Consider the following 120,211-nt stretch of genomic DNA (forward strand, 5'->3'; position numbering starts at 1 on the left):
AGCGCAGGTAGGGGTGCGTAAGTCCCTTGATTACATAGGCTTGTATACTAATTTGGGTGGGGTTGATGTTCGCGCGGGTAACGTCAACCATATACAGGGGGTCGCACTTTTATGAAAACCCCCCATAGCAGGCCAATGAGGAATGTGAGCCATGTCGCTAGCGGCAGGGTCAAATTTCCACTTTTTAAACAAGACAGGGGGTTCTGCGAGCCGTCTCCAGGGCAGCCCACATGGCCTCAACCCGAGTGATGCAGGGACGGATGAGCTGCATATGTTATACTTTGCAGCCTCGTTTTGTCGCTTGAGTAGCTTGAGCTGCGTCATAAGTGCGCTCGCGATGCTACAGCGCGTGAGTGCCTTCTATCGTACTGTGCCCCCAGATCCAGTGGGTAGAGATGATGCTCCACAAAGTCAATAGCTCCCTCGCGATATTCCATGGTAGATGATTGGCGAACTGAAAACCGACAAGCGACACTGCACATCGCAATTACCCCGGCAACTCGGCAGTGTTGCCCAGATGGAAGAACACCAAGCGCCTTCTACTCTTCCTCCATCAAGACATCGCGAACTTGGCCATCGCATTGATCAGCATGCGAAATCTCGTTTATAACGGCATGTGTTCTTTTGGGTGATTACACCGTCGAAATAACGGCAAATGGCCAGGAAGAAGACGAGAAGACATGTTGTCGGCGGTGTGGGTGATAAAGGAGCGGGCCTCGCTATCTCACATTATTACGTACTACTGTTGCTTATCCAAAAACCTTCTGGCGAACCTGACATGTGCTGCGACGACAATACAGCCATTCACGAGAGAACTGCGAGACGAGAGTACAGTCCACAGCAAGCTGGTCCATTAGAGGTAACTACATCGCATCAGATGACATTGCCAAAGAGCTTGGGCGAGCGTGATTGAGATCTACAGCATCCATCTACACAGTAAGCCTCACGATTGAGGCTGACGTGATTTACAAAAGCGCCAAATGGTTCCATCTCAAATCTCCATCTCCATTGCGCGCGACACCCCCGCGACAGCGGTATGGCTCTGACCACCAACACGCTCGCCACACTCGGGACAACGCGCCACCTCCATAGGCATGCCGCACTCTCCGATCGCGAACTGCGTTGCGTTAGAACATACTTTGTGAGAGTGAAGAGCAGTAACTTACCGGATGTCCGTTGACACATTTGTACCAGTGTCCAGAGTGAGTTGCGATGCCGCCACGCCCGCTGACCATAGCCTGTTTGATAGACTCCAGCTCCTCCTTCGATACCGCCTCATAAAACTCTTTGCTCAGCATCTCTGATGCAGCAGTAATAGCCTGGCGGAAATTATCTCTACCACCGAAAGGATGCTCACAGAGCTTATCAGCCGTCGTCAAGAGAATCCTGGCGAGTTTGCGGTAGTCGATAGCTTTCGCGCGATTGTTGTCTTGACCAGACTGAGCACTACCGAAGGACTGAGCGATCTGGGCGTAGTGTAGTATAGCCTCAACTGCGAGTTTGGGCAGACTCTCACGGATACAATCACCGATAAGCTTTTCCGTGTCTTTCATAAACTGATGCGTCTTGACGAGCGGCGAACCCCCGGAAAAACTAAGGGGCAATTTACTCAGGAGATTTTTCCGGACTACGACACGCATGATCTCAAGGTTGTCTTCGAGCACCAAGCAGCGAACCTTGATCTCGAGCAGTCTACCCCCAAGAGTAATACGTTGGTCGCGATCGCGCTTGGTGGACGTTTCCGAAGAGTCAATCGTCAACTTTGCAAACTCGGCGTTCAATGAGTCGTCTCGCGATATACTATGAAGAGTCGCTTGGTGCAGCTTGTAGGTCGGCTGATGTCGAATGTCCATCCGGCGTTGGAATGCTTTGACTGCATTCAATAGCTTGATAGTGTCCCCAGAGCGGTTCCTGATCTCGTCGTTGATGGACTGCATGGTAAACTCGTGAGCCGCCTCGCCACGTAGCCTGACGATTTCAGCCGGGACAACACCCTTTTGCGATGCCTCAAGCTCTTTTCGGACATCTTCAAGCTGGCCTTGTAGTTGCTGCAGTTCCTGTTGACCGTTCACGATGAAGCGTTTAGACATCTCGTCGATGACAGCCCGATTAATGAGTCGATTATAGCGCTGCGTAACGTATTGCTTGATAGGCTCTCGACAATTTGGACATTGTGGAATCGATGCGGAAAGCTCGGCATTCTCAATCAGCCCGGTAAAGAGACCTGTGGATGCGTCGAGACTATACACATCTTTGAGGCCAACAAGTCCATCCAGTGTTTCAGTCGTGAAGAAATGCCCGCAACTGAGAACGACTATAGGCGAGTCATTCAAGTCAACGTCAGCATACGGCAACATCATGATCATGTCTGGCTGCTCTTCAGGTTTCATGCCACACTCTTGACAGTAGTCCTCAGGGCATACTTCACCGCAGATGCTCGGACATTGATGACCGCATAGAAGGAGCTTCGTACAACGTTCGTCGCAGGGCAAGCGACTGCACGGAGCCGAACAGGGCATCTTGCAGTCGCCTTGGTGCTCACATGACCAAACACACGGCTCAACGCACGGCGCACAAGGCTCATGGCACCTCTGCGGGCATTTAGTGTGCTTGCAACGTACCTAGATGGAGTCAGAATACACTTTGGGGATAGATAGATGTCACTCACTTCACATGGCGCTTGACACAGACCGCAATCTGTACCATCGTGGCATAGGCGATTGCAATCGTGATTGCAAGTTCCATGCTTTCTCCCGCATGTCTTCGTGCAAGCTGCGTGCTTGACAACCGGTTGGTTGTACATATCTTTAATGTTGCACTGACCGCAAGTTCCAGGGCATGGATGGCCGCAAGACAGAGGCGCACTGCATGGAGTAGGGCACTTGAAATCTTTCCCGGAAACATCCTTCGAGCATTTTACGATCACATCGTGCCCACAGCCAGGTACGGGCTTCGAGACCTTGACGTCGCATGGTATGCTGGACATGTTTCGGGTACGGTGACAGGCGACACCATGCTTGACATGGCCGCATGGAAGTTGTACGTTATCGAGTGGGACCATACACTTTCCACAAGACTCTCCGCACGTGGCTTTCTGGCATGCGTGACCACAAGGCTGATGTCGGCGCTGGCATGGCTGCTCGCACAGGAAGACTGCATGCATCGCTTCCGAATGGCATCGGGCCCCACATTGATGACCACAATCGAGACGATCGGCGCATGCTTCTCTGCAACCCCCTTCAGGGCTTAGCCTATGGAAGTCTTCAGGTTGCTGTACTTCAGCGTCCGTATCGGGATGCCGAGGGCAGGACAGAGCCAGGGCCTTACCCACTGAGTCGGTCGCACGTAGCATGCCAATAACCCTCTGCCACATCTCGACGCTAGAGTATGTGTCTGTGTTACCGATGAGATACATGCCATGCTGAGCGCGACTCAACAAGACATTGATACGGTTTGTCGTCTTGAGAAATCCGACGTTCTGCCTCTCGTTGCTCCGAACAAGGGAGACGATGATGATCTTGGCCTCTTCACCTTGGAAGTTGTCAACCGTAGCAATTCTCAATAGCTCCGACAGCTGCTTCTTCTCCAACGGCTTGCCTTGATGACTCTCATGATCGGGTGTCGCAACGTCCGGACTGCTGTCGCTGTCCACTGCAAAACCATCCCTCTCGAGCGCTTCTTTGTCGCGATCGCTGAGACAAATCTCAAAATCGCTGCGCATAGCAGCTCGCAGTTTCTGAAGCTGGCCAGTATATGGTGTTAGTACCGCGATATCATCTGACTTGTAAACACCTTGTCGAACGACATGCCGGACTAGTGCATGCACCATCTTGACTTCCCACAAATTGGATTTGGACTTGGTGTTGTGCACATCGCTATCCTTCTCGTTCTCGAGGTTGGTATGATCAAGCCAGAAGACGTTATGGCGCAATCCGACAACGTCAGGCAGATCAATGGTAGATGCATGGTCCTTAAGTTTGTCGTATATGGTCTCGCGGATTAGCGAGGATATCTGCGGGCGCATACGACGTTGTACGTTCAGCTGAGCAACGGGCATAAGAGGCCGCCCAGGCTCACCGATTGAGAGGCGTTCGAACTGACTCCTGTCGAGCGCATGGAGCTTTCCTCGATCGCTTTCGAGCGACAAGTCGCGGAAATTGCTGACCGAAGGCCGGAGTTGCTCGTGATCACCAATCTGGATCAAGTGCTCAACATCAGGAAGTAGCGCAGAAATCATGTAGCTCTCCATGACCTCTCCCGCCTCCTCGCAGATGATAACCTTGCACTTCACCTGCTGGAGTAATGAAATACGCTTCGCCAACCCAGAGGTCGTGACACCGATGACATCTGAATCCTCTAGCAGTCGACGATTGAGCTCTTCGTGGATGTTGCTCAATTCGCGTTGCGTCTTGGTAGCATCGTTGACAATCTCAAAAAGCTCGCTAACCTTGTTGTTTTGAGCCTCAGAAACCCAATGAGCGATCAGTGCGCTCCTCTCGTGAACTGACAGGGAGAACACATTTTCAGTAGCCCTCTGCACGACTTGTCGTAGGACCTCCGGGGATAGTACTGGATGATGGTGTGTTTCACTGCCTGCAATCCATACATCAAATGGGTGACGGCCAGCCGTCTGGAAGCCTTGATCATCGACGCGACGGAACTGGTTGTAGATTCTTGGGTATTCCTCGTGGATATGGGCTTTGAGATTTTGCCACTGCGCACGCTTTGACAAGGCGTGAAGACCAGCAAAGGTCTTTCCAGCCTCCTTCTCATTCTCGTCCAGGTTCTTGTACCTCATAGCCGCCATGTACTTCTCGGATTTGGTTTTGGTCTCCTGGTCGCCAATGGTGCGAAGGTTGTGGTTGGAAAGCTTCTTCGACTTACTCATGCCTCCGACACGAATGAGCTTTTTCACGCCGATGTCTAGTAGATGTTCCAGAAACTGATCCAAGGCATGGTTCGTATAGCATACGATAAGTATGGGCCCAAGGTCCTTCTTCTTCTTCTTGATATCCAGCAGTATTCTCATGATCTGGAGACCCAAATAGCTCTTCCCTGTACCTGGAGGTCCTTGAATGAACGCAAATTCGCGGGTCAACGCAGCAACTAATGCGCGACACTGTCCGCGATCCAGCTGTGTCTTGGTCTCAAGCTTGTCAAGGAGCGCCTCGTCGTTGCACGATGAGGTCGGTTCGATCGAAAATGGCTCGCCGTTCTTGTCCTTCATGAGCGTTGTGGCTGGGAATCGGAAGCCAGAAGTGCGCGCGTAGAGAGGTGGAGGAATCTTCTGAATCCCACGTGCCCCTGGGGTACCACTGTGTTTGTCTGGAACAATCCATTGCCGGAAGGGCAGACGATTCAGCCGATGCATAGCCTGTAGGCTCTCTAAAGTGGGTGCAAATGTCGCCGGCATGACCTTCGGAAACTCCAGCAAGAGGCCGCGGGTCACTCCAATGTTTGCGCGCATGAGCATCTTGACTGTTGCTCGGTCTTGAGTCACCAAATTCGTCGTGACGTAAGCCATCTGGTGATGGTGTGTAAGACTATACTCCTTCTTGGGATCCGTGGTCTTGTCTGAGACAGTGAGGAAGATGTGTTGAACGACATTATCTTGGATCCAGATGAATGACAGGAGCGACCCGTCATCGAATCGCCGGGACTCCTCCCACCACTTCACCTTCTGATCGGCATTCTTCTTTCGAACGATTGCAGGCTGTAAGAATTCCATCTGAGCCTGCAGACCCTTCCGCTTATTGAGTGTGACATAGGAGACACGAGCGTTGGTATACTGATTGGCGCGCATGTCTCCAAGATTGGCATAGGACAGCGCATTGGGATCTTGAGATACTGCATGCATGATACCAGCCAAAGAACTCTTCAGTTCTCCGAAGATGTCATGGCGCATTAGCCGAAAATAAGTGTCGATGTGGCGTTGTACAGGGTCTTCAAGGAAATGTGGTTGATCTGGATCCGTATATGGCAGGAATTCTTTCTCATCGGTCATGATCTCATCACGAGTCGGAAAGAGTATCAGGTCACCGATGTCCTTTTTGTCGTTGTCGAAGCGGCCTGAAGGAACTACCAAGTCTCTTGGATAGAAAGACTTCTGGTCGCTAGCATCGTCGTGATCACCAGTGTCATCATCACCTACACTATCAGCAAGCATTCCTTGCGCACGTGCTACCAGGGCTCGAATGTCGTTGAGGCGGTTGGTAGTCCGGGCCGAAACATCTGGAGAGCCCTTGCAAGCATCGCTTGCAGTCTGGATTGAGTCCACTAGCGGTATGATATTGTCGTTGAAACGTGCTCTTCGCTCCCGCCTCAACAACTCGAGTAGCGCCTTTGTCATTGCCAGAAGTGTTGCTTGATGATCCTCCGTAGAAATTGCAAAACACCTAATTGTTCGAGCTGCTGAGAGAGCATTGGAAACTCGCTGCAGATATTGAACCGCAGTACGTCCAGCGACCCCGCCGAAGAGGTTGTAAATCGATCCGACGTGTGTGTCAACCGCAAGACAGTGTAGGAGCGACGAGTGCGTGATCGTGAGGAGGAAATTGCGAGCATTTTCAAGGAAGGTACCGCAGTCTGGGCTAACATTCGTGCGTAGAATGGCTAGAATGTGGCGATGACCGTTCTCATCGTCTGAATCATCGAGATCTTGGGGTAGCTGTTGAAGCCAGTCTCTATCTCCGTTTTCGAGTATGCCCAATGCACCTTCCCTAAGGTTTTGGTGTAGGAAGTCAGTGTGTGTCTCATGTGCGATTCGTAGAATGAAGTACTTACCAAAGGCGCCGCATAGTTGTCGGATCAGTCTCAGCCTCACCAAGACGGCGCTTCCAGGAGCTGTATGACTTTCTGGCCTCTCTCTGCTCGTCCGTCTCTTTGGTTCTAATAGGCTTTGACTCATGCTGTGGGTTGCCATCGTGGTTGCTGAACGAGTTGCCGCCACGACCGCGACCGCGACCAGGACCTCTACCTCCTCGCCAGCCTCGTTCACCTCGTCCGCCACGTGAACCGCGTCCGCCGCGTCCGCCGTGTCCAGACATATTGAGTCTCTTCAAGTGTGAGTTCGAGTGTAAGTTACGAAACAATGTGTCGCTGCAAAGATTGTGTTGTTGGCGACTCTTGCTGGGAAGGAGCAACTCTTCACCGTTTGTGTTGATGCTAGCCGAAAAGCCCTTCGTGCTGTGATGAGAGGTGAAGGTGAGGTATCGAATTCCTTTTATCTGCGGTGGAATAGCGGGCACCAGTCAATGGCGAACAAATATGCGTGCATACGGCGTATGCATGCGGGCGCGTACACCAGCCAATTCTGGTGTTCCAGCTTTTCAGCCTCGCCAGCGCGTACATGTATCGATTCCAGGATTCCAGCTCTTCAGCCTCGCGACATATCTAGGCAGAACCTCTACGCATGATAAACAGAACTGCTTTGGGCAACATCTTATCTGCCTTTGTGCCTATCTTCATGCCTGAGGTATCCCTAATCTGGGAGGCCGCCACTATGACGTAACGAAAGCAAGAAGAAGAAAGAGCGAGTGATCGTAATTACCAATAGAGGATGAGAACCAGCATAAAAATAGAGATGTGGATTTGAGACAAAACATAAACATGATACGGATAGATCCAAGACTCCACAGTAATACTCCACTGTGACGCTTACGCAGAACGCCAGCTATGCAACACTACCATATGCCTGAACATTACTTCGTACTAACATCCGGAAACAAAACCTGGATCATCTCGTCTAGCAGTGTGAAAGCAATATGCGTACTGCATCTTGTTAGCTCTACTCAATACACTGAACTCACTTGTAAACTTACTTCAGCCTTGTATTATTAATAGTCCCCTCAATCTTCTTCGCCGCCAACTGCGCATTCTGCCTCCCCACCACACTACTCGCCAACTCAGGCACAAGTGTACTGAGAACCTCGCTCGCCGCTTTCCTACTCCCCTCTTTGTCCTTGCTGGTTCTCTCAACGCCCGCTTTCATCCTGCCGTTGGGCCACATGCTATCCTTCAACGTATCAATGTACTTGACGATGTTGTTTTCAGACAGCAGGTTGTCAAAAGACTCGCGGACTTTGCGTTCGATGGTGCCGCCGAGAAGTTGGTGGAGGACTACAACGACGGCGCGACCTCGAAGCCAGTTGTTCTCGCGGTTTAGCTCAAAGGTCTCAAGGAAGATGTCGCAGATTGGTTTTACGAAAGGCTCGAGCTCTTTGTTTTCGAAGGCGAGGAGCTCGGCCTCTGCCTCTGCGTCGTTGTTGGGTTCGCCGGCGACGAGAACACCGGACGAAGAGAGGTTGCCAGGTTGGGCTGTTGCGCCGTTTGTATTCGCGAGCTGGGTGGTAGCGGCTGATATGAGGTTTTGACCTGCGACAGATAGTTGATCGAGTACAGGTATATTGCCCAAAAATTCTTCCATGCCATCTGCGACTGAGTTGTAGATACGAGTCACAAAGTCGTTGGAGTTAGGATTCTGGTTTCTTAACGCATCGGCAGGACTGATCGCCGCCTGAGAAAGGAAGGCGCGTAGTTCACGACTGCGGCACACAGCTGGGATGAGTAGAAGCTCCCTCAGGTACTTCTCAAGACCAAGCCGTCTCTTGTGTAGGAAATCTTTTTGAAGCTTAAGCATCATCTGCCGGCGCGGGAACTCTAGATTTCGAACTTGGGGAAATTTCACTCGAAGCCTTTTGTTCAGTTCGTGGAACTCGCTATACCGCCGTGAGACGACCCAAGTAGCGGCAGGCATCTGATCACCAGCACGTCGTCGGACTTCGATGACATACATAGCGTACTCCTTACCATCTTCTTCGGTACCGACCATGATAGATTGAATGAATACAGTGGCTCGTCCATACAAGCTGTTATCGCTCTCTTGGACAATGTACTGCTGACGTTGTAGCTCCTTCCTCTGTATCTCTCGCTGGAGACTGGCTTTCGATTTTCGTAAGATCCTCAGTTCGGCAGCGTTATTTGTCAACTCCGCCTTCGATGTAAGAGAGTCAACGATAGACTCTTGCGATACAAGACGCTCGATATCTGCAGTAAGTGCATCGATAGCTTCGGCAAGACCCAGATCTCCAGGTGCTGCCTCATGTATCTCTTCCTCATCGGCTTTGCTTCTTGGTAAGGGGTCATCGATCTCGTCTTCCAGAAATCTTTCCTCATCGCCAAAGATATCATCATCAAAGACTCCACGCGTTCTGGGCTCTCCAACTAGACCCAGTGATGCTATACTTGGCTTGAGGTCTTCCTTGCTTTGATGTGATTGTCCTTGAGGACGCGGGGACGACACTCGTTGTATATCGGCGGATCCATGCATCGAGACATTGTCTATTGGCGATTTTAGACTTGGCTCGTAGAAGATAGATCCTTCAGGCTCATCCATGATGTCAATAATAGCAGCTTGCATGGCGTCGACCACCTGCGTGTTGTTACCATTGGTGCGGCCATGACCAAAGTCGGAGTTGAGGCTTGCGGTCGAGTGTGCAAGAGGGTCGGAGTCGTAGTCGTCGTCAAACAGAGGCGTGCGTGCAGATGATGACGTCTGTACATCTAGAGAGCGTCGCGCGGGCGGTTCGACGTTCTTGACATTTCCTTGGCTCTTCAGATCTGATGATGATGCAACGGCTCGACGCAGGTCTCCATGCGGAATCTGCAACGCACTCTTCTGCCGTGACTGGGTCCGGATCATAGCAGGAGCCGCCGTGGACGAGTTGTCGAGGGTTTGCGCTACAGTCCTGGTATTAACGGTGCTATTCTGAGCGTTTGCTGCCTCGTCCATGGCTAGCCACTTGTAGTACAGATTAGATTTCTTGAACCTCCGAAAATAGGGTTCCTGTAACTGGTCGTATGCTGCCGTCTGCGCACGCAATAACGAACGCCTCGCATTATGATATTGCTGCGGTGTTGCCTTCCGTCCAGCTTTGAGAAACTCTGAAACCGCCTGGCGTGCTTCAGGTAGTATCTTCAGCTCCGGTTTTGACAGGTAACCATCGTGAATCTGCGCAAGATCTGCACGATCAGACTCTGTCCAGGCAGGAAGCGCGCCTATATAGTCCGGCGCTTCTTCAGTCTCTACCTCCAGTGGATTGCGGAAGCCATCCACCACAATCCAGAATTGTACCAGCCTCATTAGGTCTGCTTGATCCATGAACTCCATAAAGCAAGACAGGCCCGAGGCATCGTACAGTACTTCGCGCAGAGACGCGTTTGCGAACTTGGACGAGGTACGTTTGTGCTTCGGCTTCTCCTGTTCGGCAACTTTTGCCCGAACTGAGCCACCAGCGCTGAGGTTGGCGACCTTTGTATCCAGAATCTGCCGCGCTGTTTCTAGACGCCGAAGGTACACAGGGTCTTGACCCTCTACCATTGAGTCCTTCCGTAGTTGACTTGACACCTCGCTGCGAAATCGTCTGGCATCTGCAAGGGTATTGGTTTGCCGGATGGCTCGTATGAAACGTTCGAATCGTCGCTCATTATCACCGGGCGCAAGCTTCGGGAATTGAACATTCTTGAGGTTTTTCGGTGACGGCGGAGCGTGCTCGTCGAGGGCAGCTCGAATCTTGCGAACAGTCTTCCTTTCTTGGATCAAAGATTTCCCCTGCCATGTTAGCTACGTCCTACTACGAGCGGGTAGACTCTTACATAGCCCTCCATAAGCTGGTTCCACATGTCTGGGTCAGCAAGCATCTGCATCACAGGAAATAAGACTGCGCAGGCTACAAGCTCTTTAATCAGTACATTGACGGCAGGACTGGTGGACATGTTCGCAGGTATGATCGTGGGCAGTAATCGCGCGACGATGCTTCGTAGATGTTGCTGCTGTATAGGCTTGGTATTCGAATATGCCAGCGAAGCCGCCGGATGCAATCGACCCTCCTTGTATTTGGCTGCAATGGCCAGGTCAAGCTCCTCAGAATCCGTGATATCCCGTGACAGCTTGCGTCCACGAACTATGCGCTCTGCCTCATACGATGCTCGCAAGTGGTCCGTGATAAGAGGTATCATGCGCGATACAACTGTCTCGACCATATCCAATGCCAGTATGCGTTCTCGCACTTCGCCCATTGAAGCCCGTATCGCCCGGTCCACCTCGTTGACGAATGTTGGGCTTTTGCTTATACTGCCATACCAGCTCTTCACAAAGTCGCGCAGTATCAGCCCAATCAGCACGTCAATGCTGTCTGATATCATGAAGGACGCTGGGTATAGTGGCTCCATCATGTACGTGTTCCTCAGGTTCATGGCCTCCCTCTCAGCCTTCCACCTATCTGGCGCAACGAAGGCGACATGGCGCGGCCCGTAGTCGACCTTCCCGCCGCTTCGCACGTCTCTGTCCCAGGCAATCGTAAAGGTGAGCCATGCTAGCAGCGCAAGCGTCGCGAGCACTCCGGCGATAAAGGCGTAGGGTAAGTAGTGTAGCTTCGGCTGCCAATGAGTCAGGTACCCCCAGGCGATGAAGATGGCGATAGCGGCGAAGACCAGATCTCTGCGCTTCACGGGGGCCATAATCGTGCGGGTGCCGCCCGTTTCTGCATCTTGAGCGGGATGGTTGGGAATGCGGGAGGCTTGGTGTTCTTTGGACAACCCACTTTCAAGCTTAGACCACTGACGTATCCCGCGTATTCCGTATTCACATGCATCAGGCTGGGCACACTTGCTACTGCACAGCTTTATTTTGGTCTGGACAAGCCTGAGGTGAAAGTTACTTGTTGAACTATCTGTATCATGCTGAGTCTTTATATGCGCTATCGATGACCGTGGAAATGATTGCGCTCTCCGTGCTTGGTATAACCTCCTATGCAAACAATGCCATGATCCCAATAATGTTACATTCTTGACGCCAATCCAACTCCAAACACTATGCACAAGCTGCTTCGTCTCTTCAAGGCAACCTACTCTAGAACTTTCGCCGTCCGAGTGTCGGCTTCCAGTCGAGTGGATGTGTCTCTTCAGTAGCGTTCTCGTCCTGCTTCCAAATCTTGATTGACTTGTCCGACTCTCCAGTGATGAGACGCAGACCAGTCTTGTCAAACGTCGAACACATGACACCCGCTTCCGCTTCAAGAGAACCCGGTTGTGCGATGCTTTCTGTGTGCTGGAAGCGGTGACCTGTCTTCCAGTCGTAGAATGAGGCTTCACCATTGTCGCTACCAGCAAACATGATGTTGTCCTCGTTGACAGAGAGTGTGTTGATGATGCTGTTGACGGGCGAGAAGTTCTGCATAAAGTTGCCTTCCGGACACAGCCATTGCTTCGCCGATTGCGCAGATCCAGAGGCAAATGTGAATTCTGTTGGATGTGTGGCAAGAGAGCGAACAGACTTTTTGTGGTGGGTAAGTACCGTACGCGTCTTTCCTGCGACAAGATCCCAGAGTCGTATTGTGCTATCCATGCTTCCGGAGATAACCTGAGGTTCGGCTTCTTGGCATTGGATTGAGGAAATGGTTCCCTTGTGGCCTCCGAGGACGTGGATGTTGCTGCGCGATCGCATGTCCCAAACGCGGACTACACCGTCTCGTCCTCCTGTGCAGAGCACATCTACGGTCGGATGGAGCGAAAGCGAGTAGACTCCGCTCAAGTGGTCGTGGTAATGTCTGATGACCTTGTTGGTCTCGAGATCCCAGCACTTGACCATCTTGTCTTCTCCGCAAGAGAAAAGGTATGGGTGTCTTGGGCTCACTGCGAGCCCTCTAACTGCCGAAATGTGTCCTGTCAATGTAATCTTCAGTTGACCACTAGCCAGATCCCAAAGTTTAATCGTCCTGTCTGCGGCACCCGTAGCGAACCATTGGTTTCCAGGCTCCATTGCCACTGATCGCACCTATACAAAGTCAGTTGATGTCGCTATTGCGCACGATCTTATCGTATTGCTTACCCATCCCATATGTCCGCTAATGACCGTCTTGACCTTCCAGGGCGCATGCCAGTCAGGCTTCGCTTGACGAACCACGTCCTTCCTCACCAGCGCGCTGGACGTCTGATCTCTATTTGGCGTAGGTCCTTGGGCATTTGGCGCGGCGCCCTTTCCTCCGGCCCTCACTGCCAACTGCATCGACTGCGCGTCGCGTGCTTTGTCCGCCTTCTCTGCGACACCATCAATCATCCTCTGCATCTTAGGGTCCGATGCCTTCTCTTCGGCATTCTGCGCCTTGATCTTCTTACGTCGTTCGGCCGCCGTGGATGCTGCGCTAGCCATTTTCGCGGCCAGTGCAGGTGGGAGCTCGCGTACATGCTCATATTCGTTGCGAATGCGCGATGCGACGCTGGCCTGATCTGCGGCGGCTAAGGGTGCTGGTGTTGTCGGGTGGATCGAAAAACTGCCATTAGAGGCGTGATCTAGTGCGGCGGGAGACGCAAAGTCGGCGGCAAATATCTCTCGTGTGCGCTTCGAAGAGGTTCTAATAAGCTGCTCCGCCGTGCTTTGAGGTCGCGAAGCTGCGGTCTCGGCCATGATGACGACGTGATGTGGAGGTGGGAGGTTTACTGGGCTAGCGTAAGCTGTGGTGGTTCGCGACTGCAGTGACGTTCATAAGAGAAACTTACGTGTTGATGTGTTGGGTGATACCAGAGGCCAACAGCTGGTCGTCGACTCTCCATCGCGAACATTGACGACGGAAGTTTCACTAGCGCGCCTGCCTCACCCAGCCGAGCTAACACCGAGGGATATCTTATCTGATCTTCAGGCTGCTATCTTCCAAGGCTGCTCAGCCTCGCAGTCGACTTGAGCACGACATATCTTGCTATCTTCACACCATTCCTGGATTTCTTATATTATGCGACGTGATCTTCTTGCAATCTTCACTGCATCGAATTGCTTACATATCTTCTAGTCTTGCGGCTACCATCGATCTACTTCGCTGCTTGTTGCATGGTCCCGCTTTATCCCATCTGAGACTCTCAAATCCGGAATACGTGTATATTTGGTTGTTCCTCGAAAGATGGCGTTCGACTTGGTTACAATCATGCCAAAACGGCCAGTGTCAGTTACTGCGCGAATTGGCAATGACACCATAATCCAACCCACGAAACAGGATGGACACACATGCCTTGTGCGGATCCACCGTCGCAAAAGCCTCTGCTGGTGAACGCATCAAACCAAGGTCTGTTGCATCCATTGAAGCGCAAGCTCTAAAAAAAAAAGACGACGGTTTGCGGAAATGGTTGCGTACAACGTCAGCGTATCACACAATAGCATCACTCTCAACCGTACCGTCTGCTCATAGTCACAGCTTAGTCTTCAACCAACTCTAACCTCTGGAAATGTAAGGATCGAAAGGTAGCATTCCATGATGCCCGCAAAGTCGGGGCGCAGGATCCGTGCGATACACATCTCGACCAGAGGAAGAGCCCGGAATGTTGGGAGCTCAATGAGGTTACATGGCCGGTAACCTTGTACGTAAGAGAGCTGGTGAGCGATCTCACATGGGTGCCAACATCGGACCTCCCAATATCTGCGGTGGTTAAACGGTCCAATGCACGGCGCTCGCATGTACACACCACAATTCGAGACCTGCAGGGGGGATACGAGGCTCCGCGCCGCAATATCGCAGAGCCACGGCGCGGAGCTCACATGTCAGATGCTGTTAACGGCATGCGTGGCGTTCACCGAAAAATGTTTAGACAAACATCACCGTGATCACGCAATGCATCGCGAACGCATCAACACGACCCATCTACGTCCGTTGCTACTACGATGCTTGTTTCCCCAGATCTCCCGGGTTCTCCGCTTTACAGCTCATGGCCCCAACTCCCCAGGATTGCGCAAAAGCAGTGGATGGGCGCAAATACAAGCACATGCTGCCGAGGAACTTGAAGCCAGAGCCAGACCGAGCCGCCAGATCCTTCCAGAGGAGGAAGCTGCCTCCGCGTAATATGACGCAGGAACGGCCAAACCCTTGCTCTTCAACAACAAGGCCGTAATGGTCGCATGACAGCACTGTACGCGTAGAGACATACACCACCTTACAGCGCCGCGCCTGAACATATACAAGACGACTTCTTTGGAGAACGGATTCTGTAGACACATGCAGGCACAGTAAGGCCGCCAGCCTCACGCCACCCGACCTTGACTCTCCGAGAATTTTACAGCGATGGGTGCTCGGATGGCACATCCGTTCAACGAGTGGGCCAGGTTCCTGGCGACTTTCTGCGCGACTAAATCGGGGAGCTTAGCCAGAAAGCCGTGCATGGATTGTCCCGGATGTATGGCCGAGAAGGGTCGAAATTTTGCGGGGTTGTAACAACGGATTCAGCGCCAGCTATCGATTTTGTGTCGCCTTTTGCCTGCCGCCACCCATTGATCACAGTGCCCATATTCGAGAAGGAACATCGCTGTCAAACATCTGCTCAAGTCAGTGAAGTACGTCCTCGTTCGTTCTGCGTGCTGACATGTGTACCTTCCAAGACTGCCCCGGATTTTCGCGCTTCGCACCAACTCCGAAAGCGGTTAAATGAGAACGGCCAGCTCCGTCACTGGCTGCAGGTTGCCCAATGAGCAAAAGCTTCTAGTGTCTTGGCGCCTTAACAGGTTCTTCCCCCGTCCCTTGCCTGGAGTCGCCGTCGCCCCAGTGCCAATGCTCACCAATGACATCCAATCGACACACCAATGGCTTTTTACATGAGGCATCTGCACTACATACTCCTTGCAATTTCTATTCAATACGTCAAAAAACTTAATACATGAGCTACGCGGATAATATCTCCTTTGTTTCAACCTTCATGAATCAAGACCACTTGTTCGGCGAGACGCGGCGCGCTTCGTTCCGTGGCAATGGCAAGCAATAGACTTTCCCATCGTCAGTCCAGTCTCGATCAGCCGCAGCTAGCAGTTGGTAGTCTGGGGTAGCGTCATCAAGCTCTACCACATTGAGCAATACCTCCAGGGGCTGCACGCAGATCTCGAATGGGGCGAACAAGATGCCCTTTGCGGTATCCACTTGGGTGCTACGGTGCTAGCTTGTTTCCCACCGGGACATGGGAGGCCTCGAGACGCGGTTGATATAAAGAGCTTGCGACAGTTCGCTCTTCGTTTTTCTGCAAGCTTCACTGTCGTTATACACATACCAAAGAACTCTCACTACACCGATCACTGTATCAACACCAGAACTTCCGTCAAAATGAAGACCTTCACCATCGCTACCATCGTCGCTCTGGCCTCCGTTGGCGCCGCTCAGCTTGACAACATCCCGTCTTGCGCTGTATGTTGTCAGAAACTTTTCATGGGTGTCATGTAAACTAACAGTGCACAGCTCAACTGCTTCGTCGGTCCCCTCACCAGCGACGGCTGCTCCTCTCTCACCGACTTCGCCTGCCACTGCAAGAAGGGTGCTCAGCTCCTCTCCCAGGTCCAGCCCTGTGTTCAGGGTGCCTGCGGTCCTTCCGACCAGGCCGCCGCCATCGCCGCTGTTGAGTCCACCTGCTCTGCCGCTGGTGCTCCCATCAGCATCCCTGATGCCAGCGCTCCCGCTGCCAGCTCTGCTGTAGCCTCCGCTACATCTGCTGCTGCCTCAGCCGCCTCTTCCATGGCTTCCTCCATGGCCTCCGAGGCATCCTCCGTCCTCTCCGAGGCCTCTTCCGCTGTCGCATCGGCTGCCTCCTCCATGTCATCCGAGATGTCCATGTCCGAGTCCATGTCCATGACCGCCACCCCTACCGCCACCGGCAGCATGAGCATGACCCCCTCTGCCTCCATGTCTGAGTTCACCGGTGGTGCTGCTCAGGCTACCCAGGCTGTCGGTATCCTCGGTGCCGCTGCCCTTGCCATGTTCGCTTTGTAGATACCCTTACGCTCTGGATGGTTGAATGAACCACCGACTGGTTAATCATGGTTGGGATTTAATGGCATGATGTTGGGACGGAATGATGGAAACTTTGTAACATTACCCCAAAAACGATAATGCGATATCTAATACCCTCAACTTCGCTGTTTCTTTCCTTTCCTCCGAATTTCTTCACTTATCAATCGTCTGGCTCAAGGCATGGGCTGCTCCCTTTCCGATAAGTTGCAACTAATTCGACAGCCTAGTGACGTCAAGTGAAACGAATATGGTGTTGCACAGATGAGTAGGCATGGATGATAACCTTTTCACTCAAATGGATGTTTCTCACGTCATGTCATTACGACAACATTATCCAATGCGTAACCCGTGTTAGCGCGCGTGTTCCAGAAATTCGGGATTGTATAAGCATTCAGGGATGTGATAGCTGCAGCTGTAAAAGCAAAGGGTTCGGTTACAGTTGCTGTAGCCGTGAACTCATCCCTACGTCTGACGTTTCCTGGTCGAATATACTTCCACAGATGTACTGCTTGGATATAATGGATCGATAAATTAGGCGTCAGTCAAGAAGCGTCGATGATTCGACGGATAGACGCTTGGAGTAGGAGTCGTTGTCTGTTCGAGCTGATGGAATTTTGGCAGTCGACTATAACCCTGTAAATTTGCTGCTTCTCTGCGCTGACGCATGCTCATCCCTTGAACCTTTTTAGCCTCCTTGCAAAGCGTGTTAAGCATGAACAAGAAGTTGGTCTTGGATTCATCCGCGGGTTTCCCTTGGTGAGTTAGTTGGACATAATTGCCTCTGGAATCGTGGTGCTCACCATAAGCGTTGTAAAATGTGAGTGTAAGAATCTCTTCTGTCGTCGATTCATAACCATTTTCGGATACTGGCCAACGGAAGGTGGCACTGTTGTTAGTTATGATATCCATCCCGGGATTCTGTGGGTTTACTATCCCGCTTCGTCAGTGGTATACAATGTCACCATCTCACGATGCTCCACGTACGCTGACATTCATACGGTACTGAAGTTGAAAGAACAGAATAGTATACACGAATTTTGCTACCGTCTTGGGTGATTGCGAGGGTGAGAGAGCCTTTGCCTAGTTCTCGAGGCTCAGTAGCCTGCGATCCCCGTCGACAGAACCGAAGACTGGAAAGTTCACTCCAAATACGTTAGTGAAGCTTTGCAGATATACGTAAGGAACAATCTCACATGGATGCTTCGTAGGTGTTCAAGTATGCCGGCGGTGTCCACGAACTTTCCGAGATTGGGAAGGGAGGTTTTGCTTTCTGTAGGCGTTTCTGCTCGCCTGATCGTTCGCTGAGTTATCTATCGTCAGCGACTGTTACGAATGAACAGATTGGTTGTACCCACCGTGCATTGCCGCGCTGATACCATATACCAACTGCTTTTTCAATCAGACTACTCTTTGTCTCTGGTGATTGTACGCTTATTTGGGAGACCGAATCCCAAGGTGTAATCGTCTTCGCGTTCGATCGGACTATCGTTGAAGGATATTGATTTCCCACCTGTGTCAATATGTCATCAATCTCTCGTGCCGACTTCCGAATAGTTTTCGCATTGCTGGTCCAGACCGTCAGTCGTATTGGAATACCTATCGAACGATATTGCATACCTGGTCAGAGACGTTTGAGCTATTAGTAGCACATGCAAGTGTGCTTTCAGATGCGCTAGCAAAACCTCTGAATCATCCTTGTCAAATGGCCACATTATCTTCTTCCTGAAGCTCAATATGACCACACCACGCTGGGAAGAGAGCTTTGTGTTTAGGTCATCAATGATCGATTTGATTTTGCCAAGGACTAGGTTCATTGGGTCGGCCCAAACAGTATAGGATTTGGGAGAGGGTGGTGAAACTTTAAGACTAGTCTCGAGAGCTTTGAGAACAGCTTCTGTCGCATGTAATTGATCAGCTATGAGTTGCGTCTCTTTCGACGCGTTCGAGACACTTCTGAGGTATACTCCAGTCGATCCAAAGGCTTTCAATATCGACCCGATACCTGCTATCATAGAAATGACGTCCGCCATGGCGCGAGCTAGGAAAGCGGAGTTAAGTGGTGTTCAAAATATGTGTACAAGGAGCAATTCAGTCCTTGCCAGGATGCGGGGAAGTATTATACGGTATCGATAACTGCATTCCCCATTCTTTCTTTTACTGCTCTTTGCAAAGACATCGCGAACGTACATGGGCTGAGACATTGGGCACATTCGGTGGAGGCCTATTGGTTGCCATCAACAGCAGAGCCTCGCGCCGCCAAACTCTATGAAGCCCCCAAGGTAGCCATGCAGTTCTTTTCACCGGAATGAGATAGAGCTGACCAATAGATACTTCTGTCCACCTCAACCAGGTACAAGGCTGTATGGGCTGTGCCGCTGCGGACGCCACAATCTTGGAAGTGAGGCGATGTGCTGGAAAGATGTGAGAAGTCCAGTAGGTACGTTTTTTAGAGTCTCGGATGAAGCATATGTGAAATTGAGCATATGCGACAGAATAACTCACGACTTTGTAACACAGACGACGTTTGCGAGGAGGAGGATGCCTGGGTAGCTAAAGAGGTAGGAAGACTCGGGCCCAATGCCCTGTGGCGCTTGCATCATCGGATGAGCCTTAAAGTCAGCCGCCCCGCACTTGCAGCCTCGAACAGCTCGGCACGACAAACCATAATGTTCGCAACGGAAATAGCTTGGGCAGGCTTGGTTGATCACACTATCCTATTCCGATCCCTCAGATTTCTTACCTACATAGGTAGGTGGAGATTGGTAAATGCCTGTCATAGCTTCCGAGCCCATACATCCATTTAGTAGTAAATTAGATCTCCAGGTGATATGTTGACTGCCATTGGACCCTTTCTAGTCTAGTTACTATGCTAACTCCATATTCTATATAACTTCATATACGTTCCACCTTCATGACATTTAGCTAAGTCGCCATTCTCTCCTGTCCGCACGCCAATAGCAAGTCAGCTAGGTGATGGTTGAGACCTTGCCTCATCATACCAGTTGTATGTTGCACAGCCCCGTCTTCCGTATATGGTTAGCACTGGCTTAGAACACCATACACGCAATGAGACTTGTCGGCTCTCAACGAAACGTGGGCTAAGCCTTTACTAAACTTTCAGCCTGACCAGAAGTTGCTGCCTAACCACTCAAACTACCTCGATTCCGCGTCCACAATCTGAACATTCACTCTCATGGCGTCGCATGATCCACAACCAAGTGCCAGGCAACAGGATTCTGGTAATGACAATTTTGAACATACCCTATTGGATACAACGCGCAACTCAATACGCCTGTTGAGGATACTGCCTGATCTTTCCACCACGGGTCTTATACAATGCAAGATATGGCACACCACTACCCACGCCGAATACACCTGCTTGTCGTATGTCTGGGGCACTGAGACGAATCAACAAATAATTTGCATCAATGGAAAAAGATTCTCCTGCCGCAAAAACCTTTGGGATTTCCTGAGTGTGGCTCGCACCAACGATGTCGTCGATTTGAAAGCGGTCTGGATTGACGCAGTCTGCGTCGATCAAGACAACGTCACCGAGAGAAATCATCAAGTTAGCCAAATGGGTGACATCTACGCCCGAGCAACTAATGTCATCGCTTGGTTGGGACGCGATCAAGGAGCCGTCGAGTTCTTTATCTTCTTGAAACGCCTTGCAGCAGAACAACCTCATTCCGAGAAAGACGCCCGTCGAGTATGGTTCCGTGAAAGAACCAAAAGTCTGCAACGCAGCTATCTGAGTTTTGAGTCAAACGAGTACTGGACACGGGCCTGGATTACACAGGAAATTCTTCAGCCACAAGAACTTTCGGTTCTGGTTAATGATACATTAATTCGCCAACCGGAATTTCAAGCCTTGGTAATGCTGTTACCAACTCTTCAGTTGACCGTCTCTAAGCCCGAGAGGAAGGCATCTGATGAGTTATTCAGAAATACAGACCGACGTTTCGAGATCTATATCCGAGCAATGGCTGGGCATGGGATGTGTTACCGACAAAATGCTCGGTATTCTGAGCCACTCAAAAAGGTGCTTCTTGACCTGCTCTTCTTCCTCGGACCTCGAAGGTGCCAAAACCCACGCGATCAAGTGCACTCTCTTCTTGCAGTCGCAGATGACGCGACCCATCTCCGAGTAAATTATAGCATGGCAGAACATTGGTTTATCTTGTCACTACTGGTGTCTTATAACCGGTCTATGTGCCTATGCTCCCTCGCACGGCTTTCGGATGTGCTTGACTGCGTAGGGCCTTTCACCAGCTTAGCACCGCAGGGTATATGTGTTCCGTTCCTTCTGGCTCCATCCAAGACGTGGGAGGAAGGACAATTCACCAGTATAGCCAGAATGATGCGTGGCGAATGCTATCATGAGATACTTATGGATAGTGCCAAAGAGCACATATTTTGTCTCAGCCAGATATGTAACTATATCTTCAACGAAGGTCATCTCATTGTTCCGAAGAATATGAAAACCAGCCAGAGTGGAACAATGTCTACAATCAAACTTGTCACTCAAGAGAAGGAGGGGAGTTTGGGCCGCCCGTTACGCCGTGTACACCCTGTGGATGTGTTGTATTTTGGACCCGAGATGCAAACGGCAGATGATCCGCTGCTTGAGCCAAGTCTCTATCTGATTGTCCTTCCCCTAGAATCCTTGGTTGAAGTATCTCTGAAAGCGACACATCATACGAGGCCCCTGTGTGTCAAGGCTGAGGACTCGCAGGGCGGTTTCGAACTTGTGCTCAAAGACGGTTTTGATGCGAGTAAGTTGAATCGAAGGGTCTTGGCCAAGTGAAACCATATGAAATTCAGAAGTTGTAGACCGCGGCAAGAGACCAAAACGCTGGGGGTCAAGTGCTAAGCGAGCAAGAAGAAGCTATCTCAATGAGATTGGGCTACCTCGCCATTCTCTCCCATGCGCACGCCAATAGCGGTATACTGGTCCAAGTCTTCAACAGGAAGAGACAACGAGTTGTTGTCTAGAGGTTCATAATCGCCCCCTCCGTTAGGAAAATACATTCGACTGTACAGCATCTTGGTGAATTGCCCGAAATTTCCCTTCATGACTGCCGCAAAACTATCTTTCCAGCGTTCCTCGGAAGATTCATGCGTAATAGTCCAGTCATCGTTCGAAGTTCTGGTCACGCGCTTGACAGCCTCAAACATCTCCATCTGGCTCAGTCGAAAACTCGAGATGTAGACGGGGCGACTACTAAACTGTGATAAAGCAGGCGACTTGTCCGATTCGTCTTCAGGAAGTTGTTTGAAGCTGAATAGATTCGCAACTGCCCGAGCACACTGAGCCCAGGTGCTGACGTTGAAAGGAACATTGCCCTCGTCGAACATGATAAAAGATCGCTTCGTGAAGTCAAAGCCAAAACGATCTGGACCGCCGCCAAGACTGAATTCGTACCAGAAGTTGCACACGAGTCGGATGTTTGCGCTCACACCGAGAGTCTCAATCTCAGCGTGGATGGCCTCACCAGAAGGTGAGAGCATAGAGTCATCGCATAGCTTCTTGTTCGCTGCGTCGTGACCGAACCAGTTGGGCATAACATAAGCAACGCCAGCATTGGCCGCAGCACGCACAAGCTTGCTTACAGTGTCCCGTGGTGCTGTGACTGCCATGGTGATGATCAGTACTTGCTGGCCGCGGAGGGCGTCAATAAGGGCCTCCAAGTCATCTCCACTGTAATCCACACGCTCAACACGTACACCTTCCGGTAAGCTGTTGGTGCTTTTGGTACGCGTAATAGCTGTCACTACGTGTTTGCCAGTCTTCAACAACGCTTCCGTCAAGTACCTTCCAAATTGTCCCCCGGCCTGACACGTCAATAAGACAAACATGGCAGCTATGCAGGAGGACTTACCCCTACAATAGCCACCTTCTCAATGCGATTGGTGAAACCTTGCGGCTGATCTCTGGCGTATGATACCGCCATATTAGACAGGAGATGATGTTGTAAGTCACCTGTGTTCGATTGCAGGATTCGATGCTCGTGCTCCTTGATCCTCAAGCTTCGTGATGATAGCTTGGACGGAGCAACAAGTAATTGGTGTGTATAGCTGCAGGGCACTGAATTCAAAGCTGAGGGTTTAGCTAAGTGATAGTGTAATTGCTGGCTAATTACACAGCACACCGCTCAGCTTTAGACTATACCATGATGGATATTGCGGACTTTGCCTTAACGTTAAAGCCACTGAGGCAGCGACGCGATGCGGAGTTAACGGGCTTACTGGTACCTTGGCTGTGCCGCTCAAGTGCGCGAGTGGCGTGATCAACACCAAGAGCATATGCTCGCAGGCAATTCCAAAAGTGATACCTGTATTAAAGCATCTAATTCTATATGAATGGTCTGAACATCTATTCACAGATAAATGTAGCAGAATGGCCCACCAAGCGTGCTCATCGCATCCTTGTTCGTGATGTTTTTAAACGTATCCAACATCGGACCCAAGGTCAGCGTGTCATTGAGTGTGCCGTTACGACTCGGCGGCGAGTTCAGGAAAGTGATGGTGCCATCGATCGCATTCCTCCTGTTCTTGAGATCTTGGTTCTGCCAAATCCACCATGTGCGGTCGATCTGAGCATGGTGGAAGTAGAAAGCCTGTCGGAGTTAAAACTCATTCTAGTTGACTATGAATTGTGATAAAAAAAAACTTACGGGGTCGGATGGTGAGTTGAAAAAGTCGGAGCCTTGATCTCCTCCCACAGTATAGTGACCAGCGCTGTGGACGCCAAGGTAACCGGTCGGGAAATCGCCTTGCATGCGGTTCTGGAAGCTAAGGATGTCCTTGCTGTTCTTGATGAGTTCGGTAATAACCTCATCCCTCGACCTGTAAGCAGCGTGCTTGTTGACGTCCCGACTTAAGCATCTCGGGTTGTAACCCAAACCGTCAGCTTGTGGGTTCGGCTTGATTCCTTTGGCCTTGGTTTGAATAGGCCCAATACTTGAAGTCCAGTTTGCCAAAGGACCCGAGATACAGCCACCGCCACTTCCAGGCTCAAGCTTGATTGGGCATCCCGCCGCTTCGGAAGGTAGACAAGTGTAGTTCCTTCCAGGAACGTAGGCACCAGCATCACCGATACTGGTATCACTGCCGTCGAAGAGGGGAGATGAAGCGGGGTCTTCATGCCACCATGCCCAGTTGTAGTATGGCAAGTACCCTTTGTAGCCACACTCGTCACGCAGTAGCTGCTCATAGGCCCAGATGTAGTATCGGTGCCAAGCTAGGAAGTTGGCCTGATAGTGTCAACACACCAAGTCACCCCTTCGACTGCCACAGATCAATCGAGCAACCTGAGTAGTTTGATTCAAAGAGACATTGCATATTTAGACATACAGTTCCGTGGACAGAGTACGTCTGTTGGACGTGAGTCACGACAAAGTCGTCGAAGCGGCTCCTTGCACCAGGTGCGACCCCAGCTGGCGTGAGACCAGGCTTGGAGTGAAGACACTTGATGGCATCGATGTAGTTACGCCTCTCAGGCTTCGTGAGCGTCGACCTGAAAAGATATCAGTCAATTGGATGTGCTTTATAATGGGGATTTGAATACATACCACTCGCGTCGAACTTTCACGTTCTTCAGAGTGCACTGGCCAGGGTTCGGGTAGCCATTCTTTGCGACATCAATTCCGACGTTTGCTAGGCCAAGAGCGGCCAATTCATCGTGCTCCGTAACTTTGAAAGCACCGGCACCGCCCACAAGCGCCAAAGTCGCAAGATCGAAAAAGCGCATAGCAGCAAAAATACTGGTGTCGATAGCGCAGCGTTGCTTCTTTGGGTGGAAGGAGGATCAATTAATGAGAGACCTAGGAATGGGACTGCTCTGGTGCGTCCGAAAACTCATTGACGATGCCGCTCTCCATATATACCTGCCGCTTGCTGCACACTGGTGCTCTTGGCTTCTACCTCCCCTGCAGGACAGCGTGTGCGCGAAGCGAGGAACATGCGATGCCGACTCAGGGTCGGGCATGAAGGATCTACTTTGCCATACTGCACGGCAATCTAGATGCTTAGATGAACCCTCGTAGGATCTGTGGCGCGGAATTGAACAGATGGCTGGATGCGACGTCGGTACATCAATTCAACGAGATGCAGATAGATCTCCCGGCGTTAAACAAACCTGTTGAGTAATGTGGGTGATCCTTCGTGAACCCTTGCGTAGGATTGGATTTAAATATCAGTGGGTATCGCTGCTCCGCTGCGGTTAGCTTGATGTACATGCGAGTGCCATGGCAATGGGTACAACGCCTCAGCTCCATGGGCTGTTCATGTTTTTCCAGACGCAGTCAAGAAGCCCGCTATCGCACATGCTGAGGAGGTGATTTGAGACGAAAGCTTAGTTTACGCATTTTATAAATGCGAGGAAAATTCGAAGGTTGGTGATGGTCAGTACAGGTAGTCTGTGGGGGCGATAACTTCGACCCGCACCCGCGCCGCAATGCCAAGCACGTCGGAGGCGGCTCGGGGCATCGAGCCGCTGCATCTTCATCTCGATTTCTCCACCTCCTTACATCTTCTCACTGCGCATCCTTCAATCACTTCGTTTCCATCCGTACTTAACTATAAAATTCTTGCGAGATGCCGCCTCATCTGTGTTTCCTTACATGTGATGAGGAAAGTACCAACCAGTATGATGCCTTTCAAGTACCTTCTCAATTCGGCATTTGACACTGTCATGTACCAAATTCACCAACACTTCCAACTATCTTCTCGATGCCCCATCATGCTGTGGGATTGCAACGCTCACCACTTATTGTCGAACATTTTGCCATCCACGTAGTTGACCATCTCCCTGACGGGTGATAATCGGTCATGACCGGCGCCAAATGCCATGCCCTGCTGCATCACATTACGGTAGTTGGCACCTGGCGACACCTTGCCTAGGACGTATTCGCGACGGGTCTCAACACGGGTAGGGACCGGGATTGAGCGGCCTATAACAGCCTCCATAGCTTGCCAAGCAAAGGTGATGCTCTCCTTTGCGCCTGCAGGTACACCGGCCGCGTCCAGCATCATAATTTTGGTGTTAGGATACGCTTGTTGGATGAAGCGGGTGATGTTGGGATTGTAGGCACCGCCGCCGCACATGAACAACTCCTCGATCTCCATGTCAGCTGGAGCGTAGCGCCGATAATGGTCTACAATGGATTGTGCTGTGATGCGGGTGACCGTGGCGACGACATCGTCGGGACTCATGTCCAGTTTCTCGGCCTTATCGATCAACTCGAAGGCGAGCGTGTCGCGAAAAACCTCACGGCCCGTCGTCTTGGGCGGGTCTAGGCTGAAGTACTCGTGCTGCAGGAATTCGTCGACAAGAGCCTGGTTAACAGTACCCCGGCTTCCCATCTCACCATCCTTGTCGTATTCACGCTCGCCGCCAGTGTAATGGCGCACGACGGCGTCAATAAAGACATTGCCTGGGCCTGTGTCGAAGTCATATGTTTCTGACACGCCGCCCTTATTATCCGGAGGAATGAAGCAAACGTTTGCGATACCACCGATATTCTGGCAGGCGCGGAGCTTCGTAGGGTGATGAAGTAGAAGTGAGTCAAAGAAAGCAATCAGGGGGGCGCCCTGACGACCAGCCGCCTGGTCGGAGACGCGGAAATCGGTCACGGTGGTGATTCCGGTGCGAGAAGCGATGAAGCAGCCCTCAGCCATGGTGAGCGCGGACTTGACCTGGTCAGGCTTGGGCATAGATAACAGCCAGATGGTCTGACCATGGGATCCGATAGCATCGATGGACGATTTGTCCACATTGTGCTTCTTGCAGAATTCTTCTACGGCGTCGGCAAAGGTTTCCCCGAGAATGACGTTCACCTCAGATAGTCCGGATGCGGACGTTCGGTCGTGGAGGATGATGTCCATGACGCGCTTTTTGATAGGCTGTGGAAGCGGTACCTCATCATATTTGAGAAGCTCGAAATGCATGGGAGACTCGGGTGTCTCTTGACGAAAGCGACACAGAGCGCAGTCAATGCCGTCCTAATGAAGTTAATAACTATTCAGATCGAGAATCTCTTGTTTTGACCATGAGGAAATATTGTAAGACGAGATATTATGATGTTGAAGTCGCATCCCTAATCATGCGAACTTTGATGAAGCCTTAACGGTTAATGTGTTGGTTCTAAAACAAAATTCAGGGCAAGGTATGCCAGACCCATGCGTTGTAATTGAATTAAGTAGAAGAAATTGATGGGCAGTATTCGCTAAAGGTGGAGTTCCTTAATGCTCATAGAGACTTACCATTGAAGTACCAGAGTTCAAGCCCAGGACCGTGAGGTCAAGGGGTCTGCTTTCTTGAAGAGCCATTGTGGTGCAGGCTGTGATTAGAAAATGCTGATATTGACTGCGAGAAGCTTAAAGATAAGATTTGTGGTAAGTGAAGTGAAATGGCCTAAATCAAAAGGAAAGTTGATGAAAGAAAGTCATCTGGGTTCTGTATTTAAACACTCTTACAAATGGCCGGCACTCACGCTATTATTAAGGTGGAACAAACAGTACATATCCAAGTACGCGGATCGTTCGCCACTACGAAATGAGCGACTACGAACATCCGAAACATCGAATCAAATGGCACCCTTTGCGTTACCCTGAGGCTGAGATCTTGGCCATTTGGACGGCAACAACCGGATAGTAGGCTTAGCTAATTCCCTAAGAAGTGGCTTTTCTGCAGGGTAGGGAGGGAATATTGAGGATGGTAATGGAGGGCGTTCTAGTCGCCGAATCGACCTATCGGTTACGCGCCTACACGGGTTGCTAAGCGGCTAAGCGGTCTCTTGAACTGCAACGCGGCAAAACGGCAAAACGCTTCAGACTTCGCCGACTCAATCTGGATTTGTCACATCGGCATCATCTGGCTGTGTCTCTCTGTCTCCCGTTCAGCATTGCCTTCTCTCCGCACAGCAACCGACACCCCAGCTAAGTTGCGCATTGACCCTTACCGGCTTTCTCCGTAGATCGCCCATGGAGGCGTTTTGTGGAGATGCATACTGGAGAGTTATCCCCGGAACATGTGCGAACTAGTTGTATGTGTGGGTTAAGCTTGTTTGTATTCGAGAATCTACAAGATTTTCGGTCTGGGGTCCCGTCTTTACTGGGCATTCCCAGTATATCCGCTGTAAGACCTTGGCTCTACTTGAGGTATATATAGCTTTCCAAACCCAGCCTGATAGACGACTATATCACAGCGTCTTCTTTTCACCCTTCCTATCGATTGATCAACATCTGGAGCGAGCACCAGAGCCCAATAGTCGTCACTCGGATGCGTTAGCAGTCGCCAACCTTCACCATGGGCTACACAACTTATTGGAGGAAGCTCTCAGCTTCACAGCTCAATATCGCTATTCAGGCTTTCTCCCTGATCTCCATTTTCTTTGAAGGCTATGACCAAGGTGTGATGGGCGGTGTCAACAGCTCGCCACGCTACGTCGAGGAAGTGGGCATTGGTACCTCAGATGGCAAGATCACCGATACCTTACACGAAGGTGGTATCGTCTCTATCTACTACCTTGGCTGTATAGTGGGCAGTTTTTTAGGCGGATGGTTAGCCGATCGCATTGGTCGCATTAATGGGTAAGTCAGCCTTGAACAGTTTCTTGCATTAACTGGTTGTTAACACTCTTAGTCTCTGGATTGGTGCTGTCTTTGCTCTAGTCGGTGGTGCTCTTCAGGCTGCTACGCAATCCTCCGATTTCATCCTCATTGCTCGCATAGTCACTGGCCTTGGAACTGGTGCACTTACCGGTATCACCCCTGTGCTCGTTTCTGAGACCTCTTCGGCTTCCCATCGCGGTGGTTTTCTTGGATACGTTTTCATCGCCAACTACTTGGGCATCTCGGTTGCCTACTGGCTCTCATTCGGCCTTGCTTTCATAAACAATGGCTACTCTGATATACGCTGGCGATTCCTTCTGGCATTCCAGTGCATCCCAGCCCTGCTCCTCCTTCTTGGAATAAAGGCGCTTCCAGACTCTCCCCGTTACCTTGCATCCGTTGGTCGCTATGACGATGCGCGTGAGGTCCTTACCCATGTCCGCGGCGGCTATACACCTGATGTTGAGCAGGAATTCCTCGAAATTGTCGCTGTGGCCAAAGAGAGTAAGCCTAGCTCCCCTGTGGAGTTTGCTAAAATTCTCATCGGTCGGAGTGGCAAGCCTGGCGCTCACTTGGGCCGCCGCGCCTGGCTCTGCTTGTTACTGCAGATTATGGCTTCTTGGAGCGGTATCACTGCTGTCACCGCATACTCTCCCACACTGCTACGGGCTGCGGGCTACTCCACACTTACCCAGAATGGCTTGGCTGGTGGTCTCAACACCGTTGGCATTATTGGAACAATCATCTCTGCTAATATCGTGGACCGTCTCGGACGCCGCAAGTGTCTGATGCTGGGCTCGTTTGGGCTTTTCGCCGTCAACCTGATCGCTGCCTCCCTATACGAAGCGTCTCGGTCTCAGCCTCAAAACGCGGGGTCATTTGCGCCCGCAGCCGTCGCCATGCTTTTCCTTTTCAACTTAATCTACGCGTCAACCTGGGGCACTGTCGCTTTCTTGATCCCCACCGAGATTTGGAGCTCCGATATGCGCGCACAAGGCAACGGGTTCGGTATCACAGGCTGGGCTATCGGCGTTGGTATGACCGTCCTAGTCAACCCGGTCATGTTCGCAAAGCTAGAAAACCGCACGTACTTCCTTTTTGCTGGTCTTAACTTACTCTGGATCCCCGTCGTATACCTCTTTTACCCGGAAACCGCGGGTCGCTCCCTCGAATCTATTGGGGCCCTCTTCTCGACGAACAGCCCTTTCAACTGGCACATGGAACAGGCCTACCGCAGCCAGGGCGAGTTACTGGAAAAGAAGGGTGTTCCTGATGTCGAGCACTCGGATTATTTTGAAAAAGACAAGGCTCTCGAGCTTGAATCTGTTTGAGCGGCCTCTTGAGACATGTATTGTAGATAAGTGAGCTGCATGCATTGCGTTCGCGATGACACAAGCGAACTGTGGCGCGCAGAGATGTATGTTTTAGATTAATTGGGCGTCGTACTTTGGTATTGATAGGGGTTGTTTTTGAGAAGGAGTTGCGTCTGTTTGTCGTTAGTGAACCCAATCGAACGTATCGTAGATGCTACTTTTGGAGCGTTTCTCTATACAATACTTCTTCTTATACCTTTCTCACCACTCACTCCTTTGCTTTTTGCTCCCTTACATCCTATTGCGTACAGTCTGAATGTAGGCACCAATCAGAAATGGACAAAGTTTATACCGAGACAACTCCTTGATGAGCGGTCAAGTTCCGTGGAGAGCTAACATCTGTGCTCGCATGTGATTAGAGAGGACGATGATCCAATCATCACGTCAACTAACCATCACCAAGGAAAGTTTTCGACCTGCACGGACTCCGTACACATAGCTAGCTAAGCATCAAAGGCTCAACCGCCAGTATAGAAAGTGTCAAACTGCATGGTAACGGGGCCACTTTTCATGCCTTGGCACTTTTGAAGAGTGGTAAGTGATTAACAATGGACGAATCGTGCTTGGCATACCACGGGCTCTTGACGCTAGCAGGCATCACCGAGTGAACAGGTAGACCTCGGCATGCTAGCCCGCTAGCCCTTATTCCCATCTAAAACTTCAATAATCACGTTCTTCCATTACCTAATCAATCACTGTCTTGCTCAGTCACTCAACCAGTCGTCCGTCATCAGTGTATAAGCTGAAGTCTGATAAGCCCCTTTAGGAAAGGTTTGATATCCATGTCGGTGGACGAGCATCGTCCGAAAAAACTCCTACGAGCAAGTAGAGCCTGTACGTGTTGAATTCTTGCACCGCGCATGTACACATATTCCTTTCAATTTTGTTGTCTGCGCGTAATGTGGTTGTTCTCTAACGTCGACGCGTGTGACGGTGGGTGAGGGAATAACCATCCCAAGTTGTACCCGTCTTACTCTCTGCTCCCGAATCAGCGATACAAGCATCTCGCAGACACCGGGGTCGCCATGCTCTCCAATCGTTCAAGCAAGATTTTACATCGACTCTTTCGTCTGCGCCTCGATTTTGATCCCTTCCTCACCTGGAACCCACATAGCACCCTGTCGCGATGCATGCGCTCCTCACGCACTCCTCTATATGCTCTCGTACCTTGGCTAACGAGCGAACTCTCAAGGTGATTTCTGCCACAAGCGTAGCATCAGATGTCGCCCCAGTGCAACCGGCTCCCAAAGCTGCCAGAACTGCTATGACTTCGACGTGGCCTGCACCTACAACCGCCCACTGAGGCGCGGACGCGCAGCTGGCCACCTCCTCTCCAGTGAACCTGGGTCATCTCTAGCTGTTGATATCGGATCTCGGGATCAACAGCAACGCCAGGACCAGAATCATGACGAGCCTCAGCAACTGAGTTTAGCATTGCCACAACCTGTCGTGCAGCCAGCCGGTGCAGCGACTATAGCAGGTGCGTCCAGGAGCAACGCGATCGCATCATCAAGGAAGACAAATAGTGGGTTCGCGACATTCAGGGGGCAGAATCTGGTTGGTAGAGGCGAAGACCTATCCGAGGAGTGGCCAGAGACGGCGTGGAGAGCGTTCGCGGCTGCGAGCGCAGGAACGATTGAGTATCTGGTTGATGTGTACTTCCGGGTCGTTTATCCAATGTGAGTAACATCCGCTGTCCGTTTCTCAGTAAGGGTATTACACTTTCTCGCTACCGGAACGGCAGGAGATCACCTCCTAGTCCGTTTCAGCTTCTTCATTTGACCCCTTGTTGTGCAAATTGTGCTAAGTCGAACTTCGAGATTTCCGCTCTTCCATGAACCTACGTTGCTAAAGAAGGTACGCGACCAAGACTACCTGAAGAACCATGGCTTTTTCACCTCACTTATGGCAGTGTGTGCTTTGGCGTCAGCTCGAGGAAGAGATGGTGCGTTATTCGAGTCGAACAAGAACGCCTCATATATGGAAACTGTTCCGTCTGAGACATTCTTCAAAGCAGTAAAAGACCATTTGCCCAAAGACCTTACAGCAGCTCGGGAGCTTGATTATATGCGGGCCTGCGCGCTGTTGTCCATTACCAGTATTCAATATGGGGACATTGAAGCCATGCAGCTATACTTAGGACATTATTTCACCCTGGTTGGAATTCATAAGTTCCATGACGAGGCGTATTGGCCGAAAAACATAACGAACATTGAAGTCGAGGAGAGGCGACGCTTGGTATATTCCATCGCTAACCCAAGCAGTTATATCCGCTGACCTCCATCGTAGTATTGGTCAACCTACACCCTTGACGTTTTCATCTCCATCGTGTGGAACGGCAGCGTCCACGCTTACGGGGCTAACGCTCGAGTTCACTACCCGACAGAAGTCGAAGACGAACTCATCACACCCCTCGGCACGTTGCCATCCCCAAAACCCACCATCTCGTGGCTGCGCGGCTGGAATTTTACGACCGACCTTTATCTCACGCTGGAGCATGCCTACAGTCAGCTACGCAAACCCGCCGCCCTCATCGACAATCGCATTGACGTCGCCACCATTTTCGGTTTACCTACGTTGCTGTCCTCCCATTCCTCCACCGCCGTGCTGACGTCTATAACCGAGCGTTACCACGACCTGCCGTCCAACTTCAAGATATTTGCACCACCTACAGGAAATCGTCTTCGCGACATCTTTGGCTTCCAGGCCGCGAACATTCAGGCGACATTGTTGTTGTTACGTATGCTCTTTCTAAGCATTGACGATGACCGTCGGCAACCCCCGGACGTGCAGCTCAAATGCAATGTTGCGGCGGAGCTCCTTGCTGTTTTCCAGACTATTCCCACCGCTTACCTTCGCGGAATTAGTACTCCTCTCATCTATCACCTCGCAGGCATAGGCACAATCCTCGGCTCCGTCATGGAAGCCCCGCTCTCTGAGGCTGCATATCATAGGGTCAGGAGCATGTTGCTGTCTATTGCAGATTTGCTCGAGAGCCTCGAAAGCGGATTGTCTCGTGCGACTGACATTAGTAAGGGCTTGCGTGCACAGGTAGAGCGTATAGACGAGTATATGCGTGCTCAGTGCTGGCCAGTGGGGAGATCTTACACACCGCTGCAATCAAACCATGGTTCGTCTGTGGACTCCCTAGTTCAGCAGCAGCAACCGGATTTGGACAGAAATTCGGGCATAGATACAGGTCGAGCTGGTAGCCACGAAGGTGGCGCGCAATCAACGGAAGTAGAAGAAGGAGGTAGGGTGGCTGAAGGCGAGTTCCTACACGGTTGGATGGGCGAGTTCCAGCTCCCATCTGAGCTACTCGAGGACTGGCCATTCAATTTACAGCCAGAGAGCTGGTCATTCTTAGGATTAGAGTAGTGTAAAGACCAATGTACTATTCTAGCAGAATATTTGTTACCTTCAGACACTAGCTAATAAGCTGTTACTTACAAAGATTGTTCAACAGCTTGTAACTCCCGTGCTTCCTAGGATCGAACGTTACCTTGCTGTTGCTTGTATAAGCCACTCGAGTACTGCTGGAGAGTTACAGGGGAATTGATAACTCGTGAGGTGTCTCCAGGAATGCCCAAGGCGCCAGTGGATAGGAGGATCTTAAGAGGAAACAAAGCATGATCTTTACGACTTCATCAAGTGAATTACCATATCTTCCATCCGTCTCATGTATAACCATCGTTCGCTATAGTTGCAAGTCGCCTAGTCCGAACCACCCACACCCATAACACCTCTACCAAACCACTCACTAATGACCGCAAAACCGTCCTTGCCTCTCTTGAGCGCATCCTGGAAAAGATCGTGCCTCTCCGCGCTCTCAACCTGCGCCCTACGAATGGCCTTGACCGTCGCGTTGTTCGAGCTACAGATTGGACACTCGACCTCCGCATCATGCACATCCTCATCGGTACTCAGACAACTCTGATGATAGCTATGCTTACACAGAAAGTGCACAACAGGTAACTCCAGACTCTTCATGCAGACCTGACAGCGCGAGTTTTGGAACACGGCAGGCTTGGTGTTCAGGTTCTCGAGCTCGTGCTTTTTGGCAGTGGTGTCGGAGCGGAAGGTTTCGATATTACGGCGGTTGGCGGCGATTTCTGCGCGCTCGCGCTCGATGGTGGTGCTGAGGTAGGCTTTTATCATGCCCATTGTTGCGACGCCGTTGGTGGAGAGGGTCTGGATTACCTGGAGGGGAGCCATGAGACCGTCTTCGTCGATCTTCTTGAGGACTGCATCGAGTTCGTCGCCAGCTTCCGCAAGGATCTCAGGGGTGGAAGTGAAGTAGGCGAGAGCTGCAGGGTAAAGTGCTGGTTCCTCTGGGCCGTATTTGCGGAGAGCGCGGATAGCACCTTGGGTGTCGTTTGCGGCAGTGTAGGATCGGAATATGTCAAAGTGTAGTCCTTGTTGTTCGCGGACGAGGATGGCGCCATCGCGGAAGTTGGAAAGATGAGATAATAGCAGGACGTTGGATGTATCTATTGGTATGTCCTTGCCTTCGACGAGCTTCTTGGCTTTGTTCTCCCACTCTTGTCGCTCACCATCCTTCTTCGACGATGCAGTGTGGAGGTACATCTCAAACAACGTTGTGTAAAGATCGACTTTGTCGTCTTCACGTAGGTCATTGGATGCGATACACGCCTCGAGGAAGACTATAAACTCCTGCGGATGATCGACAAATGCGGAGAATGCAGTTCGCGGTTTCGGTACCTTGTATTCTGGCGCGGGCTCATCGGTAGTCGTTTCGATGATCTGAGCTTGGCTCATGGTGCTCTTCTGTTCACCACTGGGAGGCGATGCCAACGCGTTGGTGTTCATGTATGGCAGAGGAAGTAGTGCAGCGAGGTTTTGCACAGCGCTCGATGCAACTCCTAGGCCCATACTCATACCACCGCCTCCTCCGGATGCAGGCGCGTTCGGTATGACTATAGCATCCTTCTTGGGTCGGAAGTTTCCGGTGTAATAGTCGATGAAAAGCTGCGTTGTGTCCTTGGGGATGTGCTGCAACAGTATCGTCGCGTATTTCATGAGGTTGAAGTAGGCTACCTCCGACTCCAATCGCCATACGTAGGCTAGGGCTTCCGCGTACCGTTTTGAATCTTCAATGAGTACATCCACGACCAGCTCGTGTTCACCGTGTTTTCGAGCAAGGAACGCCGCTTGGTCGTAGTAGCCCCCCTGGCGACACATCAAGATAGCGGTATCAAGGTCAAACTTCAGATCGTCTGGTGACTTGATGAACTCTTCCAGCTTCTCTACATCCTTTAGCTTGGCGTAACAGTTCAGTAGGAGAGTTGTGTGGTCTGATGTTGCTTTATGATGATCGTGGAGTTCCTCAAGATACTCTATCAAGTTGTGAATCCGTTGCGTATCAAGAAACTGGACGAGACATTAACATGAATCTTGTTGCGGATCAACCATAACATACCTTCCGGATGACCTGAGATGGTTCGGTGTTGTCGATAGCCTTCAGGTATTGCTGCATAGCAGTATCATAATCTTGTTTGGAATACAGGTAGTCGCCAAACTTCCGGAGGATGATGTTTTGTTGTGACGAATCTAGTCCGGCCTTCTGAGCCAGATTGATGGCCAAGACATATAGATTACGCTGGTACAGTATGTCCAGTTTTTGGGCAAAGGGCTTCTCATGGTATCTGAAGATTTTACCGTCAAGTGTGAAGACGAACAGGTCACCCCATTCGGAGATAACAGCCTTCACTTGCGAAGTCAGTTGCTCTTGATGTGCGACAAACCTCAACTCTGTGTTAAGCAGGGTGAAGCTCGATGTATTGAAAACATCGTCAGCGGCACCGATGCCAAAGGTACGGAGAGGGTTCGACCGGGGCATCGCATTCGATTTAGGGGGCGCGACTATCGCAACGTAATCCTTGAATACGGAGATCATCTTCTTCTCGCCCTCGTATGTGTACGGCGGCCCGCGACCGTGTTGGCCATAGTAGTATATGGCATCACTTCGCGCGACCACAACATCGCGCGATGCCTTATCCACAGCCATGCAACCCACACCACAGCCATACTCATCAAGAGACTTTGCAGGCTGTCCTTGACCCCTTCCAGATATCACTAGTGTCATAATCCGTCCGGTTGTCGCGATGTACAAGGTTGTGATGCTCCCTTCTCTGAATTCTATGCCAGTGATGGGTTCCTCCGATTCGAATACCGTCCGTTGCCGAGCGCCGCGATCATGTATGAGGTCGCCTCGGACAACAGTGACGGCACCGTTTGCGAATCCGACGGCAAGTTGCGAAAGGTCGTCGAGTGCGGCGAAAGCGGATATGGGGAACTGCTTGCGCCCATTGTGGACGGTGAGGGTGCTCTGACACCGCGGGATGCCTGTCTTCTTCTCCAGCTTGTCCAGAGCCCATACTTTCAGCACCGGCTCTCCAGAGAGATCTTCGGCTATGGTGACGAGAAGAGAAGTGCCCTCGACCTGCTTCATGTGCGTAATTGCGCCTGCATCATGGGCCTTGAACGAGCGCACAACCTTGAAGGCTTGCGACACGATGCGAACAATGCCATCTGCGCTGCCCAGAAATATGCTTTCAGATCCAGATGTAATGCACGTGATATTCCCGATCTGTTGATGTTTATAAGACTGGGTGGCTAGGTATAGGTGTGTGTGGAGGGCATCGTCATACCTCAGACAGGAAGGAGCTCTCGTCGTCGGGGAGCTTGACTTGCGAGACGTCAAAGAACTTGAACTGCCACTGTTCGCGCATTAGTCTCGCCATGGCGTGAAGCGGAGGGTGAATGAGCCAATACTCACCGGAGTGACTGCCATACTTGCTATCGCTCCATCGTCGCCCGTTGCCTGAATGGCAGGAGCTATCGTCACTCGCGACACCCATGGAAGCTGCGGGCAAGTGCGACCGTGCACCCTTGCCAATCAGCACTCACCAAGCATGCGTGGCAGTGTCAGGGCTTGGCGCGATCCTCTCTTGTCCTGCTGCCTCGCGCTCTCCCTTTTCCTCATCTTACCATCACACTCCTCTTCATATAATACTCCACCCATCTGCCCTTCATCAGCAGCAGTTACCACCACCAGCGCTACACTCTCTACTTTCGCGCAAGCCCACTTTGACTCCCCATTCTGCGAGTCTCACCTCTGCGACGCGCCTTGTCATCAAACGCGCCCCTTTGTCCTCGCAGCCTTGCACCGGTTCAGTCGCTCCTCCATCAAAGAGACTTTTAGCCGTCGCTACTTTATCTGCTCACGTCGCCCTCTCGACACCAGCGCGCAAATTCATCAACGCCCGCTCAACCAAGTATCACCATCCCTCAACCACTCATCAACATGTCTTCAAACAAGATGGAGCAGAGCCTCGACGACATCCTCAAGGCCTCCAAGACCTCTCGCCGTGGCCGCAGCGGTCGCAAGTCTACCGGCACTGGACGACCTGCCACCACTGCCGCACCTGTAGGCGGTGTTTCCAAGTCGACCAAGCAGCAGGGCAGGCAGCCCAAGGCCGCCCCCACCGCACCCGCCGCCTCCCTCGGCGGTGAGACCAAGATCATGGTATCCAACTTGGTAAGCCAAACACAGCACTCGCGCACGAACACAACTAACATATCGCAGCCACGGGACATTGACAATGCCCAACTCCAGGTATGTAAGACCGATGCAGGTCTTTGAACCTACTGCAGCTTCGCTTTTGCAAGCATGAACGATTTCGATCCGACGAACCGAGCCTTTCCACTCCACAACCGGTATGGATGTTGAGCCATAGCTTGCCCAAAGTCACGCCGAGATCTGTGTTGGGCACACAAGACCGGTAGAAGACTAGCAGCATGCGAACACTCCAGGGTACCGCAGCGACGAAAGTGGGTGATCCTGGTCACATGCTACACTTATCAAGTGCAAGCAAAGACGGCATCGCACCAGTGACATATTCCTGGTAGCCCTGCAGCAACTCCAGGCGATCAAAAGAGCAGCGAGACGCGAATCCAGATCCAGTTACGAATAGCCGTATGGCTTTCACATGGGTGGGCGGATATCACAAGACTGGTTCGCAGCGTTACAACACGTTACTCGCAACAACTGCTCTCGCTCTGAGTATGCTTCGTCTCACTGAACCTTGTGTTCACTGTATTTTGACCAGGACACCCGCTTTCCGAGCGTTATCTTTTGACCGTGTAATATGGAATCGACGAATACCCACCGCCGACGCCGGAACCTCCTTGTCAAACGTCCTTGTCAATGATGATCCATTTGCGCAAATGTTTAACCCCTGGTACGACGACTAATACGCCTTATAGGACTACTTTGTTTCAGCTGTTGGTGTAGGTCGCCCCAAGAAGGTTCTTCTCCAGTACGATGCCCAGGGTCGCAGCGTGGGTAGCGCTACCATCATCTTCAACAAGCACGACCAAGCCGCCAAGGCCACAGCCGCTCTTGATGGCGTCAAGATCGATGGACGCCCTGTCCGCGTCGAGATGCTCGTCAGCGCTGCCGCTATCCCTGCCACTACCCGCCCGGCTTCGCTTGCCGACCGTGTAACGTACGTATTATCATCCTAGTGTCTTGGTATCAGCAACTAACCAGGTTACAGCCAACCAAAGAAGGACAAGCCAAAGCCCGCCACCGCCGAGAAGGCAGCTCCCGGTGCCACACGCGGACGTGGTCAAACTCGTGGCAAGGGCAAGGGCCGTGGAGGTCGCGAGGCCCGTCCCAAGAAGAAGACTGTTGAGGAGCTCGATGCTGAGATGGCCGACTACTTCCCTGGTGGCGAGACCAATGCTGCCGCTGGTACTGCTGAAGTTGCTCAGATCACCGCCGGCGGTGACACTGCCATGGATGATGAGATGCTCTGAGCTCCATCCGCTTTGAGACGTCCTCCATTCACTTCAGTTTTCATGGTTTAATCGAGCATCAACGAAATCGGTACGGCTTTTTTTGCCAGTCGGTCTGCTTTCAATCTTTCTTTTCTTGGAGGCGTCATCTTTTCGGAAACAGCTGGTCAGCACTGGACACGATTTGACTTTTGTACATTACTCATGGACGTTCATGTACGGCTCCTAAATTGCGACGTGAGCTTCGAGTTAGCTTCAATCAAGAATGGCTATGGCTTCGAGAACATGATCAAGACTTCTCCCCCTGTTAACATCCCCCTGTGAAATCTCTTCATCAGAACCGCGCTTGACTCTGTTTGCATGTTCACGGCTACGATGAGTTTCAGGACGAATGGGACACGAATCTGATGCCGATGATCGGCACATATGCCGAACTGATAAGCAGTTGTACCCACCCAGTTTGCAGTCGAGACGTGGCATCAATCAATCCCACGTGGACGCAAGGTGAGCATTGACATGCTTGAAAGAGAAGATCTTATAGTAGATCTGCGAGAGCTTAGGAATGCTTGCTGGAAAAGTCGGCCATGTACAGCGGAATTGCTCCGTGCTCTCACGTCTGGACGACTCCTCAACAACACAGGATATGAATCACACTCGTGGCTGACATGTCGGGTCGTTCCAGGCACGCACATCACACCATCATCTGTTCATGTGTGCTGTATTGCCTTCCGGTTTACAACGTCTTCGCCCGTGAAGCGCTCCTATTCGCGCCGCAGTACCCTTTCGTGCGAAAGTATCACGCCAAATATTATTAGTTCAAATTTTGTCGCACTTTCCCCGCGACCCACTAGGTAGGGTGGAGGCCCGCGGCTATCTTAGCCTCCGACTAGGATATGGCTGGGTGAAAGGAGCATTCATCCGACACTGCTTACGCATCGGAAGAGCTGGAACTTCTGAATACTAAACACATTGCCGACAGACATAGAGCAGATATTCTAGCTCGGTGAATGGATTAGAGGTGACCGTTGACACACGGGTGCTCGCTTTAAAACGGGCCGAGCTTGCTCGGGGTGCGACGATATGGGTTATAGGGCTGCCACTTCGGATTTAGCGCTGTGGCTCCGATGGTGGGTATGTTTGACTTGGTACGTGTCTAGAGCTCCGAGGTTAGTACATGAGTTATGCAGCTGAAAACACGCTGTATAGAGACGGCCACGCGACGTAGGTGGAGATCCGCGAGCTTTTTGCGGATGCGCATGAGCTGCCAATAGGTGTCTATTCCAAATTGGAGGATCGAGTACCGCGTGTAGCAAGGTTAGGTGCGGCTTCAGAAACTCTCAGAGGAGAACTGCGGGGGAGGGGTAGCTTACCACTGGTTGCAAGAGCGGGGCAGGAGCTTCCGCCGTTGCGTCAAGCGCCACCCGGCCATGCATCTACCAGACACGCAATAGGCTACAGAGCATTCTCGAGACGGGCTCCTGATGGCCGAGGCTGTCTGGGCGATCGTGCTGCTGTCCCTTTGTCAAGTGGAGATACTCCCTAGTGTCGTCATGCGGAGCTCCTGAAAGTACTTAAGTTTTGCCTATGCCTCTACCCCTCACACACTTCACCTCTCTGTTTTCTTCATATACCCCAATTTGTTTTCACAGCTATGACATCTGTAAAGCTCACAACCCCCCAGACGGGCGAGTTCGAGCAGCCCACCGGACTGTAAGTTGAATATCAGGCCCCCAATGGCCTCCGATAGCCTTCGGAGGTAGTGCAATGCTTCGGTATTGCCTGTCACACGTGCCAGCACTAACAGCTCGACCAGCTTCATCAACAATGAGTTCGTAAAGGCCGTTGACGGCAAGACCTTTGATGTTATCAACCCCTCCACTGAGGAGGTCATCTGCAGTGTTCAGGAGGCCACCGAGAAGGATGTTGACATCGCTGTTGCTGCCGCCCGCAAAGCCTTCAACGGCCCATGGCGAAAGGAGACACCAGAGAACAGGGGAAAGCTGCTTAACAAGCTTGCCGATCTGTTCGAGAAGAATGCCGACCTCATTGCTGCCGTCGAGGCTCTCGACAACGGCAAGGCCTTCAGCATGGCCAAGAACGTCGATGTTCCCGCCGCTGCTGGTTGCCTGAGGTACTACGGAGGATGGGCCGACAAGATTGAGGGCAAGGTCGTCGACACAGCACCCGACAGCTTCAACTACATCCGCAAGGAGCCTGTTAGTGAATTCTCTCTCAATATTCAAGTCTTATATCTAACGCTCTCAGATTGGTGTTTGCGGTCAAATCATCCCATGGAACTTCCCTATTCTCATGTGGTCATGGAAGATTGGTCCTGCCATCGCCACTGGTAACACCGTCGTCCTGAAGACTGCTGAACAGACACCTCTCTCCGCATACATTGCTTGCAAACTGATTCAGGAGGCCGGTTTCCCACCAGGTGTCATCAACGTCATCACTGGTTTCGGAAAGATCGCCGGTGCTGCCATGTCCGCTCACATGGACATTGACAAGATTGCCTTCACTGGTTCAACCGTTGTCGGCCGTCAAATCATGAAGTCTGCCGCTGGCTCCAACTTGAAGAAGGTCACTCTCGAGCTCGGAGGCAAGAGCCCCAACATTGTCTTCGCCGACGCAGATCTTGACGAGGCTATCCACTGGGTCAACTTTGGTATTTACTTCAACCACGGACAGGCTTGCTGTGCTGGTTCACGTATCTACGTCCAAGAAGAGATCTACGACAAGTTCATCCAGCGCTTCAAGGAGCGGGCTGCTCAGAACGCTGTCGGTGACCCATTCGCCGCGGACACCTTCCAGGGTCCTCAAGTCTCGCAGCTCCAGTTCGACCGTATCATGGGGTAAGCATCACCACCTCCGTCTAAAATATCATTGCTAACTTCTAATCCAGCTACATCGAGGAGGGCAAGAAGTCTGGCGCGACCGTCGAGACTGGTGGCAACCGTAAGGGCGACAAGGGTTACTTCATCGAGCCCACAATCTTCTCCAACGTAACCGAGGATATGAAGATTCAGCAAGAAGAGATCTTCGGCCCCGTCTGCACAATCTCCAAGTTCAAGACAAAGGCCGATGTCATCAAGATTGGTAACAACACCACATACGGTCTTGCTGCCGCTGTACACACATCCAACCTCACCACTGCCATTGAGGTTGCCAACGCGCTCCGTGCAGGAACTGTCTGGGTCAACTCCTACAACACTCTTCACTGGCAACTTCCCTTCGGGGGGTACAAGGAGGTAAGAGCTCCCTATATGAAATGCATGAGACATACACTGACTTTGCACAGTCTGGTATTGGGCGCGAATTGGGAGAGGCGGCGCTGGACAACTACATCCAGACCAAGACCGTGTCTATTCGTCTTGGCGATGTTCTGTTCGGTTAAGCGCTATGCTGGTTTTTTAGCGAAGGATCTCATAGGTACTATGTATAGCTCAAGTAATCATGAGGATCTAAATGAATGTAAAGAATTATCAACAATCTTATGAGATCTGTGTGATGGGTTGGACGGACGACCTGCTAGACGATCTTGCTTTGCGCGGAAGGCGAACGGAACTCCCTTAGCTTGCTCGCACTCATGTGCGCTCAGCTGGCCAATGTTTGGCGATGGGGCGGGTAGATTATCCTTTATGATGCGGTACAAGCCACGAGCGCGCTCATACCGCTTCTTCTTGAGTCTCCTGGTAACACCAACGTTTGCTGAAGCCGACTGGAACGCCTGTTCATATGTGTCCCTCCAGAGTTGTAGGAGCTCGGTCAATGCAGTCTCATAGACCGTACGGTTAGCATCGCGGATCGGTACGGCAGCCGGTGTCTCGCCTGCAACTACGATCTCACAAATGCGCGCGTCGAGAGTCCAGTTGGTAACAAGTGTTCGAAAGTCGAGCGTGCTGACCTTTCCCTTCACAAACTCTTGGAAAAACGAGCCGCGCCCGTATCTCTCGGTTTGAATATTCTCCCGGACCTTCTTAAACAATTGATTTGCAAGCTTCACAGCCTCAGGGTTTTGGCCAACGCCAACGACGGTATACTGCATGTCAAGCGGCACCACACCGAAATAGGCGAATAATACTCGAGCCCTTATCGTAGCGGTGGCCTTGTCAGTAGGCCAAACAGGGTCTTCCACGTTGAAGGTACTCGCGGGCGTGCCGGGGATCGCTGCGAGTAATGCTCAGTCAGTACTCGAAGACGCACATTAGTGCTGGTTGTCCTTACCTTGATCGCGTTGGCTGAAGAGCTCAGCATACAGCACTGTAGGCGGGATCTCCACGTACAGTTCCGGTGGCACCGATACTATAACTGACGCCATACTGTCAACATTGTGGTTGTTGAAGGGAAAACTTGTTGCCCGAATGTAAAGAAATCCTTAGTGTATATGTCACATGCATTTTGTATAGGCACAGCTTACTCTTTTATACCTGCTAAAGGGTAATTGCTAGTAGAGAGTGTTATAGCAGTAGACCTAGACAGTTCCTGCACAGAGCGCGTTAGCAACCTTAATGTACGAATACGATTAGGCAGCTGCGCTGCAGTCTACTGATGAGGAATGAGAAACGAAGAAAAGCGGGTCCTCGCTTGCCTGCTACGAGGGTGAAGGGAAATACTTCTTCCTACTACAATAAAGCGTATCAACAGGCAAAGCTCTTATCTTCATGAAAAAGCCGGACTTGCAGCAGGTGAACACCAATCGAGCGTTCGCTGTCCGAATGCGCATTAGGATTATCAACGACATCATTCAGCATCTTCGCAATGTTATAATGACCAAAATTCTGCCGAACTTACGCAAAGCAAGCGACACTTTAGAGGCATTTCTAGCTGAGCACAAGAACAGAAAGTTAGCAATTCCTGCTTCGATACTCGCTATATTCCGCGAATGCGATAACCCAGGCGCTCGTGTACAGTTCTTCGAGGAACGCTGGAACGCGGCTTTTGCGGACCTGTTAGATAACCGCGAGATATCCACTCTTAAGGCGAAGGTTTTAACCTTGTTTACACTGGCGCAATATCCACTAAGGGCCAGCATTGATGGAGCTTACGGGGAGATACGAGGCGTGGTACATTATCTTGAGAATGAAGTTATGGTCGTAGAAAGAGAAAGTGTTTGATGGGTGTAGAGGCAGGAAGCATTTACTTTCTTTCCAATTTTCAACTGGTTAAGTCTCCTCAATGTAACTGCCTTCTCTCCTCCGCCTTCTCTCACCCGTCTCGCCCTTTAGTTTGCGGCTTCAGCTACTTCTAAGCTTCCTCTAGCGACCTCAACTTCTCCGTCCATACTTCTATCTCCAGTCCCTCTCCATTATATAACTCATATTATTCGTTGTGCGCCCTAAATAGTCATGAGTAGCAACGTAAGGCGCATATTGAGATGTTACAGATCAGAGTAATTGAACTAATCAAGCAGGCTAAAACCAGACAGCCACAAACCAGGCAGCCGCTAACTTTTGATGGACGATGGATGACATTTGGAAGAAGCTTGCACGGTGAGGTATTATCAGTTACCTACTTCCCAGCAGCTCAAGTGAAAGATAAAGATAAACCACTAAGCCCACGTCCTACATACCGAAATTCTGAAGGAAGTCTTCGTGTTCAGAAAGAGATTGACTACGATACGGTCTGCCCCGAGATCAAGCTGGGGAGGAAAGGTTAGCGCCTAAATGAATTCACGAGCATCGCTTTCGAAGTGTGGGAACAGCAAGGTAACCTTACTTTGATTTCAAAGACTGAGCTCTATAAATTGGATACCGCGAGGAAAGAAGGTTTAGGCGGCAAGCAGAAAGAAAGTGGTTTGAAGAGGCGGAGGAATGAGGTTAAGTACACAAGCACACAGGCGAAGAAACAAAAGATGTCTTACGCATCGCTGACGCCGCTTTCTACCGAACGCAATTTAGCCAAGAGTCTTTACCTCCTTGGCTGGCACAAAAGGCTGGAACTAACAACAATATGCGGAGTCGGACTTTTTCGACTGAGTCAAGCGCAGGACATGAAACAGAACCTACCGCACGGAGCACCTTGATCACTGGATGCCGTAGTTTTGATCAGTAATGCAAATATTCATGACTGACATTGTGTCGTTGCCGAAATACGGCAGGGAACGGCCCGAAAGAGGCCATCGAGGATACACCGCCGTCTTCACTACATCAGACCGCATTGCCACACCGCGTTACAATCCATTAGCACTGTGCCAGTTCACTCCCACAAGACCACCGATTGTCTAGGATCACAACACGCTTGTCCCATAGAACGTAACTACGTTTCTACATACAAAATCTACCCAGTTACGATCCCAGATGTCAACTTTTGTGGTTTTGTCTGCGCCACCATTCCTGTTCAGCTCCATGTTCGATATATCTCTTGTTATCAAGAGCGATACATACGTAGAACACTCGTGCTAAGAAAAAAGTCATGACTTTGAACCATCACTATAGTACGGTCAAATGAGTTCGTTGCAGAACATCATTCTCCCACCAATAGGCTGTTCCGATGATTGTATGAGACTGGTAAATTCTCGTCAGCTCAAACACCACTGTTTTGGGCTACTTTTGACCAAGACCGCAACCGGCGTCTTTCATAACTCGTCTACGGGAGTCTGCCCGACCTGTTTGACATGGGCGAACTAGACACCAGCGCCAACTAATTAATGCTCGGTCGGTAAATCTCTGCATTGAGATCATTAACTACAAACATTAGATCATAATCTACGTAGTGTTGGCAGGCCTGACTTCGGAAGTAACTTCAGAAATTATGGACCGCTGGCTCTCGGCACCGGAGTGGCGGAATCCTACGGAGTGTTACTGGTGTTGTCACCAGGTATATAAGGAGCACTGAGTATCTATGCTTCCAGATCAACTGCAACATCCTCTCTGATTATTTGTCCTTCATCAAGATGCAGATCACTATTGTTACTCTCCTCTCTCTTGCTGCTTTCGCGTTAGCTGCTCCTCAGCCTGCTCCACAAAGGGATCTTCCTCCTTTTTGCAGCAGTGGAGGTGAATGTGCTGGCTGGTGTGGACCCAATCGTACCCCATACTGCGAACTTTACCCGGATAGGTAGGTCACATAACCGTCTCCAGATACAATCTTTACTAAAGGGTTTACAGCAGTGGAGATCGCTGCGTCTGCAGTGGTTAGAAAGCGTGAAAGGAAACTGGTAAATATTCAACGCTTGGCCTGCGAGACAATTCTAATTACCTAGTTGGACACACAGTGCGAGTATTTACGCACATGTTAAGCTCAGAGGTGACAAGCGATATAAGTGGATCAGGGAATTCTGAAATTTTACAGATACGCTCATGCTTGTCGCTTCGTAATTGTGATTATGAAGGTTACCCAAAACATATAGAACGCTGTCTACATTGTCCCCAAAGAAGCCACCAACCATGCTCTGTAGATCCTAATCCCAATTTGATCCCTTCAGTGCAATTCGTCATCTCACTCTTCTTTTCTAGCTCCCCACAATCCTTGCCTAATCTGTACGTCAGAATTAGAACCCCCTTCGAGGATGAATATAGCAGACATGGCTGCAGTCGAATCGCGGAAGTCTTATCCTTATAGCTTCGAATTGGCATGCTTTTTCCACAGCGGACGGAAGGAGTCTTCAAGCGGGCTATCGCGTCGCCCAATCCTCTCCTTTGTTGTTTCAAATAGTCGAGGTAGACCAGTCTGCTCGAATGGTACTCCATCTCGCACCATAGCAGCTAAACCTTTGCTCGATAGCAGAATCTGCGGCATCCCATGGCCATTGAACCCAGCAATAATGAACTGGTGCGGTTTCTCCGGTACTGCACCAATATGGGGCATGAAGTCTGAGCTGTAGCCCATGACTATGAAGAGTGTCAGTTGCGTAAGTGCGAGAGGCTTATCAACTCACTACCAGTCCAAACCTTCTTCGTTTCGGCTTGCGTTTTCTCCCACCCACTGAAATAGCGCTGCATGTATCCATCAAAGTATGATGAGGCTTCATCAACAAGCTCATCATCGCGCACCGTGTTGAACCAGCGCTCGGGTTTATGCCAGAATCGCTGCCTCGCGCCTCCAACAATAATGCTTCCGTCGGTTCGGGGAATGAGATAGTCGTAATTTCGAGAATCAAAACGGATGGCGTATGTGTTATTGAGATGTGGCGTTTGTCGCTTCTGCGGACTTTCGATATGACTGCACACGCCACGAATCGGCGTGATACTCCGTGCATACTCCGGTAGAACTTGACTAGTGTAGCCATTAGTGGCGTGAATTACCTTCCTGGCTTTGATCGCACCGCGTGGTGTCTGAATCGTCCACCGGCCAGTCTCGTCTATGACATCGGACACAGAGGCGACCGGTGTGTTTGCTTGTACGTTCAACTTATAGTCCTGCTCAAGCAGCTTCGCTAATAGTTGATGCACCATCTTTCGCGGCCACACGTGCGCTGCGGTGAAGCTGAAGGCACAATGCGCACCCTTCACACCAGAAATCTTCATAGTTCTGTTAGCATATGTTTCAAATATCCCTACAGAGAGCAAGCATACGCACCCTTTCGGCATCTTTCTCAGGAATGTAAGCCACGTCTCTCAAGTCAATCGTCTTCTCTCGCCTTAGCTTCTTCCACGCCTCAGTTGTTTGCCGCGCATGCTCAGCATCCAGATACACATCAATCGCTCTCGTGAGATGGAAGTCGCAGTCTAGCCCCTCAGTCTCAACGAGGTCTTTTACCGCAGACACGTTCGCCGCTTCGAAAGAAGCCACCTCTGCCGCGGCGCTCGTGCCGTACATGGAAACATATTTCGACACGTTGAAGTAGAGATCCGGCTTCACGTGCCCGCCGTTGCGACCTGTAGCTCCAGAGCAGATCTTACGAGCATCGAGGATAAGAACGGATGGTGATGCAACTGGAGAGGATGATGTAAGGATATGGTAAGCTGTAGCCTAGTAGAATGTGGTTAGCACGTATAAGTATAGGATGGAGTCTGTGATGAACACTTACAACTCCAGCAAACCCCGCACCGATTATGACAATATCTGCTTCACTAGGAAGATCATCCGTGGTACGTAGATTATCGTTAGGATCAGATTCTGATGTCCAAAATGATTGCACGGGGGTTGAGACCGGTGTACGGTCAGTTGCCATGTTGAGGTACTGGTTCTATGCCGTCTTGACAGACTCGTTGTTGAACTCCTATGATACTAGCAGTCAGGATGATATTCTTTTCACACTACCATCTGGGATGCTGTTGGAGAGTTGTGGTACGGTACTACTCCGACAGCGGTATAGCAGTACAGCGGTACGTACGTATGCGCCTGACGAAGCACGGAGACGGCCGCGGCGTAAACCGCGCGCACACCTCCCCCGCTTCCTGAGCGTCTCCTGCGTGTGTAATCTCCTACGGTTCTTCTTGGCTGCGTATGTTGATCCTTATCGACAAGAGTGGGATGTTGTCGATAGCGGACATGCTTTGCCGAAGTGCAGATCGACAAGGGGGTTTGCTCGCTTGTTTTGAGTGATCATGCATGTCGGCGCCCATCCAGTACACAAAAACATCTAGTGGCGTTCTGGGCGAATCCTTCTGCTCCACGATCACTTGGCATGACTATGAGGTGTTCGATATTGCGGTAGTAACCTAGTCGAGGTGCGTATTCCCATATTACTATGCTTCGAACCAATACCAGCTTACCTTGAGTTGGCGTCGGACGCAGATATAATCCCGCGTGCCATCTCAGTGAAAGAATCTGCCGTGACGTCCATTTCACCAAACAGATTGTCGCAGCGAATCTTCTCCCAGATAGTGCAGTATGCAGCCTTGAATCTGTTGTTTGGTTAGCTGTGATAGAACAGGCATCGATTTGATTGTGGAAACTTACCCATGAATTTTGGCAGCCGCTACATCCCAATTATGCGCAGCGGCAAACCATTTCTCATCGCTGCCCAGCTTTTCCATCATCATCTGATATACCTTCGGATCCGGTTTACCGATCTTGGCCGTGTCGCACGAGATGAAGTTCTCCTTAGGCATGGGTATACCATTGTGCGTGAAGTAGCCTCCGACACGCTCCACATCTCCTGCTGTCAACGCCCAGACCGTGAACCCAGCATCCCTCAACATCTGAAAGCATTCTGCTACACCAGGTCGCGCCTCGAGCTTCTTGTACTGCTCCAGAATGTACTTCAGATCTTCGTCGCTAGCGAACACATGGGGTTCTTCGATACCGGACATGTATAGCATACGATAGAACAGGCTGCTAAAGATGTCACGGAACCCAATATAACGGCCATTCATACTGAGGTAAGTGTACTCTCTTTCGGTGACTTCGATCCACAGGTAACCGAAGAGTCGTGGTTTAATGCCTTCGGCACGCATCTTGTCGCCCAAGCGGTGGTCAAGAGCATCGAAGATTGCATCATAGGAGACACAGGTGCCAACAATGTCGAACACCACGTGCTTATTGGGTGTGCGCATTACGACAGTGTTGCGTGTTGAAGGTATTGGGCTTTCGATCGGGAGTTTGGAATTTCTCAAAATGGGTGATAGTAAGAGTTGATAATAGATCCTGCTCGCATGTCAACAATGCACCATCTGGGTAACTATAACGAAGCATCGGGGTGTGCTATAACGATATCGGAGCATACCTGTGCGAGGTTTTGGGCATGATAAGCGCTGCTCCACTCAAAGCTTGGCCAGGTAGGGGCCTTGCCTTGGCGAAGTCTGCATCAACCCAGCATCACTGCGGGGACCGACTACTCACAATCCTGTCCAAGATTTCTGAGGTTGATAAGAACAGATAGGAACCGGGATGCTGGATTGACGACTATCTGGCTTAGCAGATATCGGATGATGATAAGCACAAAATCTTGGAGAGTGTCATGCGAACAGGCATCCGGGAGTGTGCAGCCGCCAACATGCAAGTATATGTTTTGAACCCAATGCTTGTCTCGGTCGGCTGAATTCTCTGCTCGTCTGTTATCCCCTCCAAACGACCTGTTACTCTCATCTCTCCATATAGGCAATCATGACCATGACGTCCAAGAATGTGGAAGCACCGAGGATGACACTGAGAACCCCCTCTATACCAGACGACGAGAAGAGCAGCCCGCAGATACAACATGGAGAGGTCGAAGATGCAGCAATCGTAGCTGCACTACAAGGCTATGTGCCAGGTACCGCGGAAGAGAAACGTTTGGTACGAAAGATTGACTTCGTATTGCTTCCAATCCTTTGGTGGATGTACATCCTTGCGCATCTCGACAGGAGCAACATCGCCAACGCCAACGCGGCGGGTATGAGCGAGGATCTTGGACTCTCTGACAACCGTAAGCGTCTGAATGCAGCATACTAAAAGTGTAAGCTGACAACATATAGAGTATGCAATGCTTGTATCACTCTTCTTTGTGGCATACGTCATCTTCGAGGTTCCTTCGAACATGATACTGATGAAGGTGAAGCCTTCGATCTATTTATGTATGTGTGCTCAATGAGGTAGAATGTGCTATGGCAGAACTGATGGATATTAATTTAGCCACGATCGTGTGGGTTTGGGGATGTGTTGTTCTCGGGATGTCACAAACCAAAAGCGCGACAGGTTTGCTTATTGGACGCTTCTTTCTCGGAGCTATCGAGGCGGGGTTGTATCCAGGCGCGCTGTTCATTCTTACTTGCTGGTACACGAAGAAAGAAGTCGGTATGTACGCCATTGAATGTTCATGACATGAGCCATTGACCGAATCTCCAGGCAAGCGCTTTTGCATTTTTTACACGTCGGGCTGCGTATCTCCCGCACTGGGTGGCATCATGGCAGGCGCAGTAATATCTAGCCTGGACGGCGCTCGTGGGATTCCGGGCTAGCGTTGGTTGCTTGTCATAGAGTCCGCAATTACGATTGTCTGTGGTTTCGGGTGTGAGTAGTCTCCACGTCAATTACGTTGACGCTGCTGACTGCCTCCTCACATCAGTGTATTTCGTTCTTCCCAACTGGCCGATTGACTCCAAGATGTTGTCGCCGGAACAGCGCCTTCTTGCTCATGTCCGCATTCTCCGCGATCGGGACGAGTCGTGGGATACCGAAGAAAAGGCCCTTACGCCACTACAGGCGTTCCTCGCAGTGATCAGAGATGGTCGAACCTATCTTTTTCTGATCATCTATACGGCGAATTGTTTGGCGCTGACCGTGTCTTACTTCATTCCAACCATGCTCAGAGGAATGGGCTATACGAGCACTAGTGCCCAGTGGATGACGGTACCCATTTGGAGTTGCGGCGCGGTATTTCAGCTCTTTTGGTAAGTAGCTATCATGCAAGAACGAGCTAAAAGATACTGGCTAATCGCATGTCCGCTGTATAGGTCATGGACTTCGGACAAGACCCAAGACCGAAGATGGCACAATGCTGGCCTGCTTGGGTTTGCTGGAATCGCTGCACTAGTAGCTCTCCTCGTCAGCAATAATGCGGTCAAGTATGCTATGTTGTGTGTCCAGACTGGCGCGATGTACACAACAATACCTCTGATTCTCAACTGGACCAGCGAAGTTCTGTCTCAGCCAACACGTAAGCGATCTATAGCTATCGCGTTGGTGAACTCGTTTGGTCACACGAGCTACATTTACGGAAGCTTCCTGTGGCCCAGCGCCGAGGGGCCACGTAACCTAAAGGGATTTGCCGTGTCATCTGCCGTCTTGTGGTTTGGCGTCTTGGTGGCTGCATTGATGCCAGTGATCGCGAGTTACCTACCAAAGCCGCAGCCTGACGTAATGCTGCATGGACAAGAGTTGTTTGTTGCTGGTGAGGAGAAGCTCGAGAAGCAGGACAAATGATCTTGTCGTACAAGAGCGAAGAGAATGTAGGAAGATGTATACGATGCAAGAATAACCGAGTGACGCAAAAGTGAGGCCGCGATCGTGGAAGGGAGATTCGATGGGCCAGGGTCAGGTACGTACCGAGGTCCCGGCTTCTGCGCGGAAGGCGCGATGTAGATCCGCGCCCCAAACCGGTAAAGTCTGTTTTCTCCTGATCTAGACGTCCTTTCCTGCATTCTGCAGGCTTACTCAACGACCGTGAGCGTCGCGCTGTCGCAAAGCTCGTATTTGAACCTTGCGAATAACATTGGCTTCATCTTATTTTTGCATCTTGTGTTCAGACGTATCACTTACGAGGATCATGCCCATCACGCGCTGAATTGACACGACCTCAACGAGTGTCCGTACAACGCACGGCAATGCCATTGAGAATTGTCTCCATCACCCTAATATGCTTGCTTTTGTTTAGGTTGGCTTGAATCCGTAGCCCAAGGTTACCCAGTGTAAACCTCATGCGTTCATTGATTCAAGATTAGCTTTGGATAGAATTGGAAGCCCACTCAAAGCTGACTGTCTCTAACAGAGAGAGAACTCTCTTCGAGGATCAATGAATTTTGACTACGTGGCTACCATGACTAAAACCTTGTTTACTCCGCCAGTTCACACACCACATTCCCCGTGAACATCAAAGCTGTAAATAGTCGCTTCTTGAGGCAGCACGCGCTGCATCTTGCACAGCACTTCGGCCCAGTAGAGTTAAGCGCATGTTGAGCACGAGTGCTGCCCTCCATGTGAAACACATTCTTCCGGTCGAATCCCCCAAAAATTGCCACGTCCCGTGTATCATCCTACGTTCAAGCGCAGACTGCATGACAATGGAGCTTTGCCGCGAACGATCATCACGCTACGGGCCGTTTGAACAACGAAAATCTCCCCCCGTTGAGTTCGGGACTCACTCTCTACCCTGTTGTTGGGCATCAGTAATTTTGTGATCCTCAACAGCACCCTCTCCGCACTCGGGATGTCATGCCAGACTAGTGTCTCTGAAATCAGATGCACTCTCATTGGAGCTATGTGTCTTGAGTTGCCGGCTGGGTCTATGAACACTGACGATCGCTCAGCAGTACAAGTGCTTGGACGGTCGATAACTACCTAAGCAGGTAACGCACAGTGAACGTACACGTGCGCCACTGTACTTCATCTTGGAGTCTCGGGCCTTCTACATCACCAATGACTCCAGAATGGCTTACTATTGCCACTTACCTCGGCCACTCACTGCATACACTTACCCTTCTCATCTGCCGACCCCAACAATCATAGGGCTGACAAATACGAGCCGTTTACTTCCTGGAAGAGGCACACAGTCATGTCGAAACAAACACATGCCTTTGTGGCCTGGAAAGCCTTTCTCTACACAAACGTTGCCAAGAAGGCGCGTAAAACTTCGTTGACCAGATAGTGTGCTTCTAGAAATAAGCATCAATTTCGCATTTGCTTATACGATATACAGGGTCGAATCTTATACCATGCACCTAGTAGCCTCAACTACCGAGACCCCCAGGTGTACAAAGTTTATAATAGGTCCGAACTTTGAGGCTCTGGTGCTCACGGGTATCAGGGTCCCCCAGCGTCGGGCTTATGGGTTCAACACAGGGACGCACATGGATTACCCATCTTGGCGAAGGATAGGGCAACGGTGATACAAGACAGAGCACCTCAGCGAAATATATAATGTAGCTCGGGTAATGTGGGTTTCTGCGTTGCTCATCGAAGACTACTTTTTCATTCTCTATCATGTCAAACGACACCTTTTCAGGCGGCTTATTGGCCGACTATCCCGCCGCCGCTCAAGGCGCAATAGCAAGCGACTATGTGCTACGCTGGAAGCTCGTCGGCGCTCTTTTTGTCATGCTCGTTGTCTCTCAAGTTACTAAGATGATCTACCGCGCGCACATCGACCCTTTGCGAGCTATACCAGGGCCTTGGATCAGTTCAGCATCATCAGCCTGGATTCGCTGGCAGCGATGGCATGGCAGATTGTCCTTTGAGGCAGACAAGCTCATGACTAAATATGGGCCCATTGTTAGGATCGCTCCTAACCTTGTTATACTCAACGATTCCGAGGCAGTGGAGAGAATCTTTGTAAGAAAAGACCTTGACACTTCGCCAACATCCATCCGAGCCTTGCGTGTAGGCGGTCATGACTGGACCGTTACATACCCACAACACCCGATTGCTCGCCAGAGACGACATCCAGTCATGATCGCCACCACCACGAAGAACATGAAGCTCTGGCATGACGTCTTCGTGACCAACATCGAAGCCATGGTTCGCGATCTCGCAAAGTCAGACGGCGAAAAATCCGAAGACATCGTATACCACCTGCGCATAGCCACTCTTAAGAACTCTCAAGTCGTCATGGGTGGTTCGGGAGTTGACCTTGACTGCAGCGACTTTCCCCATGTTGTCGGCGAATACAACTTCCTTGTCGTCTGGCGTCTCTGCCTTCCAGAATGGTTGTTCGCATGGCTTCAGTACGGTCCTTTCGCGCACCCACGGTTCCGGGTACGATCTAGTGACAAGCTATTCGACTTGGGCGCAGCGCTGTGTAAACAAGCCGCTGAAGTGAGCGAAGAGCCAACTGACAACGTATACAAGCTATTCACTGCACCAGACGCCAAATACCCCGTCGAGCAATCGTGGACAGATCCAGAGATTGGTGCAGAGATGGCGGGACAGGTACTCGCTGCCACTGAAACGACTTCATCAGCTCTCGCTTTCATATACTACGAGTTAGCGAAGAACCCGAGCCTTCAGGAAGAGCTATACAAGGAGGTAGCCGCTCATGAGGGTTATGAAGAGCTTGACTCGTTGAAACTCCTCGATGCATGCATTAAAGAGGGTCTGCGCTTCCGCCCACCTGTCGCTCTCACAGGTTCACGCCTCGTCCCCGCTGGAGGTATCAACGTCCTTGATTATCACCTCCCTGCCGGTACTGTTGTGACTACACAATCTCTTAGCATGTCTCGTCAGCGCCCCGATCTCTTCCCCGACTTCGATACCTACAACCCGCGACGCTGGCTCGTCGAGGACGAACATAGCGCCGAGCGTCGGAAGATGCTTGTGCCTTTCGGTGTAGGAGCGAGGCGCTGCCCAGGAGGAAATATGGCGACCTATCAGATGAGACTCATCTTGGCGGCGACATTCAGAGCGTTCAGAATCGAACTTGCACCTGAGACAACACCAGAGAAGATGGCGCCGTTCGAGGCAAACGGATACCGAAGTAGGCATGATCGATGCGATCTGATGTTCAAGCCTAGGACTGCGTGATGATTTTGGTGTAAACATCGATCGTCCATTGTCTTGATGATCGTCCTGATGATACTTGTGTTACCCAAGCGAAGATTTTCAGATGCGTGGATGGCTTCTGGCGCTCATAAGCAAGCATGCATAGTTTTCCTTCTGCGTTCATTTGGAGTTCTTAGATAGGTAGCGTCAAGATTACTCGTCATCAATCCTCATAAGCTGTCGCGGAGCATAATTGAAGACCCATGTCTATAATCGAATAGGTCGTTTGTATTCTATATCGGATGGAATTGTACCCGCGATAACTTGGGCGAGTAGCATGTTGTGAGGTGGCTGGCGACCAGATGACAAGCTTCCTGACATGTATCAGGGATGACGCGTACCTACTGACGTCATCATCCCACCTGTACCTTTGAACCTAGGCAGTTTGAAACCACCACATACTCACGCTACACGTGGACATGGCGAAGTCGAGACAAGACACAAACAAGGAACTTTTCTTGCTGCTCGTGCATCGCCAGGGCATACGCTTGCGGCTGCGAATCCGCCTGGTGGAATCCCCAGAAAGCGGGGAGACGTGGCTGCGGTCTGCGGCGCTTCCGATAGGGTCTCAAGTCGCATCTTGACGCATCCATCGAATCGATCTAGAAACCTCACATATTTTTCAGAATTGTAGATCGGCCAGGCCCACGTACATCGCATACGCAGCTGCACTGGTACCTAGACAGCACACTCACAGCCGCAACCGCTCTGTACCCGTCCGGGTCCTTATCTACAAACGCCACAACCGTATTATCCCGCATCATCGTGCGTGTGATCTGCAAGTGCAATATTTCAGACGCACCATATGCATCACCTGGAGCTTAACGAAAGCTTGATAAAGCTTGGAAAGCTTGGTCGCATGCTTGCAAGCCCATGACCACTGCTGCGACATTCCGGCCGATGTGCCCGACGGTTCCTGGTCGAGAGCTAATGATTGGAGCGCTTGGAGTTGGGCAGGTAGGTTTGCTGCTTCGAGGTGGGTGTGATGCATGCGTTGGTGGAAAGCACGAAGGTATATATGCCGCCTCATCGTCACTTCAAGCAAAATAATTACTCATTTCCAATTCTCCATTACACCAGTGCTACAACACAAATCTGCTGAATTAAACCTACACTACCATCGACTGAGCAATCTAGTAACAACATGGCATCTCTACAGCGTCTCGCTGTTCAGCGTAGCCCTGCCTACAAGCCCGCTGGGGTCAAGAGCTATGTCTACGCGATGACAAAGTGTAGGTGACCTGTTACATTCTCTCTTAAGTTCTGAACTGACATGCGCAGATGGCTTCCATCCGACCAAGCCAGGCCCATATTTCCAAGCCAAGGTCATGTCACAGCAAGGCAAGTTTGGACGAGTCGGCGGCCGCATGCGATCACACTACGTCTTGAGGAAGCGGGAGCAAACGTCAGCACCGGGTGGTGCGCAGAGCAAGGCCGCAGCCCCAAGCGATGGAGGTGGAGCTGAGGGCGAAGTGCCCGCTGAAGACATCCAGAACGACTCATTATATCTCTGCGAAGTCGGTGTCGGAACACCTGAACAGAAGTTGTACTTGGATTTCGATACAGGATCTTCGGATCTTTGGGTATGTGAGCCCATCTAAGTTCTCGTGATATATGCTAAGACGTACAGGTCTGGTCCACTGAGCTTCCCAAGAACATCCTCAGTTCTGCCAATCCCTCGAACCAGCAGGTCGCTTTCGACCCCTCCAAGTCAAGCACATTCAAGAAGCTTGATGGCGAGACCTGGAAGATCTCATACGGCGACTCTTCATCAGCAAGCGGTGATGTAGGCACCGATGTTGTGGATCTTGGTGGCCTCAAGGTTGAGAACCAGGCTGTAGAGCTCGCAAAGGAGCTTTCGCAGCAGTTCGCACAGGGAAATGGTAGTGGACTGCTCGGATTGGCGTTTAGCTCCATCAACACTGTTTCTCCAACTCCGCAAAAGACGCCAGTCGACAACATCATCGCACAGAAGACGGCCAAGGAGCAGCTCTTCACGGCATACCTTGGCAGCTGGCGTGATGCGAACGAAGCTGATAAGGGAGAAGTAAGTTCCATCCTTCACATGTTTGCGTTCTTTGTTTAACATGCCTACAGAGCTTCTACACCTTCGGCTTCATAGACCAAGACGTCATGACCGCCTCTGGAGCCTCCGAGCCCAACTACGCTGATGTTGACAACAGCCAAGGCTTCTGGCAGATCCAGTCTACATCAGCCACCATCAATGGCGAGACTGTCAACCGATCCGGTAACACTTCCATCATGGACACTGGTACCACGCTCTGCTTGGTTGATGACGCTCTTGTGGATGCTGTCTACAAAGCTATCCCTGGCGCCCAGTACGACCAGAACAACCAAGGCTACGTCTTCCCTGCCTCTACATCCGCGGACGATTTGCCAGAGATTAAGCTCGCCATTGGAGACTCCATGGTGACATTCCAGAAAGAAGATCTGGGCTTCGCCGATGCCGGAAATGGTAACGTGTACGGAAGTATTCAGAGCAGAGGATCCATGGACATGGATATCTACGGCGATGCCGTATTGAAAGCCATGTATGCGGTAAGTCATCATGAATCTACTTAGATCAGTGAAGCAGTACTGACTAGGCTTCTAGATCTTTGATATGAACAACGGTTCGCCGAGGTTCGGATGGGTGCAGAGGAAGGAGGCGACACAAAACACGACCGCTCCTCCATCGCAGTAGATATCGATGTGCACTTGCCAAGGACGATAATCGTGCGCAGGGCAGGAGGCAGGACTATCGCCGTTTGGTGTCCAGGATTATGTGAATGTTCGCAATAGGCTTTCATGCAGCAAATGCTACGCCCCAATGAACAATAGTATCTTAAGACGCATTTGATGGAGTTTCTTTCGATGCTATGAGTTTCCCCACATCCCTCAAATCAGGTATAGCATCTGCGTCTTTGTCGTGAGTGTCTTCCACTCTCTGCATCCACTTTCTACAAAACGTCTGGAGATCCATCTGCGCATCGCTCTGCATCGAGACTCGGTCTTGCAATCGCTCGCAATCGTCCTCTGGGTGACTGCGACTCATGGATGATAGTCTGATGCCCATCTCCACAGGCCTGCGCCACGGTGGACTCCCGATAGTGAAGGAACTCCAACGTAGGCGCGCCAACTTTTGCCTACAACTATGCCGAAGGCAAACGGGTTCGTCTGTTCGGTGGAGAAGGTGCCGAAGGTGTCGAAGAGAAGGCACTGATGAAGCGATGCAACCGACTCCTATTTCGACGTTCGAACAAAGTATTATATGGGCAGCCCAAACTAACCATCACATTAGCATTCGTGAACAAGATGACTTCAAGGTCTATGGTGTCAAAGCGCACACGGTATGTCTTTGCCATCCTCATACTTGTTAATATAAGGAATCCGAACAACTGTGATGATAGACGCCCTTGGTGAGGTCAGCCATCGGCAGCAGGGCAATATGTTTGCTATTGATTAGATCGATTGACTTACACGGAGGCAAACGATAGCAATCCTAGAGCCTGCAACTTCCGTTTCCTTTTCATATGCGTATCCCACAGGATGATGGCTGGCACAACCACAAGTCCAAAATCCGTTACGATTGTCGAAACAGTAGCAACATGGCCGAGAATGACAAAAGTAGATATCGGTGCGCATTCTCCTTGCCGAGTCCATGTCGCACTGACTGGACGACAGTATAGCAGGACGCCGACGAAGGTTATAAAGAAGGACGCCCATGTCGTAGCTAGTAGCGCATATATGGCGGTGCGCAGTCTGGGCTGTGTCGCGGTGACGTAGAAAATCGTCGTGCAGATCGAGGACTTGACTGTCGCGAGCGCGGTCACATACATGAGGATCCAGATGATGTAGTACTTTATCGCCTCACTTGAGTGCCATGCATCGAGGTGCTTGTCGCGTCTTCCAATACCGACGACGAGGGCTCTTATTGTCAAAGAGATAGCAACAGTGTAGAATGCCTGGCACCTCGAATGAGCAGATACTCGCAAAGGATATGCTCCTGTCCCACCTCCTGTGTAAGAAGTAACTTACAGCACCGGCAATCATGAAGCCATCATCCAACCTGAAAAGGCTTCTTGAAAGCCTTACATAGGTTCTCAAAGAGATGGCAATCAGGGATAGCCCAAGGAAGGTACACGATATCACCATGATGGCGGTTGTTAGACCATCGAGTCGGGAATATTCCCCTTCCAGGTCAGCTTCCGCAGACACAAATGGCGACAACATTGGGTAGGTAGACTCATGTCCACCATGAGAAGGAGGTTGCTGGTTAACATATTGACGTTGAAGAAGCTGACTCCAATCACAGGATATTAGGTTTACCAGCACTCGGCGGCTCCGCTTCTACAGGCTAGCTTGATTCGGTGACTCGGCTCGAACATGAAGTTAATATCGCATCAACTATACCAAACTCGGAGAATTCTGATCAGATCAAAACTTCGACGTTGGGTTTCTTCGGTTACTCTTGCTGCACAGACATGTCAGGCTGCCATCTAACCCATACATTTGGAAAGTAAAGCGCGCGATGTCGATTGTGGTGACAGACTAAAGCACTGCTATTCGTGGTGATCCACTAAACTGATTCTAAGGTCTTTGATCTCCCAGGATGCTACCGCATCAAACGATCGTTACTCTTACACCTCTGTTCGCCTTCGTCATGGGCACGAACATGTCGTGATCGTATGTTACGTCCTCCTCAGTAGTATCCGACAATCGCATCTGCGGTAGAACACGCAGCACCAATGCAGCCAGACACAAATTAAGCTCACATAGAGCCAAACTGCAAGATTGATGTTAGAAACCACCTGCCAGATCCACATGAATGTGTTGCACTTACTTCATTCCCAAACAAGAACGACTTCCCTTCGAAAATGTCAACATGCTACGCTCGGCTTCTTTTCTCCTGTTGTTGTTCTCGTTTAGCCATCGCTCAGGAGCAAAGGCGTAGGAATCGGGAAAAGCGCGTTCGTTATGGTGTGTGACGTAAGCTGACATGCCGATGGCATAGCCCTTGGGAAGTACATATTGGATGGACTTCTTGTTCCATTCTCCACGGTAGAGTAGGTTTTCTTCAGTGGGCACACGCGCAGTACGGCTAGAAACGCCATAGGACAGTCTCAAGCCCTCCTGGATGACGGCTCCAAGATAAGGCAGCGTTTCCAATACAGGCCATGATAGATGTCTCGGGTCATCCACAACAGTTTTTAGCTCTGCGGTGAGCTTAGCAAGAATCTCCGGCTTGGTTAGTAGATGATAAGTCATGACCGCCAACGCCCAACTTGTAGTTTCCGTTCCAGCACCCAGCACAGCCTGCGCTTCTTCGGACAAACGCTGGGGTTCCTTGTCCAGAATCTCGAGATCGGATTGCAAAAGACTCGCGAAAATAGTCGGTCGATCATACGTAATACCGGCATCCATGTCCTCCTTAGTCTTGCGTACTCTGGCTGGCAGATCAATCTGCAATGTTTTGACCATGAGTGCAATATCCTTGGGCAAGTAATCGACGAACGTCGCTGCCAACTTTGTAGTAGATTTCGTCCAAGGGAAAAAGCGGAACACAAAGACAGGACGCAAGATCGAGGCAGTTGGTTCTCTGAAATTGGGGAACCAGCCTGGTTGGTCGAGGAACCCAAAGCTCTCACCGAAGCTGTATTTGGATATGGCGTCGGCGGTAAAGCAGCTGTATGCCATGGTGACGTCGAATGGCTTGTTATCACCCGATTGTCGGAGAAGCTTATCACAGAGCTTCTGGACGTCAACATGAAGATCGGGTTCGAGTCGCGTTATCATTGTGCGGGAGAAGAACTTTGCTAGGGGGATGCGGCGAAGGCGGTGGATGTTGTGGTCTACGGTTCCAAAACCGGATTCTCCAAGACTGTGCAATTGTCAGCTGGAAGTCATGGATGAAAGATATACGAGAGACTTGCGCTGACCCATTGATCTGGTGTACAGGCTTGTCGCGCTTTCGGCCACCGACGGCGTAGATTTCGTCAGCGAAGCTGATGTCGTCGCAGTGGACTTCGTTGGGGTTGATACGGATGATTGGTCCTGGATGCGACATCAGCTTCTATGCCTGTATTGGCGTACAATTTCTGCTTGTCTACTCACCGTACACCTTGTGCATGCGCGCGATCTCCTTTGTATAGCAGCCGAACCTAATGACATCGTGGTAGAATTCAGGCAGGTACGTCGCTGCCGCTAGTTTTGGTCCTGGGATTCCGCTCAACGGATGGAATGGCGAGATGTTGTAGATGGCCTCCAGAATCTTGTATGCGAGCCAGATACCCGCAAGACCTAGCATATAGCCCACTGGAGGAAACCATGATGCCGACTGCGAATGGACACCTTCTGAATCCATTTTGGAGAACAATGCAAGAAAGAAACCTCTGTTGTCGCGCGAGAAGGCATTGCATTTACACTATTTTCTATTCGCACAAAGAGACGACGCTATCGTGTCAAGTTGCAGGGGGGCCTGAAGCATGTCTGCGGCAGAAAATGCGTATCTAAGTGGGGTGAGGTCACTGGGCAAAGTGGAAACACGGTCAATAGACGTTAGACGTTGCGGTTGTTGCGGTTATTCGGGAGCGAGCGAGTACCGTGCAAATACCGACATGTGATCGAGTGGTAAGGCGGAACGCCATCACACAAAAGGTTGGTGTAGACGTTGGAAATGAGGGTCCAGACTTGTACGTGCGGAGTGGGGGCCGGTTTCGAGTCATGTGAGCTAGGGTTTCCGATCTGGACTTAGTCGCCCTCGAATGGACGCTGAAAGACCGGTGTGGCTATTTTCATCTCACGTTTGATATCTGAAGGGCTGTTGAGTAGCGAGCAATCGCAGTTGATGCAAGGGTGTGCCAGAAGAAAAACAGTTTGTTGTCATTCATCATGCTCGTGCGCTAGGCTTGCAAGGTCCCGTGTGTCTCATACTATGTTGACCTCGTACGTGTCATCTGGTTTTACATGTTCTAGTCCATCAATTCTCTTTATCCTGTCTTCAAGACGACCTTGGTCGAGGTGTGACCATCTTTCCTCTCGCCGCAAGCGCAAGCCAGCCTGCAATAAGGCAGGCCCCGCCAATGGGCGTAACGGGCCCCAAAGACTTGTACTTCTTGGCATCCAGCACAAGTAGGTATATGCTTCCAGAGAACATGGTCATGCCCGCAGTGAAGAGGGCCATTGCGATTGTGTTTCCCGGCGCGACGACGGAGGTCATGGTCAGGACGACGGAGTGAACAAGCTGTTGGTGTCGTTAGCAGGGTCCATGGGCACAAAGGCGAGGAGGATGCGGTGTGCGAAGAGGGGCACGCGTTGGTGAAGCGGGGAGCATATGTACCTGGTATTGAGCAGCGGTTCCCCAGTTCGCAATGAGCGCTGGATCCCTAATCCGTTGCTTCAGCCCATGCGCACCGAAAGCGCCGAGCGCAACGCTCGAAGCACCGAGCAGCGTGCCGATCGTCCAGAATGGCGACATGGAACTGTAGGTTGTGCCGTAGGATCTACTGCTGCTATAGCCTGATTCGTAGATGGGATCGTGCGATCGGGATTTGCGGGATGACGAGGACGAAGATTTCTTGGATGAAGACATAACAGCAAGTGAGAGTTGTTTGGGGTGGAGGGAGGTGGGATGGCAAGTTTCACTCAACGAAAGCCGCGGTATGCGGAGTTCCGGAGGTGTGCGTTGTCTGATTGGTCTGTGCACACAAAGACGGGAAGTGGAGCGTGTGAAGGTTGTACATTTGTGGTGGTATCCTAGATGCTGAAGTTTGCATCCCCCTATATTCTGAACGCCATAACGCCCTTCTGATGCAGATGAGATGCCGCGTATCCCATGAAAAATGCGACCAGATTGACGCGCACAACGTCCCATCTTCCGACAACTAGTCTGAGTCAATTTCCATGACTTCTCCATCTGCCTGTCTCTGTGGTGTCGCCTTCATGGCGCTTGTAGTAGCCTTCCTCTTCCCTTTCCCGCTCTTCTGTTGTGCCTGCTTTATCTCCTCTTCAGAGATCAGGGCTCCATCGACACGTAGGAAGCCCTTACCCTTGCCCTTTCCATCCATTCTGCCATCAACGTCCCGTATCCTCACGCGCAATTCTCCTTCAACCTTTTCGCCATCTCCGTTCACCCACCAACCTCCTTCATCTGACAACCGTCCATCCCAGCCCTTCTTCATGTGACCAGCTTCTTCCGAATGCCACGACCAGTCCGAGGGCAGGCACTCTTTGAGTATACTAACGGGAAAGGTGTTGAGATGTGCGAGCGTGAGATGAGTCTTCGCCTGGTCCGTGATATGAGCGGTCAGGTGGGCATTTCGCGTTGGTCGCCACACAATGAACGAGGCAGTAACCCAAAAGAACGGCGCCGCGTATTCATCAACGTGTCTGAGTAGTAAAGGCTCCGCGGGCGCATCATCATCAGAACTTGACTCGCTTTGCTGTTGAGATTGTGACTTCTTGGTTTTCGATGTTGCGGCGGTTGGTGGTGTGCTATTCAGCTCAACATCTTCGTATGCGAGGACCACACCCTTCGCAGGTGGGAAGTATGTGAGGAGTAGCGGTGATAGTACGGTCGCGCACACTGCTGAGAAGGGATCTGCGAGACATGAAGGCGGGATGCAAACGTATTGCGATATACGCTCGGTGTAGAATAAGGAAGCATCGTCGCTCTGTACTGGTGCCATTTTCGGGAGAGCGTGAGTGAATCTTGGCGCGTAGTGTGGTTTGCGATCGCGTTGTCGCAGAAGTCCTGAGCTTGGAAAAAAGTTGGAGATGTCGGCGTGTGAAGTTACCGATATGTGGGGGTCGACGCTAGGATAAATCCGACTAGCCACCACCAGCATCATGTATCAGTGAAAAGTGAAGGTAGCATAGAATCTCAATTAAATACGCTTCGTGACAGCGTGCATATCTTCTGGTATGTTTTCCGATCTATAGGCAAATCCAACGCCAAATTTTACTACACCAGATCAGGCATCATTTGCATGATGCTCATGCCGATGCTAATGTTAAGCTCGCCCAGGACCTTTGTTTTACATTTGATTTCATAGCGGAGCCGGAACCTCTCATCTTCTGGGCTTCTCTGCTTCCTTACGCTGGAGCTTGGTAACCACCCGCTGCAGAGCTGTCTTGATTTCGCCCTTCTTGAACTGCGACAAGTCGTAGTAGTTCGGTGAGATGTCCTGGCAGAGGTTAGTGTCATAATTAGGTACAAAGGTATGATGACAACTCACCAATAGCCACTCGGGCTTGACCGAAGTCACTGTGCGGATATAGTTCTTGGTTGTCAAGACAAATTCGTTGTAGATGACCCATTCACTGTCTTCAGCAAGAACAGTGCTAGGGTGCAAAAGAACATTTTGCTCGTCCTTGACGGTAATGTAGCTCTTGCCGTTGCCATCGCGTTTGGCGACTTGCATGAAGAAGCCAGCCACGAGCGCACGCTGAATGTTCTCGTAGTACTTCTTGTTCTCGAATGGTGTTGACATCAATTCGAGTTCCTCACGCTCCATTATGCGCTTGAGTTGAAGACGGACGTTGTCGGCTTGCTGCAAGGCTCGGTAGGAGAGGAAATGGTCGTGGCACCACTGCTTCGGGTTCGCTTGTGCCTCCTCGCTCTTGAATGCGTGGTAGACATTCAGCATGGTAAGCTGGTCGCCCTTGGGATGCGCAAAAAGCTCCTTCATCTCGTCTGCTCGCTTCCGGTTGTTGGCTGGGCGAACAAAGATTTGGGGTACCGAGAGTAGCGCAGTAAGCGACAAAATCTCATTCGAGCAGTAGAACTCGGGTGATGTGATGAGCATGACTGCCAAGGCGGGATCCAGGGGAAATTGCGAGGCAAGCCCTCCAAGTGTGGTGAGCTCGCCCTCGTCGTCGAGACATGCCAGGTAGTTGAGCTCCTCCAAGGCACGCATCAGCGTCTCTGGCGCAGGTGGGTCCATCAGATCAAAGTGTACCAGATCATCGACTCCGAGCTTCTTCAACTCAAGAACGGTGCTTGCCAAATTCGATCGCAGAATTTCGGGGTAGGTCTGTTCGATGAGCTCCTTCTTGAAAGCTTGCTCGGTGTAAAGACGGAAGCATTTACCAGGTCGCGTACGTCCCGCACGACCAGCTCGCTGTTGGGCTGAGGCCTTGGAGATGGGCGAAACCAGGAGAGACTCGACACGGATACGAGGGTTGTACACCTTTTGCTTGCTGAAACCAGGGTCCACAACGTAGACGATACCGTCGATAGTGAGAGATGTCTCAGCAATGTTGGTGGAAACGATGACTTTGCGCCCAGGACGGCCGCCTGGGGTGGAGGGTGGAGGCGCAGGGTTGAAGATCTTCTGCTGTTGTGCGGGCGGCAGAGTTCCGTACAGCGGGTATACCACAAGTGGCCCAGCACCGCCTTCTCGAGAGAGGTCCTGAGCCTCGAGATTTATCTTCCTGCATGCGTCCTCAATCTCTTCTTCACCGGTCAAAAACAGCAGAATATCGCCTTCGCCCTCGGTGGCGTGGATCTGAAGGACGGTTCGCAGGGCGGCTTCGACGTAGTCTCGCTCGGGCGCGGGTGTGTAGAAGACCTCGACGGGGTGGGTTCGTCCAGGAACGGCGAGCAGTGGGGCGTTGTGGAAGTACTTCTGGAACTTGGTGGCATCGAGCGTAGCACTCATGATGATGAGCTTGAGGTCGGGCCGCCTCAGAACAACCTCCTTCAGCAGGCCCATGAGGATATCGGTAGCCAGGGTTCTCTCGTGAGCTTCGTCGAGGATGATGGTGCTGTAGCGAGTGAGGTTGTGGTCGTTCATGGCCTCGCGCAACAACATTCCGTCGGTCATGTACTTGAGGATGGTGTTGGGCCCCGTCTTGTCCTCGAAACGAATGCTGTATCCAACCTCCTCGCCGAGCTCGACGTCCATCTCCTCGGCCACACGCTGGGCGACGGACATGGCAGCGACACGACGCGGCTGGGTACAGGCGACCATCTTGGCATTCTCCTGCGGCAGGTCGTCAAAGAGGACGAACTGCGGGATCTGAGTCGTCTTTCCGGAACCCGTCTCACCGACGAAGACGAGGATCTGCGACTCCTGGTAGAGCTTGAGGAACTCGTCGCGCTGCTGGTGGACGGGCAGGTCTCGCCTCTTCTTGAGGATGCTCATGTACTTGCTCGAGAGCGGGCGTCCAGTGAAGGCGTTGTTGGGGCCGTCTTCGGCGGCGTTCGCCTGCGCCGTGGTGGTGGCATGGCGCTTGAAGCCCTGGAGCCCTGTGCCGGCGCCGCTGTACTCGCTCTTGACGGGCTTCTCATCGTTCCAGTGCGCCAGGTAGGGATTCGCCGCCGCGTCCATTTTGCCTTCGCCGTTGGACTCGGTCTTGACTCGCTTGACGCGGGCACTGTCATCGTCGCCGTATTCGCGCTTCGTCATGGCAGTCATTGTGGTGGATGGGCGTCGTCGGCGCGCGTGTGAAGGGCGACTGCAATCGCCGTCCCAGAAAAAGTTATGCGACGGGCCCAAGTAGCTCCACTTACCGCGACTTCTCTAGCTTGGCGCGAACCACGACAGGCTGCCAGGCACCACAGCAGAATCCACACGCAGCCATGTAGTAAATATACATTTCTCCACCTTGGGTGGTCCCTTCTTCCTGTCCAGCGCCATACCCCAAGTCCTCACGTCCAACTTCCCCCTGTCGCGTGCGCCGCAGTATTGCATCCGCGACCTTGCTGACCCCGCGGTAGTCCGCAACATTCACCAACTTTTCTCCCGCCTGACAAAATACCCCCATATTGGCCCGAATAACCTCCGACCCTGATATGGATTACTCGGAAGGCATGGACGAGTCGTTCCCCGTCTTTTACATCGGCCAGCATGAGTCGAAGCGGACCCTGCATGTGTCGCCCGAATTGGTCCAGCATGCCCAAGATCTCGGTGTAAGTGAGTCGACGACTTGCACAAAGGACCCTGGCTGACAACCTCCAGTATGATATGCTTACTAGCACCATCACCAACGACCACTTCCAGAACCGCGTCTTGAGCCTCCTCAACTCCTACACCCAGACCCTCGCCGAGTCGCAAGACCAACCGCTGCCTTTGATACCAGCCTTGGACAACTTTGATACGCCGCTTACTCCCAACGACATCATCGGTCAACTGGTAGCTTTCACTAGCTCCTGGATTGACCTCTCTTCGCCAGACCCAATCATTTCGCATTTGTCGCGACAAGTCTTCCATCTCGAGGTTGCCTATGCTGCTTTTTGTGGTGTTACCAATCTGGTCATCCCCGGGCCGAGACTCGCCCATGGACAGACCGGCGTATCTCAGTATGCTCGGTCCATCAAGGAAGCGCTCGTCACTGGATCTTACATCCAGCTGCACATCCAGATGCCCATGGACGGAAGACAGTCAGACTCGATCAGCGACGACATGGGAGACCTAGCTCGCTTCGCAAGACAAGAGTTTGAAGCAAGCACCGAGGCCAAGAACGTTGATTCTTGGAGCTCATGGGACGCTTGGAACACCATCAGATCCATCTGCAAGTACCACAACAGATTGTCAGTCATGCTCGATCTTCCGCGTCGACTTCCATCGTTGGCTGTCCAATCACGCTGGTTCTCCGAGCCTGTAAGACTACTCAATTTGTTGGCCTCGTCTTTCCTTGTCAATGCTCGCCAATCATTTGTTCTCTCCAAAGCGCACCAGGTCTTCATATTCCGTTGCATGCGCCTACAGCGTGGACCTTGGCTACTCATCTCGGATGTCGGCCCACTACCAGGCATCGATGACCCGGATATGATAATGTCATACTCAACCGGCCATCTATCCCCTCGCACAGTAGAGGATGCACCGAGCCCTGGGGCTTCAACAATGGCCGCTCCGACTCCAGCTGAATCAGCTGAGATCGCAAAGAAGGCTCCCAAGAAGAGCAGTAGCAGCAACGACCCAACTCCTCACCTGAGCTACGTACGATACCTGCAGCGCAATCAGCCACCCAAGAGCCAGATCGAAAGGTTTGGTGGTGGGTTCCAGGACTACCTACAGAGCCCACTGCAACCCCTGACGGACAACCTCGAATCTATCACATACGAAGTATTTGAAAAGGACCCGATCAAGTATGCGTGGTACGAGCGAGCTATCGCTCAGGCGCTGAAAGATTGGCACGCCGAGAAAAGATCGACTAGTTCCGATAACGGCGCTGTTGTTGTCGCCGTTGTAGGATCAGGTCGTGGTCCTCTTGTCACACGTGCACTCAATGCCAGCGCGAGTTCTGGGGTCCCCGTCAAGGTTTACGCCATTGAAAAGAACCCCAACGCCTACGTATTACTGCAAAGGCACAACATCGAGACATGGGGAGGACGTGTCACTGTTGTCAAAACGGATATGCGAGCCTGGAAAGGCCCAACACAACCAGATGGTACTTTCGGCAAAGTAGACATTCTCGTCAGTGAGCTTCTCGGATCGTTTGCCGACAACGAACTGTCGCCGGAGTGCCTAGACGGTGTCCAGCATGTCTTGAACCCAACTCACGGAATTTCGATCCCGTCCAGCTATACTGCGCACTTCACCCCCATCGCCACTCCAAAGCTTTGGTCCGATCTGTATACTAGGAGCACCAGCGTCGACCCAAATGCTTTTGACATCCCCTGGGTAGTCATGTTGACACAATTCGACTACCTCTCCACGGAGTCCCAAGAAACAATCGCTTCCCAACAACTGAGCAACGGCACCAAGATGCAGCACTTCAACCTAGAAGCGCCACTTACACCGAACGTGCGAACAGCATGGGAGTTTACCCACCCCCTCCCGCCTTCGGTTCTAGCTCAGTCCTCGCTGCGCAAGGGCGGTTCGGCAGTAGGTGGTGGAGGCGGCTTCAGCGGCGGCGACGGCGCAAACGAACACAACCTACGCTACTGCAAGATTGCTTTCCCCATCCAGGAGCCCGGTGTCTGCCACGGTCTCGGCGCGTATTTTGAAACCGTTCTCTACAGCGGGTCTGAAGGGCCTGTGGAACTCAGCACGAACCCTGTTACCATGGAGCAGAAGAGCAAGGATATGATCTCTTGGTTTCCCATCTTGTTCCCACTCAAGGTATGTATCCGCTGGACATGACCATGTATAGAGGACGAGAACTGACGTCACGTGTAGAACCCCATGCAGCTTCCTGCAAACTCAGAGGTCGAAGTCAGTTTCTGGAGACAGACGGATGATCGCAAGGTGTGGTATGAATGGCTTGTTGAGAGTTATATGACGATCAACGGACAGAGGATACGATTGAGTGTATCTGATCTCCACTCGAGCAAGTCCAATGGCTGCATGATGTGAAAGGGATATTGATAGTGTTCTCTTAGTGTCTGCTAGATACCACTTCACCTGCGGGACAAAAAGTTGCTGATTATCTTGCTTCACCAGTTCTTCACCAGGGCCATGTTACATAATTACTTGTAACTCCACTGCGGTGCCACGACGACGGGTTTGTGCACGAGGAGCGCACTCGTGCTATGTAGCCTCACTACGGGATACCAAGTCGCTCGCACGCCAGAGTTCAGGATATCGCTTATGATTCGTGGTATCTCAAACTGAAAAAAAAAAGTTCTCCTTTGCGCCATGATGGTCTTCCTGCTGTGCTCTTCTCCAAAATCGACCTGTTCTTTTCGCAATCGAGCATACTCGCATCAACTTTACAAGTACTCCTTCTTCCGTCCCGTCCTCGTGTACTGGTTAAGATGCCATTCCACATCCCCCTCCTTATTATCCAGCGTCCCTGCCCTAATCTCGAACAATCGCATGCTCATCCGCGGTCCCACTTCGGCCAGCTCAACCGACTGGAAACCTGTCTTGACAAAGACGTGATGTCGCACCTCGATCGTATCCTCGATGTTCTTGAACGTGACAACGCGGTTACCGACCTTTGCCGTGGCTTCGCGGGGCGGGAAGAGATGTTTTAGAATCTGTACGCAGCGCTGTCCTAGCTTGGTGGAGAAGCCTTCGAAGATTAAGTGGGGGTAGGATTCGGAGACTGTGCCGCGGGAGGCGTTGGGGATATCGGCGCGGAGAACGACGTTGCTGGGACGTGTGAGTAAATGGACAGTGCAAGACGCTGGTGGAGTGCTTACTGTAGTGAGAAGCTGGCGGTTGGGCCGTGAGGGAAATGCGAAACTGTTAATGCCGTGGGCGTTCCTCGGTGCTCGTGAAGCAAGACTATGTCGCTCAGTCCGCCCGATTTTGCGCTCTCGACCAAGTTTGGCAGGATCATGTTTCCACGGTTCAATCGTATGGCTGTGGGTAACAGTAATCTGATCTCCTTGGCGAAGGTGCCCAGTCTACTTGACGGGTCTATCTCAGCGTCAGCATATCCATGTCATGCTGCATCTCCCAGGCTGTTGTACCTCTCGAAGTTGTGACCAATATCCGCGGATCTACGACGCCCGACAGCTGCGCATACTCATCGTCTAGCCCGAGCTCTTCCTCTGCTGTCCTATCCGCCCTGCTCTCATCGTATTTGTAGTCCTGGCGCAGGGTCTGGTCCTCGGCGACATCTTTGGACAAAGGCTTGCCGCTGGCGAGGGAAGCTTTCAGTGCTGCTCTTTTCGAAGCGAGCTCAGCATCGCGGAGAGTCAGAGCGCGGCGGTACAGGTAGTCGCGACGTTCTCGGGCTTGTTTTCGGATCATGGTCGAGGTATGTGACGTGTGGTTGGAGATTTGCTCGAGGCGCAATGTTAGAGTTCGCGACGCAGCGACGAAAAGTAAAAGTGGGCCGATCGAATGAGCTTATCGATAACGCATCCAATGCAACAACTTTGGACTACAGACTTATCTATTCACGTCGTGCTTAACATGTACTGCAAAAATATGCGCTTTCGCTCACATCATCATACGTCGAAACTGGATACAGTGAAGGCTTCTAGTATGCACCTCTGGTAGTTGCAAAATCGACAACGTTCGCGTCCCTCGTACTGCAACTAAAGACTACCTGGTTCCACAAAAACTCTACCCCGTCGAACCGGTACACCAGGAGGAGACGTGGGCTCGAGATCCTCATTCCAACACTCATAAAATGCCGCCCAGATATTGCTACTGAAGTCGGCCTCGACAGGACCCGGAAACTCGCCGATGAGATATCCAACACCACGCGTCGCCTCGCTGTAGAAGTTACAAGCGTGCGCAGACTCTACATGATAGCTTGTAGGTTGGATGTAGTAGCCATCATTTCTCTCGGAGCTGATGACGCGAACGTTGTTGTGACCGGTGATATCGAGTTGGTAAACCTTGCCCTCGCTGTCGGTAACGTAGCCCACCTCGCTGGTGAACGTTAGCATTCATTTGCAGTATTTGTCGTGCATAGCGTTTTGCTGTCGATTGACTTCTTCTGCCGACACGGTATGGTCCGATGCGATCTCGAAGGGGGCTGACTTACTTGAGAAGCTCAGAAGCTACAATGGCAGATGCGAATGCGAAGGCGCCGAGGAGTATTGTGGAGAAGTGCATCGTAGAAATACAATGATCTCTTGAGTTGCAAGCTATCAATTTCGACGGGAAGACAGCTGGAGCGAGGACACCGAGGGCTGGAAGGAGAAGAAGATGAGGCCAATCACCTATGGAAGGTAGTCACGAGCGCCTCCGTCTTGTCGCTGCCTTATGTGTTGTTGAAGCAAGAGCGTTTGCCTTGGTGACTGTCTTGCAACTGTGGGCCGGTACGACAACTCATGTTGCACAAACGGGCACTGACAGGTTATACTTATCCTACAGATAATAGCGTTTTTCTAGCATCGATGACTACCGTGGAACCGAAGATAAGCAAAGAAAAAAAGGAATAAAGAGAACATGTTAGTATGTATTAGGTGCTACAAGAGAACGACTTTCTTACGAGCTGAACTACGAGCTGAACCCTAAGCACTAAGCTAGAAGACGAACGCTTGGCCTTTGCCGTTCGAGACTCAAAACTAACAATAACGTATCCGACAAAGTGTGCTCTAGTCTCGGGCCCAGCCCTTGAAAACGATCGCTTACTACAACCCGCCGCAGGGCTTAGCGATATACAGTATGTACATTGGCGCTCAAGCGGGAGGGTTATGGCAGCTCCAGAAATCAGGCTGCTTCTTCCAACGGCGTTCTTTCCCCGTGACAATGTCACAGCGTCCAAGCCTATCGATAGTCTCATCGACGCCACTGTTGCAGGATCCGGAGTCGACAGAACTAGATAAGCAAGCATTAGCACGTAGACATTCAGTGCCTCGGGCGGAAGTTGAGGTAGTATGTACTCACTAGTACAAGTTGCACTCGCAGTTCAACATCTTGATACCAGTGACTTTGTCTGGGTTTAAGATCCTCTGGCACCCATCATAGCCCAGCTGCTGGTTGACCTTATCTCCGATCATGACCTCGGCACAGATGTTTGGGTTGATGTAACATTTGTCGTTCTTTGTCAAGACGCTACGCGCTGTGTGAGAGAAGTCTCGGGGATGGGTTGCAGCAAAAGCAACCGAGGAGAAGCCCAGGAAGGCGATAGAGAAAGAGCCGAGGAGATGCATATTGTTAAGGTCGCCAGGAATTGCCTAGAGATCGGTGTGCAAGGTCAGTATCTGTCTCACATGCGGTTTGTAGGCGGGTGTTACTTGCGTTGAAGTGTCGATAGGAGCCTGGGGTCGATCTTGCTGTCCACTATCGTTCGGCTTGTGGAGAAGGAGTAGGAGGTGGACCTTTCCTGCCTGCTTTTATATCAACCCACGATGACACGCCAGGTCGTGCCGCATAACGCATTCGCATGCAGCTCGAGATCGTTCACCGGTAAGATTGAATCATTCTAGGAATGTGTGGCCGAGCCCGCAGAGGGCTCGCGCTCTATGGCTCGGGCCGCGCTTTCCACGGGATCCAAAACGCGCGGAGAACGACAAATCCACTACTCCGGACACTATGAGTATTGATTCAAGCTCGCATACGTGCATTTATATTGCCAGCTCATCAATCATGCACTGTTGTGGCGTGAATGGGGGCCGACGCTGTTCTTCGAACGTCAATCCAGACGCCATCTCGCATGTGAGGCGTGGTAGGAGTGAATCCTACTCGTATTAGAGATATCAATGACATGCAATAATTCGATCTAGAACCGAGAAGACTAACGGAACTGTCAATAGGCTTGGGGACTGACAAATAAGTTGGAAAAAGCCTGAATGCGTTCGCAGTGTCTTCATGTACTACATGCACAAGAAACGAAACTGCGCATTCATTCGGGCTAGAACATCAACATTTCGGCTACGATGAAGAGAGGAATATGATGGAGGAAAAGTTTTATTATGCTAACCAAGTCATGATGAAATCTACCAGCGCCACAAATAATCGTCAACGCGGCCAAGTCAGTAGCTCAGCCACCACTGACATACCAAAGATGTACTCAGTTATAGTATTACCCATCAATCCTTCATGTCTATCCGACCCACTCATGAATGTGTTAGCCAATCGTCGCGCACTTGTACCACTTGGGATTCGGGTCCTCGAAGCAGGGCTCCTTTCCGGGTGTGCCAGTCGGCCCTTCGTACATGGGTGGATTGGTTGCTCCTTTGCACTTCTCCTCGCTCCTAGTAGTTGTTAGTATACACCGCGCAGAGAGTGTATGTTCGCCTTCGTTAGTCTGACTCCGACGAGGGGGTTGTCTCGACAAGGACGCCGTGTATCAATGGGACTTACAAATGGAATGAGCATTGACATCCCCCATAGAGGCTGTAGGCATAGGCGTCTTGATATCCAGGGATCGATTGGTTGTAGTAGATCGCTGTGCAATCAGAGTATGCGGAGATACCAGCGTAGGCGCTGCTGTTCCGGACGGTGAGAACGTAGCCGCAGTTGTACGGCTCGCCGTAGGTAGGTGCGGATAGTGCGATAGGTAAGGTAGAAAGCAAACTCGTGAGGATGGCGGTGAGCTGCATCGTAGTTATCTATCGATGGATTTGGCTTCGATAGAGACGTGGTATGTCACTGATAAATCGCGGAGGATGTCGGAGACGTGGTTGTGCAGGCTACAACAGGGCTGGAGGCCTTTGAAGACAATCTTATGAGTGTAGTTTGGATGGTGTACGATGCTCCAACAGAAAGCGTGCGAAGCCTAAATACCACATTTGAGTCGCTATGAGCTCATGCTCAAATGTTTTCGCCAGTCGTAACCGAGCTGTCAAAATGCAAGTTCCCGTCATCAGCATGGCTTTGGTCCTCCCTTCCTTGCCTATCATGGATGTCGGGAGTTACACACAAATACTGTTTGGATGTCACCTTCGCTATCCTGACGAATGCACCTACTATAATGTCCTATCAAACACGGTGAACACGATCAGGAGCCATATGTGCAATATGTCGGTCAGGCCGAGTCGACGTGTTCGGAGTTGGGAGCAGGTTGACCGCCGAACCGCGCCTCTCCAGTACAACGTTGGAATGTATTCGAGACGTTAGCAACAGTAGCATGGCGTAATATATGTGTCGATAACATAGCTCTGGTGTGCTTGGCACGGTTTGCTACTTCATCTCTACGGGAGCGCGAACGCCGATTGGTCAATGGTAGCGGTGAGTATAGTTGGAGGTGTTACTGCAACGGTATGACGAAGGAGACTGGAAATAAGTAGCGCTCGAAGTGGTCGTACCAGTTCCCTAGATAGATGTGATACGAGCAAGTTTAGCAGCATCACGACAAATACAGGCGAAAATGAGAGTTGTAATGTTACAATGGATGCAGTGCTCTAAAAATCCGGTGCTCGGCGTCGCGAAACCGGAAATGTGCCCTGAAGGCTGTCGCGATATTTCGTGTCAATGTCTTAGAAAACGGGATGATGGTGTATGCCTCAAAGGTGTTTTATAGCTTCCTGGTGATAGGAACACGAGAGAAATCTGTGGCATCTTGAATCGTTCGCACCGTCTAGTGAATGTGGTCAAGAAGATGGGAGAGAGGGCACGTCGATGCTGGTGATGACGAAGAGGGGTGGCTTTAGCGTGCACGTGAGAACGCGAGACCTCACGCGTCAACATCGACACAGGATCAAACGTCCAGACCCATATTCAGACTCAATCCATTTCGCGCACAATATGAGCAGAGCAAGCATAGAACAAGCCCTCACGGGCTTAATACCCACGCTGAGCGGGCCATTGCCAGCCGAGCTGATAGAGCTCGCGCTTTCGCTACTGACGCGGTCGCGAAGCGTCGCGACATCGATGAAGCCAGACGAAGAGATCGCACGACCATACGCATGTGCGCAATTAGCATGTGAGAGGTATGAAGAGCACCCAACGCACGTTTTGGCATCACGCTGACATCTAAAAGGCTGAAGAAGCGTCTCAACCTCCCGACCATCCAATCGCGACCGCCTTGCCCCCCACGCATATACAAGAAACTATACAACTACCTTAGCAGCGCACTCCCAGAGAGCACAGCGACCCGCGAGCCAACTACACCGCGAAAGCCGACAGCTTCAGCTCCGGCATCAGCACGCAACACACCGTCAAAAACGCCGTTGGGCGCTAGGAAAACACCAAGGAGGGTTGAAAGCAATGGCGAAGCACCAGAATGGGTTATGCCCACTATACGCGCCTTGGCAAAGTCATTCGACTACACCGGTCTTATACCCCACGTATACACAGGAGTAGAGTCTATCTATCCGCTGCTATCCCGAATGTCCGCCGCTGCCGCCGAATCACCCAGCAAGCGACCTAAAAGAACCACAGTATTGTCCTATGGGGATGTCAGCGATACGCGCGTACTAAGTCTCATCGTCGTGGTTTTTCTCCTAGTCTACTCGCGCATGAAAGACATAGAGGTTTCAGTACAACAATACAACGAATGGCTGGCGAAAGCAATCAAGGCTGTCGTTGAACTACCTGCTGCCAAGGACATTACAGACGAGGAGCTTCAGATCAAGATAGAAGAGACGATGAAGATGGCAAAAGAAGAGGGATGGTTGCAGATGCAGTGGTTCGATAGTGTGAAGCCTCAGAGTGATGGAGATGAGATGGAAGGCGTGGAGATGAGCGATAATGCGGCAGTCAAGGCGAAGGGTATGGGGTTGAAGGCTGGTGGCAGTGATTATATTGGCTTGGGTACTATGATGCAGGATGCAACTGATTATCTGGGTGAGCGTCAGCAGGAAGATTATACGAGATGGAAAGCGAAGATTTTGGCGAGAGTGCAAGAGATTGAGGCGTCGGCGTAACTAGACCCTATGAAGAATAGGATGGAACGCGAGCGACCCGTTGCAGCAACACACGAGAAAGCGAATTCACAGGCGCACATTACCGAACGCTTGGTTGATAAATCCGAATTGCAAAAGGCTATAGCAGGTCTCAGTAGAGCCCCCAGGGGATTCGCAGCATCTTTCATGGCCACATCTACGTTGCAAGGTTCAACACCTCCCTCAGTCATACCCGTCATACGGCGCGCCATGCACAACTCTAAGCCATTACAGTATGCACCCTAATTACGTTCTTCCCTCGCTTCCTGACACTGGCGATTCGGCTGTCCATCACGCCTACCGGCTCATCCGGTCTGGTCACCTCAGCTGGTGGTACATCTCCAATACTGAAGAATATGTGTAAATCATCTTGAAGGCGTCGATTTTTGAATGGCGATTTCTCATTCTTGACTACAGTCACTTTAGTGATCCTCTTGATTCCAAGTTCGGCCTTGTGTGCTGCAAGCAAGTGACCAGCTGTGGCGCCTATGGGTGAGCCTGAAGGTAATCAGTATGAGATCTTAGCAAAACCAGGGAGTTGAGGATAAGACCAGGTCCAATCCACGGCTTTCCCAGTCGACATTCTCAGTTGTCAAGCGTCGATGCATGCTACAAGACTTACCGATCAGGACTCGGAACTCCTCGCTCCCAATATTGAAGACGTTACCCGGCCAGACGGACAATTTATTTGTGCCGACATTCTTCAAGGCTCGAGCTACCAAAAGAGTTGTGTCCGTATTGATGACATTGTGAGCGCCATAGACCCGGAAGTTCTTGACATTGGGGTTATCGCGGACCCAATATGCCCAGAAGACGTCAGACGCGAATTCGATTGCAGGAAGCTCTCCAGGGTTGGCACTACGACCCCAAGACATCGGACTAAGAACGGCATGGCGTGGGCTCTCGATGTTCTTGGCAATGAGACCTCCATCATGGTTGATAGCGAACTGGTAGACGCCGGCTGTGGCCTGTCGTGTCTTGTTAGTATTCTGTCCCGATGTAGGCTGTTGTACCTGCCTGTGCATATAGATTTGACGTACTGTATACTCCTTACCGTCGGCTCTGTACTTCTGGTCCTTGATAGGAATCGTCTGGCCCCATTCGTCATCAGGGTCTGCAACCCAGTATTCGTCATAATGTTGAATTGAATAGCAGTCGTTGCTCCCGGCTTGTGGATCACCCTCATCGTCGTACTTTGATTGTGAGTTGAGACCGAGACCTTCAAACGTCGTCTTGAGTCCCATGCCCTCGAAATCACATTCCCAGCCCTTGTCGTACTGCGACTCGTGCCAGAACCATTTTTGGAGTTCAGCTGTCGGAAATGTTGGTCTCCTGGTATCGAGATTATGAAGAGATTGTGCTCACCTCTAAGATCACCCGTCCACTTGCTCGCGGCTGAAGGTGGTTTTCTGGGATCCTTCTCTAGCCATCCTGCGCCTGCGTCCGTAGCCTCCATCAAACACATCATGTGGTCTCCCTTCTTGAGGTATTTGTCCCAGAGAGTCTTATCAGCCACATTTTCTGGATCAAATGCGTTACCTCCCAGGGCAGGCGCGAACTCAGGAGGGTTGAACAAGGGAGGGGCCCCCGAGGGGTCGACGCCGAAGATCTTGGGTGAAAGCGCAGGCCTCTCACTAACAGCCAAGGAGGCCACTGCTACAATGACGCCTGAAGCGATTCGGAGCCTCATATTTGGGATTGCTGCGATAAGTTGGGTGTGAGACCCAAATACTGAGGGGTGCGTGGTAGACAAGGAAAGCACGTTTGTCACTCGATATACGCTAGCCTCATTCAGGGAAAAAGTGAAAGAGCGACCAGTGAGCGAAGTTTTGGCGCACGACAGCTGGAACCTAACATCAGAGTTGTGTAGAACTCAGCAGAATCATATATACGCACGATCACTCCTTGTACAGCTCCGCAGTCCTCACTCTCCCTTCATCAAGCACACTACCCAAAAGATCACCCTCACTACCACCTCGCGGCACAAGCCTCACTCCGAAATCCCTTGGTATAGCCACTAAAGCACTCTTGATCGCGTTATAGTCCACGTAATCCGTGTTTGGTGGATTCGTCACACTGGCCTCAATCCTGTATAGACTGAGCAAACGGAACAGCGCAGCATAGATCAGCTTGCTCGCTATCAAAGCGCCAGGACAAGACCTAGATCCGGCACCGAAGGAGAGGTGAGGCGGGCTAGCGTGCGAAGTCGGTGTATGTAAGGCGTCTGGGGATGAAGGGGGGGTGAGCCAGCGTTCTGGGTCGAAGGTAGCGGCTGTAGGGCCCCAGTAGTCGGTATCTATAAGTCGTTAGCTATCCATCACATTACCCTCAGCTGGCTGAAGCTGGATATTTCCGTACCATGGTTACCAGCCTGAGCGTTGATCAACACCATCGTCCCTTTCGGGATGACAGCATCCCCCCACCTAACCTCTCCCATTGTCTTACGCGGCAAACTCATATTACTAACGGTATAGTACCGCCCCGCTTCCTTCACGATAGCGTTCAGATATGGTACGGTTTCTTTCTCAAAGTCTGTTGCCCAGGCTTCCTTCAACGCCGCGTCGGTGGGATACATTTTGCGTATCTCGGCATACGCGCGGTCTTGGAAGATCTGGCCTGCGGGTGTGGAAAGGGAGCCGATACAGGATACAAGCGTACCAGGTATAGTTTCGAAACCGCCAGAGACGAGAGACAGACAGATGGAGCTTACTTCTACGCCCGTGAGGCGGGTTTCTTCGTCCTTGAGGATGGCGGCGCTGATGCATGGTTTTTCCGTACCGTTCTTGATCATCCCGCGGACTTTGTCAAGAAGTTCGTTCAGATACTTGTCTCGCCGTTCACGCAGTTCTTTGGAGCGCCGGTTCTTTTCGTTGTTCGGCAGGTATCTCAAGATGGGGACGTAGTCTTGGTAGTTCTCAGAAGCGGAGCGGAGGAGCGAGATGGCGGATCCCACTTCGAGGATCTCGCGGAGCAGATCGTCGTAGACTGCGTCCATGCGGATGCCATAGCATAACGTGAGGGTTGTGTTGAGGGCATAGCGTTGTATGTACGGTCGAATACTGACCTCGACTTCTCCACTCTTGCTATCGCGATGGAGGTCGCGAAGGATGCAGTAAGACTCCAGGTCGAACATATCATAGTAGTTCTTCATCATACCCTTACTCAACGTAGTCGATGCAGCCTTGCGCTTGTTCCGACAACTCTCATCCCACGGGGAGCTTCCAATAGTGAAACCCTGAGTCGAGGAGATCAGACCATGGAATGTATACAGTTTTGGCCGATCGATCAGTCCTTGAGAATTTGAAACCAGGATCTTTTTACAATCTTCGAAGGAGTTGACAATCACAGCGCGCGTATTACCAAGTCGGATCTGGAAGACAGAGTTGCCGTACTGCCGCCACCATTTCTCGCATACTGTAGCATGGTCGTCGCCGAGCTGGGTGAGATGACCCGTAATTGGGAGAGCGCCCGGTATCTCTGGCAGACCGTGGATATACGGGACGTCAGTGCGGGTGAACAGCTGTCAACGTTAGCTCATATCTCCTGGCATTCAATGGCATGCTCACTTTGTATATTACGAAAATTGCAATTGCAACGAACGAAACCACTGCCACATGACCAGAAGGGAGGTACCTGGCATGTGGTACTATATCCGGCAAATGATCCATGTTGGAAGTGAACAACGCGAAGCTTATAGATCAGCAGCAAGTGGAAATAGCCATTAGTAGAGCGTCAGAATGGTTTACTTATACTTGCCATGATCCAGACCTATTAACACACTGCCTGCACTCAATACTATCGTGCATGATTGTGAGGGGTTCGTTCGGAAGCATTCCGAAGATAACGGCCGCTTATCAGTGCTGCTCCCACCTTTGAGTTGCTGAACAGCCGCTGAACGCGCTGACAGCACTTCTTGACCAACATGAAGGAGACTATCGTGGGCCTAAAGCTCCTTTCGCATGCAGCTGCCGAATCAAGCTAATGACGTATGCGAAATAGAAAGAATGTAAGAATACTGTACACCATCTCACCGTTCGTCGTGATCAAGCCTGAAAAGCCACAATGATGGTATACACAGCAATCTACGTTGGTGTACTATCAAAAAGGTGACAGTGTATACCTTTGAAATACGTTATCGCGTAACTGTTAGATCAAGATCAGATGTCCAGAAGCTTAGCATGCTTAACATCAATCTCATCAACAAAATCTCCAATATCCCCAACCTCCGCGTACCCTTCCGTTTTGCCGAATCCCAAATGTTGCTCAACGCTCTTCCACGGACACAAAGCCACAGAAACATTTCCCTTGTCTCCTTTCCCACTAACACACCATCCACGCCCTGTCTTACCCTTTAACTCGTTTATATGACCCTGTAAGAACCGCAGTTCTTCATTAAAAGCATCGAGGAACCGGTGTCGCTCATCAGCCTTGACGTTGCAATGAACGATACTCCATACCAGTTCCCCACGACGCGCTTGTTCGAGTTGCGCCTGAGTTGTCGGCAAGGGGAGCTCAGCGTTCGATACATCAAGGTGTTCGAGGTTGGAGTCTACAGTAATCGCGTCTTTTAGACTCTCCAGTAAAGCTTGGTTGTCTGCGCTTGGGATGAAATCGTTTAAGTGCTGATCAAGCGAGTCCCATTCTCCGATGACGTAAATGCAAGATGGGTCTTCCGTCTGCTGCATGTAGTAGAAGGTCCGGCCGGTGTAGTTCTGCAGGACTGTTTTTGCGTGCGACAGTTTCGAGCGGAGGGCGGCATCGTCGATTGTGGTACCGGGTGTGAGGTGGAGGAGAGCGAGTTCGGTGATGGGCATTGTGGGCGCGTATTTGGTGGCTGCAATGGCTATGTTATCGCATTGTTAGTACATGATCAAGAAGACGTGTCCCTCTTTATGGCATTATTGTGGTGCGTGATGTGCGCGTAAGGCAGACATGGCTGCGTAATTATCCTCAGGCAGAAGTCTGGTTGCGTGGAAAGGAGGATTCAGGTTGCAGCGCGATGCATGACACGCGAACGCTAGTAAGCCACCAACGGTACTTTGGCTGCCCTGGACCCGGTATTATCACTATGACTTCCAACGCTATGTCCAACTGGGAAGCTGAAAGAATACATGTCGCATACTTGACTCCATACGTTAGGTCAACCGTCGTTGTAACTGTCTGTCTTGAAGTACCATTGCCGCCGCCACACGTCAATTACGAATGCACGATATTGCTTCGCATACGCATGTACGTCCAAACTGTCAAAGATTGTCTCCCTGATAATAGCAGATCTGGTAACGATATGTATCGAAAGAAGAGGAGAGCGCGCCACAGTCGACCTGTCTGCAAGGTACGTCCTTGGCCACCTTTTTATCTGTGTAATCATTGGTGGTATTGTACATAGTGCATCTGCGTGTGCCCTGGCAGCAAACCATGACACCATGGATCAATGTGGTTTCAAGTGCAGTGCTACTGACCCATCAATATTTTCAACGTCTCCACCCCCGCTCCAAGCACGTCTGGACTTCTCGTCCCCTTCAGCACTTCCTTCAAATCCTCTATCACACCCTCTGCCTTACACTTTTCCACCCCCTGAGGCACATCCACTACACTCCTCAAACAAACGATCCCCCGATACCTGATCCCCTCATCATCATCTTTGCACAGCCCTACCAGCCACTCGACACTCTTCTTCTGCTGCAAAAACTCCAGCACAGCGATATCAACACTCAGCAGCATAGCCAGTGCGCCACCAGCCGCTGAACGCGTAGCAGCGTCATCAACATCTGTCATGGCGAGCAGAAGGTGCAAGCGATGTTTCGCGCGGGGGCTTCCGTCAGCGAAGTTCCCAATACATACTGGTGAAGCCATGAGATTGCATATGAGTTCCGTTGCCGCACGTCGTATCATAGTATTGGCACTGAGTAGTAGATCATCGACAACAGTATCGAAAGACTGGCGTATAATATGGTCTTGTGTATTCCGGTCCAAACTCGCGAGGTTTGTGAGCGCGAGCAGCGATTCAAATGCGTGTAGTTGCCATGTGCTCGAATCTGTTCGCTGTAGTTGGCTGAGGAGCGGGCGGATGGCTGATGTGGTTGGTAGCGCGGCATTGAAGACATGGGAAGGGTTTATGCTGATCAAAAGTCGGGAGAGTGCTTGTGCGGTCGTGGGCAAGGCGGCTGGTGGGAAAGGCGTTGTGCCTGTGGTTGAAAGATCGTTGGTGGAGGATATGTGGTCCCAGATCTGGATGAGCAGTTTGACCGCGCCCTGCTGGGCCATCAGACCTCGGGACTTGGTCTCTTTCGAAAGCGAGAGGAGTATCAGACTGCTCTGTGTAAGGATCGATGGAGAGCCCTTTTTGCAGACGTGGACGAGGAGGGGGACAACCCCGGCTTCGAGAATGCGTTTGCATCGTATAGCGACGTCTTCGTCATTGAGTAGGACGTGTGGTGCGGATGGCTTCTGGACATTGGCGTAGGCTTTTAGTTGTGCCATGCGCTTCTCCTCTTCCGATTGCAAAGGGAGGTATTGTGTGATGTTGACGAAAATGGTGAGACCGCCAAATACGATGTTCTTTGGTGATGAAGGATCACTCATGGTTTCGATGAGGCGTTTGAGGAACTTGGGCGATTTGGAAAGATCCTCTCGTACTTTGGGTTGAAGAGAAGCATATGCTAGACCCTCGACAGAATCCTGCTTTGAAGATGTGTCGCCGCCTATGACCATTGACTTGAAGCTAGCGATCAGATCACTCTGGTCTACTTTCTCCGCCCTGACAATCCTTGGCGCATCCTCAGACGGCTGCTCCTCGCCCAGCTTGACGAGTATGAGCGCGGCTAGGTTAGCCCGCTTCTTATTCTGACTTTCTGCAACCACGTCCTCCAGCCATTCTCTGCAGTGCTTGCTGATCGCCTCTCGGCAATTCTTATCCACGCATGCAGCGCTGATAAGTTCTAGAGTCGCTTGTTCGAGGTTGTGCGACTTCTTGCTCTGGACCCTAGGCACCAATGTGCTGACGAAGCCCTCTGTAAGGAACAATGCAGCTGCTGGCGTGACAGCGACTGGGAAGATGGCTGCAGCCGCTGAAAACGCGATAACGAGGTCGTTCGCTTCTCCCTTCTTGGTCCGAGCCGCAACAAACTTTGAAATCAACTCGCTGGCAGTTTCTGGTGCAAGTTCGAATAGCTTGATACTTGCGAGGGTAGCTTGACTGCGTAGGCTGGCAGGTAGTCGGATATCCAGTGAGGTGAGAATCACGTCGAAGCTATCCGCATCGATGATACCCTTGAGATGCTCTGCATAATGAGCGAGCAGCTGCGCAATGCCTTTCATCGCACGTTCTGGGTGCTCGAGCGCCTCCTCCATCATCATGGCTAGACTGAGCATGAACATGTCTCGATGACCTTGCTTGAACGATTCATCGTCGGGCCAAATCGCTCGGTTGAGCAAGACCTTGAGCAAGCCGTCGATAGAGTCGTCACCCCGCTCGAACATTTCGTAGTAAATCCGCGTCGGCTGCTCCCGGACGGCTCTCGCAAGCCACATCTGTGCTCCCGGATTCTTCAGTAGCTCACCCGAGACCTGATCCAATACATCATCTTCGCCCTTGAAGTCAAACAAAATATCCATCGCTTGTTCTGCTTCTTTCTGCTTCAAGCCATGTGTTTTTATCGCCTTGAGTGCCTTTTCTCCATCGTGTTCATCCTTGCTCCTCACCCAAGCTCGACAGTAACCCAGCAATTCGCTCTTGTCTTCCTCTTCCTTCAGCGCAACCCATGCTTCCTTGATGCGTGGATGCTCAGGCGCAATCGTACTAGCCTCACGCAGGTACCGAGCTGCAACAGCTAATTCGCCAGACTTGGTGCTCTCATTTGCCCTCTCCACAAGCTGCACCGCCCTGTCTTCGTCAGAAGTAGTTGCCATTGTGAGGTGTATGGTGAATGGAGATCATCTCAACTGACCAACTTGTGGGCTCATGGTTGCGTACGTGTCACGGGGCCTGGAACGATTTGATGCAGGATGCACGGGCCTCAGCGGAGCTATTTAGTGGAGAGCGGGGGATGGCTGATCAGCTCACCCAAGTTCCGCCTGCAGCGATCCTGAGGCGTCAAGTCATCGAGAGCACTTGCCGAGCGGGGTATGCAGAATCTTGTTCGTTACCAAATACGGTTCATGAAGTCATTACAAATAATCTAATCCTCGCTCTTCAGCAATGAAGCCTATGCGAATCTGTTCTGCGCCGAAAGATATGCGCCTAGAAAATGCTCAAGTACTAGATGCTTCGCGAAGAACAATGAAACCACCAAACGCAACTCCAAAAGTATCGTACAAGACCCCAACCAAAACCATATGCAAAACGCTATGCGAAACCCAATATGTAATTGCGAAACGTGCGCCAATTCCATTCCCAAATGTCCTTGTCCCCACAACTCCATGCTTATATGTTCTCATCATCGTATGCACCACTATTTGCCGTCGTCGACAGCAGTATCTGCTCGTTTGCGCTGGATAACGCCAAGGAACAGCAGGCGCTCCCATACATCGTCCTTGACGAGCACGCGCGTTTTGTCGAACGGCAGCCCGTCGAGCTCCCTCAAGCTCCTGCATAGATTGGCAAGCATCATCTCGGTGACCCGCCGCCTAATGCGGGTTTCGTAGTCCAGTCGCTGGAGGTGTTGCACATCTGCTTCAACTTCCCCCTCAGGTAGAACGAAGCGGTTCGTGAGCTGCTCGTCGGAGGGTTTCTGCCTGAGAGACATGACCCGGTTTTCACATGTCGGAGCGTAGAAGCGAAGCGTGAGCGGGTTGTCTCGCCAGTCTAGCTTCGAGAGTGTAGCCAGCTTGCCCAAGACCATTGCGTTGGCACGTAGGCGCTCGAGCTTGTTGCCTGCCAGGAGAAGCTCACTTAATCGCTTGATGTTGAGGAGTGGCCGAAGATCTGTCAAAGAGTTGAAGTTGAGGTTGATAGATCGAATGTTCGGCGTAAGCTGACCGAAGTTATCTGGTAGTTCCTTTAGGCCCATGGAAGCCAATTCTAGGCGCTGAAGACTCAGTAGATGTTGCGAGATCTGAAGGCCGTACGTCGGATTGAGCGAGAGATACAGGTTGCGGACTTCTGTATTCCTGACAAGATTGCTCGCACACATCTCCATGTCCGACTCCGAGTTGAGGATCTGTTCGCGAGCGGAGAATGTGCGTAGATGTCGAAGATGTTCTAGGCCAGATACTTGGGTCAAACAGTTGCCATCAACATAGAGAGACTCGAGCTTAGGGAAGTACTGATCAACATCAAGCATCGTGGTTCCGTTCCGGCAGATACGGATAGACCGTAGGAATCTGCAAGGCTTGAAAGCCGTGTCGATAAGTGGAAACTCCTCTATCTCATTGTCGTCTGCGTATCGTTAGTAATGTCCTAGCAAACGTAGCAACCGAAAAACATACCAAGGTTGAGATGCTGGAGCTGGGGCAAGCAGTGCAGGTTCCGTACTTCAAGCAAGTGGTTCTTCCTCAAATCCAGATCAGTGAGAGATTTCCTGTCGAACAGATTAGCAAACAATGATGAGATGGAGTCTCTAATCGGACTCACAGATTTGTTCGGCTGAAGTCAACCGTGTCGATCTCGTTGCCGCGAACGCTTAATTCCATCAGGCCATCGAGATGTAGAATGCCTTGAAGAGATCTGATCTTGTTGTTGTCCGCCTTCAGAATTCGGAGATGCACCAATTCAGCGAGGCCGTCCAATCTGTCGATATCATTACCGGATATGTCAAGGTGTTGTAGGTTGACGAGGGTCGTCCAAGAGGTAAGTCCATTCAGACAGTTGTTCTGTGCTTGCAGTCGACGCATGGAGTAAGGAATACCCTCAACCTGATTGATCTTATTGTCTGAAACATCGAGCTCCTCGAGGTGGTAGCAGAGCTCATCTAGACGGTGCAAGCTGTTAAGGTCCTTTTTGTGGAGATTGACAGTACGAAGATCTTCCCAATAAGGCTCATCGGGCTCGACATCCTGTAGTGCCTTCACAAGCTCAGCAGTGCCTTGTGCATAACGATCTTCTAGAGCTTTAGAAAACCGGCTACCGTTATGTTTCACCACAACTCGATCTGGGAGATCGAACTCATCGATCTGGTTGAGAGTAAACTCAGGTAGGTCACTGAGCATGAATGTGACATCCTTTACAGGTGATGATGGTGCAGTCACAAGCGTATCCCGTCGTCCATGGCGAAGAGAGGGCGCAGAGACGTTCATCGATAACTCCATCCGATAATTCTTCGACGGGGCATCATCCAAAATCGACAAGTCACCATCTCCGTTGAAGACGGGCAGACGACTGGGTCGTCCATGCGACATGGTACGGGTACCGTTTGTCTGTCCCCAAGCTGGTTGCTTCTTATCTGACATCTGCTGAGCACTGGAGGGTCCCCATTGTTGGCGGCGTTGCTTCTGAGCATTTTCGGGTTGAGGTTCGCGTGCTGGATCCTCGCGCTCAGCGATCGAGATAGTAACGTTTCGTACTCGCGGACGTTGCACACTTGCAGGAGCGTGGTCCCTCCCTTCGAAATACTGAATCTCATGTTCGACGCCATCTTCTTCTGATTCTGGAATGGCATACGTTGTAGGCGCATGAGGCATCTTGTGTGTGCTGTATATCCGCGGGGCTTGAGTGCTCCACGATGTAGCTCGTGTGTCAGTTTTGGGGAAGCTCCAGCCAAAGTTCGAGGCCTTGGAAGGTGCCGAGCTTGTTTCCGTGTATGCGACACCCTTGCCTTCACGGGTCACTGGACGCGAGTCTTCGTCGTCGTCTGGCTTCTCTGTATCTTCGAGGATGGTTTCTGCTGTAGGCTGGAGGCGGACTGGAGAGCCTGTTCTAGTATCTAGCTCAGTCGTATCTTCTACTGTCAGATCAGGAATGTTGCCGAAAGGATCATCTTCGCTAGCATTCATGGCGCTTGGTTCTTCCGCTTGTAGCTGGTGCTGCCTGGACGGGTTCTTCTGGCGGACCCAAATGTTCTTGTCGCGATCAAAGCTCATGCCTGCGACTTGCTGAGGGATAAGATGCGCCACCGCTTCGGGAGCTAGCGTCGCGACACATTCCGAACGACGTGATGCGTTTGTGACAATTGTGTTTCCGAAAGATGAAGCTGTCGATAGGAGTGTGGCGTTTCCACGAGGCGCAGAACTAGGGCGATGGTCCTCGTCATCCTCGGTCTGGTGCCTGTTTGGGTTGTCCGTGATCCGAATATCATCCTGCTCAACCACCACACTCTCTCCTTCTGGTGTTGCAGATCCTCTCAGGCGTGATACTCGAATAGAGTTGACCGAAGAGTTCAAGAAAGTATCGTTCTCGTTTTCTTGGTATTTGCGGAGGTGATTCTCGATTCTTGCATCTATGTCTCGCTTATTCGCGTCCTGCCAGGATGACTGTCGTCCTTCCTTGCTCGGGGGCCTTTCAAACGTTAACATACTGGAAGGATGGTCGTTGACTTCTTCGAGCAGCTGAGTCTCGGCTTCCGTTTCTTCGAGGCTGCCCAAACCACTAGTTGGTCGACCCTTGGTGCGGATAAAGTCCATGATTTTGAGCGCTTCATCCAGGAAATCTTGCGTGGTTACAGATCGTTTGCGAGTCTTATCGCGCGCGCCAGGTTGCCTCCTCAAAGTGAAAGCTGCGACCTGGTTGGCGACTGCCTTTGCATGTTCTCGTTCTGTATCAGTATCTGACATGATAGATGAATCTAGGTGTTCCTGAATTGTGTTGAGCTTTGGTGAAGCTTGGATGAAAGCTTCTGTAGCTTCCATGATCTCTGCTTGTATCTCCTCTCGCCTTCGTTGACTAGGCGTAGGGTTGCGTGGTCTCAATATGTGCCGTCGGGCTAGCGTCTCTGAGTCGGCAATGTTCGTCGAGGGATCTAGACTGCCGTCCTTTTGCGTACGTCCAACAACCGCCTGGATGGCTGCATGCGAACGCTGTATTGTGCCTGCTTCAGCATCACTCGGTATATCTTTGTTCTCTTCATCTTCATCTGCTGCAGTGATTGTCCTTCTACGCTTGGGAGTAGGGTTCTTGAACGGCGATGTCGGACCTCTCTTCCCTTCAGCATACTCGTGAACAACTTCTGAAAAATCTTCTTCTGGAAATGCCTCCGTCTTTTCCTCAGAGACCTTCCGGTGTGGTACAAACTTTGGCCGACTGACATTCCGACTGACATTTCTTATTGGGTTCGCTGCCTGGCTAGATACACGTCTACGAGCTTTTGAAGGCTGGCGTCGGACTGGTGATTCGTCAAGCTGGAACTTGAAAGGTTGGCGGCTGCCAGGAGGCGCAACATCTGTAGAGGGTGACTCGTCGGGGGCGCTATCGTTTTGCGCATCGTAATCATCATCGGATGTTATTGCAGAGTAGTCACCAGAGAATTCGTGCTGATTTAGCTGGCCTTGGCCGAAAGACGGAAGTCTGAATGGCAGTTCCGACTGACTTTGATCGAGGTTCTGCATGCTCCTTTCTTCTACCGATGTCAGCCTCGATTGCTTCGGCGCCGCCTTGCTTGACTCTGCCGTGCCCTCTTTGACACTAGAAGCTTTCTCAGATTTGTACTCAAGCTGACTAAGTCGCCTCTGTATACGGTTACTTGTGAAGGTGTCATGCGCATCGAAGAGCTTCAACGGACTTCCAGAGCCTTTTGCTCGGTCTGGACTCAAGAATTGTTCGCGTCGACGATGTGGTGTAGATGGGTTGGTGACCAATGCTGGAGGAGGCGAAGGGTGTTTCGTGGTTGTACTCGACTGAGCTGTGACGGCACGACTGCTGGATGGTCGCGACCCAGCTATCCTTTCTGGCGACGGGCTGAGAGGCTTGCGATGGAAAGATCCGTCCCTAGAATATCCACCTCTTCGAAACTCTACATTCCGGTTCATGTCCGCCATATCTGGAGTGCCAGCAGGAAGGCCTTCTGGTAGCGACTCGTCTTGCAGTCTGGCAAAAGATGAGTCCTCGCGGCTATAACCCAGTGCGCTTTCTTCTTGCTCGGACTGAAAATGGTCTGGGGGCGGCGATCCGATCTGGCGTAACCGGTTGGCAAGTTCGGATCCTCTGAAGTTGGGGGCAGGGTTGGCAGCCTGGCTAGTCTTCATGTTCCCGGTCATGGTAAGATAGACAGGGCTGAAGTTTTCGTTCTCGTACTCTATCTGGCCGCTCACAGTCCGTACCGGGTCGCTTGGCGGCGGCATAAGATTTTGAGAGCATTCCGATGGCTCTTCTTCGTGTGTTGTTTCATTGTGGGAGGGCTCCTCTAGTTCTGTTTGTTGTTGTTGCTCATCTAGTGTGGCATCGTGGTCTTGTTCCTTTTGTTGCGCGTTCCGTCGCGTGGCTGGCCATGGTGGTGGACTCGAAGGTAACGGAACGGCAGAAAGACCCTTCAGCAGCCCAAGTCTGCGCTTTGGTTGCGCAGAGTCGTCTGATGCACCTCCGGCCGGTGGTTGGAAGATGTTCTCAAGACCTGTGGGGCCAAACAAGTCGGTCTGGCCGCCGTAGCCTACTTCGCCATTGACGAGCCTGCGCCTCCACTCGGGCGTGTCATGGGATCCTGGCTCTTTTGTGGGTGATCTCGCGACCGTGTTGTGTGCGACTGTTCCATAGTGAATGCCGGAGCCTTGCGAGATGGAAAAAGACGAGTACGAGGCGCGACGTGGGGGCTCAATGTGTGACGCGTTGGGCGATGACGGGGCGGGCGGGGCGTTGATGTCGCTGTAGCTGCGCTCGAGGAGGGCGCTCCTCTGCTTTGGCGGCCGAAGCTCTTTGCCGATGCTGCGCACTTGGATCTCGGAGAAGGAGCCTGAGGACTGTCGCATGCGGGGAAGACGACTGCGGGCCTTTGCCGCGCTCTGGGGAGTCACGGCCGGGCTTTGGACATTGCGTGCGATTGTGGCTGGTGATTCCTGGGGCCATTCTTCGGAGAGCCCTTCAAAGTAGCTGGGCTGTGGTGGGTTTTTGGCCATGGTGGTGGTTGTGGTGGTTGTCTCGGCCGGTGCCGCGTTGGCCGTGTTGATGTCTCAAGTTTGGGCGCTGGAAAATGAAGCGGTGAGGAGGAAACTTGCTGGCTGGCGCCGACGCGTCAAAATAATGCTGCTATCTTAGCGCAAACGGCATATTGCTTCTGCGGCTTTCTCAATGGCGGGCGCAACGTCCAAGAACGCGTCGACGAGTCGTGCTGACTTGTTATCGGGTGTATATCGATATACTAGCGAGCATCTATGACATCTGATGCCGGATGCACGGCCTATCCCCGCGTGCGCTAAGGAGTCGTTCCCACAGCAACCACATACGATCTCCCGCAAAACGCAAGACGACAATGCGCCGACGATGACTATCCCGTCAATCAAGAGAACTAGACCGTCCCGAGAAAACGGCTATTCCATCTCTGAGACGGTAGCAGATCTTGTCTTGGCGGATTCATTCGCTTGTCTCCCGAGCTTGTTTGTTGAGCTTGGTCCTCCCTTCACGCCGCCGTGGCAGCTACGACACAGACGCCGAACGACGATGCGACTCGACCCGACCCCACCTTATTTTTACATCATCACTGCTGCTACCCATAGAACATTGTCACATGCTGGACTCTAGTTAGAGCTGCATTGTGTCGAGGACAAGCTTCTCGTCACGATTGCCCATAAACATGCCGCTCTATTTACACCCTCACCTGAAGCGGGGACTGGACTTTGATGGTTTCCATGTCGACCCAGAAGACCTCCTCGAAGAACCACTCGCAGAATACGAGGACGCTGAGCACCGGGCAGCGAAGCGACGAAGAATCGAAGCGATTGCATCCCGATATCTGCGTGGCCGAGCACCCGTCATTGTCACAGCAGGGCTAAGAGGACCCTTCAACAATGACTGGAAGAACCCATGGGCAAAACCCATAGTAGAAAAAAAGAAGAAGAAGATATCACACAAGAGCAACAAGGCCGCTGTTGGTCGAAGAGACGCAATTGGGCATAGGAGCAGCGCAAGGGTGAGGAGGAGCACTGAAAGCGTTGTCGTCGAAGAATCCGCGCCGCCCCAGACAGAGTCGCCAGAAACATCCAGGGCTGCCAAGGACGACCTCGACCGCCGCGAACACGACGATAGCCTCGACGAAATCGAAGTCCCGCCCGCGACAGCGCCCTTACCCGACGACGACGACGAAGAAGATGTACCCGAAACGATAGAATCCGTGAGCATATCCACGGCTAGATGCATACAAAGTCGCTCTCCCATGACAAACCCATTCTGGTTGCGTCGCCCTGACTCCGCCAGAGTCGACATGCGCAAAGCCACAAACCGGAACACGGACACGTCTCCAACACGATCACGATCGCGAAATAGCGCCTCACAAACACAAACGTTATCAGAATTGCGGCTCAGTCTCCCAAAAGCACCTATTCAGGCTCAGACATCGGCACTTGGAGCATTGGAGCAAGAGGAATGGGCATCAAGCGCGTCGGCTTCCATGATGATATCCTCACCTACCAGGGGTGCCGATACGGAAGTTCAGGCACAAGTCCTAACCGCTGCAGACTCAGTAACCGAGGCAGGTGATACTCCGGCTCTGACCATAGCAACACCTCACAGCAGTCAGTCGGGACAACGGTCACAGCGGACAGTACCGATCATTACTTCTTCGATAGGAAGTCAAGGAAGACGTACAAGAGATGATGTACAGCAGTCTGCGGGCCGATCTATCAACTCAACATCAGCCTCGAACCCAAGAGAACCGCCACGACGCTCCAGTCACCAAGATACACATAATGCGTCCACGCCCAGGCCAGTTTCTAGAAAATCGAAACTGAGGCCGAGAGCAGTCAACTTCGACTCATCGCCAGAGAAAGCTCCCTCAGTCAGAGAACCAGTTGCTGACAAGACTGCTACCCAGGATGAAGCCAAGAATGAGCTGCAGGAGGTCTGTACAGAGGAAGTTACCGTCGAAGTGCAAGCATCTCCGCAGGTGGAAGGACATGTTACTGTGGTCCAGGATGAGAATTCGGATTTCCGCACAAGTCGAGGCAGTCATAATTCTGACTGGTCTACACAAGCCGCATTGCTGCGAGCTCAGCTTGAGTTCCAGCAAAGCACTTTCCCCATAGTATCGCCTGAGGTCCTTCGATTGGATTCACAACCCTCACTTCGAGATACACCCCGTCCGTATTTGGCCGCTCCCATCGCAGCAACTACACCCCATTCTGGCTTCACGGTCCAGCGAGACGAACCGCTGGCACCCGAGACTGTACTGCAGGCTCCACCCATCAGTACGCAGGACCTCTTTGGCGCAGCGTCACCATTCGCGTTCAGCACAGTGAAGAAGAAGCCTGAAGAATCACAACGAAGCAATCTGCGGTTCGCTCTCAGTCCTAGTGATGGGGTACTGAAAGCTGACGCAATCGCTAAGAGCCCCACTCCTGGTACCGACCGAATTCCATTGAAGGATAAGAACAACATCACATCGATCTGGAGCTTCACTACAGACAAAGCTTCACAAGGATCTCAGGGGCTTTTAGGTGACATGTCCAAGGGGGCGTTGAAGGACATTAGATTCCCAGCACTGGACATCGACACGTCACTAGGTGACTTCGGCCCTACTGGTGATCTGGATTTTACAGATCGATTCCTTCGTAATATAGACGACACTTGAATGCTATGACAAAGAGGAAATATGATTTCGTCTCTAGGCAATGCTGTGCGGGTCAGAGCAACACGGAAGCAGCGGCATGTTCACGTCCCACCAGTGGCCTTGGTCGTCGTGGCACTCTGGTCCTGCCAGATGGAAGCATTCCTGTACCGGTATCACAGCGACGTGCAGCGATAGTCACGTAAGGATGCAGCAGGCGGTGAGAGGCCACGTTCTCGAGTGATTGGTCGTCGACGTCTGGAGCCCATGCATAGTCAATGCAAGCAAAAGACCTTGGGCAGAGCACGGATTGATATCGGCGAAAGGGGTGAGGCAATCGTGATGGGATGGTATAGCCGGTACCGCATAGTTTGGATACGGGCCTTTGTAGGGGCACGGGGAGGACGGCGCGGAGGCGAAAAGACGTCTAGCTTGTGTCACAGATGTCAAGAATTGTGCTTTTCCAATTTCCAACGAAGCTGCAAAGTGAAGCTGCAGCGCGTGACTGCAGCCTATGGTGATGGCATGTGTCGTGGGTTGAACCTTGGAAGCGTTCAACGTCGACTAGCTCAGTCCGTGAACCGTGCCGACATCGTTCATGTGGCTCCTTGTGCACGGACGCTCCTGCCTCGTCTTCACATGGACAGGCAACCACGACGTCGCAGCAATTGCCCGCGCAATTGCCGCCAAGCCCAATTGTCTTTGTCGCCAGAGGCCAAACTGCCCTCTCCACGTCCGTCTTCTGCATTGTGTAAACAAACATCGCACGGTACCGTCGCGAAACCACCAACCACTCGGGCCATCTGCACTGACGCGCTTTGTTACGCGGTGGCAGTCAGGCAGACGTCATTGGGCCGCTCGCTTGGGATAATCTTTGCGCCACTTTGGCCTTGACGCCAAACCACACAGAATTAGAACGTGGACCTTTCGCATCTCTCACTGGTGTCTCGCTCGCTAGCACCCTGGAACCACATCTGCAGCCCTCCCATCCGCCAGCGCCGCTGCTCTGCACGCTAATCTGGAAGATCCGCCCCTGCTGGCCCTCCGCTGTGTCTCCGCCGCGCCCAAACGACCGCATCCTGGCAAACGACCTGAGCGCCCACCCGGCAATATCTGCCACCCATCCTGCCACGAGGTGCCTTCCCAACGGTCGAATCAATGTCGAGCCCATGTCACCCCAGCCGGACGCCCAAGGAAATACCTCACCCCCCGCATCGGTGAGGTCGAACGCCAGCCATGGAGTTCGCACGCCGGACCCCGAGCACGACCAAGTGACGCCCAAGACCCTCTCCCAGACGGGCCGTTCACGCACGGCTCCCATTGTCCACGATAACAACAACCTTTGGAAGTCGTCAATTGACCGCCCCCAGCTGGACGAGCGCGACAGCATATTCGCGACTACCTATCTCCACACCGACAGCCCCATCTCCTCTCCGCGGGCCAGCGCACGCAATGTAGACCCCGCCAACGATGCTCCCGAACACAGTCTGTCAGAGATGGCAGCACCAGCACCTCCCCAGAGGCGATTGATGGATCCGCCCATCATTCGCAGGAAACATTCCACCCTGCCGCCATCCACTTCTTCTATCGACCACCAAGCCGTCTTGACTACCCCCTTCAACCCCCGCGCAGCCATTGCAGCTGGTGTGGGTTTCGACGCCATCCATCACAGTCCTCCGCCCTTTATGAGTCCCGTCGATTCGCCCGTACAGCACCCCAGCACCCCACCGCGTCCCGAACTCCAATACGAGGCTCTTCTCGAGAGCGAGGAGAGACGTAGGAATAGAGAATGGCGTGAGGGAAAGCCTGTTCCGTTCAAGGGCAACATGATCTCCGACCAGCCTGTCATGGACGTTGAGATGGAAAAGAAGATTGAAGCAACACTTGCCAAGACTGAGCAACCTACGTCTGCCCGCAGTCGGAAAGCAAGCCACTATCTACGCGTATTCAAGGATGGCGACCCTACCGAAGAACCGAGGAAGAAGGACAACAAGGCGAGAGAGCGTCCGTCCGTTGAGAGAACCCTGTCCACGCTTTCAGAGGAAGCCACAAACGAGACTGTTGCTCTGATCGATCAGCTCCGTCGCGCGTCAATGGCGTCCTCCGTCGTACAGTCACCTCTGGGCGGTCCAATTGAGTCATACTTTGAAGCGAAAGCCGCACCTCGCACGGAACCAGGCGCTGTCGCCACTCCCTCTGACGGAAGCACGCGACCGGATGTGAGCACTCCAGACAAGAAGCAATTCCCGCGGCGTCTTCTCGAGGACATTCGCGGCTTCGGAAACTTGACCCCTGGCGCGGACCCAAGATCATTGCTCTCACGCAGTCTTCCTACCTCGGCGGTGGAGAAGGTTCACGCACACGCACCAACGAACGGATCAGCACACTATCACGAGCCGTCCGATTACTTCCAAGTCAAAGATGGAGGCAACAGAGAACGTACACCGGGCTCGGAGGAAGACGACGAATCGGAGAAAGAGCAAATATCTTCAGCTCTATACTTCCCCCATAGGCGTCTCAAGACAAGTGAGCAACTGCCTGCAGAAACACAGAACCAAGATAGAGAGGTGAATGCTGTCGAGAAGAGGGCTTCAACTCACGAAGTTGCGGGGCCAAAGGGCTGGGCCACAGAGAAGGATGTGCAAACCCCACAAGAAGTAGAAATTTCTCTACAGTCCCAAGATACCAATCAATGCCTTCATGGTGATATCTCCACGGCGACTTCCGTAAAGAAAGACAAAGAACAACCGCTGACGTCCGCTGGCGATGCGCTTTCAGCTGAATCTGAATCTGAGTCGATTGCCGAATCTACTCAGTCACATCTTGGTTATGAATCCAGTGCGACTGATGACCTAGGAACGACGCCCACTGCGACTACGCACAAACAGGAAGTTAAAGCCGCTGCGCCACAGGTAGCTCAGCCACCCGCCCCACTGGGAGCTGTGGAGCTGAAGCCGTACGATCACCAAGTGGGCGGCCATTCCACCGTCTACCGTTTTTCAAGACGAGCAGTTTGCAAACAACTGAACAATCGTGAGAATGAGTTCTACGAAACAGTGGAGCGGCAGCACCCAGAGCTATTGGAATTCTTGCCAAGGTACGACAACTTCCCTCTGCTATCGATCAAAGCTGAGACTTCAGCAAGATATTTGCGTTCGTCCCATGTTTCAGTTAAGTCATTTGCTAACATTGCTATCTTATAGGTACATTGGTGTCTTGAACGTGACTTATCGAAAAGCACCCAAAAAGAAAAAGGGCGCCAAGGACAAAGCGAAATCTGATGCCGCGCCAACTACTTCTGCAACACAGTCAGAAAATGCTTCAAGACAGGCTTCCAAAGCTCCTGGAGATCGGGGCAAAGATGAACAACCCCGAGTAGTCAGCCACTCGCAACAAGTTGGTATGACCATTCCTCAGGTAATATTCGAGAACAATCGGCATATCATCCCAGACAACCTATTTCGTGTGCCACCACGTTCCACCACTCCAGATCCATGGATGAGGAATTCCTCGATCTTACAGCAGCAACATCGGCGAAACCAGAGTGATTACGGACATGTCTCTCAAAGTCCAACACGGCCTCCGTTGCAGCATACCAGCAGTTGGGGTGTCACGACAATCAACAGAAAATTACAAGAAGAAGTGCTTCGTCAAGTTTTCGCACCGCCACCCATCCATCATCGGTCGCGTCACCACCACCATGGGATCTCTACCCGCAAGGCTGGAAGAGATACACCACAGACTGTGGCTGGTTCTGCGCCTACCATAAGGAGAAATAGCACAGATGTATCTGGTTTGCATCCACCACTGACAGAAGAGTGCACACGAAAACAAGTTCTGAAAGCTGAAGCACACCGACATGCTTCCGACAAGAACCCCGATTCTGCCCTTTCTAGCTCGGCTGGACGACCAGAAATGAATGGCGATACTCTGAAGCCATCGCAAAACACTATTCCCCGCCGTCGTCATTCTGGAAGTGGACTTACTAGGAGACCTTTGGGAATAGATACTATCCAGAGACACAACTTGGAATACTATGAAGAGGACGGCTATGGTGGTGATGCCGAGGAGGAGGTATTTGCCATGGACGAGGATCGCAACGCCCTGACCGACGCAAAGGAACAGAACAGGGGTCGGTCTGTGCAAGTCTCCGGCACACTCAATGGCTCCGATGCTCAGAGGCCAACGGAGGGTACCATGCTGCCAGCTCCAGCTGTTCCTAATGGCACGGGTGCTCCGCTTAAGGACGAACCTTCCAACCTCGATCAGGCGCAGCACCAGCCTGACGAGCGCGTTCAACACTTCATCCTTCTTGAAGACCTTACTGCTGGCATGACAAGGCCTTGTGTCTTAGACTTGAAGATGGGTACGCGCCAGTATGGTGTGGAAGCCGATGAGAAGAAACAGCGGTCTCAACGGCGCAAGTGTCAGATGACCACCAGTGCTCAACTCGGCGTGCGAGTCTGCGGTATGCAAATTTGGAACGCCAAGACCCAGAGCTACATCTTCGAGGACAAGTACTTCGGTCGAGATCTGAAAGCAGGAAAAGAATTTCAGGACGCGCTTAAGCGCTTTTTTTGGGATGGGACGAGCTACAAAGCAGCAAACAGACACATACCCGTCATATTGGAGAAGATCAGCCAACTGGAACGCATGATACGAAAACTTCCAGGATACAGATTCTACGCGAGTAGTTTGTTGATGCTCTATGATCGTGGGGACGGTGAGTCGAAGGAGAAAGACGCAGCACCCTCTTTACCTAACGGCTTGTCGAACCCGAGCAACGAAGACGTTTCAACAATACCATCTGGACTTACATCACCAGGGCCGACAGTCGCTTCTAAACCGTCACCCAAGAAGCACGGAGAGATCAAGCTGAAAATTGTCGACTTTGCCAACTGCGTGACTGCAGAAGACCCTCTACCAGACGACTTACCTTGTCCACCTGAAAATCCCGACGGCATCGATAGAGGGTACCTCCGTGGCCTCCGATCACTACGCCTCTACTTCCAACGCATTTGGAATGACATCAACGAGGAATGGGTCGAACGAGGCGAGGGCGAGGGCATGGCGCGAAATCATCACCATGGCCCTGGTTTAGGTGAGGTTGGTGCGGGCTGGATGGATGATGCTGGTGGTGAGGATACAGGCTACGCCAGTTTCTAAAGAAGAGGAGGAACAGCAAAGCTGCCCACGCTCGACAGAAGTCGGACAGTCGATATTGATACGTCCATCCCTTTTCCCTTCCCTTCATTTCCACGTTCAGTCTATTTCACATTGTGTGCATTTTGGGTTGCAAGCATGGTGTTTTGGTGCATAATGGTAAGACAAAGGGTAATGAAATTGGCAACTCTTTTGGCATGCATCGGCGCAGCATTTTATGGGCGGTCAGAACCTCTGCGTTGTGGCTTTTAGTTTTTGAAATTTGCGGAATCTGGGGTGTTCTTGAGGCGGATTCTTTGTATATTATCATAAAGAGTAGGGTAGCGCTAGCTCATTAATACAACACTTTGAATGTCGTCATTTATTGGTCCACGCGTGTATGCGCACATGCAAACCCTTACACCCAACTATCTCAACACCTCTCAGTCAGAAGCTATCTCCCCAAAGATATCCACACCCTTTCTTCCCAACGCTGTTCCCACCCCCACAGCTCCTGACCCAACACTCCGCATCCTCTCAAATCCAGCCTTGTCCTCCACTCCGCCTGTTCCAACAATCGCGATCTCCTTCAAATCCTCGTGTTTGTCCAGCATGTTCCTGATCGTATACACGTTTCCCAGTGCAAGTGGATGCAAGGGCGCGCCTGCTAGACCACCTACACCAGATCCATTTGTTGACTTCAATGTAGGTCTGACGCCCTTATCCACCTCAGTATCTGGTACCATGAGTAGACTCGAACCCAGCGTATTGACCGCCGTTATAAAGTCCACTGGACAGCTCAGGTATACTGGTTTCATGCTCACACTTTCTTTCAATACACCGAGTAGCCCCTCAAATTGCTCCTGATACGTATACGGTGGTATCTTGATGCCCACTGCCACTCGTTCATTTTCATCTATTCCGCCTGCCTTTACTAAGCCGACATCGATCTCGACCTTGAGCGCCTCGAGATACGTCCGCAATGCAGTGAAATCGTACGCTGGCGGCGTTTTTCCGGGAATGTTGGGACAAGAGAGGTTGATTTCCATGGCAAGGCGCATTTTCACGGACTTGCCAAGTTCGTGGATCAAGTGGTAACATTTGGTTACTTCTTCTGCAGAACCCGTTATGGAGATGACGATGGGCTTGAACGTTTTTCTCCCACTGGGTGGCTCATCACCTAGACCATCGCTGATGGCTTTCACAAAACCCAGGTATTCGGAGAGTGGGATGGGTGAGTATCCTAGCGTGTTTAAACTCCCTGTCGTGCTTGCGTCGCCGCCAAGGTCCTTGTTGGGAGTGCTGGATGCGTGGGTCGAGGGATTAAAGAACGCGAATTGATGATGTCCAGAGTCGTGAGGGAAACCTCCGATCAGCGAGGTGCGAGTGGTGATAGCGCCTGTGTGAGGACAGTTGTAGAGCTCTTGAAGCTGATCGAGAGTTGTACACCAGGGGTTTGCGGAATTGAGAAGGGGCGGATCAATGGTTAGAGGGGCCATCTTAGAGTTTGTGTCGGATTATCGCTGTTGAGCTTGATTGTCGTGTCATGAAGTACCTAGGTAATGTATCACGGGACTGGGCGGTCGCGGCCCGGCCCAGTTGTGGAAGTGGGGTGGGCCGATAAGCTTTGCATTGTCGGCTTCATATCTTCAGATAGCACCACATACAAGAGAAAACGTAAACAGGTATAGAAATAACAAGCTCTACCTTGCGTCTTACAGTAACTCCTTAAAAGAAAGCTCATAAAGAATAATAGTAATGTAGGCTTCTAGGTTTTCTATCTCTATGTACATAGCTTTTAATACGCTTTATTATAGTATGAAGAAGAATTTCCGTTCACTCTCGTAGCAAGTTATTCTAGTGATAGAACTACTGTTCGCAATGCGACTCGGATGATTATCCCACAGCGCGAGAGTATCCGTGCACACCATGTCACAAAGCTACCTAGGTAACCTTGGTTTTGTAACCGCCTCGTCATAACAGGCACACCAACGCTCAACAGTCTCCATGAATTCACGGGCATCATGGCGTTCCTTCAGAGTGCAATGCGTGAAGAAGCTAGTTGGCCGGAGAGTCTTGGTTTTGATCTCCAGGACTTCCCCTCCTCTGAGGAATCTGAAGAACCTGAACAAAGCCCCTTAGACTATGTTCTCGATCAAGCCGACCCATGGAAGTATTCAGACGACGACCCGAAAGCTTCCCTGACGTTCTGCGAGGAGGCTCTCGACAAGTGGGTCTTTAAAGACGATAACCTTTAACTGGCTGATTGGGGTAAGCGTATGGTCAGGGTCTTCAAGCGTATCATGATCCGTAGGAGCTTTGCATCCACTATTGACAGCAAGCGCATCAGTGACTCGTTGCCCGAGGTACAACATCTCACAATCGAGTGCGACTACACCCCGTTGGAGTGACAATACTATGAGACCTTCTACATGGATATCTCGAGTAGTCTGGTGCGCAGAGTCCCGGGGAAAGCTGCAGTTGCATGGAACACGACATCTTACCGAAAGATGTGCCTGATCTCGTCATGGCTTGGCTTTATGTACCTCTTGGACTACAAAGTTCCGTATCTCAAAAAGTTCCGAAAGAACAACGGTGATGCGGTGACTATCTTGGGAGAGCTTCACAAGGCGCCACTTGCGCATGAAAGTTACGGAAGCCAAGCGCATCAAGATCTCCAGCAACAACGAAGTTCGGGAATGAAGATCAAATACTCAACAATCCCCTGCATTTCTCCAGAAATCCCCGTACGCAGTCTGAGAACCTTTGTAACTCCTCCCAGGGTGTACCTAGGATGATGGCTACGCTTCCTCGTTGAGTAATCCAGAATCCTGCTTCCATCATCTCGAGCCAGAATAGCATGCTCAGGTCAAGGTCCTCATGCCGATCTCGGAAGCTTCTTAGTTCCTTCTTGCCATCATGCAAGAAATGTATACCCATGATCGTTCCCAAACCCGTAACGGTCATTTTGGTTCCATGCGAAAGCTCTTGAAGACGGAGGCGAAGTTTGTCACCCATCGCATTGAAGTTGCGACAGACTTCGGGTGTGTACACATTCGCAAGGCCAGTGTATCCTGCTGTCATTCCAAGCGTATTGTTGTTGAAAGTGCCGGAATGTCCTAAAGATCCCTTCTCCCGTGGGTCATATACGCGCATAATGTCTGCTCGCCCACCGAATGCGCCAAATGTAATTCCTCCACCGAGGAACTTGCCCAAAGTCGTAATGTCTGGCTCCAACCCCTCGACTTCTTGTAGCCCACCCGGCGCCAAACGGCTTGTTTGTACTTCGTCTAGAATGAAGATTGCGTCGGCTTTCTTTGCTGATTCCTGAACTTGATGCAGGAAGTCATGAGTACCCACGAGACACGGGCCTCTACCCTGCATGCCTTCGATGAGCACTGCAGCTACGTCTCCAGACTCCTCGATCTTCCTCTTCGTGTCTTCAACATCGTTGAACTCTGCAATAATCCATTCCTCTTGGTCTACACAGTTCTCGGCAGGGTGATCTTCCGGAAACGTGTAACAACCGCCATGGTAGCCCCCTGTGAAAACTACAACCTTCCTCTTGCCGGTGAACTTCCTCGCTCCTTGGATGGCATGAAGATTTGCCTCTGTGCCTGAGTTTGTGAATCGAATGAGATCAAGCTTGTATCGCGAACATATCAGTGCGGCGTGCCTCATCTCCAGGGTAGTCGTTCCACCCAAGTTGAGACCAACGTTGTTGATAGTATCGACCAGCGCTGATTGTATGAGGGGTTGCGAGTGGCCATATAAAGCGGCAGTAAATTCGCCAACAAGATCTGTATAGGTTTGCCCATCCTCGGACGTAACTTGATACCCTTTGCCGCTCTTCAGGAATACCGGAAAAGGCGCAGTGTGAAGTACACTTCTCGTATTACCGCCTGGCAGGGCTTTGTTCGATTCCTCGTGTAGATGCGAGCTTTTAGCGTTCCGCTCTGCGAATCGTTGCTTGGCTGCTTGGAGTGCTTCACTGGTAGTAGCATATACGCTCTTCGCGTGGTCGGCCGACGCCATTGAGCTCATTCTGGGACAAGAGAGTAAGAACAAAGAACGAATAATGCTTTCGAGAGGTGATGCCTAATATACTTGCAAGTCTGGCAATCCGATAGGGCCGGTATAGGCCCGTCAATCTTTCGGTTCGGGATGGAAAGTCGGAGCTTTGCCGTAGGAGAATTTGCCGTACGATAGCCATACACTTGTCGTGACTCGCGCCCTGGATGTCGATTCGCCCATTGGTTTCACTGAATACGTTTGCAGACTGCGAGACCCTTCGATCATAGGCTTAACAATCCTAGAATGATGCGAGTGCAACAAGCTCACCTGAGCCTATGAATACTGCGGAGGATGTTCAGAACGAACCTCGACGCAGGTGACTTAGAGCGCTCAGTCATCGTAGCAATAGAAGCCAATAGATCTGGGTCCCTTATCAAGAGCCAATGACAACCCTATCGTGCTGCACTATGGTGATAAACGTCATGGTAGGCTGCGGAGACCCCGCGCTTGTGATAGTTAGGTATTCCGACCAGTTCCGAGCGATGCATTCCGAAATGCCGTCAAACTCTTGAAAAGCGCTCTTCCACGATCATCACCCGTCGTAGGCAATACGACCTCGGTAGGCTTAACCTTTTCTAAATGCTTCTTTACTTTCTACTAGAAGTTGATCAGTCGTAGATGGCGGTGTTTCTTGATAGATTTCGTGATCGCTTTTCTCGGTATTGTCGGAGCCTACCTACGTAGATACCTGGGGCGCTGTCGGAAAGATGCGTGCTCGATGGAAGTACCGTGCAGATGTCATGAGGATGTTTGAATCGCCGTCTCATCAAGGACAGGGTTGTTGACTTCGTGCACGACACGTCGGGGATGATGGCGTAATGGCATACGCGACACGCGCCGAGTCGACCGTTCGAAGAGGACTAGCTGTCATCTTACCCAGCCACCGAATTATCAGCTCGCGCGACAGCACGATCAGCAGCGTACTGTGCGATCGCGGAGCATATGACACAAAGAGACACTTGCTCCATTCGAGATACGCATGTTGTTTCAAATGGGAAACTATCCCAGTACGGTTCCATGCGGCGTACATGCTACAATTGCGACATTACTAAGTATTATAGCAGTAACTACTCGCAGCAGCAGACGTATTAAGAGCGCATACTTGGCACATGATGTCAACATGTGCATAGCTAAAAGGGCGCTGTTTGGCTTTTGGCTCAACTGAGGGGTCGCATCACACAAAGAGCGCACAACTACAAGGTTGACACCTCCAACATTCACAACGTCACTCACGATGGCTTCGCAACCTGAGCCTTACACGATCTCGATTGCAGACACCGCAATCGAGAAGCTGAAAAGAAAGTTGTCAGACGCGGACTTCCCTGATGAACTGGATACACCTGACCAGTGGCCATATGGTTCACCACTATCGGACGTCAAGCGTCTAGCGAAACATTGGGAAACCGGTTTCGATTGGCGAAAAGTTGAATCTAAGATCAACGAATTGCCAAACTTTCGAAAGAAAGTACAGGTTGATGGCTTTGGACAAATCGACATACACTTCGTACACAAGAGAAGCTCTAACCCAAATGCAGTGCCACTGTTATTCAGTCACGGGTGGCCAGGCTCATTTCTCGAGGTCACAAAGTTGCTTCCACTCCTGGAAGATGGTGAGAAAGAAGGCAAGCCCGCATTTCACATCGTGGCACCATCCCTGCCGAATTTCGGGTTCAGTCAGAAGATCCTCAAGCCTGGTTTTGCACTGTCGCAGTACGCTGAGACTTGCCACCGGTTAATGCAGGACCTCGGATACGAGAAGTATGTCACTCAAGGCGGCGACTGGGGCTTCTACATAACCAGGTCGATGGGCATTCTCTATCCGGATAATGTTCTCGCCAGTCACATCAATATGGTGCGCGCGCACGCGCCGACATTTACATCACAGCCTGTACTTGCTCTCCAGCACGCGATGACTCCCTACACAGATGCTGAATCCAAAGGCATGAAGCGCTCTGAGTGGTTTCTTACCGACGGTCAAGCGTATCGCCAGTTACAAGCTACCAAGCCGCAGACACTCTCATATGCCTTCGCAGACAGCCCTGTTGCTCTACTGGCATGGATCTACGAGAAGCTGGTTGACTGGACTGATAGCTATCAGTGGACCGACGATGAGGTTTTAACATGGGTTAGTGTCTACTGGTTCAGTACTGCAGGCCCCAATGCGCATATTAGGATCTACTATGAAGCTCAACATAACCCCACGGATCTGATCCCCAATCGAGAGCGCACGAGTCAGTGGGTTGATCGTGTGAAGCTTGGTGTCGCGCACTTTCCTAATGAGATCACTGTTGTCCCAAGATTGTGGGCGAAAACCTTAGGTATGACTCTCATGATAATGCGCATGGAACTTATACTCACATGCGAACAGGCCCTCTTGTCCATGAAAGTATCAACGACAAAGGTGGCCATTTCGCTGCGCACGAGAGGCCGGATGTGATCGTTGCGGATCTGCAGAAGATGTTTGGGAAGGGCGGACCATGCTACGAGATAGTCCCTGGAAAGACTGGTTATTGATATAGATTTGTTCTCCACTGTTCGTTGCACTAATCCGCTGTCGCAGTTATTTGATTGTCAGTGAATTGTCCTTTGAGAGGATAAAAATGAGAGGCCACCAATGTACCTCTGCTGCAGAGTTGTTTGTTATTGATATTTGCTATTCTACACAACTTCTACGGGAAGGTATGGGCAATCAGAGAGTTCGCCGCACCCAACCTTTCATTCCTGGCAACAGCCCAGCAATCTTGCTCACTGAAGCGCTCATGCTTGGCCACTGTGCATATACATCCACCTCCTCCAGTGGACCTTGCTAGTTTCGAAACTGCTTTTGGAATGAGCACTGACCCTTTGAGTTTGCGTAGGCGATGATTGACAATATTAAAATGGCGAACCAAGCTGCATGCTCACTCTTGCATCGATCAGCGCTAGTAGCTGGTCCTTCGACCTTGCAGCTACCTTCCCAGGCTTAGATTCGATTCAATTGTGCGCCTGTTCAACTGATCACAGACATAAGCGAACAGTCCGCTTGTGTCCGTGATGAGACATGATATGCTCCGTATGATACCAGTATCATACTCAGGGCGCTCGTATCCGGTCTTGTTTAGGATGACATAGCCGAAGAGCTGATTTCCGTCCGGGAAACGATTTGGGGTAGCATAAATGTTTCTTTTGGTGTGAACGTAGACTAAAACTACGCCTACATCAAGGTTGATCTTTTGCTGGTTGCTTAGAGAGATAAAAACCACAACAATGTCTAATTTTCTCACTTCACAGCCGCGGGCCGTATCAGATCAGTTGTTGAATCTCGAGGGCTCTCGCACCGGAAGTCTATAGCATCGAGTTGTAAATCATTGGACTTCTCGGTCGTTTCTTGCTTGACGGATTTGGCTTCGCCATCAAGACTCAATCGAGAACGGCATCTAGGTGGTATCTGGTCATGCGATGACTCCTCACTGGAAACCACCGTCGATCGCGACAAGTCCTTTTCGGCGGCCGAGCCAGACGCACTGAAGGTCAGCCAATGGATTACCAGCGCATCCCAACATACTGCAGAATGTTAGTTTCGATGTAACAGACGTGCGGGAAAGAAAGCCTACCATCGACTAGGCAGATTGTAAGACAGATCATACCCAGTTCCTCGCCATCTGTCAAGACGAACTGGATCATGTTCGCCGCCATTGGAATCTCGATCAACAGTGAGCCAATGATGCTCTTCCATAACAGCGTCCTAATGTTCTTTCGAGCTGGGGTATCATTTCCACTATCGACTGTATTTCCTTCTTTGTTCGGTTTTATCTTGAAGAATTTGGAGAGAACAGATACACCGGGTATCTGTACGATAGGACAAAGCAGGTAAAAGAAGACGGCTGTCAAAACCGCATCTGTGAAGAAGTTTACGACCGTGAACGGTATTGATACGGCACCGCGAATGCCAAAGTGGCACCGACCGTCTGACGCACGTAACTCAACGACGTGGTTGCAGTATGCATTGATGGCGACTGAGCTGTACGTAATGATTATCATGGCCATGCAACCAAGGTACAGCTTGTCTTTTCGCCTGTTGAAGAAGGGTGCGCGGACGACGTGGATGCGTTCGACCAGAAAGACATAGCTACCATCGTTAGCAGTGATCTGTATCATCGACAGTACTTACTCACATGATAGCTTTGATGAACGTATAGAAGATCAGACAAACCCATGTGCCTGCAAGACACATCCCATACGTGTACAGTCCTTGCCCTGCTACGAGAACGGCTGAACAGGTGATGAACATCAACACCAGAACGTATAACATAAGAACGAGCGTTGACATGAGGCTGCGCTTAACCACGATGCTCCGTCTGAGTTTTGCCCATCGCAGCCCTGTGATATGTGTTAAAACATGATTGCAAGCTTGGTGTGAATTCCTTGATGTGGAGCACATGCAAAAGGTATGTCGTCTGATTCTGATGTTGATACAGTATGGGAGGTGCACTTACCTAGTAACAACGACAACACCATCATGCATACCAACGAAATAATCGTGAAGATGGACCTATCCCGCGGAAGCTCGCCATTGTTGATGAACAGGTTCGAATTCCGAAGGTCCTCTCCCCGCATATGCAAAGGGAAGCCTTGAGCAGTAAGAGACTGCATCAAGAGGAGACCAACGAACCACATCCCAGTAAAAACCTGGGGCTGTAGCAAAAACGAATCACGCACGTACGTAAAAAGAGAGATGAGATGAATACATCATACGATTGGGGACCCTTGGGTCCTTAACTGGACCCTTTCCCCCCACATGACATCCATTGCGGTCCAGCAACAGGATTTTTTCCTTGCGTAAACTCCGGAAAGTATGTTACCAAGCCTCGATCGACCGGGAGTCGCTAGGTATTGTGGCGTGGAGGCGATCGTTTTGTGAGGCTGTTTGGGTTCGCGCTAGTCACCGCGGAGATGAAGCCGGCTGGCTGGCAGTGTTGCGAACGCGAGATTCCTAGTAGCAGATCCACGTGCGCTCCGTTGCTCCCGTCTCCTGCAGGTGTTGAGCGCGTTTTACTCCAATATCTCCGTCAGGGACAGGCACGGCATTGGAGACCGATTCGGTTTTTGTTTTTTGTTCGCGACGAGATTCATGGCTCGCTGGCACTCCCAACGTGATGCGACATTTAACCGCTTAAACTTCACGCTCCCATGCTGAAAATCCTGCTGGCCATCTATGATGATGAGCATCGAAATCTAGAATGTCTAACTTGATCCCGTTGTCTCGGAGCCAAGCTCGCCCGTAAGGAGACTACGACAGTCCGCCAAACGCCACCACACACTTCCCTTGGCTTCTGAAGTACACCCGATTCTAGAAGCTTTGCCGATGTCGGGATTGCCTCTTCTATTTTCTTCTCTGTCATCACGCTCCATACTGAAGATTAGCAACTCCAACCTACGGCAGAACATCTGTCTCTCAAGGAATATGAAGAGACGATCGGCAAGATCTTCCAGGCTCTTGCTTTGCGATGCAAGAGAGAGTTGGCGAAGATAGATAGTGCGAAGATTTAGCGGAAACAATCCAATCTGACCATTGCAATATAGTCATCCCTACTGTTTTCACCAAGTAAACCAAGACATTCGGTTTCGGAAATTTATAAATAGCTCTGAAGGGCTCTCGAACGCAATATTTGTATCCACTTCTATTCACACACTTGTATTCCAAGTTGTTTTAGTGAGGGATACATCGCGAGCCGCGACTGTGGCGATTGTAGTGACGTGTGGTTGATCCGGACTGACTTACTAAATCGTCTCTGAGATAGCCGTGCAGCGATAATATCCTTGGGCTTTTACTAATGCTCAAGAGGAAATTTTCGCCGCGGATGCCTATCCCATTCCAGCAGCCTATAGGCAAGCTGAGAAGCTCCGCACACCTGCCCAGCGTCTTACTTCATAGCTCAGACACCCCATCTGCACCAAACAACTGAACGGAACCTGGAGAATTTGCAGCGACACGTTCCAGACATGAATACCTACCTCTCAAATTTTCCTCGAGTGTGACTAGGAAGTCGAACGGACCAATTTCAGTCCAAAACTTTCCCAAAGAACAAGCAGACACAGAGTCAAGAAGTCAACACTTTTCCAAACAGTTGATCCTGTTGTCAAGTTCAGGTTCGTAACAATTCTCAAGTGCACCGAGCCAGTCGTCTTTGTGACCCTGCAGCAGCAGAAGGTTCGTGCTAAGCTCTATGCTAAGTAACTAGCCTTTTGAGTCTTCAAATGCAGAGTGGTCATCCAGAGGTATACGGACAGACCGCCGATGCAGGATGATGTCGACGTCGGCCTCAGTGAGCGTGACAATATCTTCAAGCTTGCGTTGCCGAACGGTAGGTTGTTTCAAAGCTCGTAGTCTCAGGTGTCTCTATGTATGACTTACTAATCTACATTCGGTCAGGCTCTCGCTTATCATCGGGTATCGTATCCAGGACATGGGAGATGTCTTCCTCTCTCCATTCTTCAGGCCGGTGGTGTTGATGGGGAACGCCGATGATGCGTCTCAAGTTTGTTGCATGATGGAATATCAGTGAAACCGAAATGATTGACGCGTCGTAGAATTGATGTCGTGGCATGGTTCTTGATGTAGGCATCGACGCGTCTCCGACCATGGACATTCATTCTGACATCCGCATATAGCCGCTCGGTTGCTGGATGGTACCAAGATCTTAGAGAGAAGTGAAGTCTCCCCTAATATTCGTGAAGAGGGAGCTACAGTACGTCGATAACTCCTTGGTGTCTATCAGGAAGGTGTGTGGTGACTAACACATCCGACTGCTAAGGCCTTCAGCTCACTCCGAAGCTTGTTGAACGCCTTGAGCGAGCCCTGTCCTCATCCAGATTACAGCAGTCTTCGGCTCCTCTCTCGTCAAGCTTGTGCGCATTTACGCGGCTGCGCTGTAGGGGAGAGTTGTCAGATGTCATGGGTAAGCACCGTGGCTATACGCCCCAGACAGGAGGTCACGGATCCTACCTAGGTACCTATTGTTGCGGCGCTGCACTAGAACAGATGCGGACGCGACAGCAACAATGATTTATGACTTGGGTGTCAGCTCCTGACTACGAGTTGTCGCCGCACTTAAACATCAGATAGTTGAGCGCACAGCGTCGAAAGACTGGAGCAATGTTCTTGAGCAATAGGATAAGCCTAAAAGCTTGCGAGAAGCCTTTCCATTGCACCCAGGACCAGCCCATCGACTAGCATCGCACGCCTCTCGCACGTAAAGCTGCACGAAACCCATGAACTCTGTGTTACACAGTGAGCTTGAGGAAATGCAATTGCTATGCAAGGTGCGCATATACAGGTATACGGAATACGATTAGCGGCACGCGATGTACGATGGAAGGGTCTTTTGGTCGACAGTGCTTAAGGCCGCCAGGTATTTTGACTCGGCCGAACCCTTTTGCGGAGAAGATGCGATAAATCAATAGAGTGCTAGATGGTCAAACGGCCCAGGGCTCAGGTGAGCCACCTCTTGTCTACGATAGCTAGCACAAAAGTACGAGAGAGGGGTAGATAAGCTTTCCAGTAGTGCCGAGTGTGCCGGTCTTGGCACGGGCTGCTATTTTCAGCTCAACTGACACCTGGGCACCACCTGGGCACTACCTGGGCAGCGCGCTTCCAACAGCCTCATATATAGGCGCCAACGTCGCTCGCCGACGGTCCTGAAAAACCAATTGACCCTCCAAGATGTGGGTATCGGAACAAAGAAATGGGCATGTCCCCTGGCAACAACCAGGTACGTGGAGATTCTAGATGGTTAGTCTGCACCGGCCACACGCCAGGCTAGCTTATATGAGCCTAGTGCTTGCGGTACAGTGGGCGGATCCACATGTCCCTTGCCAGAACCTCGGATCCTCCAAGCCCTGACGGTACGATCGGATGCTTTGCGACGACTCCTATAAGGTGTCAGGCGTCGCCCCGCTGATGGATGGAGGGGACGACGAGCGTACTGCCGTTGCCGTTGCTGCTTCTTCACCTACCACACCTTACTCACCACCGTCGCTCTTTCATGCTTTGTTCACGTATTTTTGTGTCTGTACCAACGACCACTTGTCTCTCTTTGCATTGTTTCTTGAAGCGGTTTTCTCGTCATACACTCTTCTTTTTGTAATAATCAGTTCACGACTCCAAAATGAAACTTTCCCATCTTCTTTATTTCCTTGTGCCTTTGGCTAGTGCACGAGCTATACCATACCACCGTCAGATACCCATCACCGAAGAAAGCGCCACCGAGGACCTCACAAGCGCGAAAAAGATTGATCTAGATGCCACTCCTAGCATCGGCGTCCACTTCACAACAACACAGGCAGTAGTGGCTGCGCGATATCCGAATGGAACAACAATCGACGTGGTACAAATTCCTGGAGACGCTGGATACACAGACCTAATGTCGCGGTGGATGTTCCGATATTCAGATTACGAAATTCTAAGGAACCGGAACGACAGCGTTGTACTAGCTGCATTTATCTCGAGAGTTCACACGACCATCGAAGCTCAGCTTAAAATTCCTGTCAAACAGATCACGCCAGCTGTCGTCTTCCCACTTGGCAGGGCCCAGCAAACGCTATTCCAAAGCGCTTTATTACTTACGGGCTTCACATCGTCCAAATCCTCCAAGGAAGGCTCCGTCATATACCCGGAATCATACGCTACTCACGCAGCTCTGGTACACGCCTCGTGTACTCATCAAACGCTGCAAGAACAACACCAAAACGTTCTCGTCATCGCTTTCGACGACAGCTCTTTCAGCGCGAGCATGCATCAAACGTCTTGCGATAGAAAATCTTCACAGCCACAACCACGTATGATCGGCTACGTCGCCCGCTCAGATCTTGGTTGGTGGAATCTTCCTGTCTACGAAGCGCCGCGAGCCAAGTTCTGGTCGAAGCTACAGGAAGCTGTCATTGATGCTATCAGTGGGCTGGGGAAGCCACCAGGCAGGATAGTGCTATCGGGTAGCCATGGCAGGGACAAAGAGTTCAAAGGCAAGATTGAGGAGGCCCTTTGGGCGGAGTTGGAGGTGGATGTTAGGACGCTGCTTGGAAGCTCTCAAGAGGCGGACAACGAATGGCTGGCAGCAAGGGGTGCGGCAGAGCTAGGGACGGCCACATACACGCGGTAGTTGTCTTGAGGTCAAGACTGCAGAGAAGTGCCACAGGGGCGGTGACTCACTGAGCTCGGGCAAAAGTACTTGTTGCGCAAAAAGATACCCAAAATATTCATTACTACAAACAAATGTCAAATCACTATATCCAACTAGAAAGTGCGTATCGCAGTCCATGTGTCATGTCAGTTCTAACGTGTATAATCTGTTTTGCGATTTTCGCGACATACACCACCATATAGACGCCATGTATTCCATGGCTACACATTTTCTTTTCTTTATGCACAAACAACAATCTATCTGTAGCTATGTATTCTCTGATATACAATCAATCTAGCGGCTACGTTTGTACTATTAAGCGTACCTAACGCACCCTGTTGTTTCTCGCAATCTCTATTGTAGACTCTTTTAATTCCGCTTCTCTTACTTGACGTATGTCTAGTCATCTAAGAAGTGAGTATAGGCGTGCGCGAGCGTTTGTTTGCTTTAGCACAGACCGTCATCTTTGCCCACTCACTCTTACGCGTGCGTTGACAAAAACCTCTGCCAGATCCCTACTTTTACACTCACTCCTCATATCGATTCGTGACTTGCCAGCTCCGAGGATACACTTTTATGGCGGGCAAGGGCAAGCAACCGGCGAAGAAGCGCAAGGGGCGTACAGAGCGCAGATATAAGAACAAGGGATATGAGAACAAGAAAAAGGTGCGAGAAGGACTAGGACTGCCGGCCCAGTCCGCGTATGATCAATGGAGACAGAATGAGGCCATGGCAAAACGATGGTGGGACACGTTCGAACGAGACTTCCTGCAGACAGACCTTTTTGAAGCCGGCTCCAAGGGCGCCGAGTTCGCACACGTTTACAAGCAGATCACAGTGGGTGAGCGTCTCGGTGCGGGCATGTTCTCCCAGCTAGACGCGGGAAAAAAGTTCACCACCTCGCTCCAATGGCACGCATGGTTGTTGTATAACCTGGCGCATCAGAACATTACTTATCGAGACGGTTGCTTCTATCAGAACGGCTCTAGCAAAATCGCGAACTACAGAGCAATGTGGGATCAGATTAAGGGAGAGTTAAGGGACAGAGGCCGGACAGCAAGGTCGAACACGCAACACAAGTCACCCAATGCCAAGAGTGATGTAGCCATCCAAGAGCACGTCGATACGAGCTCGAGCTCGGACGAAGAGGAAGAGCTGGACCCGAACACTGGTGAAGTTGTGGTACTATGGCTCAACCAGCCAGAAGAATCTGAGACAGCAGGCATTACTGATAGGATTCGCGTCCATGGATTCTGTGGCTACAGTTTGATGTCTTTCAGATCTGAAGTTATCCAACGATTCAACTTGCTAGCACTGGGACACACGATTACGTCGTTCTTCACGCGCGAGAATGAAACCTTCATCGACATGAAACGAAAGGCCTCTCGGCAACCAAACGAAAGACTCTTGTACTTGATGGAGACAGCCAAATTGACGAGGCTGTACAGCTGCAGCCATCATGACAGCGCCTGATGGTGCTGACGATGAAGGCGACAGCGAGCAATAAAGCGATAGAAATAGATGTCAAACCAATATCTAACTACAACATGCGTATCGCAGTCTATGTGTGATGTTAGTGCTGGAGTGTATATTTTGTTTTGTGTATAGACGGTGACGCGGGTGACGGAGTGCTGTTCACATGCTCAGGCACGCGTCGTGTTAGCGCGGCGGTTGCGTCAGTGCTCTGGACGATGATGGGAAATATACCGCCCTAGAACAACAAGGAAGCATCCTCAGGCTACCACCTTGTCCAAGCCAGCTGTCGTCTTCACAGATACACGTGAGGAGGCAGGAGATACGCTAGCATCATGATATGATGTGATTCTTCCACGACTGCTTCTCTCCAAAGTTGCAGCACGCCAGCCAGCCAGCCAGCCAGCCAGCCAGCACCAAACCACGCCAACCGTCATGGCAGGCAACGAGCCCACGCTCTCGTCTCGCGCGAACCAGTATATCCGCGAGGTCCTGCACAACACCGAGGCCCCGCCTGCGATACCCGTCCGCTACTTCTACACATCGCCGCTCGCTATAGACGACCCGCTGTCTCCGCTCCCGCCGCCGCCAACGGGCACCTCGACGGCCAAGAGAGTGCCGCCGCGGCCCTTCTCGCAGTACGACAACGACGCCATCCAGGAGTCGTGGCTGGACCTGCGCAAGAAGATTCTGAAGCACAATGAGGAGTTTGGCGAGAAAGACGCGACGGGCCGTGGCACGCCCACCAACCCGGCCGTCGAGAGACTGAAGAGGAAGAGAGGCGCTAGCGCTTCCAGCGAGGAAGGCTCGATCCAGGGAAGGGACATACCTTCTGGCCGCTCATCAAGCCGAGGGCAGTACTCGAGGTCTGCCGAGCTGGTCGACAGGAAGACACCCGGCTCTGGCTCTGGCTCTGGCTCTGGTTCTGGCAGTTACGGCCAGTCCATGTCTGGCTCACTCAAGGCATACGACCCTGGCCCAATATCTCCCCTCGAGCCTGCGACTACCGGCACGCCTTTCATCCGAGCCCCGTCCAGAGGCAATCTGGCCAAGTCATGGAAGCCGGCGCCCATGGAAGGAGGCCATCGCCCGACTATCCACGAAGTCGACAGCTACAAGTGGGATGACGACATGGAGCCTGCTCTGTCCACTGCCAAAGACAAGGCGCCTGCCGGAAGATCCTCCAAGCCGAAACCAGGGCCTTCCGCAAAGGTGCCTGTGGGTGTCTCGAGACTACACCATGTCGTCATGGACACTGACGCAATACGCATGGAGCCTATATACTGGTCACCGCTCAGCGATGTCGCTCAGATTGTTAGAGGGACCTGGTTCTACAAGGACAGCATGATGCCCGTCGAGGTTGAGGTCGCCAACATGCTCGAAGCCGGATACATCGAGCTGAAGCCCTGGACCCAGACGTGGACGGACGAGTTGAATAGTGCCGTCGAGGTTGGTGCACTTGGAGAGATGAAGATACTACACCACCTATGGCCCGAGAGACCTAGGAGGTCCGAGAGTAGACCTTCAACCTCGCAAGGCATAATGCAATCAGCCGGTCTTGTTCAGAACACCCTTCCAGACGACGACGACGACCCGGAGAAGGAGCGACGTGAGACGGTGGAAAACGCGTGCGACCTCATCGACATCTCCACAGGTCCAGGGGGACCAGACCACAAGGCAGCTGGAGACCTGGAGTACGGTGCCGACGGAAGGAAGCGCCTATATTTGAAAGCGGGCGTCATATACTCCAACGACAAAGAGGCTTTCATCCTCAAGCCAGCTCTTCAACCGTCAGACTACTACGGGCGACGACCAGTAGCAAACTATATTCGCAAGGGCAGAGCCATTGGTGTACACGTCGTACGTGGCTTTGATCAGGCCATCTGGGATAAGCTGCATCCTAGCAAGAACACGCCAAAGGCACAAGCAGCGCGCGAAGGTGTCTCATCTTCACAAGGCGGCGCGCCGCAATATCGGAGGCAGAAGTCGGACCCCGAACTCGCGCAGTCAGAGAGACCGAAAGTGTCAGATCTAGTGTTGGTGATACACGGAATTGGGCAGAAGTTGTCGGAGAGAATGGAGACATTTCACTTCACGCATGCGATGAACGCCTTTCGACGAGAGATGAACGTCGAGCTTGGAACCCCGGATGTGAAGCGACACTTGAGGAAGGACATGGGAGGCGTCATGTGTTTGCCAGTAAGCCATCATGACAACGATTCTCAGTCCAGGATACTAACACAGAACAGGTCAACTGGCGGCATCGCGTGTCCCTCGATGTCGACAACACTGAAAACCCCGAGCTCGAAGATCCCTCCGCGAACAAATACACGCTCAAGGACATCACCCCAGATACGCTACCCTCGGTCCGTGGCATAGTCAGCGACGTCATGCTCGATATTCCATACTACCTGTCGCCCATGCACAACCCCAAGATGATATCAGCTTGTATACAAGAGGCGAATCGCATCTATCGCCTGTGGTGCCATAACAACCCAGGATTCGCAGAGTATGGGCGAGTGCACTTGATCGCTCATTCGCTCGGTTCGGTAATGGCCATCGATATCCTGAGCCAACAGCCAACCTATGTTGATCCTCAATTTACTGACCCTTCGTTCCCTGAAGCCGACCTACCACAAGATCAGTTCATCTTCAATACTACCGACCTCTTTGTCTGTGGTAGCCCTGTTGGCCTCTTCCTCCTCATGAAGAACGCCAACCTGCTTCCGCGTCGCGACAAAGAGAAGCCAGGTGCAGATTCGTATGCTGCTCCCGGTGTGGCCGGCGAGCAAGGCACCTATGGATGTCTCGCTGTCGACAACATCTACAACATCATCAACCCCTACGATCCTGTCGCCTGTCGCATAAATCCAACCGTCGATGTCGTATACGCCTCTATGCTGAAACAAACAACCATCCCGTCAGCATCGACATCCTACTTCGCCTCTCTCAACCCTTTCCGCTCTTCCACTTCCAACTACAACAACTCTTCAAACAACAAGCCAACGCCCATTCGTCTGCCCAGCAATGTCGAGCTCGAGACCCATAACTTCACACGCGAGGAAATTGCCGAGAAGAGAGCCTATCTGCTCAATGATAACGGCCAGATTGACTTTTACATGAAGTATGGTGGTGGACCATTGGAGATTCAGTACTTGACCATGCTAGGTGCACATAGTAGTTATTGGATCAACAAAGATTTCGTTCGGATGATAGTTGTTGAGGTGGGGAGGGGCTTAGGAAAGGACGGCACGATTAGGGAGATGAGAGTACAGAAGAAGAAGTTGGCTGTTGGTGGAGCAGCATAGTATGGTATGCACGGGAAATGGTAGCTACGGAACCAGAGAGAGAGAGAGAGGATGCGGATTGACGGCTAGTTCGAGGGCATTTTGGTACGGAGTTTATGTTTTGTTTGCCTCTAGAAGTTATACCCCGTTTCGTACGCAATTTGATAGGAGTTTGCATTTGCATTAACATTAGCATTAGCGTAAGACTAATAGATCTATCTCCACTTCTCTTTCCGGACGTCTGCTTACTTTGTTCGAGGTCTCAAAGTTCCCACCGTCTTTCATTCGCTTCGTCTTACCTGACACTATCGTCACCCAACACTAGGCCACATCTCGTATGATACTGACGTCCTCTAGGCCTGGAGAGCCCGTTCTAGTAGCTCATGATGGCACTTGCCACTCTTACATGCAATGCGAGAAGGATGAACTTCACCCCGACTTCTCCTTCATAACTCCGGCTCTGGTCCGAATCATACGTCGAACAGGCGCAGTCCCATGAACAATGCAAGGTCTACTACTCAGGCGTCCAGCAAGATTCGCCCTTGAAAGCACGGCCTCTACGGTTACAGTGAACGACCACCAACTCACTTTTCGTCCGATCCATATCGAGCATACAAACACTTTCGCCCTACAAGGCGGTATCCTACAGTATAACCCATTACCAAGCAGTGTATCGTCTCCCATTATAGCCCGTTTCGAAACGAATCGCCTCCCACGCGCTACTCAGGGCGTAAATGGCGTAATTAGCTCATCACAGCTGCATAAACGCTGGGGCGTAGCCAGCCCACGGGGCGTCGCTTTATTTGCCTGATTTGACACGGTGGTTCGCTACGTTTCGCGTTCTAGAGTGAAACAGTGGAAATAGGTATTGTTGGTTAATGGGCGTGGTTTAGGGAGCTAATTAGCGGACATGCAATTGCCTCGATGCCCATGTGCAGACTCAACACTGCATGCTCCGTGGAGGCGCAAGCACTCGTAAGGCGGTAGCAGGCAGGCAGGTCTTTGCGGGTAGTTTATTTTTCTATTTGGAATGTAATGTGTCGTGAGAGGGAGATCTGGGTCCATGCGATACTTGAAAGAGGGGTTGTTGTGTTGCGCTATGGCTAAGACAAAGAGAGTGAGCAGGCTTGTGTCGTGATAGGTAGATGGCTTTGGTACTCATTGCGCACTAATATCTAGATACGTGTCTTTGAGACCTACATATGCCACCCTTCTTAGGGCCCTTAAGAGGCGCTGATATACAGCAGTGTCTCCAAGTAGCGTACCGCTGTTGAACATGATAGCCGAGTAGATGGTTGGTCTACGCGAGGAATTCTAGAGCTTAGACTAGATAGGAACTAATTACAGGTACACTCACAGCAGCGCGAGTCTAGCTTACAAGCCATAGCACTTGAGTAGTCTGTTGCCTTGCCGTGTGTGCGAGAGAGTGTGTGTGGGTTCGTGCGTTGGTAATGCTTTCGCCTCGCATCATGCGAGCTGCGCTTCATACCTATCGCAAATACCGTTCGGCTTATCATGAACAGCCCAGAACGTGTACATGATGCGATGCAACAGCGGACATTGGTAAGGACATCGAGAGATAATCAGCGACATGTCCGAATAGTCCGTGACAGCAGGAGAACCCAGGGTAAGCGAAAGGGATGACCAAAGGCGGGCCGACAAGCGAGAACGTTGTTGACCCAAGCTCGCTCAAGCTGCCAGCTCGATTGGAAACACGATGCGGTGCGATTTGCAACTTACTCCAAATCACCTCCAACAAAACCTTAATAGCATGCCAATAGTTAATCCGACAATCAGATGTCCGCTCTACAAAGTAGCGCGACACTTAGTCATGTCTTCCAACCGCCACATGCTCCTCAATTTACCATGAGAAAGTCTCCGGATCCAGCCAAAATCATCACAAATCTCCCCAGAATCTCTCCAGTTGGTCGGTTCCCTGTCTCCTTTTCCACCAGCCCCCACATCAAGGGCAATGTCAAGCGGCCCATGCAAATGTTGATCTCTTCAGCCCTACTTACTGCCCGCTGTCATTTCAGAGCCCATGAATCATAATTCAGCCCAACAATCTATTTCCCCTCTTAGATAAGCAAGACAGCACGAGCGGTATTTTATCTATCTAGCCGCCCATGAAGCTTGGTATTAGATACGTTACGCGGCCGGTGGAGGAAAAAGGAAAGGGACCAACTACCAAGGTTTTGGTCCTGCGGTCTAAACGGTGTGCGCAGGACGTTTGCTGGTGATTTAATCGGTGCGAGAAGCATTCGGGGCGAATTTGGGAGCATGGGGTTCCTATTGCTGATCGGGTCTAGGCTGCTTATGGCCTGGTGTTGATCACGTTCTGGCTCTCAGGTCCTGACTAAACCTACTGAACGTGACTGCCGACTGATGATGAACAAGTATTTATCTGGATGGGACATGCCGGTAGCAGGGCGGCAGATGGGCTCAATGAGCGGATCGTTGCGGATTCACTATAGCTTAATTTACTCGGGCATACCGGGAACCGTGGTTGTTCGCAATACTGTACCATTTTGTACAAAGTCGGGTTTCGGACCCTTGGATTTGGCCGATGAGAAATACAGCTTCATCACAGGTTTCTTGCGGTATAGGGGTTTCACGAGAACTGGGGGCAAGGGGAGTCTTTCGGCGTGCGCGTGTTTTCCATCTGAGGGTCTCGACAAGGATACTGTGATGGACGCGACGCGCGGGCGTCCGAAGCTTCCGCTGCCGGGAGTGTGTGGAAAGTGAGTCACAATTGCGATTTCCACGTCGTGTTGCTTCAAGATGTCTGTTGCAGTATTGCGAGACCGAATACGCCACAGTGAGGAATACATGTCAGACACGACTTCTTACACCCCCCGCGTGGGAGGTAAATTCTCCTTCAGCCCTACAACACACGCGAACGGTTGTCAGATCAGTAAGCCCTTGCGCGAGCAACCGCCGGTGGAGTTACCCCCTAGGAGGTTTGAGTGCTGACCTTAAGAACGTGGGAAATCCGGGGTACGAAACGGCTGCCATGCACAAGATGGTTATGTGAGCAGCATGACGTGATGGCACTGATTGGAAATCCTCTTCACACATGACGTCTCTTGGAGAATGACCAACTTTGTGGTCTTTCGCACGTCTTTGTTGCGAATGGCACGTGTTGGAGGACCACTTCGCCCTCGGGTTCCAAGGAACCGTCACCAGCCGGACACGAGTCTGCGAGAGTGCGAGAGATTGTGCACAAATCGCCGAATACCTGTGCTTCGGGCTCGCACGGGAATCCTGAAACCTTGCCGCTTTAGGAAAGCGTTGCGGCAGTTCCTTCTTCTCTGCATTGTCCTGAAAGCGTTTAGACGGTTTCGTAGCTCGCCTGTCTACCGCTAGACGAACACTATTCGTTGGATCGTTTACATGTGAAATCCTATTGTACGACTAGCGTGTGAACGCAAGGCTGAATCGAAATGAGTCGACAGATGCGATGTGGGGTCACCTTGGAAGGGTCCGTAGCTGTCAACGATACCGTGGCATGTCTTGTGCGCTACGGAGCGTTAACAACGTTTAATTCGAAATACAAACTTAATCGTACAATTCCAAGATCAACCAAGATCACCGGTGGTGGAGCTCAAAGGGCGTTATTACCGACAGAACGACCGTTGGGGACCGCCCAAAAGGATGGACAAAGTGCTTAGCGGCTTGCGATAGTTACCGGCGCTAAGTTATCCTGTCAAAGCTTTAGTGCTAGACAGTTTTTGCGTTTGGTTACATCAAGCGGGCCATGCGCTTTGGCTGACAAAGTCTCAAGGGAGGCATACCTTTCGTAACGACCCTCGTGGGCGGTGCACCAACCCAAGCACGAGGTACGACTCCCTACTGTACGCGACTAAGTGGCGCGGGCGTTTCAACAACCAGGTCCAAGTATGTTTTGCGAACAGAATACGTGTCGTGAACTATCATGGGGCGATCCAATTCTGCGCTCTGTGATTGTCGTACGCAAAAAGCTAAGGCGGAGCTGCTGGTGGCCTTGCTCGATGGCTGCCTGCTGGCGGTATGGGCCCAGAATAGCATCGCGAAATGGGCAAGAGACGAGATACGGTTGGACCCGTGAAGGATGCCTGTGCCACTGTCCGTTTCACACCAGCCTCTCACAATGCTTTCCACCGCGTAGCGTCGGAGCCAACTCCGTGCCGCGACTCCTTCGCACTCTGCACGTGACGAAAAACCGGTCACCGAGTGCCCGCAGTATCGTGAGTGGCTAGATTGCCTCCAGTATGCCGAAGAGCGAATTGCACTCCAGCGTAGCCGTGATGAGGCGTCGTGGCGCGGATTGCGTACCGACTGACCCGCATGCTTCTTGAGCTAGACATGCAGTTGTAGTGCACAATATCAGAGCATGTGTGGATACTTTCCTGTATCATTTCAAATATGAATTAAGCTAGCTGACCGGGATGTTGATCACCCGGGGATGTTGATCACTCACAAATCTCAGCACTCCCACACAAAACACGTGTTTATTTTCTTAACGTAGCTATAATTGCCACTCCGTACACATAGAC

General features: G+C 51.4%; 42 protein-coding genes across 42 annotated transcripts; 17 read left to right on the plus strand and 25 right to left on the minus strand.

The window, feature by feature from the left end:
• Positions 1 to 991: 991 nt before the first annotated feature.
• J4E82_009077 (uncharacterized protein) lies at positions 992 to 7,046 on the minus strand (the record flags this gene model as incomplete). Its single annotated transcript, XM_051735305.1, has 4 exons — positions 992 to 1,117; positions 1,167 to 2,621; positions 2,669 to 6,719; positions 6,784 to 7,046. 4 exons carry the CDS (start codon positions 7,044 to 7,046, stop codon positions 992 to 994), a joined length of 5,895 nt encoding a protein of 1,964 aa, XP_051584895.1.
• Positions 7,047 to 7,700: 654 nt separating this feature from the next.
• On the minus strand, positions 7,701 to 11,517 carry J4E82_009078 (uncharacterized protein; the record flags this gene model as incomplete). The annotated part of the gene is made up of 3 exons (XM_051735306.1): positions 7,701 to 7,770; positions 7,821 to 10,609; positions 10,654 to 11,517. 3 exons carry the CDS (start codon positions 11,515 to 11,517, stop codon positions 7,701 to 7,703), a joined length of 3,723 nt encoding a protein of 1,240 aa, XP_051584896.1.
• Positions 11,518 to 11,908: 391 nt separating this feature from the next.
• On the minus strand, positions 11,909 to 13,462 carry PRP46 (pre-mRNA-splicing factor prp46; the record flags this gene model as incomplete). The annotated part of the gene is made up of 2 exons (XM_051735307.1): positions 11,909 to 12,832; positions 12,887 to 13,462. 2 exons carry the CDS (start codon positions 13,460 to 13,462, stop codon positions 11,909 to 11,911), a joined length of 1,500 nt encoding a protein of 499 aa, XP_051584897.1.
• Positions 13,463 to 16,127: 2,665 nt separating this feature from the next.
• On the plus strand, positions 16,128 to 16,787 carry J4E82_009080 (uncharacterized protein; the record flags this gene model as incomplete). Its single annotated transcript, XM_051735308.1, has 2 exons — positions 16,128 to 16,208; positions 16,260 to 16,787. 2 exons carry the CDS (start codon positions 16,128 to 16,130, stop codon positions 16,785 to 16,787), a joined length of 609 nt encoding a protein of 202 aa, XP_051584898.1.
• A 4,914-nt stretch (positions 16,788 to 21,701) lies between these two features.
• J4E82_009081 (uncharacterized protein) lies at positions 21,702 to 22,762 on the minus strand (the record flags this gene model as incomplete). The annotated part of the gene is made up of 3 exons (XM_051735309.1): positions 21,702 to 22,643; positions 22,691 to 22,735; positions 22,757 to 22,762. The coding sequence occupies 3 exons, from the start codon at positions 22,760 to 22,762 to the stop codon at positions 21,702 to 21,704; spliced, it is 993 nt and encodes a 330-aa protein (XP_051584899.1).
• Positions 22,763 to 23,188: 426 nt separating this feature from the next.
• On the minus strand, positions 23,189 to 24,817 carry J4E82_009082 (uncharacterized protein; the record flags this gene model as incomplete). Its single annotated transcript, XM_051735310.1, has 5 exons — positions 23,189 to 23,428; positions 23,486 to 24,064; positions 24,165 to 24,327; positions 24,383 to 24,574; positions 24,810 to 24,817. 5 exons carry the CDS (start codon positions 24,815 to 24,817, stop codon positions 23,189 to 23,191), a joined length of 1,182 nt encoding a protein of 393 aa, XP_051584900.1.
• A 754-nt stretch (positions 24,818 to 25,571) lies between these two features.
• J4E82_009083 (uncharacterized protein) lies at positions 25,572 to 27,140 on the minus strand (the record flags this gene model as incomplete). The annotated part of the gene is made up of 2 exons (XM_051735311.1): positions 25,572 to 26,813; positions 27,075 to 27,140. The coding sequence occupies 2 exons, from the start codon at positions 27,138 to 27,140 to the stop codon at positions 25,572 to 25,574; spliced, it is 1,308 nt and encodes a 435-aa protein (XP_051584901.1).
• Positions 27,141 to 28,119: 979 nt separating this feature from the next.
• J4E82_009084 (uncharacterized protein) lies at positions 28,120 to 29,755 on the plus strand (the record flags this gene model as incomplete). The annotated part of the gene is made up of 2 exons (XM_051735312.1): positions 28,120 to 28,403; positions 28,456 to 29,755. 2 exons carry the CDS (start codon positions 28,120 to 28,122, stop codon positions 29,753 to 29,755), a joined length of 1,584 nt encoding a protein of 527 aa, XP_051584902.1.
• A 2,022-nt stretch (positions 29,756 to 31,777) lies between these two features.
• Positions 31,778 to 33,175, plus strand: J4E82_009085 (uncharacterized protein; the record flags this gene model as incomplete). The annotated part of the gene is made up of 2 exons (XM_051735313.1): positions 31,778 to 32,035; positions 32,087 to 33,175. The coding sequence occupies 2 exons, from the start codon at positions 31,778 to 31,780 to the stop codon at positions 33,173 to 33,175; spliced, it is 1,347 nt and encodes a 448-aa protein (XP_051584903.1).
• A 336-nt stretch (positions 33,176 to 33,511) lies between these two features.
• On the minus strand, positions 33,512 to 36,678 carry J4E82_009086 (uncharacterized protein; the record flags this gene model as incomplete). The annotated part of the gene is made up of 3 exons (XM_051735314.1): positions 33,512 to 35,188; positions 35,238 to 36,407; positions 36,469 to 36,678. 3 exons carry the CDS (start codon positions 36,676 to 36,678, stop codon positions 33,512 to 33,514), a joined length of 3,057 nt encoding a protein of 1,018 aa, XP_051584904.1.
• A 446-nt stretch (positions 36,679 to 37,124) lies between these two features.
• J4E82_009087 (uncharacterized protein) lies at positions 37,125 to 38,641 on the plus strand (the record flags this gene model as incomplete). The annotated part of the gene is made up of 4 exons (XM_051735315.1): positions 37,125 to 37,358; positions 37,407 to 37,436; positions 38,087 to 38,328; positions 38,380 to 38,641. 4 exons carry the CDS (start codon positions 37,125 to 37,127, stop codon positions 38,639 to 38,641), a joined length of 768 nt encoding a protein of 255 aa, XP_051584905.1.
• Positions 38,642 to 40,271: 1,630 nt separating this feature from the next.
• On the plus strand, positions 40,272 to 42,017 carry ALTA10 (Aldehyde dehydrogenase; the record flags this gene model as incomplete). The annotated part of the gene is made up of 5 exons (XM_051735316.1): positions 40,272 to 40,330; positions 40,434 to 40,836; positions 40,886 to 41,475; positions 41,526 to 41,871; positions 41,922 to 42,017. The coding sequence occupies 5 exons, from the start codon at positions 40,272 to 40,274 to the stop codon at positions 42,015 to 42,017; spliced, it is 1,494 nt and encodes a 497-aa protein (XP_051584906.1).
• Positions 42,018 to 42,074: 57 nt separating this feature from the next.
• J4E82_009089 (uncharacterized protein) lies at positions 42,075 to 42,941 on the minus strand (the record flags this gene model as incomplete). The annotated part of the gene is made up of 2 exons (XM_051735317.1): positions 42,075 to 42,790; positions 42,848 to 42,941. The coding sequence occupies 2 exons, from the start codon at positions 42,939 to 42,941 to the stop codon at positions 42,075 to 42,077; spliced, it is 810 nt and encodes a 269-aa protein (XP_051584907.1).
• A 3,236-nt stretch (positions 42,942 to 46,177) lies between these two features.
• On the minus strand, positions 46,178 to 47,827 carry J4E82_009090 (uncharacterized protein; the record flags this gene model as incomplete). The annotated part of the gene is made up of 5 exons (XM_051735318.1): positions 46,178 to 46,452; positions 46,500 to 47,082; positions 47,141 to 47,533; positions 47,592 to 47,750; positions 47,822 to 47,827. The coding sequence occupies 5 exons, from the start codon at positions 47,825 to 47,827 to the stop codon at positions 46,178 to 46,180; spliced, it is 1,416 nt and encodes a 471-aa protein (XP_051584908.1).
• Positions 47,828 to 48,275: 448 nt separating this feature from the next.
• On the minus strand, positions 48,276 to 49,062 carry J4E82_009091 (uncharacterized protein; the record flags this gene model as incomplete). Its single annotated transcript, XM_051735319.1, has 2 exons — positions 48,276 to 48,411; positions 48,467 to 49,062. 2 exons carry the CDS (start codon positions 49,060 to 49,062, stop codon positions 48,276 to 48,278), a joined length of 732 nt encoding a protein of 243 aa, XP_051584909.1.
• A 550-nt stretch (positions 49,063 to 49,612) lies between these two features.
• J4E82_009092 (uncharacterized protein) lies at positions 49,613 to 51,409 on the plus strand (the record flags this gene model as incomplete). The annotated part of the gene is made up of 6 exons (XM_051735320.1): positions 49,613 to 49,913; positions 49,963 to 50,061; positions 50,120 to 50,281; positions 50,333 to 50,403; positions 50,465 to 50,877; positions 50,941 to 51,409. 6 exons carry the CDS (start codon positions 49,613 to 49,615, stop codon positions 51,407 to 51,409), a joined length of 1,515 nt encoding a protein of 504 aa, XP_051584910.1.
• A 1,776-nt stretch (positions 51,410 to 53,185) lies between these two features.
• J4E82_009093 (uncharacterized protein) lies at positions 53,186 to 54,721 on the plus strand (the record flags this gene model as incomplete). Its single annotated transcript, XM_051735321.1, has 1 exon — positions 53,186 to 54,721. One exon carries the CDS (start codon positions 53,186 to 53,188, stop codon positions 54,719 to 54,721), a length of 1,536 nt encoding a protein of 511 aa, XP_051584911.1.
• A 1,162-nt stretch (positions 54,722 to 55,883) lies between these two features.
• Positions 55,884 to 57,443, plus strand: J4E82_009094 (uncharacterized protein; the record flags this gene model as incomplete). Its single annotated transcript, XM_051735322.1, has 5 exons — positions 55,884 to 55,971; positions 56,021 to 56,322; positions 56,370 to 56,786; positions 56,837 to 57,298; positions 57,354 to 57,443. The coding sequence occupies 5 exons, from the start codon at positions 55,884 to 55,886 to the stop codon at positions 57,441 to 57,443; spliced, it is 1,359 nt and encodes a 452-aa protein (XP_051584912.1).
• Positions 57,444 to 59,362: 1,919 nt separating this feature from the next.
• On the minus strand, positions 59,363 to 61,103 carry J4E82_009095 (uncharacterized protein; the record flags this gene model as incomplete). Its single annotated transcript, XM_051735323.1, has 4 exons — positions 59,363 to 59,525; positions 59,583 to 60,620; positions 60,673 to 60,793; positions 60,854 to 61,103. 4 exons carry the CDS (start codon positions 61,101 to 61,103, stop codon positions 59,363 to 59,365), a joined length of 1,572 nt encoding a protein of 523 aa, XP_051584913.1.
• Positions 61,104 to 61,739: 636 nt separating this feature from the next.
• On the minus strand, positions 61,740 to 62,330 carry J4E82_009096 (uncharacterized protein; the record flags this gene model as incomplete). The annotated part of the gene is made up of 2 exons (XM_051735324.1): positions 61,740 to 61,982; positions 62,079 to 62,330. The coding sequence occupies 2 exons, from the start codon at positions 62,328 to 62,330 to the stop codon at positions 61,740 to 61,742; spliced, it is 495 nt and encodes a 164-aa protein (XP_051584914.1).
• Positions 62,331 to 62,622: 292 nt separating this feature from the next.
• Positions 62,623 to 63,426, minus strand: J4E82_009097 (uncharacterized protein; the record flags this gene model as incomplete). Its single annotated transcript, XM_051735325.1, has 1 exon — positions 62,623 to 63,426. One exon carries the CDS (start codon positions 63,424 to 63,426, stop codon positions 62,623 to 62,625), a length of 804 nt encoding a protein of 267 aa, XP_051584915.1.
• A 381-nt stretch (positions 63,427 to 63,807) lies between these two features.
• PRP43 (DEAH-box ATP-dependent RNA helicase prp43) lies at positions 63,808 to 66,159 on the minus strand (the record flags this gene model as incomplete). The annotated part of the gene is made up of 2 exons (XM_051735326.1): positions 63,808 to 63,924; positions 63,976 to 66,159. The coding sequence occupies 2 exons, from the start codon at positions 66,157 to 66,159 to the stop codon at positions 63,808 to 63,810; spliced, it is 2,301 nt and encodes a 766-aa protein (XP_051584916.1).
• Positions 66,160 to 66,536: 377 nt separating this feature from the next.
• Positions 66,537 to 69,042, plus strand: J4E82_009099 (uncharacterized protein; the record flags this gene model as incomplete). The annotated part of the gene is made up of 3 exons (XM_051735327.1): positions 66,537 to 66,653; positions 66,703 to 68,808; positions 68,866 to 69,042. The coding sequence occupies 3 exons, from the start codon at positions 66,537 to 66,539 to the stop codon at positions 69,040 to 69,042; spliced, it is 2,400 nt and encodes a 799-aa protein (XP_051584917.1).
• Positions 69,043 to 69,398: 356 nt separating this feature from the next.
• Positions 69,399 to 70,389, minus strand: J4E82_009100 (uncharacterized protein; the record flags this gene model as incomplete). The annotated part of the gene is made up of 3 exons (XM_051735328.1): positions 69,399 to 69,783; positions 69,834 to 70,053; positions 70,107 to 70,389. The coding sequence occupies 3 exons, from the start codon at positions 70,387 to 70,389 to the stop codon at positions 69,399 to 69,401; spliced, it is 888 nt and encodes a 295-aa protein (XP_051584918.1).
• Positions 70,390 to 70,679: 290 nt separating this feature from the next.
• J4E82_009101 (uncharacterized protein) lies at positions 70,680 to 71,036 on the minus strand (the record flags this gene model as incomplete). The annotated part of the gene is made up of 1 exon (XM_051735329.1): positions 70,680 to 71,036. One exon carries the CDS (start codon positions 71,034 to 71,036, stop codon positions 70,680 to 70,682), a length of 357 nt encoding a protein of 118 aa, XP_051584919.1.
• A 738-nt stretch (positions 71,037 to 71,774) lies between these two features.
• On the minus strand, positions 71,775 to 72,248 carry J4E82_009102 (uncharacterized protein; the record flags this gene model as incomplete). Its single annotated transcript, XM_051735330.1, has 2 exons — positions 71,775 to 71,913; positions 71,983 to 72,248. The coding sequence occupies 2 exons, from the start codon at positions 72,246 to 72,248 to the stop codon at positions 71,775 to 71,777; spliced, it is 405 nt and encodes a 134-aa protein (XP_051584920.1).
• A 917-nt stretch (positions 72,249 to 73,165) lies between these two features.
• Positions 73,166 to 73,640, minus strand: J4E82_009103 (uncharacterized protein; the record flags this gene model as incomplete). Its single annotated transcript, XM_051735331.1, has 2 exons — positions 73,166 to 73,292; positions 73,402 to 73,640. 2 exons carry the CDS (start codon positions 73,638 to 73,640, stop codon positions 73,166 to 73,168), a joined length of 366 nt encoding a protein of 121 aa, XP_051584921.1.
• Positions 73,641 to 74,784: 1,144 nt separating this feature from the next.
• Positions 74,785 to 75,905, plus strand: J4E82_009104 (uncharacterized protein; the record flags this gene model as incomplete). Its single annotated transcript, XM_051735332.1, has 2 exons — positions 74,785 to 74,969; positions 75,020 to 75,905. The coding sequence occupies 2 exons, from the start codon at positions 74,785 to 74,787 to the stop codon at positions 75,903 to 75,905; spliced, it is 1,071 nt and encodes a 356-aa protein (XP_051584922.1).
• Positions 75,906 to 76,143: 238 nt separating this feature from the next.
• Positions 76,144 to 77,613, minus strand: J4E82_009105 (uncharacterized protein; the record flags this gene model as incomplete). The annotated part of the gene is made up of 3 exons (XM_051735333.1): positions 76,144 to 76,421; positions 76,546 to 77,235; positions 77,289 to 77,613. The coding sequence occupies 3 exons, from the start codon at positions 77,611 to 77,613 to the stop codon at positions 76,144 to 76,146; spliced, it is 1,293 nt and encodes a 430-aa protein (XP_051584923.1).
• A 208-nt stretch (positions 77,614 to 77,821) lies between these two features.
• J4E82_009106 (uncharacterized protein) lies at positions 77,822 to 80,737 on the minus strand (the record flags this gene model as incomplete). Its single annotated transcript, XM_051735334.1, has 3 exons — positions 77,822 to 78,219; positions 78,282 to 79,443; positions 80,111 to 80,737. The coding sequence occupies 3 exons, from the start codon at positions 80,735 to 80,737 to the stop codon at positions 77,822 to 77,824; spliced, it is 2,187 nt and encodes a 728-aa protein (XP_051584924.1).
• Positions 80,738 to 81,374: 637 nt separating this feature from the next.
• On the minus strand, positions 81,375 to 83,831 carry J4E82_009107 (uncharacterized protein; the record flags this gene model as incomplete). Its single annotated transcript, XM_051735335.1, has 1 exon — positions 81,375 to 83,831. One exon carries the CDS (start codon positions 83,829 to 83,831, stop codon positions 81,375 to 81,377), a length of 2,457 nt encoding a protein of 818 aa, XP_051584925.1.
• Positions 83,832 to 84,373: 542 nt separating this feature from the next.
• Positions 84,374 to 89,900, minus strand: J4E82_009108 (uncharacterized protein; the record flags this gene model as incomplete). The annotated part of the gene is made up of 3 exons (XM_051735336.1): positions 84,374 to 85,299; positions 85,350 to 85,441; positions 85,495 to 89,900. The coding sequence occupies 3 exons, from the start codon at positions 89,898 to 89,900 to the stop codon at positions 84,374 to 84,376; spliced, it is 5,424 nt and encodes a 1,807-aa protein (XP_051584926.1).
• Positions 89,901 to 90,574: 674 nt separating this feature from the next.
• On the plus strand, positions 90,575 to 92,566 carry J4E82_009109 (uncharacterized protein; the record flags this gene model as incomplete). The annotated part of the gene is made up of 1 exon (XM_051735337.1): positions 90,575 to 92,566. One exon carries the CDS (start codon positions 90,575 to 90,577, stop codon positions 92,564 to 92,566), a length of 1,992 nt encoding a protein of 663 aa, XP_051584927.1.
• A 1,145-nt stretch (positions 92,567 to 93,711) lies between these two features.
• On the plus strand, positions 93,712 to 97,708 carry J4E82_009110 (uncharacterized protein; the record flags this gene model as incomplete). Its single annotated transcript, XM_051735338.1, has 2 exons — positions 93,712 to 95,639; positions 95,746 to 97,708. 2 exons carry the CDS (start codon positions 93,712 to 93,714, stop codon positions 97,706 to 97,708), a joined length of 3,891 nt encoding a protein of 1,296 aa, XP_051584928.1.
• Positions 97,709 to 98,127: 419 nt separating this feature from the next.
• On the minus strand, positions 98,128 to 99,183 carry J4E82_009111 (uncharacterized protein; the record flags this gene model as incomplete). Its single annotated transcript, XM_051735339.1, has 1 exon — positions 98,128 to 99,183. One exon carries the CDS (start codon positions 99,181 to 99,183, stop codon positions 98,128 to 98,130), a length of 1,056 nt encoding a protein of 351 aa, XP_051584929.1.
• Positions 99,184 to 99,708: 525 nt separating this feature from the next.
• Positions 99,709 to 100,095, plus strand: J4E82_009112 (uncharacterized protein; the record flags this gene model as incomplete). Its single annotated transcript, XM_051735340.1, has 2 exons — positions 99,709 to 99,914; positions 99,972 to 100,095. 2 exons carry the CDS (start codon positions 99,709 to 99,711, stop codon positions 100,093 to 100,095), a joined length of 330 nt encoding a protein of 109 aa, XP_051584930.1.
• A 295-nt stretch (positions 100,096 to 100,390) lies between these two features.
• Positions 100,391 to 101,728, minus strand: J4E82_009113 (uncharacterized protein; the record flags this gene model as incomplete). Its single annotated transcript, XM_051735341.1, has 1 exon — positions 100,391 to 101,728. One exon carries the CDS (start codon positions 101,726 to 101,728, stop codon positions 100,391 to 100,393), a length of 1,338 nt encoding a protein of 445 aa, XP_051584931.1.
• A 1,264-nt stretch (positions 101,729 to 102,992) lies between these two features.
• J4E82_009114 (uncharacterized protein) lies at positions 102,993 to 104,272 on the plus strand (the record flags this gene model as incomplete). The annotated part of the gene is made up of 2 exons (XM_051735342.1): positions 102,993 to 104,076; positions 104,127 to 104,272. 2 exons carry the CDS (start codon positions 102,993 to 102,995, stop codon positions 104,270 to 104,272), a joined length of 1,230 nt encoding a protein of 409 aa, XP_051584932.1.
• Positions 104,273 to 105,017: 745 nt separating this feature from the next.
• J4E82_009115 (uncharacterized protein) lies at positions 105,018 to 106,414 on the minus strand (the record flags this gene model as incomplete). The annotated part of the gene is made up of 4 exons (XM_051735343.1): positions 105,018 to 105,301; positions 105,352 to 105,866; positions 105,913 to 106,117; positions 106,234 to 106,414. 4 exons carry the CDS (start codon positions 106,412 to 106,414, stop codon positions 105,018 to 105,020), a joined length of 1,185 nt encoding a protein of 394 aa, XP_051584933.1.
• Positions 106,415 to 109,905: 3,491 nt separating this feature from the next.
• Positions 109,906 to 110,895, plus strand: J4E82_009116 (uncharacterized protein; the record flags this gene model as incomplete). Its single annotated transcript, XM_051735344.1, has 1 exon — positions 109,906 to 110,895. One exon carries the CDS (start codon positions 109,906 to 109,908, stop codon positions 110,893 to 110,895), a length of 990 nt encoding a protein of 329 aa, XP_051584934.1.
• Positions 110,896 to 111,311: 416 nt separating this feature from the next.
• Positions 111,312 to 112,389, plus strand: J4E82_009117 (uncharacterized protein; the record flags this gene model as incomplete). The annotated part of the gene is made up of 2 exons (XM_051735345.1): positions 111,312 to 111,330; positions 111,428 to 112,389. The coding sequence occupies 2 exons, from the start codon at positions 111,312 to 111,314 to the stop codon at positions 112,387 to 112,389; spliced, it is 981 nt and encodes a 326-aa protein (XP_051584935.1).
• Positions 112,390 to 112,824: 435 nt separating this feature from the next.
• J4E82_009118 (uncharacterized protein) lies at positions 112,825 to 115,697 on the plus strand (the record flags this gene model as incomplete). Its single annotated transcript, XM_051735346.1, has 2 exons — positions 112,825 to 114,588; positions 114,639 to 115,697. The coding sequence occupies 2 exons, from the start codon at positions 112,825 to 112,827 to the stop codon at positions 115,695 to 115,697; spliced, it is 2,823 nt and encodes a 940-aa protein (XP_051584936.1).
• Positions 115,698 to 120,211: the final 4,514 nt, after the last annotated feature.

This window comes from Alternaria postmessia (assembly GCF_024291825.1).
Source record: "Alternaria postmessia strain BMP 2775 chromosome Unknown scaffold_82, whole genome shotgun sequence".
In the NCBI taxonomy this organism is placed as follows: Eukaryota; Fungi; Ascomycota; class Dothideomycetes; order Pleosporales; family Pleosporaceae; genus Alternaria; species Alternaria postmessia.